This window comes from Oncorhynchus kisutch, unplaced genomic scaffold (genome assembly GCF_002021735.2).
Source record: "Oncorhynchus kisutch isolate 150728-3 unplaced genomic scaffold, Okis_V2 scaffold4000, whole genome shotgun sequence".
NCBI classification, from domain to species: Eukaryota; Metazoa; Chordata; class Actinopteri; order Salmoniformes; family Salmonidae; genus Oncorhynchus; species Oncorhynchus kisutch.
Window position 1 is genome coordinate 131,521 of NW_022265945.1, and position 144,179 is coordinate 275,699.

At 43.2% G+C, this 144,179-nt stretch overlaps 4 protein-coding genes across 6 annotated transcripts in view; 3 read left to right on the plus strand and 1 right to left on the minus strand.

The window, feature by feature from the left end:
- LOC109902912 (sex comb on midleg-like protein 2) overlaps positions 1 to 4,613 on the plus strand; it is a 45,412-nt gene extending 40,799 nt beyond the window's left edge. Inside the window, 1 exon segment of the mRNA XM_031821623.1 lies at positions 1,847 to 4,613. Coding sequence (XP_031677483.1) covers positions 1,847 to 1,972 — 126 coding nt within the window. The 3' untranslated portion in view covers positions 1,973 to 4,613.
- A 17,135-nt stretch (positions 4,614 to 21,748) lies between these two features.
- LOC109903065 (uncharacterized) lies at positions 21,749 to 86,526 on the plus strand. The gene is made up of 5 exons (XM_031821624.1): positions 21,749 to 21,823; positions 22,189 to 22,379; positions 34,136 to 34,275; positions 76,861 to 77,069; positions 85,402 to 86,526. Exons 1-5 carry the CDS (start codon positions 21,749 to 21,751, stop codon positions 86,422 to 86,424), a joined length of 1,638 nt encoding a protein of 545 aa, XP_031677484.1. The 3' UTR covers positions 86,425 to 86,526.
- A 6,782-nt stretch (positions 86,527 to 93,308) lies between these two features.
- Positions 93,309 to 117,019, plus strand: slc35d1a (solute carrier family 35 member D1a). Its single transcript, XM_020499604.2, has 12 exons — positions 93,309 to 93,675; positions 94,125 to 94,158; positions 94,241 to 94,327; positions 94,409 to 94,476; positions 97,263 to 97,334; positions 103,187 to 103,255; positions 106,060 to 106,162; positions 111,234 to 111,326; positions 114,367 to 114,434; positions 114,552 to 114,630; positions 116,253 to 116,335; positions 116,430 to 117,019. The coding sequence occupies exons 1-12, from the start codon at positions 93,566 to 93,568 to the stop codon at positions 116,530 to 116,532; spliced, it is 969 nt and encodes a 322-aa protein (XP_020355193.1). The 5' UTR covers positions 93,309 to 93,565; the 3' UTR covers positions 116,533 to 117,019.
- Positions 117,020 to 135,697: 18,678 nt separating this feature from the next.
- Positions 135,698 to 143,551, minus strand: si:ch211-121a2.4 (transmembrane protein 205). 3 transcript variants are annotated; one of them, XM_020499602.2, is made up of 4 exons: positions 143,454 to 143,551; positions 136,976 to 137,120; positions 136,710 to 136,873; positions 135,698 to 136,321 (listed from the first exon to the last, which is right to left on the minus strand). In XM_020499602.2, the coding sequence occupies exons 2-4, from the start codon at positions 137,073 to 137,075 to the stop codon at positions 136,019 to 136,021; spliced, it is 567 nt and encodes a 188-aa protein (XP_020355191.1). In that variant the 5' UTR covers positions 137,076 to 137,120; positions 143,454 to 143,551; the 3' UTR covers positions 135,698 to 136,018. The 3 variants fall into 3 exon arrangements, with proteins under 3 accessions (XP_020355191.1, XP_020355190.1, XP_020355192.1); XM_020499601.2 differs by having other exon boundaries at positions 143,441 to 143,546; XM_020499603.2 differs by lacking the exon at positions 143,454 to 143,551 and adding an exon at positions 139,249 to 139,291.
- Between the last annotated feature and the right edge of the window lie 628 nt (positions 143,552 to 144,179).

Here is a 144,179-nt window from a genome sequence, read left to right on the forward strand (position 1 = left end):
CCATAGTTATAACCACTAGAGTAAAGGGCAAACTACTGTTATTACTGGCCATAGAGTTATAACCACTAGTAAACTAGTAAACGATTATTACTGACCATAGTTACAGTGCCTTGCGAAAGTATTCGGCCCCCTTGAACTTTGCGACCTTTTGCCACATTTCAGGCTTCACACAAAGATGTAAAACTGTATTTTTTTGTGAAGAATCGACAACAAGTGGGACACAATCATGAAGTGGAACGACATTTATTGGATATTTCAAACTTTTTTAACAAATCAAAAACTGAAAAATTGGGCGTGCAAAATGATTCAGCCACCTTAAGTTAATACTTTGTAGCACCACCTTTTGCTGCGATTACAGCTGTAAGTCGCTTGGGGTATGTCTCTATCAGTTTTGCACATCGAGAGACTGACATTTTTTCCCATTCCTCCTTGCAAAACAGCTCGAGCTCAGTGAGGTTGGATGGAGAGCATTTGTGAACAGCAGTTTTCAGTTCTTTCCACAGATTTTCGATTGGATTCAGGTCTGGACTTTGACTTGGCCATTCTAACACCTGGATATGTTTATTTTTGCTTTATTTTTTGGATCATTGTCTTGTTGGAAGACAAATCTCCGTCCCAGTCTCAGGTCTTTTGCAGACTCCATCAGGTTTTCTTCCAGAATGGTCCTGTATTTGGCTCCATCCATCTTCCCATCAATTTTAACCATCTTCCCTGTCCCTGCTGAAGAAAAGCAGGCCCAAACCATGATGCTGCCACCACCATGTTTGACAGTGGGGATGGTGTCTTCAGGGTGATGAGCTGTGTTGCTTTTACGCCAAACATAACGTTTTGCATTGTTGCCAAAAAGTTCAATTTTGGTTTCATCTGACCAGAGCACCTTCTTCCACATGTTTGGTGTGTCTCCTAGGTGGCTTGTGGCAAACTTTAAACAACACTTTCTATGGATATCTTTAAGAAATGGCTTTCTTCTTGCCACTCTTCCATAAAGGCCAGATTTGTGCAATATACGACTGATTGTTGTCCTATGGACAGAGTCTCCCACCTCAGCTGTAGATCTCTGCAGTTCATCCAGAGTGATCATGGGCCTCTTGGCTGCATCTCTGATCAGTCTTCTCCTTGTATGAGCTGAAAGTTTAGAGGGACGGCCAGGTCTTGGTAGATTTGCAAGTGGTCTGATACTCCTTCCATTTCAATATTATCGCTTGCACAGTGCTCCTTGGGATGTTTAAAGCTTGGGAAATATTTTTGTATCCAAATCTGTCTTTAAACTTCTTCACAACAGTATCTCGGACCTGCCTGGTGTGTGCCTTGTTCTTCATGATGCTCTCTGCGCTTTTAACGGACCTCTGAGACTATCACAGTGCAGGTGCATTTATACGGAGACTTGATTACACACAGGTGGATTGTATTTATCATCATTAGTCATTTAGGTCAACATTGGATCATTCAGAGATCCTCACTGAACTTCTGGAGAGTTTGCTGCACTGAAAGTAAAGGGGCTGAATAATCTTGCACGCCCAATTTTTCAGTTTTTGATTTGTTAAAAAAGTTTGAAATATCCAATAAATGTCATTCCACTTCATGATTGTGTCCCACTTGTTGTTGATTCTTCACAAAAAAATACAGTTTTATATCTTTGTTTGAAGCCTGAAATGTGGCAAAAGGTCGCAAAGTTCAAGGGGGACGAATACTTTCGCAAGGCACTGTATAACCACTAGAGTAAGGGAAAGCTACTGTTTTGATGGTTATATGCCAGTGTGCATGGTTTCTTGTGAATGATGCTAATCCTGGCTTATTTCCCTCTCTCTCTACCTGTCTTTCTGCCTGCGTGTCTGTCCATCCTCAGGAGATTGACGGCAAGGCCCTGATGCTGCTGAGGAGTGACATGGTGATGAAGTACATGGGTCTGAAGCTGGGGCCCGCCTTGAAGCTGTGTCACCACATAGAGCGGCTGAAACAGGGCAAATTGTAGAGCTGAGAAACACAGAATGGAACAGGGCAAACTGTAGAGGTGAAACACATATACTGAAACAGGGCAAACTGTAGAGGTGAAACTGGAGAGCTGAAACAGACAAACAGGGCTAACTGTAGGGCTGAAACTGTAGAATTGTAACAGACTGAAACAGGGCAAATGGACTGAAACACAGAAAAGAACAACTGTAAACTGCAAACTGTAGAGCTGAAACGGGGCAAGCAGTAGAGCTGAAACGGGGCAAGCAGTAGAGCTGAAACGGGGCAAGCAGTAGAGCTGAAACGGGGCAAGCAGTAGAGCTGAAACGGGGCAAGCAGTAGAGCTGAAACGGGGCAAGCAGTAGAGCTGAAACGGGGCAAGCAGTAGAGCTGAAACGGGGCAAGCAGTAGAGCTGAAACGGGGCAAGCAGTAGAGCTGAAACGGGGCAAGCTGTAGAGCTGAATTGTAGCAGGTCCCAGATTAGCCCGGCCTCACAGACCCCAGGTGAGAAACAGCCCACAGAATGTCCCACAGCGTCTCTTACAGGTGACCCAATACTCAACCTCTAACAGTCTCTTCAGGGGCACACAGCCCCCTCTAGCCCCCAGCCTGCACTAAGCCCTCTTTATCTCTGAGCTCTCTCACTCCGGTTATGTTATCTGTGGTAACATGCCTCTAACATACAGACAGTGTGGAAACATGGAAACACATGGTGTGGATCAGTGAAAACATGCGTTGTGCATTGCTGACACCACATTACCTCATCCTCTCCCCAGCCAATCAGAGCTGGGCAAGCCAAACACAGAAGGCTGTGATTGGTTGGATCCCAAAGCAACAGACTCTCTCCATAGTGTTTACATTGAATAGCACAGACTGACTAACCTACACTAGGACATGCTAAGACTTTTTACTGAGTAATGTTTCATCCTGCTTCTGGATCCCAAAGATGTACAATGTTTTCTTCTATGACGTTCTGTTTTTATTATCATTAATATCCTGTTAATAAGAAGGATGTGTATATAAATTTAACAGTGACGATATTAGATGCTAACTTGTTTACAGCTGCAGAATGTCTGTTGTCTATTTCAATTCCTGTTAGTTCAATCATGTGTCCATGATGCTGGGTGATCTGCAGTTTAAGGTAGACCTATGGCCTGTTGCCATGACGGTCACTAGCCTCTCATGGTAAAGGGTGAAATGTTTTACTAGTGTTAGCAGGTGACTTTCCCTAATGTAAGATGGCCATTGTCGTAAACAGCTAAACGTTTTATCTAATGCCTGTCAGACGGACAGGCACACAGACCATCAACCTCCAACCAGTGGAGATAATCGGGCAGTGCTTTTGAAACTCAAATTCCCTGTGAGTGTGGTGTTTGATGTGGGGATTAATGAAGGTCATGCTGTTAAAGAGATCGCTCCTACTGGTGGTATCAAGCACAGAGGCTTTGTCCAGTTTTCATCAATACAGGCCTGTCGAGAAAGATTATTTTTAATTTATTTCCAGAAGTTATTTCAGATGACTGGTCAGTGATTCTAGAAGTTATTTCAGATGACTGCTCAGTGATTCTAGAAGTTATTTCAGATGACTGGTCAGTGATTCTAGAAGTTATTTCAGATGACTGCTCAGTGATTCTAGAAGTTATTTCAGATGACTGCTCAGTGATTCTAGAAGTTATTTCAGATGACTGCTCTGTGATTCTAGAAGTTATTTCAGATGACAGCTCGTTCTAGTTTAAAGAGTAAAGGGGACATATTAAAGGGCTTTCCATCTAGGTTTCAGTTTGATATTAAAGGTGCTATACACAGGATTTTTTAAATTTAAATTTTGTGTTGTAATTTCAGAAAATGTCCATAATATATCTACAGAAATAGTGGAATGATGGTGTGTTTCACAGTATTGCTTACCGGCCAGTGTTGTGATTGACTGTGATAGTAGCCTCAAAATGTAACTGTGTTATCAAATGGGAATCGCTCTTGTTTTCTCACATAAACTGAAATTGACCGAACAGTGTAGCAACCAGGGAATTACAACAACAAAAAATTCCACTAAATAACACAGTCTGAATTTACAATGCAAAAAAACTACAAAAAATCCTGTGTAGCGTCTTTAAATATCAGTCCGAGTCGGAGATATCCTCACCTGCTATTGGTCCCTGCAGGAAGTCATGTTGTCAGTTGGACCATTTGTTAAAACAGATTTATGGGTTTAACCATAAATATCAGACACAAGAATGTACATTTTTGTAGAAAATAAATATTTTAATGAAATGTATATATAAGTAGAAATGTAAAGATTATGGGTGAGGGAGGGACAATATATTTCATACTGCCTTTTTAATGCTTTATGTATGTTTTAGCTGAAACGCCCTCAACATAATACAGCAGAACCTGCCTTGCTTTACTTTGAGATCTCTCAGGGCGTCTTGGTTAATACACTTTTGTAGCATTCTGTTCTGGGTATTGTAAACCATTCTTCTGTTGCTGGTGAGTTGAAGTTAAGGACTCATTGTGCCATAAAGCAACACAAGAACACAGTGTTCTTGTTAAATTCTTTTAAAGCAGCTAAAATTACTTGAAAAAGATGCTGTAAGTCATGCTTGTTTATAAAGTCACACCTGAAATAAAAGTGTATTTTCTGTTTTATAGATATCCCAAATGGAAAGCAGCTTGTGTCCTCTTGTTATTGTGTATGGTCCGGAGCCATGGTCTCCAACAGGTAGATCGTGAGCTACAAGTAGCTACCAGCCCACCTATGACCTCGCCATGCAATTCTGAAAGAACATGCACTTTTTAAATATAATCCTTCACAAACTGTCATAAACAAAAATCTCCCAGCTACTAACCAATCAAAGCCACATTGATATTATCCCAGCCTTTGTAAGCCACTATCGGCTTGAAAAGCCAAACCTAGCACAATAGCAATCAGCCAAATCATGTCCAGCAAAATTGCCTCGGTCTGTTTGGTGAGCGCTTTTGTGTATCACTCAATATGTAGCCTATTAGAGATGCTAGTAATAGTAATGGCCTTGTGGGTAGACTTTGCCCAAAAACGTTCTTAATTAAATGTTAATGGTGAAGTAGGCTTATCTGACAAAGATATGATTATTTGGATCAATTGGGCGGTCATTGTTTTGCAAACTCTGCCATAACATATGAAGCAGCAGAAGGCCTGACAAACATGTCTAGACAAACACATTTCTCTGTAAATGTCGCAATTAAAGGGGAATTACACAAAAACATTTGATTTGTTTGTTTTTTCCAGACATCAAAATGTGTCTTCTGATGTGATTTTAAGCATTGACATGTTCTCAAAACATCAATGTTTGTTGTTCCTCTACGAATAACTGTAATATTGAAATAAACTGTGAAACAGAAACAACAGCCAGGAAAAATAAAGTCTGGAAAATACTAAATATAATTTTATGGGACTTGTAATGTCAAATAGTATCCACCTGCCAAAAAGTGTCCACCTGCGTCACAATTGGATTCGATGAGTTCTAGCTTCGGTTGCTAGGGCTATTTTACTAGAATTTGCTAAATTCTGACTGGCCTACGGAATGAACCAAAGCGTCCCTTGTTATACTGGTTGCTTAGCTCTATTATACCTCGTAGCGGTCGCGTAGGACACAGGACGCGGGAAGTTCTAGTTCTATTTCACATCAGAAGCGCTCGCTCAGTATGCACTAAATGATTACCTCAGAATTGCTCTTCAAGATGGTGTTTTTGACTGACAACCTGCTGACTACCTGCTGCTTCAGAGGACTGGGAACACTTTCTTTACCATATATTTGTCTTTATATAAGAAAATATTGTTCAATAGGAATAAATCATTTCAGCTGTTTTTAGATTTGACGTTGCTAGCTACTGTACTTATTTAGCTAGCTAATGTACTCAGCCTGCTAGCTAGCTAACTGTTATTGTAGCTTTCTGTTTGTATGTAGCTTGCACTTCAATGGCATCCCTCTGAGATTTTCTTTCATCTTTCCAACCAGGCGAAGTACGATGAAGACACCTCTGATCTCGACAAGAGGTGCAACATTCGCAGTGTTGCCATCTCCTCAGTAAGGAAAGTAGCTATTGGCTGTCCTAAAAGTCGCTAGAAGTCGCTAAATGGCGTCATCACCTAATTTGCATAATTGGTCATGTGCATGTAATTGTGATGGACGCTTTAGGAGAGCGGAATAACGTCGTGGGAGAGACAAAAAGGGAGTAAAAACATCCTAAATATGTTTAGAACTACAAATGAACTTCTGTCGATTCTTGTTTTTTTTGGTCACAATTCCAATCCTCCTTTATCCGGGCTTGAGACTGGCAAAAGTGACCCAAAAGAGACACACTGGCGGAGCTACTTATTTTTTAATTTTAGATTTACATTTTTTTGTTTAGTTTTCTTAATTTGCTTTGGTTTTCACTGGTTACACTAGTGACCATATCCCCCGTGCATCCTGCAAAGGCGGAGGTGTTGTAAATATTTACGATAGCAAATTTCAATTTACAAAAAAACAAAAAAATGCGTTTTCGTCTTGAGCTTCTAGTCATGAAATCTATGCAGCCTACTCAATCACTTTTTATAGCTACTGTTTACAGGCCTCCTGGGCCATATACAGCGTTCCTCATTGAGTTCACTGAATTCCTAGCGGACCTTGTAGTCATAGCAGATAATATTCAAATTTTTGGTGACTTTAATATTCACATGGAAAAGTCCACAGACCCACTCCAAAAGGCACAGTCATACTCTGGACCTAGTTTTGTCCCAATGAATAAATGTTGTGGATCTTAATGTTTTCCCTCATAATCCTGGACTATCGGACCACCATTTTATTACGTTTGCAATTGCAACAAATAATCTGCTCAGACCCCAACCAAGGAGCATCAAAAGTCGTGCTATAAATTCCCAGACAACACAAAGATTCCTTGATGCCCTTCCAGACTCCCTCTGCCTACCCAAGGACGTCAGAGGACAAAAATCAGTTAACCACCTAACTGAGGAACTCAATTTAACCTTGCGCAATATCCTAGATGCAGTTGCACCCCTAAAAACTAAAAACATTTGTCATAAGAAACTAGCTCCATGGTATACAGAAAATACCCGAGCTCTGAAGCAAGCTTCCAGAAAATTGGAACGGAAATGGCGCCACACCAAACTGGAAGTCTTCCGACTAGCTTGGAAAGACCGTACCGTGCAGTATCGAAGAGACCTCACTGCTGCTCGATCATCCTATTTTTCAAACTTAATTGAGGAAAATAAGAACAATCCGAAATGTATTTTTGATACTGTCGCAAAGCTAACTAAAAAGCAGCATTCCCCAAATGAGGATGGCTTTCACTTCAGCAGTAATAAATTAATGAACTTCTTTGAGGAAAAGATCATGATCATTAGAAAGCAAATTACGGACTCTTTACATCTGCGTATTCCTTCAAAGCTCAGTTGTCCTGAGTCTGCACAACTCTGCCAGGACCTAGGATCAAGAGAGACACTCAAGTGTTTTAGTACTATATCTCTTGACATAATGATGAAAATAATCATGGCCTCTAAACCTTCAAGCTGCATACTGGACCCTATTCCAACTAAACTACTGAAAGAGCTGCTTCCTGTGCTTGGCCCTCCTATGTTGAACATAATAAACGGCTCTCTATCCACCGGATGTGTACCAAACTCACTACAAGTGGCAGTAAGCCTCTCTTGAAGCCTCTCTTGAAAAAGACAAACCTTGACCCAGAAAATATAAAAAACTATCGGCCTATATCGTATCTTCCATTCCTCTCAATAAAAATAAAAAAAGCTGATGCGCAGCAACTCACTGCCTTCCTGAAGACAAACAATATATACGAAATGCTTCAGTCTGGTTTTAGACCTAATCATAGCACTGAGACTGCACTTGTGAAGGTGGTAAAGGACCTTTTAATGGCATCAGACCGAGGCTCTGCATCTGTCCTCGTGCTGCTTTTGATACCATCGATCACCACATTATTTTGGAGAGATTGGAAACCCAAATTGGTCTACACGGACAAGTTCTGGCCTGGTTTAGATCTTATCTGTCGGAAAGATATCAGTTTGTCTCTGTGAATGGTTTGTCCTCTGACAAATCAACTGTAAATTTCGGTGTTCCTCAAGGTTCCGTTTTAGGACCACTATTGATTTCATTATATATTGGGGATGTCAAGCGAAAACATTATGTTAACTTTCACTGCTATGCGGATGACACACAGCTGTACATTTCAATGAAACATGGTGAAGCCCCAAAATTGCCCTCGCTAGAAGCCTGTGTTTCAGACATAAGGAAGTGGATGGCTGCAAACTTTTAAACTTGGACAAAACAGAGATGCTTGTTCTAGGTCCCAAGAAACAGAGATCTTCTGTTGAATCTGACGATTTAATCTTAATGGTTGTACAGTCGTCTCAAATAAAACTGTGAAGGACCTCGGCGTTACCCTGATCTCTCTTTTGACGAACATATCAAGACCGTTTCAAGGACAGCCTTTTTCCATCTACGTAACATTGCAAAAATCAGAAACTTTCTGTCCAAAAATGATGCAGAAAAAATGTATCCATGCTTTTGTTCTGGGCTAGACTACTGCAATGCTCTACTTTCCGGCTACCTGGATAAAGCACTAAATAAACTTCAGTTAGCGCTAAATACGGCTGCTAGAATCCTGACTAGAACCAAAAAATTGTATCATATTACTCCAGTGCTAGCCTCCCTACACTGGCTTCCTGTTAAGGCAAGGGCTGATTTCAAGGTTTTACTGCTAACCTACGAAGTATTACATGGGCTTGCGCCTACCTATCTTTTTGATTCGGTCCTGCCGTACATACCTACACGTACGCTACGGTCACAAGACGCAGGCCTCCTAATTGTCCCTAGAATTTCTAAGCAAACAGCTGGAGGCAGGGCTTTCTCCAATACAGGTCAATTTTTATGGAATGGTCTGCCTACCCATGTGAGAGACGCAGACTCGGTCTCAACCTTTAAGTCTTTACTGAAGCCTCATCTCTTCAGTGGGTCCTATGATTGAGTCTAGTCTGGCCCAGGAGTGTGAAGGTGAACGGAAAGGCTCTGGAGCAACGAACCGCCCTTGCTGTCTCTGCCTGGCCGGTTCCCCTCTCTCCACTGGGATTCTCTGCCTCTAACCCTATTACGGGGGCTGAGTCACTGGCTTACTGGTGCTCTTTCATGCCATCCCTAGGAGGGGTGCGTCACTTGAGTGGGTTGAGTCACTGACGTGATCTTCCTGTCTGGGTTGGCGCCCCCCCTTGGGTTGCGCCGTGGCGGAGATCTTTGTGGGCTATACTCGGTCTTGACTCAGGATGGTAAGTTGGTGGTTGAAGATATCCCTCTAGTGGTGTGGGGGCTGTGGTTTGGCAAAGTGGGTGGAGTTATATCCTTCCTGGTTGGCCCTGTCCGGGGGCATCATCGGATGGGGCCACAGTGTTTCCTGACCCCTCTCGTCTCAGCCTCCAGTATTTATGCTGCAGTAGATTGTGTCGGGGGGCTAGGGTCAGTTTGTTATATCTGGAGTACTTCTCCTGTCTTATCCGGTGTCCTGTGTGAATTTAAGTATGCTCTCTCTAATTCTCTCTCTCGGGAGGACCTGAGCCCAAGGGCCATGCCTCAGGACTACCTGGCATGATGACTCCTTGCTGTCCCCAGTCCACCTGGCCGTTCTGCTGCTCCAGTTTCAACTGTTCTGCCTGCGGCTATGGAATCCTGACCTGTTCACTGGATGTACTACCTGTCCCAGACCTGCTGTTTTCAACTCTCTAGAGAAAGCAGGAGTGGTAGAGATACTCTTAATGATTGGCTATGAAAAGCCAACTGACATTTACTCCTGAGATGCTGACTTGCTGCACCCTCGACAACTACTGTGATTATTCTTTTTTGACCATGCTGGTCATTTATGAACATTTGAACATCTTGGCCATGTTCTGTTATAATCTCCACCCGGCACAGCCAGAAGAGGACTGGCCACCCCACATAGCCTGGTTCCTCTCTAGGTTTCTTCTTAGGTTTTGGCCTTTCTAGGGAGTTTTTCCTAGCCACCGTGCTTCTACACCTGCATTGCTTGCTGTTTGGAGTTTTAGGCTGGGTTTCTGTACAGCACTTTGAGATATCAGCTGATGTACGAAGGGCTATATAAATACATTTGATTTGATTTAACCTCTCTGCACACCGAACCCGTTAGCGGGATTAAATTTGACAACATAGGTGATCGCAACATAAATAGTCATATTAAACATTCATGAAAATACGAGTGTCTCACATGGTTCGAAAGCCTAGAATCTTGCTAATCCAACTGTGCTGTCAGATTTAAAAAAATATTTATTGCGAAAGAATACCCTGCGATTATCTGAGCACAGACCCCCATATCAAACTACTTATTCAGCCAGCACTTGCGTAACGAAATCACAGATTGCATTGAAATAAATCGTTTACCTTTTGAAGATCTTGATCTGGTTGCAATCCCAAGGCTCATTGTTACACAATGAATGGTCTTTTGTTCGGTTAAATACATTTTTTATAGCCTAACACAAAACATTTTGAATGCTTATCTCGTTGAATTTCGAGTCATTCAATTTTCGACGTAACATCCAACGTAAAATAGACAGTCTTTCCCTGACTTTATCCAGTCATGTTTGGTTTCCTTGCAATCAACTGTTTGTTTGTAACACAATCAAACTTGATGGGTCATTTTGCGGGACGTATTGACCCGGAAAAAACGATTGGAAGACAACAAGTGACGAGCCCATTGTGCACCAATTATATGACCACTGTCTCGTTGATTGACTGTCTTTTAACCCAATGACCACTGATCGTCTTGAAATCTAGCTTGGTAGATAGCCAATGAGCATAGGTAAACGGCAAAATCCCATGATTCTTTGTTGTAAGACAAACCTTTCCATTGAACGCTGGCGTAAGGACCGTTCTTTCGCCATTGCCAATTCTACCGCGAAGAAGCAAAGCTTATTACGCACGCAGTATTTCGGTGACTTGCATTTTCAGCTGTTTATTTATCCAACATCATGGCGAATAAGTCAAGGAAAGATAATTCTAAGACTAGATATACTAATGTAGAATTTTTTTTTGAGGAAATTCATCGTGAAAGTGAGACAGATCTGCTTTTTTGAAGACTCCATTTTGAAGACTGAAACTGAGGCATATTTTTTGAACGGAGAGGACATTGTTTTGGACTGGTAAGTTGCTCTCATGCTAATGCCGTTGTTTGAAATTAATATAAAATATTAGTTGTCATTGTTTTTACATTTTATTTGCAATATATAAAGTTGTAATGAAATGGGTAAAGTATACGTTAGCTAGTCATTGTGAGTGAGGGTCTGTTTGTTTGTATGAGAACAACCATAGCCTGTGTGTGTGTGTGTGTGTGTGTGTGTGTGTGTGTGTGTGTGTGTGTGTACTTTTGGCCCTTAGGCACATCCATGCCTGCACAAATATATTTGGGCAGATGAACACTTGTAGCAGAAGGACAGGGCTTGGTATAGTGGTGCTGTAGCCAGCAAACTCCTTGATGCTCCCTCTAATGTAGACTGATTGGAGGAAGCATGCTGGCTGTGTTGAGATGTATGGGTTTGCATTCTACACAATACCACAGCAGTCCCTCCCAGCTGCAGTCAGAGCAGGAGATGTTCACCCCTCAGCGTCCAGACTGCAAATTAATCGCACGTGTGTGAAGCCGCCGCTGGCCTATCCCGCAATGGCTTGACATTAAATAATACAAATAAAACAATCAGAGTTAGAGCCAGACTAGTTACCATGTTAAACAGATCAAAATATATTTTATATTTGAGTTTCTTCAAAGTAGCCACACTTTGCCATGATGAAAGCTTTGCACACTCCTGGCATCACCTGGAGTGCTTTTCCAGAAGTCTTGAAGGAGTTCCCACATATGTTGAGCACTTGTTGGCTGAAGCCTATCAAAAGCTTCTAAAGCCATGACATAATTTTCTGTAATTTAAAGGCACAGTCCACTCAGTGTATGTAAACCTCTGACCCACTGGAATTGTGGTATTGTAAGTGAAATAATCTGTAAATAATTTTTGGAAAAATTACTTGTGACATGCACAAAGTAGATGTCCTAACCGACTTGCCAAAACTCTAGTTTGTTAACAAGAAATTTGTGCAGTGGTTGGAAAATGAGTTTTAATGACTCCGACGTCAACTGGACATCACTGCTGCGTGCTTTGAATGGTGTGTTTTCTCGTCGTTTTGAGGATTTCAAAGTGTTGGAAAATGACATGCTGTTTGTTTCCTCTCCTTTCACCTTCAATGTGGATAACGATCATCCTGACCTACAATTTGGGCTTACCGATCTTCAGTCTGATGCTCTGTTTTGATAACTATTCAAAACAATGTCACTGACGAGGTTCTATGCATCTCTCGATGAACAAAGCTTTCCAAAGATTAGGAGTCATGATCAGAAGATGTTTGTACTGTTTGGGTCAACCTATGTATGTGAACAGACATGTTTAGTGATGAAATATAACAAGTTAAGCCACAGATCATTTCTTACTGACTCACCTCTCAGCAATCCTGCTCATAGCGACGTCAGAAACTATACCTGACTTCACTGCTCTAGTCAATGCCCATCAGAGACTTCCTTCCTCACACTGCTTGAGTAGTTTAAAGGTAATGTTGAGCTCTCTCTTGTTTTTGTGCATACCGTTAACAAGAGTTCTGTCCGTGGCGCTGAATGCACAGTGTACTTTCCCTCCATGTAGTTCATTGCATGTTGAATAATGAAAATACCTACCAAAAGGAGGACATGGATGTGGTTTATTTCTGTGCATGTAAAATACATTTTAAAAAGTAGCATATCTGTACGTGATTTACAGTAGATATATCTGTCAACAGTCACATGTATAATCCTATAATGTGATTCTGGCCCACGATGCCAAAAATATATTTAATGTTTTTTATTTCACCTTTATTTAACCAGGTAGGCTAGTTGAGAACAAGTTCTCATTTACAACTGCGACCTGGCCAAGATAAAGCATAGCAGTGTGAACAGACAACACAGAGTTACACATGGAGTAAACAATTAACAAGTCAATAACACAGTAGAGAAAAAAAGGAGTATATACATTGTGTGCAAAAGGCATGAGGAGGTAGGCGAATAATTACAATTTTGCAGATTAACACTGGAGTGATAAATGATCAGATGGTCATGTTCAGGTAGAGATACTGGTGTGCAAAAGAGCAGAAAAGTAAATAAATAAAAACAGTATGGGGATGAGGTAGGTAAATTGGTTGGGCTATTTACCGATGGACTATGTAGAGCTGCAGCGATCGGTTAGCTGCTCAGATAGCAGATGTTTAAAGTTGGTGAGGGAGATAAGTCTCCAACTTCAGCGATTTTTGCAATTCGTTCCAGTCACAGGCAGCAGAGAACTGGAAGGAAAGGCGGCCAAATTAGGTGTTGGCTTTAGGGATGATCCGTGAGATACACCTGCTGGAGCGCGTGCTACGGGTGGGTGTTGCCATCGTGACCAGTGAACTGAGATAAGGCGGAGCTTTACCTAGCATGGACTTGTAGATGATCTGGAGCCAGTGGGTCTGGCGACGAATATGTGGCGAGAGCCAGCCGACTAGAGCATACAGGTCGCAGTGGTGGGTGGTATAAGGTGCTTTAGTAACAAAACGGATGGCACTGTGATAAACTGCATCCAGTTTGCTGAGTAGAGTATTGGAAGATATTTTGTAGATGACATCGCCGAAGTCGAGGATCGGTAGGATAGTCAGTTTTACTAGGGTAAGTTTGGCGGCGTGAGTGAAGGAGGCTTTGTTGCAGAATAGAAAGCCGACTAGATTTGATTTTAGATTGGAGATGTTTGAAATTAGTCTGGAAGGAGAGTTTACAGTCTAGCCAGACACCTAGGTACTTAGATGTCCACATATTCTAGGTCGGAACCATCCAGGGTGGTGATGCTAGTCGGACGTGCGGGTGCAGGCAGCGAACGGTTGAAAAGCATGCATTTGGTTTTACTAGCGTTTAAGAGCAGTTGGAGGCCACGGAAGGAGTGTTGTATGGCATTGAAACTCGTTTGGAGGTTAGATAGCACAGTGTCCAAGGAAGGGCCGGAAGTATACAGAATGGTGTCGTCTGTGTAGAGGTGGATCAGGGAATCGCCCGCAGCAAGCGCAACATCGTTGAAATATACAGAGAAAAGAGTCGGCCTGAGAATTGAACCCTGTGGCACCCCCATAGAGACTGCCAGAGGACCGGACAACATGCCCTCCGATTTTACACACTAAACTCTGTCTGCAAAGTAGTTGGTGAACCAGGCATACAGTCATTAGAAAAACCGAGGCTACTGAGTCTGCCGATAAGAATACGATGATTGACAGAGTCGAAAGCCTTGGCCAGGTCGATGAAGACTGCTGCACAGTACGGTCTTTTATCAATGGCGGTTATGATATCGTTTAGTACCTTGACCGTGGCTGAGGTGCACCCGTGACCTGCTCGGAAACCAGATTGCACAGCGGAGAAGGTACGGTGGGATTAGAGATGGTCAGTGATCTGTTTGTTGACTTGGCTTTCGAAGCCCTTAGATAGGCAGGGCAGGATAGATATAGGTCTGTAACAGTTTGGGTCTAGGGTGTCTCCCCCTTTGAAGATGGGGATGACTGCGGCAGCTTTCCAATCCTCGGGGACCTCCGACGATATGAAAGAGAGGTTGAACAGGCTGGTAATAGGGGTTGCGACAATGGCGGCGGATAGTTTCAGAAATAGAGGGTCCAGATTGTCAAGACCAGCTGATTTGTACGGGTCCAGGTTTTGCAGCTCTTTCAGAACATCTGCTATCTGGATTTGGGTAAAGGAGAAGCTGGGGAGGCTTGGGCGAGTAGCTGCGGGGAGGGGGGGGGGAGCTGTTGGCCGAGGTTGGAGTAGCCAGGAGGAAGGCATGGCCAGCCATGGAGAAATGCTTTTTGAAGTTTTCGATTATCATGGATTTATCGGTGGTGACCGTGTTACCTAGCCTCAGTGCAGTGGGCAGCTGGGAGGAGGTGCTCTTGTTCTCCATGGACTTTACAGTGTCCCAGAACTTTTTGGAGTTAGAGCTACAGGATGCAAATTTCTGCTTGAAAAAGCTGGCCTTTGCTTTCCTGACTGACTGCGTGTATTGGTTCCTGACTTCCCTGAACAGTTGCATATCGCGTGGACTATTCGATGCTATTGCAGTCCGTCACAGGGTGTTTTTGTGCTGGTCGAGGGCAGTCAGGTCTGGAGTGAACCAAGGGCTATATCTGTTCTTAGTTCTGCATTTTTTGAACGGAGCATGCTTATCTAAGATGGTGAGGAAATTACTTTTAAAGAATGACCAGGCATCCTCAACTGATGGGATGAGTTCAATATCCTTCCAGGATACCCGGGCCAGGTCGATTAGAAAGGCCTGCTCGCAGAAGTGTTTTAGGGAGTGTTTGACAGTGATGAGGGGTGGTCATTTGACTGCGGACCTGTAGCGAATACAGGCAACGAGGCAGTGATCGCTGAGATCCTGGTTGAAGACAGCGGAGGTGTATTTGGAGGGCCAGTTGGTCAGGATAACGTCTATGAGGGTGCCCTTGTTTACAGATTTAGGGTTGTACCTGGTGGGTTCCTTGATGATTTGTGTGAGATTGAGGGCATCTAGCTTAGATTGTAGGACTGCCGGGGTGTTAAGCATATCCCAGTTTAGGTCACCTAACAGAACAAACTCTGAAGCTAGATGGGGGGCGATCAATTCACAAATTGTGTCCAGGGCACAGCTGGGAGCTGAGGGGGGTCGGTAGCAGGCGGCAACAGTGAGAGACTTATTTCTGGAGAGAGTCATTTCTAAAATTAGTAGTTTGAACTGTTTGGGTATGGACCTGGAAAGTAAGCCTGCAAAGTAATGTCAATCTCTGCAGTGGACTGCAACTCCTCCCCCTCTGGCAGTTCTATCTTGATGGAAAATGCTATAGTTGGGTATGGAAATCTCAGAATTTTTGGTGGCCTTCCTAAGCCAGGATTCAGACACAGTAGGACATCAGGGTTGGCAGAGTGTGCTAAAGCAGTGAGTAAAACAAACTTAGGGAGGAGGCTTCTGATGTTGACATGCATGAAACCAAGGCTTTTTCGATCACAGAAGTCAACAAATGAGGGTGCCTGGGGACATGCAGGGCCTGGGTTTACCTCCACATCACCCGCGGAACAGAGGAGGAGTAGTATGAGGGTGTGGCTAAAGGCTATCAAAACTGGTCGCCTAGAGCATTGGGGACAAAGCATAAAAGGAGCAGATATCTGGGCATGGTAGAATATATTCAGGGCATAATGCGCAGACGGGTATGGTGGGGTGCGGATACAGCGGAGGTAAGCCCAGGCACTGGGTGATAAGAGAGGTTGTATCTCTGGACATGCTGGTTGTAATGGGTGAGGTCACTGCATGTGTGGGAGGTGGGACAAAGGAGGTATCGGAGGTATGAAGAGTGGAACTAGGGGCTCCATTGTAAACTAAAACAATGATAACTAACTTGAACAACAGTATACAAGGCATATTGACATTTGAGAGAGACATACAGCGAGGCATAAAGTAATCGCAGGTGTTGATTGGGAGAGCTAGCTAAAACAACAGGGGAGACAACATCAGCTAACACAACAACAACAACAACAGGTAAAATGGCGATGACTAGGCAGAGAGGGTCGGATTAACTGCACACAGAGCCTGAGTTCGCGGCTGGGGCCGACAGATAAAAAAGAAATAAACAGAATGGAGTACCGTGATTAATGGAAAGTCCAGCAGGCATCAGCTATGTAGCCAAGTGATCATAGTGTCCAAGGGGCAGCAGTAGATGAAACAGGGAACCCACCACTACGTTAGCAGGCGAAAAGGCATTTAAAGTTAGTAGCCCTCCGACGGAGGCCGGTTGAAGGCACAGCGGATGGAGTATTCGTCGGCAGACCAGTCGTGGTGGTGCGGCGGGGCGCCGTGTCGACAGAGAATCCAAGCCAGATGGCGAAAGAGGTATTGTAGAATTTAGTTTGCTGGCCGGGAGATGCGCCTGGCTCACTGCTAACTGGTGCTAGCTTCGTGGCAGTGGCGTTAGCCACTATAGCCAATCGGTAGCAGCGGTGATCCGGTGCCAAGGTCCAGAGTTTACAGCAAGGATCCGGTGGGGTATTGGGCTGTAGCCGTGTATGAGTGGGGTTCGGCTGAACATTCGAGTAGGCCGGGAGGTGGGCATCACGGATAGCTTCGGTACAGGGTGCCACGGTGAGCTAGCTAGCTGCAAGCTGTGAGCTAGCTAGCTGCAAGCTGTGAGCTAGCTAGCTGCAAGCTGTGAGCTAGCTAGCTGCAAGCTGTGAGCTAGCTAGCTGCAAGCTGTGAGCTAGCTAGCTGCAAGCTGTGAGCTAGCTAGCTGCAAGCTAGCTGTGAAGATCAGAAGTAGTGGTCCAGGGATTACGGCAGGAATCCGGCGTTGTTGTGGAGAGACAGTCCGATACTGGTAGACTGGCGAGTATTATCCAGGCTAAGAACAGGGCTGGTATCTGTGCAGAAGGTAAAAGCTGCTAGCAGTGGCTAACAATGACTGAATAGCTAATTAGCTGGTTAGCTTCTGGAGGTTCTTGAATGTGTTCTAAAATAAAGAATAATATAGATTCCGTATCACATTGGGTGAGGCAGGTTACCGGAAGGTATAATCGAATTAAAAATCGAAAAGAGATTGAAAATGAAATTGAAATATATATATATACAAAAAATTCTAAAAAATACTAAAGTACATGAGAGACGAACAAAACACATCTTCACTGCTACGCCACCTTGGATCTTGTGGCCCTCCATGGAGAATAATTGCCCAGGCCTGTTGTAGCCTATACATTGAATATATTCACTGATCATGTACTCTACCTTGGCAAATAAAGGTGTGATTCAGGTATTTGTATTTATTATAGATCCCCATTAGTTCCTGCCAAGGCAACAGCTACTCTTCCTGGGGTTTATTATGGATCCCCATTAGTTCCTGCCAAGGCAGAAGCTACTCTTCCTGGGGTTTATTATGGATCCCCATTAGTTCCTGCCAAGGCAACAGCTACTCTTCCTGGGGTTTATTATGGGTCCCCATTAGTTCCTGCCATGGCAGAAGCTACTCTTCCTGGGGTTTATTATGGATCCCCATTAGTTCCTGCCAAGGCAGCAGCTACTCCTCCTGGGGTCCAGCAAAATTAAGGCAGTTATTCAAATTTAAACACATTACTATACATTCATTACAGAATTCACAACACACTGTGTGCCCTCAGGCCCCTACTCCACCACTACCACATATCTGCAGTACTAAATCTATATGTGTGTATAGTGCGAATGATATCATGTGTATGCATGTCTGTGCCTATGTTTGTGTCTCTTCACAGTCCCTGCTGTTCTATAAGGTGTATTTTTATCTGCTTTTTAAATCTAATTTTACTGCTTGCATCAGTTATCCGATGTGGAATAGATTTCCATGTAGTCATGGCTCTATGTAGTACTGTGTACCTCCCATGGTCTGGACTTGGCGACTATGAAGAGACCTCTGGTGGCATGTCTTGGGGGGTATGCATGGGTGTCTAAGCTGTGTGCTAGTCGTTTAGACAGCTCGGTGCTTTCAACATGTTCAACCTCTTGCAAATACAAGTAGGGATGAAGTCAATCTAGGTTGTTAAAGAGTGTTCAACAGGAATCTGTGTGTTGCCTCACCTGGTGTCCACACTGAGTGGCTGTAGAGTACTTTATGCTGAAAAACATGCACAGACACAATATAACGTAGTTACATACACTACATGACCAAAAGTATGTGGTCACCTTCTCGAACATTTCATTCCAAAATCATGGGCATTAATATGGAGTTGGTCACCCCTTTGCTGAAATAACAGCATCCACTCTTCTGGGAAGGCTTTCCACTAGATTTTGGAACATTGCTGCAGGGACTTGCTTCCATTCAGCCACAAGAGCATTCGTGAGGAAAGGCGATTTAGACCTGGCTCATAGTTGGCATTCCAATTCCTCCCAAAGGTGTTTGATGGGGTTGAGGTCAGGGCTCTGTGCAGGCCAGTCAATTTCTTCAACACCGATATCGACAAACCATTATGGACCTCGCCTTGTGCACAGGAACATTGTCATGCTGAAACAGGAAAGGGCCTTCCCCAAACTGTTGCCACAAAGTTGGGAGCACAGAATAGTCTAGAATGTCATTGTATGCTGTAGATTTAAGATTTCCCTTCACTGGAACTAAGGGGCCTAGTCTGAACCACGGGAAACAGCTCCAGACCATTATTCCCCCTCCACTAAACTTTAGTTGGCACTATGCATTGGGGCAGGTAGTGTTCTCCTGGCATCCACCAAACCCAGATTCGTCCGTCGGACTGCCGGATGGTGAAGCATGACTCCACTCCAGAGAACGTGTTTCTGCTGCTCCAGAGTCCAATGGTGGTGAGCTTTACACCACTCCAGCCGACCTTTGGCATTGCGTATGGTGATCTTAGTCTTGTGTGCGGCTGCTCGGCCATGGAAACCCATTGCAGGAAGTTCCCAACAAACATTTGTTGTGCTGATGTTGCTTCCAGAGTCAGTTTGAAACTTGGTAGTGAGTGTTGTAACTGAGGACAGATGATTTTTTACACGCTACACACTTCAGCACTTGGCGGTCCTGTTCTGTGCGCTTCTGTGGCCTACAATACGTTACAATAACAGCACTTACAGTTGACCGGGGCAGCTCTAGCAGGGCAGAAACTGACTTGTTCGAAAGGTGGCATCCTATGACGGTTGAAAGTCGAAAGTCACTGAGCTTTTCAGTTAGGCCATTCTACTTCCAATGTTTGTCTATTTAGATTGCATGGATGCGCCCTGGATTTTTTACATCTGTTAGCAACAACGGGTGTGTCTGGAATAGCCAAATTCACGAATTTGAAGGGGTGTCCACATACTTTTGTATATATAGTGTACATAGAAACAATGGAGTGTCTTACTATTCTCCATGGTTGGTCCTCTTGCCTATTCTTTGAAGGTGGAAGGAGCCACAATTGTGCTCAGGTGTATAACAATCAATCAATCAGATTGATACACAAGTGGTTTAAAGTACTAAAGTATTTTTTGGGTTATCTGTACTTTACTATTTATTTTTTTGACAACTTACTTCCTAAAGAAATTAAAAAAAATGTACTCTTTATATTTTCCCCAGACACCCAAAAGTACTCGTTACATTTTGAATGCTTAGCAGGACAGGAAAATTGTCTAATTCAAGCACTTATCATGAGAACATCCCTGGTCATCCCTACTGCCTCTGATCTGGCAGACTCACGAAACACAAATGCTTCATTTGTAAATAATGTCTGAGTGTTGAATTGTGCCCCTGGCTATCTGTAAATAAACAATAGAATTGTGTCATCTGGTTTGCTTAATATAAGAAAAGTTAAATGATTTATACTTTTTACTTTTGATACTGAAGTACATTTAAAGCTAAATACGTTTGGACTTTCACTCAAGTAGTATTTTACTGGGTGACTTTTACTTTAGTCATTTACTTTTAAGTTAACTCAAGTATGAAAATTGGCTACTTTTTCAACCAGTGTGTGTAGGTGTGAGTTGTAAATGCAACATGCAACAATTTGAATGATTTTACTGAATTACAATTCATAAGGAAATCAGTCAATTGAAATAAATTCTTTAGACCCAAATCTCTGAATTTCACATGACTGGGAATGGGCACAGCCATGGGAGGGAATAGGTCCACCCACTTGGGAGCCAGGCCCAGCCAATCAGAATGATCCCCCCCCCCCACACACACAGAAGGGCTTTATATTACAGACAGAAATACTCCAGTTTCATCAGCTGTCTGGGTGGCTGGTCTCAGACGATCCCGCAGTTGAAGAAGCCGGATATGGAGGTCATCAGATGGCGTTGTTTACGCGGTCTGCGGTTGTGAGACCGGTTGGACGTACTGGCCAATTTTCTAAAATGATGTTGGAGGAGGCTTATGGTAGAGAAATTGACTTTAAATTCTCTGCCAACAGCTCTGATGGACATTCCTGCAGTCAGCATGCCAATTGCCTGCTCCCTCAACTCTTTAAACATCTGGGGCATTGTGTTGTGTGAGACAACTGCACATTGTAGAGTGACCTTTTTATTATCCCCAGCAAAAAGTGCACCTGTGTATTGATCATGCTGTTTTCAAATTCTTCATATGCCATACCTGTCAGGTGGATGAATTATCTTGGCAAAGATGAAATGCTCATGAACAGGGATGTAACAAATTTGTGCACATTTGAGAGAAATAAGCTTTTTATGCGTATGGAACATATCTGGGATATTTTATTTCAGCTCATGAAAAATGGGACCACCACTTTACATGCTGCGTTTATATTTTTTGTAAAGCATAGTAGTGTATATATATATGTTTTTTACACGTAAGACCCAAACGGGGTTCCATAGCATTGAAACATTGAACCGCAGGAGGGCGCTGTTCTACCACTACACATCTAGTTTCTGTCTCCCCTATTGGCTCCTGTTCGTGTGTTGCTATGGTAACGGTCAATAGTAGTTTGTCTGGCGAGCTGGAAAGATGGTAGTTAGCTTGCTAACGGAGACGAACTATAATGTCAAGGCTGTGTAGCCTGTTAGCAGGCTATTACCAGTGTCATAAACGGTAGCTAGCTAGGTATTTTAAGTTCAAAGATGTGTCCAACTCCGTTTGGCTGATAGCTAACGTTAGCTGCCACTGTTGGCAGTGAAGTAGCTCAACGAACAGTATAACGTTATATAGCTATGTTGCTAATGTATTTCAGTGTCTAAAGATGACAACCAGACTTCTTGCCTCATTTAATGTCTTGGACAACCACTCCAAGAAAGTCCTGGATGGGCATGCAAGGGCAAGTAGTTGACTAGCTTAGCCCAAACGTTTATTTAGTCAGCAATCAGCTAACGTTCTTGTTACTATTTACTAATTATGTTGGATTTATTCACTGGCATTACAGGAGGTTGGTTTGCTGTTCCATCAATGAAGGTTTTAGCTATTTCAACTCATCTAACACACTAGTTAAATTGATCTTAATCTTATATTAAATATATTTATATTATTGACTATGGTTAAGTTATATATTCTCAGAAGGAACACAGTACATGCTCCACAACATGTTTAATGTATATCAACCCCAAATAGTACATAGCTAAACTTTAGATTTCCCCCCTTCATGCACCTGGAAGTAAATTGTTGTGAACCTGTTAAATTCTCCAGAAGAGTCGTCTGCTGAGTCATGCCCCCCGATGCTGCTGTGCCTCCTGCAGGAAGCCAGACCTGGTCCTGCCTCTGATTGTCAACTGTGACTGGGACTTTGAGTTCCCCAATGCTCGCAGGACCCCCATCTCCAAACACAAGACCACCACTGACATCAACGTGAAGCAAGAGTTTCTGCACAACAAATTACGGTAGAATTAGTCCGAATAAACCATTGATTTTGGGTAAGAGGAACAAACTACGGCATAATTAGAACTAAATTATTGGGTTAGAGTAGGAGGTGTCTATTGGTTTAGAGTAGTAGGAGGTGTCTTAGTCCTAATAAACTATTGGGTTAGGAGGTGTCTTAGTCCTTAATAAACTGTTGGGTTAGGAGGTGTCTTAGTCCTAATAAACTATTGGGTTAGTGTAGCAGGTGACTTAGTCCTAATAAACTATTCGGTTAGGAGGTGTCTTGGTCCTAATAAACTTTTGGGTTAGGAGGTGTCTTAGTCCTAAACTATTGGGTTAGGAGGTGTCTTAGTCCTAAAACTATTGGGTTTGTACGGTAGCGAGGCTGAATACAGTAGCGAGTCTGTATACAGTAGAGGCTATATACAGTAGAGACAATATACAGTAGAGGCTGTATGCAGTAGAGGCTGTATACAGTAGAGGCTGTATACAGTAGTTGTATACAGGAGGGGCTGTATACAGTGGAGAGACTATACAGTAGAGGTTATATAAAGTAGAGGCTGTATACAGGAGAGAGGTTATATACAGTGGGGAGATTGTATACAATCGAGAGGTTATATTCAGTGGATAGGTTATATACAGTAGAGGTTATATACATTGGAGAGACTATATACAGTAGAGAGGATGTATACAGTAGAGGTGGTATACAGTGGAGAGGCTGTACACAGTGGAGTGGCTGTACACAGTAGAGAGGCTGTATACAGTAGAGAGGATGTATACAGTAGAGGGGTGGTATACACTGGAGAGGCTGAACACTGGAGAGGCTGAACACTGGAGAGGCTGTACACAGTGGAGTGGCTGTACACAGTGGAGTGGCTGTACACAGTAGAGAGGCTGTATACAGTGGAGGTAATATACAGATATACAGTGGAGAGGCAGTATAGAGTGGAGAGGCTAAATACTGTAGAGAGGCTGTAGACAGTAGCGAGGCTATATACAGTAGAGGTCATACAGTGGAGAGGCTGTATACTGTAGAGGCTATATACAGTAGTGAGGCTATATACAGTAGAGGTTATATACAGATATACAGTGGAGAGGCAGTATACTGTAGAGGCTATATACAGTGGAGACGTTGTATACAGTAGAGGTTATATACATTGGAGAAACTATATACAGTAGAGAGGATGTATACAGTAGAGAGGATGTATACAGTAGAGGATATACAGTGGAGAGGCTGTATACAGTAGAGGTTATATACAGTATAGGTTATATACAGTGGAGAGGTTATATACAGTGGAGAGGTTATATACAGTAGAGGTTATATACATTGGAGAAACTATATACAGTAGAGGATGTATACAGTAGAGAGGATGTATACAGTAGAGGTTATACAGTGGAGAGGCTGTATACAGTAGAGGTTATATACAGTAGAGGTTATATACATTGGAGAGACTATATACAGTAGCGAGGCTGTATACAGTAGAGAGGATGTATACAGTAGAGAGGTGGTATACAGTGGAGAGGCTGAACACAGTGGAGAGCCTGTACACAGTGGAGTGGCTGTACACAGTGGAGAGGCTGTATACAGTAGAGGTAATATACAGATATACAGTGGAGATGCAGTATACAGTGGAGAGGCAGTATACAGTGGAGAGGGAGTATACTGTAGAGGCTATATACTGTAGAGAGGCTTTATACAGTAGAGGTCATACAGTGGAGAGGCTGTATACTGTAGAAGCTATATACAGTAGTGAGGCTATATACAGTAGTGAGGCTATATACAGCAGAGAGGCTGTATACAGTAGAGGTTATATACAGATATACAGTAGAGAGGCTGTATACAGTGGAGAAGCTGTATACAGGAGAGGCTGTATACAGGAGAGGCTGTATACAGGAGAGGCTGTATACAGTGGAGAGGCTGTATACAGTGGAGAGGCTGTATACAGTGGAGAGGCTGTATACAGTGGAGAGGCTGTATACAGTGGAGAGGCTGTATACAGTGGAGAGGCTGTATACAGTAGCGAGGTTATACAGTAGAGAGGCTGTACACTGTGGAGAGGCTGTACACTGTGGAGAGGCTGTACACTGTGGAGAGGCTGTACACTGTGGAGAGGCTGTACACTGTGGAGAGGCTGTACACTGTGGAGAGGCTGTACACTGTGGAGAGGCTGTACACTGTGGAGAGGCTGTACACTGTGGAGAGGCTGTATACAGTAGCGAGACTATATACAGTAGAGGTTATATACAGTAGCGAGACTATATACAGTAGAGGTTATATACAGTGGAGAGGCTGTATACAGTAGAGGTTCTTTACAGTGGAGAGGCTGTATACAGTTGAGGTTATATGCAGTGGAGAGGCTGTATACAGTAGAGGCTATATACAGTAGCAAGACTATATACAGTAGAGGTTAAATACAGTGGAGAGGCTGTATACAGTAGAGGTTATATACAGTGGAGAAGCTGTATACAGTAGAGGTTATATACAGTGGAGAGGCTGTATACAGGAGAGGCTATATACAGTAGAGGTTATATACAGTGCAGAGGATGTATACAGTAGAGGTTATATACAGTAGAGGTTATATACAGTGGAGAGGCTGTATACAATAGAGGCTCTATACAGTTGAGGTTACAGTGCCTTGCAAAAGTATTCGGCCCCCTTGAACTTTGCGACCTTTTGCCACATTTCAGGCTTCAAACATAAAGATATAAAACTGTATTTTTTTGTGAAGAATCAACAACAAGTGGGACACAATCATGAAGTGGAACGACATTTATTGGATATTTCAAACGTTTTTAACAAATCAAAAACTGAAAAATTGGGCTTGCAAAATTATTCAGCCCCTTTACTTTCAGTGCAGCAAACTCTCTCCAGAAGTTCAGTGAGGATTTCTGAATGATCCAATGTTGACCTAAATGACTAATGATGATAAATACAATCCACCTGTGTGTAATCAAGTCTCCGTATAAATGCACCTACACTGTGATAGTCTCAGAGGTCCGTTAAAAGCGCAGAGAGCATCATGAAGAACAAGGAACACACCAGGCAGGTCCGAGATACTGTTGTGAAGAAGTTTAAAGCCGGATTTGGATACAAAAAGATTTCCCAAGCTTTAAACATCCCAAGGAGCACTGTGCAAGCGATAATATTGAAATGGAAGGAGTATCAGACCACTGCAAATCTACCAAGACCTGGCCGTCCCTCTAAACTTTCAGCTCATACAAGGAGAAGACTGATCAGAGATGCAGCCAAGAGGCCCATGATCACTCTGGATGAACTGCAGAGATCTACAGCTGAGGTGGGAGACTCTGTCCATAGGACAACAATCAGTCGTGTATTGCACAAATCTGGCCTTTATGGAAGAGTGGCAAGAAGAAAGCCATTTCTTAAAGATATCCATAAAAAGTGTCGTTTAAAGTTTGCCACAAGCCACCTGGGAGACACACCAAACATGTGGAAGAAGGTGCTCTGGTCAGATGAAACCAAAATTTAACTTTTTGGCAACAATGCAAAACGTCATGTTTGGCGTAAAAGCAACACAGCTCATCACCCTGAACACACCATCCCCACTGTCAAACATGGTGGTGGCAGCTTCATGGTTTGGGCCTGCTTTTCTTCAGCAGGGACAGGGAAGATGGTTAAAATTGATGGGAAGATGGATGGAGCCAAATACAGGACCATTCTGGAAGGAAACCTGATGGAGTCTGCAAAAGACCTGAGACTAGGACGGAGATTTGTCTTCCAACAAGACAATGATCCAAAACATAAAGCAAAATCTACAATGGAATGGTTCAAAAATAAACATATCCAGGTGTTAGAATGGCCAAGTCAAAGTCCAGACCTGAATCCAATCGAGAATCTGTGGAAAGAACTGAAAACTGCTGTTCACAAATGCTCTCCATCCAACCTCACTGAGCTCTAGCTGTTTTGCAAGGAGGAATGGGAAAAATGTTCAGACTCTCGATGTGCAAAACTGATAGAGACATACCCCAAGCGACTTACAGCTGTAATCGCAGCAAAAGGTGGCACTACAAAGTATTAACTTAAGGGGGCTGAATAATTCTGCATGCCCAATTTTTCAGTTTTTGATTTGTTAAAAAAGTTTGAAATATCCAATAAATGTCGTTCCACTTCATGATTGTGTCCCACTTGTTGTTGATTCTTCACAAAAAAATACAGTTTTATATCTTTATGTTTGAAGCCTGAAATGTGGCAAAAGGTTGCAAAGTTCAAGGGGGCCGAATACTTTTGCAAGGCACTGTATATGCAGTGGAGAGGCTGTATACAGTAGAGAGGCTATATACAGTAGAGGTTATATACAGTGCAGAGGATGTATATACAGTAGAGGTTATATACAGTAGAGGTTATATACAGTAGAGGTTATATACAGTAGAGGTTATATACAGTAGAGAGGTTATATACAGTGGAGAGGCTGTATACAGTAGAGGTTCTTTACAGTGGAGAGGCTGTATACAATAGAGGCTATATACAGTCGAGAGGCTATATACAGTTGAGGTTATATGCAGTGGAGAGGCTGTATACAGTAGAGGCTATATTAAGTAGCAAGACTATATACAGTAGAGGTTATATACAGTGGAGAGGCTGTATACACTAGAGGCTGTATACAGTGGAGAGGCTGTATACGGTGGAGAGGCTGTATACGGTGGAGAGGCTGTATACGGTGGAGAGGCTGTATACGGTGGAGAGGCTGTATACAGTAGCGAGGCTGTATACAGTAGAGGTTATATACGGTGGAGAGGCTGTATACACTAGCGAGACTATATACAGTAGAGGTTATATACAGTGGAGAGCCTGTATACAGTAGAGGTTATATACAGTAGAGGTTATATACAGTAGAGTTTAAATACAGTGGAGAGGCTGTATACAGTAGAGGGGCTGTATACAATAGAGGCTATATACAGTTGAGGTTATATGCAGTGGAGAGGCTGTATACAGTAGAGGCTATATACAGTAGAGGTTATATACAGTGGAGAGGCTGTATACAGTAGAGGATATATACAGTAGAGGTTATATACAGTGGAGAGGCTGTATACAGTAGAGGTTCTTTAGTGGAGAGGCTGTATACAGTCGAGGCTATATACAGTTGAGGTTATATGCAGTGGAGAGGCTGTATACAGTAGAGGCTATATACAGTAGAGGTTCTTTACGATGGAGAGGTTCTTTACGATGGAGAGGTTCTTTACGATGGAGAGGCTGTATACAGTAGAGGCTGTATACAGTAGAGGCTGTATACAGTAGACGCTGTATACGGGAGAGGTTGTATACGGGAGAGGTTGTATACGGGAGAGGTTGTATACGGGAGAGGTTGTATACGGGAGAGGTTGTATACGGGAGAGGTTGTATACGGGAGAGGTTGTATACGGGAGAGGTTGTATACGGGAGAGGTTGTATACGGGAGAGGTTGTATACGGGAGAGGTTGTATACGGGAGAGGTTGTATACGGGAGAGGTTGTATACGGGAGAGGTTGTATACGGGAGAGGTTGTATACGGGAGAGGTTGTATACGGGAGAGGTTGTATACGGGAGAGGTTGTATACGGGAGAGGTTGTATACGGGAGAGGTTGTATACGGGAGAGGTTGTATACGGGAGAGGTTGTATACGGGAGAGGTTGTATACGGGAGAGGTTGTATACGGAGAGGTTGTATACGGGAGAGGTTGTATACGGGAGAGGTTGTATACGGGAGAGGTTGTATACGGGAGAGGTTGTATACGGGAGAGGTTGTATACGGGAGAGGTTGTATACGGGAGAGGTTGTATACGGGAGAGGTTGTATACGGGAGAGGTTGTATACGGGAGAGGTTGTATACGGGAGAGGTTGTATACGGGAGAGGTTATACGGGAGGTTGTATACGGGAGAGGTTGTATACGGGAGAGGTTGTATACGGGAGAGGTTGTATACGGGAGGTGTTGTATACGGGAGAGGTGTTATATACGGGAGAGGTGTTATATACGGGAGAGGTGTTTATATACGGGAGAGATGTTATATACGGGAGAGATGTTATATACGGGAGAGATGTTATATACGGGAGAGATGTTATATACAGTAGAGATGTTATATACAGTAGAGGTGTTATATACAGTACAGAGGCTGTATACAGTAGAGGTTATATACATTGGAGAGGCTGTATACTGTAGAGGTTATATACAGTAGAGGTTATATACAGTAGAGGTTATATACAGAGGTTATATACAGTAGAGATGTTATATACAGTAGAGATGTTATATACAGTGGAGAGTGTATACACAGTAGAGAGGTTGTATACAGTAGAGAGGTTATATGCAGTGGAGAGACTGTATACGGGAGAGGTTGTATACAGGGGAGAGGCTTTATACAGGGGAGAGACTATATACAGTGGAGAGACTATATACAGTAGAGGTTATATACAGTGAAGAGACTGTATACAGTAGAGGTTATATACAGTAGAGGTGTTATATACAGGAGAGAGGTTGTATACAGGAGAGAGGTTGTATACAGGGGAGAGGCTTTATACAGTACAGGTTATATACAGTAGAGGCTATATACTGTAGAGGTTATATACAGTGGAGAGGCTGTATACAGTAGAGGTTATATACAGTAGAGGTTATATACAGTAGAGGTTATATACAGTAGAGGTTATATACAGTAGAGGTTATATACAGTAGAGAGGTTATATACAGTGGAGAGGCTGTATACAGTAGAGATAATATACAGTGGAGAGTGTATACAGTAGAGAGGTAATATACAGTAGAGAGGTTATATACAGTGGAGATGCTGTATACAGGAGAGGTTATATGCAGTGGAGAGACTATACGGGAGAGGTTGTATACGGGAGAGGTTGTATACGGGAGAGGTTGTATACGGGAGAGGTTGTATACGGGAGAGGTTGTATACGGGAGAGGTTGTATACGGGAGAGGTTGTATACGGGAGAGGTTGTATACGGGAGAGGTTGTATACGGGAGAGTTGTATACGGGAGAGGTTGTATACGGGAGAGGTTGTATACGGGAGAGGTTGTATACAGTGGAGAGGTTGTATACAGTGGAGAGGTTGTATACAGTGGAGAGGTTGTATACAGTGGAGAGGTTGTATACGGGAGAGGTTGTATACGGGAGAGGTTGTATACGGGAGAGGTTGTATACGGGAGAGGTTGTATACGGGAGAGGTTGTATACGGGAGAGGTTGTATACGGGAGAGGTTGTATACGGGAGAGGTTGTATACGGGAGAGGTTGTATACAGTGGAGAGGTTGTATACGGGAGAGGTTGTATACGGGAGAGGTTGTATACGGGAGAGGTTGTATACGGGAGAGGTTGTATACGGGAGAGGTTGTATACGGGAGAGGTTGTATACGGGAGAGGTTGTATACGGGAGAGGTTGTATACGGGAGAGGTTGTATACAGTGGAGAGGTTGTATACGGGAGAGGTTGTATACGGGAGAGGTTGTATACGGGAGAGGTTGTATACTGGAGAGGTTGTATACGGGAGAGGTTGTATACAGTGGAGAGGTTGTATACGGGAGAGGTTGTATACGGGAGAGGTTGTATACGGGAGAGGTTGTATACGGGAGAGGTTGTATACGGGAGAGGTTGTATACGGGAGAGGTTGTATACGGGAGAGGTTGTATACGGGAGAGGTTGTATACGGGAGAGGTTGTATACGGGAGAGGTTGTATACGGGAGAGGTTGTATACGGGAGAGGTTGTATACGGGAGAGGTTGTATACGGGAGAGGTTGTATACGGGAGAGGTTGTATACTGGAGAGGTTGTATACAGTGGAGAGGTTGTATACAGTGGAGAGGTTGTATACAGTGGAGAGGTTGTATACAGTGGAGAGGTTGTATACAGTGGAGAGGTTGTATACAGTGGAGAGGTTGTATACGGGAGAGGTTGTATACAGGGGAGAGGCTTTATACAGTGGAGAGACTATATACAGTGGAGAGACTATATACAGTAGAGGTTATATACAGTAGAGGTGTTATATACAGTGGAGAGACTATATACAGTAGCAAGGCTATATACAGTAGCAAGGCTATATACAGTAGAGCTTATATACAGTAGAGGCTGTATACAGTAGAGGCTGTATACAGTAGAGGCTGTATACAGTAGAGGCTGTATACAGTAGAGGCTGTATACAGTAGAGGCTGTATACAGTAGAGGCTGTATACAGTGGAGAGTTTATATACAGTGGAGAGTTTATATACAGTGGAGAGGTTGTATACAGTAGAGGCTGTATACAGTAGAGGCTGTATACAGTAGAGGCTGTATACAGTAGCAAGGCTATATACAGTAGAGGCTGTATACAGGAGAGGTTGTATACAGTAGAGGTTGTATACAGTAGAGGCTGTATACAGTAGAGGCTGTATACAGTAGAGGCTGTATACAGTAGAGGCTGTATACAGTAGAGGCTGTATACAGTAGAGGCTGTATACAGTAGAGGCTGTATACAGTAGAGGCTGTATACAGTAGCAAGGCTATATACAGTAGAGGCTGTATACAGTAGAGGCTGTATACAGTGGAGAGGTTGTATACAGTGGAGAGGCTGTATACAGTGGAGAGGCTGTATACAGTAGAGGCTGTATACAGTAGAGGCTGTATACAGTAGAGGCTGTATACAGGAGAGGCTGTATACAGGAGAGGCTGTATACAGTGGAGAGGCTGTATACAGTAGAGGCTGTATACAGTAGAGGCTGTATACAGTAGCAAGGCTATATACAGTAGAGGCTGTATACAGTAGAGGCTGTATACAGTGGAGAGGTTGTATACAGTGGAGAGGCTGTATACAGTAGAGGCTGTATACAGTAGAGGCTGTATACAGTAGAGGCTGTATACAGTGGAGAGGTTATATACAGTAGAGGCTGTATACAGTAGAGGCTGTATACAGTAGCAAGGCTATATACAGTAGAGGCTGTATACAGTAGAGGCTGTATACAGTGGAGAGGTTGTATACAGTGGAGAGGCTGTATACAGTAGAGGCTGTATACAGTAGAGGCTGTATACAGTGGAGAGGTTATATACAGTAGAGGCTGTATACAGTAGAGGCTGTATACAGTAGCAAGGCTATATACAGTAGAGGCTGTATACAGTAGAGGCTGTATACAGTGGAGAGGTTGTATACAGTGGAGAGGCTGTATACAGTAGAGGCTGTATACAGTAGAGGCTGTATACAGTAGAGGCTGTATACAGTGGAGAGGTTATATACAGTAGAGGCTGTATACAGTAGACAGGTTTTTATTTTTTCATTTTATTTTATTTCACCTTTATTTAACCAGGTAGGCAAGTTGAGAACAAGTTCTCATTTACAATTGCGACCTGGCCAAAATAGAGCAAAGCAGTTCGACACATACAACAACACAGAGTTACACATGGAGTGAAACAAACATACAGTCAATAATACAGTAGATACAAGTCTATATACGATGAGAGCAAATGAGGTGAGATAAGGGAGGTAAAGGCAAAAAAAAGACCATGGTGGCAAAGTAAATACAATATTGCAAGTAAAAGATGTGCCTGGCTCACGGCTAACTGGTGCTAGCTTCGTGGCAGTGGCGTTAGCCACTATATCCAATCGGTAGCAGCGGTGATCCGGTGCCAAGGTTCAGAGTTTACAGCAAGGATCCGGTGGAGTTTTGGGCTGTAGCCGTGTATGAGTGGGGTTCAGCTGAGTAGGCCGGGAGGTGGGCCTCAGGGATAGCTTCAGTACTGGGTGCCACGGTGAGTGAAAGCTAGCTGTGAGCCAGCTAGCTGTGAGCCAGCTAGCTGTGAGCCAGCTAGCTGTGAAGATCAGAAGTAGTGGTCCAGGGATTACGGCAGGAATCCAGCGTTGTTGTGGAGAGACAGTCCGATATTGGTAGACTGGCGAGTATTATCCAGGCTAAGAACAGGGCTGGTATCTGTGCAGAAGGTAAAAGCCGCTAGCAGTGGCTAACAATGACTAAATAGCTTGTTAGCTTCTGGAGATACTTGAATGTGTTCTAAAATTGAAAATAATAGCGATTCCATATCACATTGGGTGAGGCAGGTTACCGGAAGGTATAATCGAATAAAAAATCGAAAAGAAATTGAAATATATATATATATATATCTCCATCTTGGAGAGTAGCGAGGCTGCATACAGTAGCGGGGCTACATACAGTAGCGGGGCTGCATACAGTAGCGGGGCTGCATACAGTAGCGGGGCTGCATACAGTAGCGGGGCTGCATACAGTAGCGGGGCTGCATACAGTAGCGAGGCTGCATACAGTAGCGGGGCTGCATACAGTAGCGAGGCTGCATACAGTAGCGAGGCTACATACAGTAGCGGGGCTGCATACAGTAACGGGGCTGCATACAGTAGCGGGGCTGCATACAGTAACGGGGCTGCATACAGTAACGGGGCTGCATACAGTAACGGGGCTGCATACAGTAACGGGGCTGTATACATGCAACCGGTTAGTCGGGCTGATTGAGGTAGTATGTTCATGAATGTTTTGTTCGTGACTATGTATATATGATAAACGGAGTAGCAGCAGCTTAAAAGAGGGGTTGGGTAGCCATTTGATTACCTGTTCAGGAGGTAATCAACCCCACACATGAATGGTCTCAGGATGCTTTACTGTTGGCATGACACAGGACTGATGGTAGCGCTCACCTTGTCTTCCACGTACAAGCTTTTTTCCGGATGCCCCAAACAATCGTAAGGGGGATTCATCAGAGAAAATGACTTTACCCCAGTCCTCAGCAGTCCAATCCCTGTACCTTTTGCAGAATATCAGTCTGTCCCTGATGTTTTTCCTGGAGAGAAGTGGCTTCTTTGCTGCCCTTCTTGACACCAGGCCATCCTCCAAAAGTCTTCTCCTCACTGTGCGTGCAGATGCACTCACACCTGCCTGCTGCCATTCCTGAGCAAGCTCTGTACTGGTGGTGCCCCGATCCCACAGCTGAATCAACTTTAGGAGACGGTCCTGGCGCTTGCTGGACTTTCTTGGGTGCCCTGAAGCCTTCTTCACAACAATTGAACCGCTGTCCTTGAAGTTCTTGATGATCCGATAAATGGTTGATTTAGGTGCAGTCTTACTGGCAGCAATACCCTTGCCTGTGAAGCCCTTTTTGTCCAAAGCAATGATGACGGTATGTGTTTCCATGCAGGTAACCATGATTGACAGAGGAAGAACAATGATTCCAAGCATCACCCTCTTTTTGAAGCTTCCAGTCTGTTATTCAAACTCAATCAGCATGACAGAGCCTTGTCCTTGTCAACAGCCTTGTCCTCGTCAACACTCACACCTGTTGTTAATGAGAGAATCGCTGACATGTCAGCTGGTCCTTTTGTGGCAGGGCTGAAATGCAGTAGAAGTGTTTTTGGGGGATTCAGTTAATTTGCATAGCAAAGAGGGACTTAGCAATTAATTGCAATTCATCAGATCACTCTTCATAACATTCTGGAGTATATGAAAATTACCATCATACAAACTGAAGCAGCAGATTTTGTGAAAATCAATATTTGTGTCCTTCTCAACTTTAGGCCACGACTGTACAAAATAAGTTACAAATAACGCAAAAAACCCCACAATAGCACAATTGGTTGGGCCCGTAAAACTCCTGCCATTTCTTCTGCCGCCATTTTAGATGTTGGGTTAGGGTATGATGTACCTATTGGCTTAGGGTAGGAGTTTTCTTAGTACTAATACACTATTGGGTTGGGGTAGGGTTAGGGTTAGTCTCATGTCTAGGGCCCTAACCCTTGGCAGATGCTTAATTTGTAGAACCTAACCCGGTTCCTGTACAAATGTTTTACGTCCAGGGTATCAAAGCCAGTAACAGCAGTCTCGTCCACCACAGAAGACTTTAGCTGCAAACTGAAGGGGGCCGTCGGCAGCAGAGTGAGCGTCTGCACCATCTCCAGCCCTGAATACCTTCCCTGGAGGATTGGACACAGGACAGGTGGGTTAAAGGGGGTACTATCCTCTACCTCTAACCCTACTCACCATGTAATACTGTCCTCTACCTCTAACCCTCCTCATCCTCACCATGTCCTCTACCTCTAACCCTCCTCATCCTCACCATGTAATACTGTCCTCTACCTCTAACCCTACTCATCCTCACCATATAATACTGTCCTCTACCTCTAACCCTCCTCATCCTCACCATGTAATACTGTCCTCTACCTCTAACCCTCCTCATCCTCACCATATAATACTGTCCTCTACCTCTAACCCTCCTCATCCTCACCATGTAATACTGTCTTCTACCTCTAACCCTCCTCATCCTCACCATATAATACTGTCCTCTACCTCTAACCCTCCTCATCCTCACCATGTAATACGGTCCTCCCTTAACCCTCATCATCCTCACCATATAATACTGTCTTCTACCTCTAACCCTCCTCATCCTCACCATGTAATACTGTCCTCTACCTCTAACCCTCCCTCATCCTCACCATATAATACTGTCCTCTACCTCTAACCCTCCTCATCCTCACCATACAATACTGTCCTCTACCTCTAACCCTCCTCATCCTCACCATACAATACTGTCCTCTACCTCTAACCCTCCTCATCCTCACCATATAATACTGTCCTCTACGTCTAACCCTCCTCATCCTCACCATGTAATACTGTCCTCTACCTCTAACCCTTCTCATCCTCACCATGTAATACTGTCCTCTACCTCTAACCCTCCTCATCCTCACAATGTAATACTGTCCTCGAACCCTTCTCATCCTCACAATGTAATACTGTCCTCTAACCCTCCTCATCCTCACCATGTAATACTGTCCTCTACCTCTAACCCTCCTCATCCTCACCATGTAATACTGTCCTCTACCTCTAACCCTCCTCATCCTCACCATGTAATACTGTCCTCTACCTCTAACCCTCCTCATCCTCACAATGTAATACTGTCCTCCTCTAACCCTCCTCATCCTCACCATACAATACTGTCCTCTACCTCTAACCCTCCTCATCCTCACCATATAATACTGTCCTCTACGTCTAACCCTCCTCATCCTCACCATGTAATACTGTGCTCTACCTCTAACCCTTCTCATCCTCACCATGTAATACTGTCCTCTACCTCTAACCCTCCTCATCCTCACAATGTAATACTGTCCTCGAACCCTTCTCATCCTCACAATGTAATACTGTCCTCTAACCCTCCTCATCCTCACCATGTAATACTGTCCTCTACCTCTAACCCTCCTCGTCCTCACCATGTAATACTGTCCTCTACCTCTAACCCTCCTCATCCTCACAATGTAATACTGTCCTCCTCTAACCCTCCTCATCCTCAATATAATACTGTCCTCTAACCCTTCTCATCCTCACCATGTAATACTGTCCTCTACCTCTAACCCTCCTCATCCTCACCATGTAATACTGTCCTCCTCTACCTCTAACCCTCCTCATCCTCACCATGTAATTCTTTCCTCTACCTCTAACCCTCCTCATCCTCACAATGTAATTCTGTCCTCTACCTCTAACCCTCCTCATCCTCACCATGTAATACTGTCCTCTACCTCTAACCCTCCCTCATCCTCACCATACAATACTGTCCTCTACCTCTAACCCTCCTCATCCTCACCATACAATACTGTCCTCTACCTCTAACCCTCCTCATCCTCACCATATAATACTGTCCTCTACCTCTAACCCTCCTCATCCTCACCATATAATTACTGTCCTCTACCTCTAACCCTCCTCATCCTCACCATGTAATACTGTCCTCTACCTCTAACCCTCATCCTCACCATGTAATATGGTCCTCCCTTAACCCTCCTCATCCTCACCATATAATACTGTCCTCTAGCTCTAAACCTACTCACCATGTAATACTGTCCTCCTCTAACCCTACTCACCATGTAATACTGTCCTCTACCTCTAACCCTCCTCATCCTCACCATGTAATACTGTCCTCTACCTCTAACCCTCATCCTCACCATGTAATATGGTCCTCCCTTAACCCTCCTCATCCTCACCATATAATACTGTCCTCTAGCTCTAACCTACTCACCATGTAATACTGTCCTCTCCCTCTAACCCTCCTCATCCTCACCATGTAATATGGTCCTCCCTTAACCCTCCTCATCCTCACCATATAATACTGTCCTCTAACCCTCCTCATCCTCACCATGTAATACTGTCCTCCTCTAACCCTACTCACCATGTAATACTGTCCTCTACCTCTAACCCTCCTCATCCTCACCATGTAATACTGTCCTCTACCTCTAACCCTCCTCATCCTCACCATGTAATACTGTCCTCTACCTCTAACCCTCCTCATCCTCACCATGTAATACTGTCCTCTACCTCTAACCCTCCTCATCCTCACCATGTAATACTGTCCTCGACCTCTAACCCTCCTCATCCTCACCATGTAATACTGTCCTCGACCTCTAACCCTCCTCATCCTCACCATGTAATACTGTCCTCTACCTCTAAACCCTCCTCATCCTCACCATGTAATACTGTCCTCGACCTCTAACCCTCCTCATCCTCACCATGTAATACTGTCCTCTACCTCTAACCCTCCTCATCCTCACCATATAATACTGTCCTCTACCTCTAACCCTCCGCATCCTCACCATATAATACTCTCCTCTACCTCTAGCCCTCATCCTCACCATGTAATACTGTCCTCGACCTCTAACCCTCCTCATCCTCACCATAAAATACTGTCCTCTACCTCTAACCCTCCTCATCCTCACCATGTAATACTGTCCTCCCTTAACCCTCCCCATCCTCACCATGTAATACTGTCCTCTACCTCTAACCCTCCTCATCCTCACCATGTAATACTGTCCTCCTCTAACCCTCCTCATCCTCACAATGTAATACTGTCCTCTACCTCTAACCCTCCTCATCCTCACCATGTAATACTGTCCTCCTCTAACCCTACTCACCATGTAATATTGTCCTCTACCTCTAACCCTCCTCATCCTCACCATGTAATTCTTTCCTCTACCTCTAACCCTCATCCTCACCATGTAATACTGTCCTCTACCTCTAACCCTCCTCATCCTCACCATATAATACTGTCCTCTACCTCTAACCCTCCTCATCCTCACCATATAATACTCTCCTCTACCTCTAGCCCTCATCCTCACCATGTAATATTGTCCTCGACCTCTAACCCTCCTCATCCTCACCATAAAATACTGTCCTCTACCTCTAACCCTCCTCATCCTCACCATGTAATACTGTCCTCTACCTCTAACCCTCCTCATCCTCACCATGTAATACTGTCCTCCCTTAACCCTCCTCATCCTCACCATATAATACTGTCCTCTAACCCTCCTCATCCTCACCATATAATACTGTCCTCTAGCTCTAAACCTGCTCGCCATGTAATACTGTCCTCTACCTCTAACCCTCCTCATCCTCACCATGTAATACTGTCCTCTACCTCTAACCCTCCTCATCCTCACCATGTAATACTGTCCTCTAACCCTTCTCATCCTCACCATGTAATACTGTCCTCTACCTCTAACCCTCCTCATCCTCACCATGTAATACTGTCCTCCTCTAACCCTACTCACCATGTAATATTGTCCTCTACCTCTAACCCTCCTCATCCTCACCATGTAATTCTTTCCTCTACCTCTAACCCTCCTCATCCTCACCATGTAATACTGTCCTCTACCTCTAACCCTCCTCATCCTCACGATGTAATTCTGTCCTCTACCTCTAACCCTCCTCATCCTCACCATGTAATACTGTCCTCTACCTCTAACCCTCCTCATCCTCACCATGTAATACTGTCCTCTACCTCTAACCCTCCCTCATCCTCACCATACAATACTGTCCTCTACCTCTAACCCTCCTCATCCTCACCATACAATACTGTCCTCTACCTCTAACCCTCCTCATCCTCACCATATAATACTGTCCTCTACCTCTAACCCTCCTCATCCTCACCATGTAATTACTGTCCTCTACCTCTAACCCTCCTCATCCTCACCATGTAATACTGTCCTCTACCTCTAACCCTCCTCATCCTCACCATGTAATACTGTCCTCTACCTCTAACCCTCCTCATCCTCACCATGTAATACTGTCCTCTAACTCTAACCCTCCTCATCCTCACCATGTAATACTGTCCTCTACCTCTAACCCTCCTCAGCCTCACCATGTAATACTGTCCTCTACCTCTAACCCTCCTCATCCTCACCATGTAATACTGTCCTCTACCTCTAACCCTCCTCATCCTCACCATATAATACTCTCCTCTACCTCTAACCCTCATCCTCACCATGTAATACTGTCCTCCTCTAACCCTCCTCATCCTCACCATGTAATATTGTCCTCCTCTAACCCTCCTCATCCTCACCATGTAATACTGTCCTCTACCTCTAACCCTCCTCATCCTCACCATGTAATACTGTCCTCCTCTAACCCTACTCACCATGTAACATTGTCCTCTACCTCTAACCCTCCTCATCCTCACCATGTAATTCTTTCCTCTACCTCTAACCCTCCTCATCCTCACCATGTAATACTGTCCTCTACCTCTAACCCTCCTCATCCTCACCATATAATACTGTCCTCGACCTCTAAACCTACTCACCATGTAATACTGTCCTCTACCTCTAACCCTCCTCATCCTCACCATGTATATGGTCCTCCCTTAACCCTCCTCATCCTCACCATGTATATGGTCCTCCCTTAACCCTCCTCATCCTCACCATATAATACTGTCCTCTAACCCTCCTCATCCTCACCATATAATACTGTCCTCTAGCTCTAAACCTGCTCGCCATGTAATACTGTCCTCTACCTCTAACCCTCCTCATCCTCACCATGTAATACTGTCCTCTACCTCTAACCCTCCTCATCCTCACCATGTAATACTGTCCTCTACCTCTAACCCTCCTCATCCTCACCATGTAATACTGTCCTCCTCTAACCCTACTCACCATGTAATATTGTCCTCTACCTCTAACCCTCCTCATCCTCACCATGTAATTCTTTCCTCTACCTCTAACCCTCCTCATCCTCACCATGTAATACTGTCCTCTACCTCTAACCCTCCTCATCCTCACCATGTAATACTGTCCTCTACCTCTAACCCTCCTCATCCTCACCATGTAATACTGTCCTCGACCTCTAACCCTCCTCATCCTCACCATGTAATACTGTCCTCTACCTCTAACCCTCCTCATCCTCACCATATAATACTGTCCTCTACCTCTAACCCTCCGCATCCTCACCATATAATACTCTCCTCTACCTCTAGCCCTCATCCTCACCATGTAATACTGTCCTCGACCTCTAACCCTCCTCATCCTCACCATAAAATACTGTCCTCTACCTCTAACCCTCCTCATCCTCACCATGTAATACTGTCCTCCCTTAACCCTCCCCATCCTCACCATGTAATACTGTCCTCTACCTCTAACCCTCCTCATCCTCACCATGTAATACTGTCCTCCTCTAACCCTCCTCATCCTCACAATGTAATACTGTCCTCTACCTCTAACCCTCCTCATCCTCACCATGTAATACTGTCCTCCTCTAACCCTACTCACCATGTAATATTGTCCTCTACCTCTAACCCTCCTCATCCTCACCATGTAATTCTTTCCTCTACCTCTAACCCTCATCCTCACCATGTAATACTGTCCTCTACCTCTAACCCTCCTCATCCTCACCATATAATACTGTCCTCTACCTCTAACCCTCCTCATCCTCACCATATAATACTCTCCTCTACCTCTAGCCCTCATCCTCACCATGTAATATTGTCCTCGACCTCTAACCCTCCTCATCCTCAACATAAAATACTGTCCTCTACCTCTAACCCTCCTCATCCTCACCATGTAATACTGTCCTCTACCTCTAACCCTCCTCATCCTCACCATGTAATACTGTCCTCCCTTAACCCTCCTCATCCTCACCATATAATACTGTCCTCTAACCCTCCTCATCCTCACCATATAATACTGTCCTCTAGCTCTAAACCTGCTCGCCATGTAATACTGTCCTCTACCTCTAACCCTCCTCATCCTCACCATGTAATACTGTCCTCTACCTCTAACCCTCCTCATCCTCACCATGTAATACTGTCCTCTAACCCTTCTCATCCTCACCATGTAATACTGTCCTCTACCTCTAACCCTCCTCATCCTCACCATGTAATACTGTCCTCCTCTAACCCTACTCACCATGTAATATTGTCCTCTACCTCTAACCCTCCTCATCCTCACCATGTAATTCTTTCCTCTACCTCTAACCCTCCTCATCCTCACCATGTAATACTGTCCTCTACCTCTAACCCTCCTCATCCTCACGATGTAATTCTGTCCTCTACCTCTAACCCTCCTCATCCTCACCATGTAATACTGTCCTCTACCTCTAACCCTCCTCATCCTCACCATGTAATACTGTCCTCTACCTCTAACCCTCCCTCATCCTCACCATACAATACTGTCCTCTACCTCTAACCCTCCTCATCCTCACCATACAATACTGTCCTCTACCTCTAACCCTCCTCATCCTCACCATATAATACTGTCCTCTACCTCTAACCCTCCTCATCCTCACCATGTAATTACTGTCCTCTACCTCTAACCCTCCTCATCCTCACCATGTAATACTGTCCTCTACCTCTAACCCTCCTCATCCTCACCATGTAATACTGTCCTCTACCTCTAACCCTCCTCATCCTCACCATGTAATACTGTCCTCTAACTCTAACCCTCCTCATCCTCACCATGTAATACTGTCCTCTACCTCTAACCCTCCTCAGCCTCACCATGTAATACTGTCCTCTACCTCTAACCCTCCTCATCCTCACCATGTAATACTGTCCTCTACCTCTAACCCTCCTCATCCTCACCATATAATACTCTCCTCTACCTCTAACCCTCATCCTCACCATGTAATACTGTCCTCCTCTAACCCTCCTCATCCTCACCATGTAATATTGTCCTCCTCTAACCCTCCTCATCCTCACCATGTAATACTGTCCTCTACCTCTAACCCTCCTCATCCTCACCATGTAATACTGTCCTCCTCTAACCCTACTCACCATGTAACATTGTCCTCTACCTCTAACCCTCCTCATCCTCACCATGTAATTCTTTCCTCTACCTCTAACCCTCCTCATCCTCACCATGTAATACTGTCCTCTACCTCTAACCCTCCTCATCCTCACCATATAATACTGTCCTCGACCTCTAAACCTACTCACCATGTAATACTGTCCTCTACCTCTAACCCTCCTCATCCTCACCATGTATATGGTCCTCCCTTAACCCTCCTCATCCTCACCATGTATATGGTCCTCCCTTAACCCTCCTCATCCTCACCATATAATACTGTCCTCTAACCCTCCTCATCCTCACCATATAATACTGTCCTCTAGCTCTAAACCTGCTCGCCATGTAATACTGTCCTCTACCTCTAACCCTCCTCATCCTCACCATGTAATACTGTCCTCTACCTCTAACCCTCCTCATCCTCACCATGTAATACTGTCCTCTACCTCTAACCCTCCTCATCCTCACCATGTAATACTGTCCTCCTCTAACCCTACTCACCATGTAATATTGTCCTCTACCTCTAACCCTCCTCATCCTCACCATGTAATTCTTTCCTCTACCTCTAACCCTCCTCATCCTCACCATGTAATACTGTCCTCTACCTCTAACCCTCCTCATCCTCACCATGTAATACTGTCCTCTACCTCTAACCCTCCTCATCCTCACCATGTAATACTGTCCTCTACCTCTAACCCTCCCTCATCCTCACCATACAATACTGTCCTCTACCTCTAACCCTCCTCATCCTCACCATGTAATACTATCCTCCTCTAACCCTACTCACCATGTAATACTGTCCTCTACCTCTAACCCTCCTCATCCTCACCATGTAATACTGTCCTCTACCTCTAACCCTCCTCATCCTCACCATGTAATACTGTCCTCTACCTCTAACCCTCATCCTCACCATGTAATATGGTCCTCCCTTAACCCTCCTCATCCTCACCATATAATACTGTCCTCTAGCTCTAAACCTACTCACCATGTAATACTGTCCTCTACCTCTAACCCTCCTCATCCTCACCATGTAATATGGTCCTCCCTTAACCCTCCTCATCCTCACCATATAATACTGTCCTCTAACCCTCCTCATCCTCACCATGTAATACTGTCCTCCTCTAACCCTACTCACCATGTAATACTGTCCTCTACCTCTAACCCTCCTCATCCTCACCATGTAATACTGTCCTCTACCTCTAACCCTCCTCATCCTCACCATGTAATACTGTCCTCTACCTCTAACCCTCCTCATCCTCACCATGTAATACTGTCCTCGACCTCTAACCCTCCTCATCCTCACCATGTAATACTGTCCTCTACCTCTAACCCTCCTCATCCTCACCATATAATACTGTCCTCTACCTCTAACCCTCCTCATCCTCACCATATAATACTCTCCTCTACCTCTAGCCCTCATCCTCACCATGTAATACTGTCCTCGACCTCTAACCCTCCTCATCCTCACCATAAAATACTGTCCTCTACCTCTAACCCTCCTCATCCTCACCATGTAATACTGTCCTCCCTTAACCCTCCTCATCCTCACCATGTAATACTGTCCTCTACCTCTAACCCTCCTCATCCTCACCATGTAATACTGTCCTCGTCTAACCCTCCTCATCCTCACAATGTAATACTGTCCTCTACCTCTAACCCTCCTCATCCTCACCATGTAATACTGTCCTCCTCTAACCCTACTCACCATGTAATATTGTCCTCTACCTCTAACCCTCCTCATCCTCACCATGTAATTCTTTCCTCTACCTCTAACCCTCATCCTCACCATGTAATACTGTCCTCTACCTCTAACCCTCCTCATCCTCACCATATAATACTGTCCTCTACCTCTAACCCTCCTCATCCTCACCATATAATACTCTCCTCTACCTCTAGCCCTCATCCTCACAATGTAATACTGTCCTCGACCTCTAACCCTCCTCATCCTCACCATATAATACTGTCCTCTAACCCTCCTCATCCTCACCATGTAATACTGTCCTCCTCTAACCCTACTCACCATGTAATACTGTCCTCTACCTCTAACCCTCCTCATCCTCACCATATAATACTCTCCTCTACCTCTAGCCCTCATCCTCACCATGTAATTCTTTCCTCTACCTCTAACCCTCATCCTCACCATGTAATACTGTCCTCTACCTCTAACCCTCCTCATCCTCACCATATAATACTCTCCTCTACCTCTAGCCCTCATCCTCACCATGTAATACTGTCCTCGACCTCTAACCCTCCTCATCCTCACCATGTAATACTGTCCTCTACCTCTAACCCTCCTCATCCTCACCATGTAATACTGTCCTCTACCTCTAACCCTCCTCATCCTCACCATGTAATACTGTCCTCTACCTCTAACCCTCCTCATCCTCACCATATAATACTCTCCTCTACCTCTAGCCCTCATCCTCACCATGTAATACTGTCCTCTACCTCTAACCCTCCTCATCCTCACCATGTAATACTGTCCTCTACCTCTAACCCTCCTCATCCTCACCATGTAATACTGTCCTCTACCTCTAACCCTCCTCATCCTCACCATGTAATACTGTCCTCGACCTCTAACCCTCCTCATCCTCACCATGTAATACTGTCCTCTACCTCTAACCCTCCTCATCCTCACCATATAATACTGTCCTCTACCTCTAACCCTCCTCATCCTCACCATATAATACTCTCCTCTACCTCTAGCCCTCATCCTCACCATGTAATACTGTCCTCGACCTCTAACCCTCCTCATCCTCACCATAAAATACTGTCCTCTACCTCTAACCCTCCTCATCCTCACCATGTAATACTGTCCTCTACCTCTAACCCTCCTCATCCTCACCATGTAATACTGTCCTCCCTTAACCCTCCTCATCCTCACCATATAATACTGTCCTCTAACCCTCCTCATCCTCACCATATAATACTGTCCTCTAGCTCTAAACCTGCTCGCCATGTAATACTGTCCTCTACCTCTAACCCTCCTCATCCTCACCATGTAATACTGTCCTCTACCTCTAACCCTCCTCATCCTCACCATGTAATACTGTCCTCTAACCCTTCTCATCCTCACCATGTAATACTGTCCTCTACCTCTAACCCTCCTCATCCTCACCATGTAATACTGTCCTCCTCTAACCCTACTCACCATGTAATATTGTCCTCTACCTCTAACCCTCCTCATCCTCACCATGTAATTCTTTCCTCTACCTCTAACCCTCCTCATCCTCACCATGTAATACTGTCCTCTACCTCTAACCCTCCTCATCCTCACGATGTAATTCTGTCCTCTACCTCTAACCCTCCTCATCCTCACCATGTAATACTGTCCTCTACCTCTAACCCTCCTCATCCTCACCATGTAATACTGTCCTCTACCTCTAACCCTCCCTCATCCTCACCATACAATACTGTCCTCTACCTCTAACCCTCCTCATCCTCACCATGTAATACTGTCCTCTACCTCTAACCCTCCTCATCCTCACCATATAATACTGTCCTCTACCTCTAACCCTCCTCATCCTCACCATGTAATACTGTCTTCTACCTCTAACCCTCCTCATCCTCACCATATAATACTGTCCTCTACCTCTAACCCTCCTCATCCTCACCATGTAATACGGTCCTCCCTTAACCCTCATCATCCTCACCATATAATACTGTCTTCTACCTCAAACCCTCCTCATCCTCACCATGTAATACTGTCCTCTACCTCTAACCCTCCCTCATCCTCACCATATAATACTGTCCTCTACCTCTAACCCTCCTCATCCTCACCATACAATACTGTCCTCTACCTCTAACCCTCCTCATCCTCACCATACAATACTGTCCTCTACCTCTAACCCTCCTCATCCTCACCATATAATACTGTCCTCTACGTCTAACCCTCCTCATCCTCACCATGTAATACTGTCCTCTACCTCTAACCCTTCTCATCCTCACCATGTAATACTGTCCTCTACCTCTAACCCTCCTCATCCTCACAATGTAATACTGTCCTCGAACCCTTCTCATCCTCACAATGTAATACTGTCCTCTAACCCTCCTCATCCTCACCATGTAATACTGTCCTCTACCTCTAACCCTCCTCATCCTCACCATGTAATACTGTCCTCTACCTCTAACCCTCCTCATCCTCACCATGTAATACTGTCCTCTACCTCTAACCCTCCTCATCCTCACCATGTAATTCTTTCCTCTACCTCTAACCCTCCTCATCCTCACAATGTAATTCTGTCCTCTACCTCTAACCCTCCTCATCCTCACCATGTAATACTGTCCTCTACCTCTAACCCTCCCTCATCCTCACCATACAATACTGTCCTCTACCTCTAACCCTCCTCATCCTCACCATACAATACTGTCCTCTACCTCTAACCCTCCTCATCCTCACCATATAATACTGTCCTCTACCTCTAACCCTCCTCATCCTCACCATGTAATACTGTCCTCTACCTCTAACCCTCATCCTCACCATGTAATATGGTCCTCCCTTAACCCTCCTCATCCTCACCATATAATACTGTCCTCTAGCTCTAAACCTACTCACCATGTAATACTGTCCTCCTCTAACCCTACTCACCATGTAATACTGTCCTCTACCTCTAACCCTCCTCATCCTCACCATGTAATACTGTCCTCTACCTCTAACCCTCATCCTCACCATGTAATATGGTCCTCCCTTAACCCTCCTCATCCTCACCATATAATACTGTCCTCTAGCTCTAAACCTACTCACCATGTAATACTGTCCTCTCCCTCTAACCCTCCTCATCCTCACCATGTAATATGGTCCTCCCTTAACCCTCCTCATCCTCACCATATAATACTGTCCTCTAACCCTCCTCATCCTCACCATGTAATACTGTCCTCCTCTAACCCTACTCACCATGTAATACTGTCCTCTACCTCTAACCCTCCTCATCCTCACCATGTAATACTGTCCTCTACCTCTAACCCTCCTCATCCTCACCATGTAATACTGTCCTCTACCTCTAACCCTCCTCATCCTCACCATGTAATACTGTCCTCTACCTCTAACCCTCCTCATCCTCACCATGTAATACTGTCCTCGACCTCTAACCCTCCTCATCCTCACCATGTAATACTGTCCTCGACCTCTAACCCTCCTCATCCTCACCATGTAATACTGTCCTCTACCTCTAACCCTCCTCATCCTCACCATGTAATACTGTCCTCGACCTCTAACCCTCCTCATCCTCACCATGTAATACTGTCCTCTACCTCTAACCCTCCTCATCCTCACCATATAATACTGTCCTCTACCTCTAACCCTCCGCATCCTCACCATATAATACTCTCCTCTACCTCTAGCCCTCATCCTCACCATGTAATACTGTCCTCGACCTCTAACCCTCCTCATCCTCACCATAAAATACTGTCCTCTACCTCTAACCCTCCTCATCCTCACCATGTAATACTGTCCTCCCTTAACCCTCCCCATCCTCACCATGTAATACTGTCCTCTACCTCTAACCCTCCTCATCCTCACCATGTAATACTGTCCTCCTCTAACCCTCCTCATCCTCACAATGTAATACTGTCCTCTACCTCTAACCCTCCTCATCCTCACCATGTAATACTGTCCTCCTCTAACCCTACTCACCATGTAATATTGTCCTCTACCTCTAACCCTCCTCATCCTCACCATGTAATTCTTTCCTCTACCTCTAACCCTCATCCTCACCATGTAATACTGTCCTCTACCTCTAACCCTCCTCATCCTCACCATATAATACTGTCCTCTACCTCTAACCCTCCTCATCCTCACCATATAATACTCTCCTCTACCTCTAGCCCTCATCCTCACCATGTAATACTGTCCTCGACCTCTAACCCTCCTCATCCTCACCATAAAATACTGTCCTCTACCTCTAACCCTCCTCATCCTCACCATGTAATACTGTCCTCTACCTCTAACCCTCCTCATCCTCACCATGTAATACTGTCCTCCCTTAACCCTCCTCATCCTCACCATATAATACTGTCCTCTAACCCTCCTCATCCTCACCATATAATACTGTCCTCTAGCTCTAAACCTGCTCGCCATGTAATACTGTCCTCTACCTCTAACCCTCCTCATCCTCACCATGTAATACTGTCCTCTACCTCTAACCCTCATCCTCACCATGTAATATGGTCCTCCCTTAACCCTCCTCATCCTCACCATATAATACTGTCCTCTAGCTCTAAACCTACTCACCATGTAATACTGTCCTCTCCCTCTAACCCTCCTCATCCTCACCATGTAATATGGTCCTCCCTTAACCCTCCTCATCCTCACCATATAATACTGTCCTCTAACCCTCCTCATCCTCACCATGTAATACTGTCCTCCTCTAACCCTACTCACCATGTAATACTGTCCTCTACCTCTAACCCTCCTCATCCTCACCATGTATACTGTCCCTCTACCTCTAACCCTCCTCATCCTCACCATGTAATACTGTCCTCTACCTCTAACCCTCCTCATCCTCACCATGTAATACTGTCCTCTACCTCTAACCCTCCTCATCCTCACCATGTAATACTGTCCTCGACCTCTAACCCTCCTCATCCTCACCATGTAATACTGTCCTCGACCTCTAACCCTCCTCATCCTCACCATGTAATACTGTCCTCTACCTCTAACCCTCCTCATCCTCACCATGTAATACTGTCCTCGACCTCTAACCCTCCTCATCCTCACCATGTAATACTGTCCTCTACCTCTAACCCTCCTCATCCTCACCATATAATACTGTCCTCTACCTCTAACCCTCCGCATTCCTCACCATATAATACTCTCCTCTACCTCTAGCCCTCATCCTCACCATGTAATACTGTCCTCGACCTCTAACCCTCCTCATCCTCAACCATAAAAATACTGTCCTCTACCTCTAACCCTCCTCATCCTCACCATGTAATACTGTCCTCCCTTAACCCTCCCCATCCTCACCATGTAATACTGTCCTCTACCTCTAACCCTCCTCATCCTCACCATGTAATACTGTCCTCCTCTAACCCTCCTCATCCCTCACAATGTAATACTGTCCTCCTACCTCTAACCCTCCTCATCCTCACCATGTAATACTGTCCTCCTCTAACCCTACTCACCATGTAATATTGTCCTCTACCTCTAACCCTCCTCATCCTCACCATGTAATTCTTTCCTCTACCTCTAACCCTCATCCTCACCATGTAATACTGTCCTCTACCTCTAACCCTCCTCATCCTCACCATATAATACTGTCCTCTACCTCTAACCCTCCTCATCCTCACCATATAATACTCTCCTCTACCTCTAGCCCTCATCCTCACCATGTAATACTGTCCTCGACCTCTAACCCTCCTCATCCTCACCATAAAATACTGTCCTCTACCTCTAACCCTCCTCATCCTCACCATGTAATACTGTCCTCTACCTCTAACCCTCCTCATCCCTCACCATGTAATACTGTCCTCCCTAACCCTCCTCATCCTCACCATATAATACTGTCCTCTAACCCTCCTCATCCTCACCATATAATACTGTCCTCTAGCTCTCAACCTGCTCGCCATGTAATACTGTCCCTACCTCTAACCCTCCTCATCCTCACCATGTATACTGTCCTCCTCTAACCCTACTCACCATGTAATATTGTCCTCTACCTCTAACCCTCCTCATCCTCACCATGTAATTCTTCCTCTACCTCTAACCCTCCTCATCCTCACCATGTAATACTGTCCTCTACCTCTAACCCTCCTCATCCTCACCATGTAATACTGTCCTCTACCTCTAACCCTCCTCATCCTCACCATGTAATACTGTCCTCTACCTCTAACCCTCCTCATCCTCACCATGTAATACTGTCCTCTACCTCTAACCCTCCTCATCCTCACCATGTAATACTGTCCTCTACCTCTAACCCTCCTCATCCTCACCATGTAATACTGTCCTCTACCTCTAACCCTCCTCATCCTCACCATGTAATACTGTCCTCTACCTCTAACCCTCCTCATCCTCACCATGTAATACTGTCCTCTACCTCTAACCCTCCTCATCCTCACCATGTAATACTGTCCTCTACCTCTAACCCTCCTCATCCTCACCATGTAATACTGTCCTCTACCTCTAACCCTCCTCATCCTCACCATGTAATACTGTCCTCTACCTCTAACCCTCCTCATCCTCACCATGTAATACTGTCCTCTACCTCTAACCCTCCTCATCCTCACCATATAATACTGTCCTCTACCTCTAACCCTCATCCTCACCATGTAATACTGTCCTCCTCTAACCCTCCTCATCCTCACCATGTAATATGTCCTCCTCTAACCCTCCTCATCCTCACCATGTAATACTGTCCTCTACCTCTAACCCTCCTCATCCTCACCATGTAATACTGTCCTCCTCTAACCCTACTCACCATGTAATACTGTCCTCTACCTCTAACCCTCCTCATCCTCACCATGTAATACTTTCCTCTACCTCTAACCCTCCTCATCCTCACCATGTAATACTGTCCTCTACCTCTAACCCTCCTCATCCTCACCATATAATACTGTCCTCGACCTCTAAACCTACTCACCATGTAATACTGTCCTCTACCTCTAACCCTCCTCATCCTCACCATGTATATGGTCCTCCCTTAACCCTCCTCATCCTCACCATGTATATGGTCCTCCCTTAACCCTCCTCATCCTCACCATATAATACTGTCCTCTAACCCTCCTCTCCTCACCATATAATACTGTCCTCTAGCTCTAACCTGCTCGCCATGTAATACTGTCCTCTACCTCTAACCCTCCTCATCCTCACCATGTAATACTGTCCTCTACCTATAACCCTCCTCATTCCTCACCATGTAATACTGTCCTACCTCTAATCCCTCCTCATCCTCACCATGTAATACTGTCCTCGCTCTAACCTACTCACCATAGTAATATTGTCCCTCTACCGTCTAACCCTCCTCATGCCTCACCATATAATACTGTCTCCTTACGTCTGACCCTCCTTCATCCTCACCATGTAATACTGTCCTCTACCTCTAACCTTCTCATCCCTCACCATGTAATGACTGTCCTCTACTCTAACCCCCTCATCCTCACAATGTAATACTGTTCCTCGAACCAGTCTCATCCTCACAATGTAATACTGTCCTCCTAACCCTTCCTCATCCTCACCATGTAATACTGTCCTCTAACCCTCCTCATCCTCACCATGTAATACTGTCCTCTACCTCTAACCCTCCTCATCCTCACCATGTAATACTGTCCTCTACCTCTAACCCTCCTCATCCTCACCATGTAATACTGTCCTCTACCTCTAACCCTCCTCATCCTCACCATGTAATACTGTCCTCCTCTAACCCTCCTCATCCTCACCATGTAATACTGTCCTCTACCTCTAACCCTCCTCATCCTCACCATATAATACTGTCCTCTACCTCTAACCCTCCTCATCCTCACCATGTAATACTGTCCTCTACCTCTAACCCTCCTCATCCTCACCATGTAATACTGTCCTCTACCTCTAACCCTCCTCATCCTCACCATGTAATACTGTCCTCTAACCCTCCTCATCCTCACAATGTAATACTGTCCTCTAACCCTCCTCATCCTCACCATGTAATACTGTCCTCTACCTCTAACCCTCCTCATCCTCACCATGTAATACTGTCCTCTACCTCTAACCCTCCTCATCCTCACAATGTATACTGGTCCTCCTCTAACCCTCCTCATCCTCAATATAATACTGTCCTCTAAACCCTTCTCATCCTCACCATGTAATACTGTCCTCTACCTCTAACCCTCCTCATCCTCACCATGTAATACTGTCCTCCTCTAACCTCTAACCCTCCTCATCCTCACCATGTAATTCTTTCCTCTACCTCTAACCCTCCCTCATCCTCACAATGTAATACTGTCCTCTACCTCTAACCCTCATCCTCACCATGTAATATGGTCCTCCCTTAACCCTCTCATCCTCACCATAATAATACTGTCCTCTAGCTCTAAACCTACTCACCATGTAATACTGTCCTCCTCTAACCCTACTCACCATGTAATACTGTCCTCTACCTCTAACCCTCCTCATCCTCACCATGTAATACTGTCCCTCTACCTCTAACCCTCATCCTCACCATGTAATATGGTCTCCCTTAACCATCCTCATCCTCACCATATAATACTGGTCCTCTAGCTCTAAACCATACTCACCATGTAATACTGTCCTCTCCCTCTAACCCTCCTCATCCTCACCATGTAATATGGTCTCCTTAACCCTCCTCATCCTCACCATATAATACTGTCCTCTAACCCTCCTCATCCTCACCATGTAATAACTGTCCTCCTCTAACCCTACTCACCATGTAATACTGTCCTCTACCTCTAACCCTCCTCATCCTCACCATGTAATACTGTCCTCTACCTCTAACCCTCCTCATCCTCACCATGTAATACTGTCCTCTACCTCTAACCCTCCTCATCCTCACCATGTAATACTGTCCTCTACCTCTAAACCTCCTCATCCTCACCATGTAATACTGTCCTCGACCTCTAACCCTCCTCATCCTCACCATGTAATACTGTCCTCGACCTCTAACCCTCCTCATCCTCACCATGTAATACTGTCCTCTACCTCTAACCCTCCTCATCCTCACCATGTAATACTGTCCTCGACCTCTAACCCTCCTCATCCTCACCATGTAATACTGTCCTCTACCTCTAACCCTCCTCATCCTCACCATATAATACTGTCCTCTACCTCTAACCCTCCGCATCCTCACCATATAATACTCTCCTCTACCTCTAGCCCTCATCCTCACCATGTAATACTGTCCTCGACCTCTAACCCTCCTCATCCTCACCATAAAATACTGTCCTCTACCTCTAACCCTCCTCATCCTCACCATGTAATAATACTGTCCTCCCTTAACCCTCCCCATCCTCACCATGTAATACTGTCCTCTACCTCTAACCCTCCTCAATCCTCACCATGTAATACTGTCCTCCTCTAACCCTCCTCATCCTCACAATGTAATACTGTCCTCTACCTCTAACCCTCCTCATCCTCACCATGTAATACTGTCCTCGACCTCTAACCCTCTCATCCTCAACCATGTAATACTTCCTACCTCAACTCCATCCTCACATGTAAACTGTCCTCTACCTCTAACCCTCCTCATCCTCACCATGTAATACTGTCCTCTACCTCTAACCCTCCTCATCCTCACCATGTAATACTGTCCCTCTACCTCTAACCCTCCTCATCCTCACCATATAATACTGTCCTCTACCTCTAACCCTCCGCTATCCTCACCATATAATACTCTCCCTCTACCTCTAGCCCTCATCCTCACCATGTAATACTGTCCTCGACCTCTAACCCTCCTCATCCTCACCATAAAATACTGTCCTCTAACCTCTAACCCTCCTAATCCTCACCATGTAATACTGTCCTCCCTTAACCCTCCCATCCTCACCATGTAATACTGTCCTCTACCTCTAACCCTCCTCATCCTCACCATGTAATACTGTCCTCCTCTAACCCTCCTCATCCTCACAATGTAATACTGTCCTCTACCTCTAACCCTCCTCATCCTCACCATGTAATACTGTCCTCCTCTAACCCTACTCACCATGTAATATTGTCCTCTACCTCTAACCCTCCTCATCCTCACCATGTAATTCTTTCCTCTACTCTAACCCTCCATCCTCACCATGTAATACTGTCCTCCTCTACCTCTAACCCCTCCTCATCCTCACCATGTAATTCTTTCCTCTACCTCTAACCCTCCTCATCCTCACAATGTAATTCTGTCCTCTACCTCTAACCCTCCTCATCCTCACCATGTAATACTGTCCTCTACCTCTAACCCTCCTCATCCTCACCATACAATTACTGTCCTCTACCTCTAACCCTCCTCATCCTCACCATACAATACTGTCCTCTACCTCTAACCCTCCTCATCCTCACCATATAATACTGTCCTCTACCTCTAACCCTCCTCATCCTCACCATATAATTACTGTCCTCTAACCTCTAACCCTCCTCATCCTCACCATGTAATACTGTCCTCTACCTCTAACCCTCATCCTCACCATGTAATATGGTCCCTCCCTTAACCCTCCTCATCCTCACCATGTAATACTGTCCTCTACCTCTAACCCTCCTCATCCTCACAATGTAATACTGTCCTCCTCTAACCCTCCTCATCCTCACCATACAATACTGTCCTCTACCTCTAACCCTCCTCATCCTCACCATATAATACTGTCCTCTACGTCTAACCCTCCTCATCCTCACCATGTAATACTGTGCTCTACCTCTACACCCTTCTCATCCTCACCATGTAATACTGTCCTCTACCTCTAACCCTCCTCATCCTCACAATGTAATACTGTCCTCGAACCCTTCTCATCCTCACAATGTAATACTGTCCTCTAACCCTCCTCATCCTCACCATGTAATACTGTCCTCTACCTCTAACCCCTCCTCGTCCTCACCATGTAATACTGTCCTCTACCTCTAACCCTCCTCATCCTCACAATGTAATACTGTCCTCCTCTAACCCTCCTCATCCTCAATATAATACTGTCCTCTAACCCTTCTCATCCTCACCATGTAATACTGTCCTCTACCTCTAACCCTCCTCATCCTCACCATGTAATACTGTCCTCCTCTACCTCTAACCCTCCTCATCCTCACCATGTAATTCTTTCCTCTACCTCTAACCCTCCTCATCCTCACCATGTAATACTGTCCTCTACCTCTAACCCTCATCCTCACCATGTAATATGGTCCTCCCTTAACCCTCCTCATCCTCACCATGTAATACTGTCCTCTACCTCTAACCCTCCTCATCCTCACAATGTAATACTGTCCTCCTCTAACCCTCCTCATCCTCACCATACAATACTGTCCTCTACCTCTAACCCTCCTCATCCTCACCATATAATACTGTCCTCTACGTCTAACCCTCCTCATCCTCACCATGTAATACTGTGCTCTACCTCTAACCCTTCTCATCCTCACCATGTAATACTGTCCTCTACCTCTAACCCTCCTCATCCTCACAATGTAATACTGTCCTCGAACCCTTCTCATCCTCACAATGTAATACTGTCCTCTACCTCTAACCCTCCTCGTCCTCACCATGTAATACTGTCCTCTACCTCTAACCCTCCTCATCCTCACAATGTAATACTGTCCTCCTCTAACCCTCCTCATCCTCAATATAATACTGTCCTCTAACCCTTCTCATCCTCACCATGTAATACTGTCCTCTACCTCTAACCCTCCTCATCCTCACCATGTAATACTGTCTTCCTCTACCTCTAACCCTCCTCATCCTCACCATGTAATTCTTTCCTCTACCTCTAACCTCCTCATCCTCACAATGTAATACTGTCCTCTACCTCTAACCCTCATCCTCACCATGTAATATGGTCCTCCCTTAACCCTCCTCATCCTCACCATATAATACTGTCCTCTAGCTCTAAACCTACTCACCATGTAATACTGTCCTCCTCTAACCCTACTCACCATGTAATACTGTCCTCTACCTCTAACCCTCCTCATCCTCACCATGTAATACTGTCCTCTACCTCTAACCCTCATCCTCACCATGTAATATGGTCCTCCCTTAACCCTCCTCATCCTCACCATATAATACTGTCCTCTAGCTCTAAACCTACTCACCATGTAATACTGTCCTCTCCCTCTAACCCTCCTCATCCTCACCATGTAATATGGTCCTCCCTTAACCCTCCTCATCCTCACCATATAATACTGTCCTCTAACCCTCCTCATCCTCACCATGTAATACTGTCCTCCTCTAACCCTACTCACCATGTAATACTGTCCTCTACCTCTAACCCTCCTCATCCTCACCATGTAATACTGTCCTCTACCTCTAACCCTCCTCATCCTCACCATGTAATACTGTCCTCTACCTCTAACCCTCCTCATCCTCACCATGTAATACTGTCCTCTACCTCTAACCCTCCTCATCCTCACCATGTAATACTGTCCTCTACCTCTAACCCTCCTCATCCTCACCATGTAATACTGTCCTCTACCTCTAACCCTCCTCATCCTCACCATGTAATACTGTCCTCGACCTCTAACCCTCCTCATCCTCACCATGTAATACTGTCCTCGACCTCTAACCCTCCTCATCCTCACCATGTAATACTGTCCTCTACCTCTAACCCTCCTCATCCTCACCATGTAATACTGTCCTCGACCTCTAACCCTCCTCATCCTCACCATGTAATACTGTCCTCTACCTCTAACCCTCCTCATCCTCACCATATAATACTGTCCTCTACCTCTAACCCTCCGCATCCTCACCATATAATACTCTCCTCTACCTCTAGCCCTCATCCTCACCATGTAATACTGTCCTCGACCTCTAACCCTCCTCATCCTCACCATAAAATACTGTCCTCTACCTCTAACCCTCCTCATCCTCACCATGTAATACTGTCCTCCCTTAACCCTCCCCATCCTCACCATGTAATACTGTCCTCTACCTCTAACCCTCCTCATCCTCACCATGTAATACTGTCCTCCTCTAACCCTCCTCATCCTCACAATGTAATACTGTCCTCTACCTCTAACCCTCCTCATCCTCACCATGTAATACTGTCCTCCTCTAACCCTACTCACCATGTAATATTGTCCTCTACCTCTAACCCTCCTCATCCTCACCATGTAATTCTTTCCTCTACCTCTAACCCTCATCCTCACCATGTAATACTGTCCTCTACCTCTAACCCTCCTCATCCTCACCATATAATACTGTCCTCTACCCTCTAACCCTCCTCATCCTCACCATATAATACTCTCCTCTACCTCTAGCCCTCATCCTCACCATGTAATACTGTCCTCGACCTCTAACCCTCCTCATCCTCACCATAAAATACTGTCCTCTACCTCTAACCCTCCTCATCCTCACCATGTAATACTGTCCTCTACCTCTAACCCTCCTCATCCTCACCATGTAATACTGTCCTCCCTTAACCCTCCTCATCCTCACCATATAATACTGTCCTCTAACCTCCTCATCCTCACCATATAATACTGTCCTCTAGCTCTAAACCTGCTCGCCATGTAATACTGTCCTCTACCTCTAACCCTCCTCATCCTCACCATGTAATACTGTCCCTCTACCTCTAACCCTCCTCATCCTCACCATGTAATACTGTCCTCTAACCTCTCATCCTCACCATGTTAATACTTGTCTCGACCTCTAGACCTCCTCATCCTCACCATCGGTAATACGTGCCTCCTCTAACCCTACTCACCATGTAATATTGGTCCTCATACCCTCGAACCCTCCTAGACTCACCATGTATTCTTTCCTCACCTCTAACCTCTTAACCCTCCTCATCCTGCACCATGTTAATACTGTCCTCTACTAGAACCACACTCTAACCGCTCCTCATCCTCACGATGTAATTGCTGTCCTCTATCCATCCTCTAACCCTCCTCAATCCTCACCATGTAATACGTCCTCAATACCCTCTAACCCTCCTCAATCCTCACCATGTAAGACTGTCCCTCTACCTCTAACCCTCCCTCATCCTCACCATACATACTGTCCTCTACCTCTAACCCTCCTCATCCTCACCATATACAATACTGTCCTCTACCTCTAACCCTCCTCATCCTCACCATATAATTACTGTCCTCTACCTCTAACCCTCCTCATCCTCACCATGTAATACTGTCCTCTACCTCTAACCCTCCTCACTCCTCACCATGTAATACTGTCCTCTACCTCTAACCCTCCTCATCCTCACCATGTAATACTGTCCTCTAACTCTAACCCTCCTCATCCTCACCATGTAATACTGTCCTCTACCTCTAACCCTCCTCAGCCTCACCATGTAATACTGTCCTCTACCTCTAACCCTCCTCATCCTCACCATGTAATACTGTCCTCTACCTCTAACCCTCCTCATCCTCACCATATAATACTCTCCTCTACTCTAACCCTCATCCTCACCATGTAATTACTGTCCTCCTCTAACCCTCCTCATCCTCACCATGTAATATTGTCCTCCTCTAACCCTCCTCATCCTCACCATGTAATACTGTCCTCTACCTCTAACCCTCCTCATCCTCACCATGTAATACTGTCCTCCTCTAACCCTACTCACCATGTAACATTGTCCTCTACCTCTAACCCTCCTCATCCTCACCATGTAATTCTTTCCTCTACCTCTAACCCTCCTCATCCTCACCATGTAATACTGTCCTCTACCTCTAACCCTCCTCATCCTCACCATATAATACTGTCCTCGACCTCTAAACCTACTCACCATGTAATACTGTCCTCTACCTCTAACCCTCCTCATCCTCACCATGTATATGGTCCTCCCTTAACCCTCCTCATCCTCACCATGTATATGGTCCTCCCTTAACCCTCCTCATCCTCACCATATAATACTGTCCTCTAACCCTCCTCATCCTCACCATATAATACTGTCCTCTAGCTCTAAACCTGCTCGCCATGTAATACTGTCCTCTACCTCTAACCCTCCTCATCCTCACCATGTAATACTGTCCTCTACCTCTAACCCTCCTCATCCTCACCATGTAATACTGTCCTCTACCTCTAACCCTCCTCATCCTCACCATGTAATACTGTCCTCCTCTAACCCTACTCACCATGTAATATTGTCCTCTACCTCTAACCCTCCTCATCCTCACCATGTAATTCTTTCCTCTACCTCTAACCCTCCTCATCCTCACCATGTAATACTGTCCTCTACCTCTAACCCTCCTCATCCTCACCATGTAATACTGTCCTCTACCTCTAACCCTCCTCATCCTCACCATGTAATACTGTCCTCTACCTCTAACCCTCCCTCATCCTCACCATACAATACTGTCCTCTACCCTCAACCCTCCTCATCCTCACCATACAATACTGTCCTCTACCTCTAACCCTCCTCATCCTCACCATGTAATACTATCCTCCTCTAACCCTACTCACCATGTAATACTGTCCTCTACCTCTAACCCTCCTCATCCTCACCATGTAATTACTGTCCTCTACCTCTAACCCTCCTCATCCTCACCATGTAATACTGTCCTCTACCTCTAACCCTCCTCATCCTCACCATGTAATACTGTCCTCTACCTCTAACCCTCCTCATCCTCACCATGTAATACTGTCCTCTAACTCTAACCCTCCTCATCCTCACCATGTAATACTGTCCTCTACCTCTAACCCTCCTCAGCCTCACCATGTAATACTGTCCTCTACCTCTAACCCTCCTCATCCTCACCATGTAATACTGTCCTCTACCTCTAACCCTCCTCATCCTCACCATGTAATACTGTCCTCCTCTAACCCTACTCACCATGTAACATTGTCCTCTACCTCTAACCCTCCTCATCCTCACCATGTAATTCTTTCCTCTACCTCTAACCCTCCTCATTCCTCACCATGTAAATACTGTCCTCTACCTCTAACCCTCCTCATCCTCACCATATAATACTGTCCTCGACTCTAAACCTACTCACCATGTAATACTGTCCTCTACCTCTAACCCTCCTCATCCTCACCTGTATATGGTCCTCCCTTAAACCCTCCTCATCCTCACCATGTATATGGTCCTCCCTTAACCCTCCTCATCCTCACCATATAATACTGTCCTCTAACCCTCCTCATCCTCACCATATAATACTGTCCTCTAGCTCTAAACCTGCTCGCCATGTAATACTGTCCTCTACCTCTAACCCTCCTCATCCTCACCATGTAATACTGTCCTCTACCTCTAACCCTCCTCATCCTCACCATGTAATACTGTCCTCTACCTCTAACCCTCCTCATCCTCACCATGTAATACTGTCCTCCTCTAACCCTACTCACCATGTAATATTGTCCTCTACCTCTAACCCTCCTCATCCTCACCATGTAATTCTTTCCTCTACCTCTAACCCTCCTCATCCTCACCATGTAATACTGTCCTCTACCTCTAACCCTCCTCATCCTCACCATGTAATACTGTCCTCTACCTCTAACCCTCCTCATCCTCACCATGTAATACTGTCCTCTACCTCTAACCCTCCCTCATCCTCACCATACAATACTGTCCTCTACCTCTAACCCTCCTCATCCTCACCATACAATACTGTCCTCTACCTCTAACCCTCCTCATCCTCACCATGTAATACTATCCTCCTCTAACCCTACTCACCATGTAATACTGTCCTCTACCTCTAACCCTCCTCATCCTCACCATGTAATACTGTCCTCTACCTCTAACCCTCCTCATCCTCACCATGTAATACTGTCCTCTACCTCTAACCCTCATCCTCACCATGTAATATGGTCCTCCCTTAACCCTCCTCATCCTCACCATATAATACTGTCCTCTAGCTCTAAACCTACTCACCATGTAATACTGTCCTCTACCTCTAACCCTCCTCATCCTCACCATGTAATATGGTCCTCCCTTAACCCTCCTCATCCTCACCATATAATACTGTCCTCTAACCCTCCTCATCCTCACCATGTAATACTGTCCTCCTCTAACCCTACTCACCATGTAATACTGTCCTCTACCTCTAACCCTCCTCATCCTCACCATGTAATACTGTCCTCTACCTCTAACCCTCCTCATCCTCACCATGTAATACTGTCCTCTACCTCTAACCCTCCTCATCCTCACCATGTAATACTGTCCTCGACCTCTAACCCTCCTCATCCTCACCATGTAATACTGTCCTCTACCTCTAACCCTCCTCATCCTCACCATATAATACTGTCCTCTATACCTCTAACCCTCCTCATCCTCACCATATAATACTCTCCTCTACCTCTAGCCCTCATCCTCACCATGTAATACTGTCCTCGACCTCTAACCCTCCTCATCCTCACCATAAAATACTGTCCTCTACCTCTAACCCTCCTCATCCTCACCATGTAATACTGTCCTCCCTTAACCCTCCTCATCCTCACCATGTAATACTGTCCTCTACCTCTAACCCTCCTCATCCTCACCATGTAATTACTGTCCTCGTCTAAACCCTCCTCATCCTCACAATGTAATACTGTCCTCTACCTCTAACCCTCCTCATCCTCACCATATAATACTGTCCTCTACCTCTAACCCTCCTCATCCTCACCATATAATACTCTCCTCTACCTCTAGCCCTCATCCTCACAATGTAATACTGTCCTCGACCTCTAACCCTCCTCATCCTCACCATATAATACTGTCCTCTAACCCTCCTCATCCTCACCATGTAATTACTGTCCTCCTCTAACCCTACTCACCATGTAATACTGTCCTCTACCTCTAACCCTCCTCATCCTCACCATGTAATACTGTCCTCTACCTCTAACCCTCCTCATCCTCACCATGTAATACTGTCCTCTACCTCTAACCCTCCTCATCCTCACCATGTAATACTGTCCTCTACCTCTAACCCTCCTCATCCTCACCATATAATACTCTCCTCTACCTCTAGCCCTCATCCTCACCATGTAATTCTTTCCTCTACCTCTAACCCTCATCCTCACCATGTAATACTGTCCTCTACCTCTAACCCTCCTCATCCTCACCATATAATACTCTCCTCTACCTCTAGCCCTCATCCTCACCATGTAATACTGTCCTCGACCTCTAACCCTCCTCATCCTCACCATATAATACTGTCCTCTAACCCTCCTCATCCTCACCATGTAATACTGTCCTCCTCTAACCCTACTCACCATGTAATACTGTCCTCTACCTCTAACCCTCCTCATCCTCACCATGTAATACTGTCCTCTACCTCTAACCCTCCTCATCCTCACCATGTAATACTGTCCTCTACCTCTAACCCTCCTCATCCTCACCATGTAATACTGTCCTCGACCTCTAACCCTCCTCATCCTCACCATGTAATACTGTCCTCTACCTCTAACCCTCCTCATCCTCACCATATAATACTGTCCTCTACCTCTAACCCTCCTCATCCTCACCATATAATACTCTCCTCTACCTCTAGCCCTCATCCTCACCATGTAATACTGTCCTCGACCTCTAACCCTCCTCATCCTCACCATAAAATACTGTCCTCTACCTCTAACCCTCCTCATCCTCACCATGTAATACTGTCCTCTACCTCTAACCCTCCTCATCCTCACCATGTAATACTGTCCTCCCTTAACCCTCCTCATCCTCACCATATAATACTGTCCTCTAACCCTCCTCATCCTCACCATATAATACTGTCCTCTAGCTCTAAACCTGCTCGCCATGTAATACTGTCCTCTACCTCTAACCCTCCTCATCCTCACCATGTAATACTGTCCTCTACCTCTAACCCTCCTCATCCTCACCATGTAATACTGTCCTCTAACCCTTCTCATCCTCACCATGTAATACTGTCCTCTACCTCTAACCCTCCTCATCCTCACCATGTAATACTGTCCTCCTCTAACCCTACTCACCATGTAATATTGTCCTCTACCTCTAACCCTCCTCATCCTCACCATGTAATTCTTTCCTCTACCTCTAACCCTCCTCATCCTCACCATGTAATACTGTCCTCTACCTCTAACCCTCCTCATCCTCACGATGTAATTCTGTCCTCTACCTCTAACCCTCCTCATCCTCACCATGTAATACTGTCCTCTACCTCTAACCCTCCTCATCCTCACCATGTAATACTGTCCTCTACCTCTAACCCTCCCTCATCCTCACCATACAATACTGTCCTCTACCTCTAACCCTCCTCATCCTCACCATACAATACTGTCCTCTACCTCTAACCCTCCTCATCCTCACCATATAAAACTGTCCTCTACCTCTAACCCTCCTCATCCTCACCATGTAATTACTGTCCTCTACGTCTAACCCTCCTCATCCTAACCATGTAATACTGTCCTCTACCTCTAACCCTCATCCTTACCATGTAATATGGTCCTCCCTTAAACCCTCCGCATCCTCACCATATAATACTGTCCTCTAGCTCTAAACCTACTCACCATGTAATACTGTCCTCTACCTCTAACCCTCCTCATCCTCACCATGTAATATGGTCCTCCCTTAACCCTCCTCATCCTCACCATATAATACTGTCCTCTAACCCTCCTCATCCTCACCATGTAATACTGTCCTCCTCTAACCCTACTCACCATGTAATACTGTCCTCTACCTCTAACCCTCCTCATCCTCACCATGTAATACTGTCCTCTACCTCTAACCCTCCTCATCCTCACCATGTAATACTGTCCTCTACCTCTAACCCTCCCTCATCCTCACCATACAATACTGTCCTCTACCTCTAACCCTCCTCATCCTCACCATACAATACTGTCCTCTACCTCTAACCCTCCTCATCCTCACCATATAATACTGTCCTCTACCTCTAACCCTCCTCATCCTCACCATGTAATTACTGTCCTCTACCTCTAACCCTCCTCATCCTCACCATGTAATACTGTCCTCTACCTCTAACCCTCATCCTCACCATGTAATATGGTCCTCCCTTAACCCTCCTCATCCTCACCATATAATACTGTCCTCTAGCTCTAAACCTACTCACCATGTAATACTGTCCTCTACCTCTAACCCTCCTCATCCTCACCATGTAATATGGTCCTCCCTTAACCCTCCTCATCCTCACCATATAATACTGTCCTCTAACCCTCCTCATCCTCACCATGTAATACTATCCTCCTCTAACCCTACTCACCATGTAATACTGTCCTCTACCTCTAACCCTCCTCATCCTCACCATGTAATACTGTCCTCTACCTCTAACCCTCCTCATCCTCACCATGTAATACTGTCCTCTACCTCTAACCCTCATCCTCACCATGTAATATGGTCCTCCCTTAACCCTCCTCATCCTCACCATATAATACTGTCCTCTAGCTCTAAACCTACTCACCATGTAATACTGTCCTCTACCTCTAACCCTCCTCATCCTCACCATGTAATATGGTCCTCCCTTAACCCTCCTCATCCTCACCATATAATACTGTCCTCTAACCCTCCTCATCCTCACCATGTAATACTGTCCTCCTCTAACCCTACTCACCATGTAATACTGTCCTCTACCTCTAACCCTCCTCATCCTCACCATGTAATACTGTCCTCTACCTCTAACCCTCCTCATCCTCACCATGTAATACTGTCCTCTACCTCTAACCCTCCTCATCCTCACCATGTAATACTGTCCTCGACCTCTAACCCTCCTCATCCTCACCATGTAATACTGTCCTCTACCTCTAACCCTCCTCATCCTCACCATATAATACTGTCCTCTACCTCTAACCCTCCTCATCCTCACCATATAATACTGTCCTCTACCTCTAACCCTCCTCATCCTCACCATGTAATACTGTCCTCCCTTAACCCTCCTCATCCTCACCATGTAATACTGTCCTCTACCTCTAACCCTCCTCATCCTCACCATGTAATACTGTCCTCGTCTAACCCTCCTCATCCTCACAATGTAATACTGTCCTCTACCTCTAACCCTCCTCATCCTCACCATATAATACTGTCCTCTAGCTCTAAACCTACTCACCATGTAATACTGTCCTCTACCTCTAACCCTCCTCATCCTCACCATGTAATATGGTCCTCCCTTAACCCTCCTCATCCTCACCATATAATACTGTCCTCTAACCCTCCTCATCCTCACCATGTAATACTGTCCTCCTCTAACCCTACTCACCATGTAATACTGTCCTCTACCTCTAACCCTCCTCATCCTCACCATGTAATACTGTCCTCTACCTCTAACCCTCCTCATCCTCACCATGTAATACTGTCCTCTACCTCTAACCCTCCCTCATACTCACCATACAATACTGTCCTCTACCTCTAACCCTCCTCATCCTCACCATACAATACTGTCCTCTACCTCTAACCCTCCTCATCCTCACCATATAATACTGTCCTCTACCTCTAACCCTCCTCATCCTCACCATGTAATTACTGTCCTCTACCTCTAACCCTCCTCATCCTCACCATGTAATACTGTCCTCTACCTCTAACCCTCATCCTCACCATGTAATATGGTCCTCCCTTAACCCTCCTCATCCTCACCATATAATACTGTCCTCTAGCTCTAAACCTACTCACCATGTAATACTGTCCTCTACCTCTAACCCTCCTCATCCTCACCATGTAATATGGTCCTCCCTTAACCCTCCTCATCCTCACCATATAATACTGTCCTCTAACCCTCCTCATCCTCACCATGTAATACTATCCTCCTCTAACCCTACTCACCATGTAATACTGTCCTCTACCTCTAACCCTCCTCATCCTCACCATGTAATACTGTCCTCTACCTCTAACCCTCCTCATCCTCACCATGTAATACTGTCCTCTACCTCTAACCCTCATCCTCACCATGTAATATGGTCCTCCCTTAACCCTCCTCATCCTCACCATATAATACTGTCCTCTAGCTCTAAACCTACTCACCATGTAATACTGTCCTCTACCTCTAACCCTCCTCATCCTCACCATGTAATATGGTCCTCCCTTAACCCTCCTCATCCTCACCATATAATACTGTCCTCTAACCCTCCTCATCCTCACCATGTAATACTGTCCTCCTCTAACCCTACTCACCATGTAATACTGTCCTCTACCTCTAACCCTCCTCATCCTCACCATGTAATACTGTCCTCTACCTCTAACCCTCCTCATCCTCACCATGTAATACTGTCCTCTACCTCTAACCCTCCTCATCCTCACCATGTAATACTGTCCTCGACCTCTAACCCTCCTCATCCTCACCATGTAATACTGTCCTCTACCTCTAACCCTCCTCATCCTCACCATATAATATTGTCCTCTACCTCTAACCCTCCTCATCCTCACCATATAATACTCTCCTCTACCTCTAGCCCTCATCCTCACCATGTAATACTGTCCTCGACCTCTAACCCTCCTCATCCTCACCATAAAATACTGTCCTCTACCTCTAACCCTCCTCATCCTCACCATGTAATACTGTCCTCCCTTAACCCTCCTCATCCTCACCATGTAATACTGTCCTCTACCTCTAACCCTCCTCATCCTCACCATGTAATACTGTCCTCGTCTAACCCTCCTCATCCTCACAATGTAATACTGTCCTCTACCTCTAACCCTCCTCATCCTCACCATGTAATACTGTCCTCCTCTAACCCTACTCACCATGTAATATTGTCCTCTACCTCTAACCCTCCTCATCCTCACCATGTAATTCTTTCCTCTACCTCTAACCCTCATCCTCACCATGTAATACTGTCCTCTACCTCTAACCCTCCTCATCCTCACCATATAATACTGTCCTCTACCTCTAACCCTCCTCATCCTCACCATATAATACTCTCCTCTACCTCTAGCCCTCATCCTCACAATGTAATACTGTCCTCGACCTCTAACCCTCCTCATCCTCACCATATAATACTGTCCTCTAACCCTCCTCATCCTCACCATGTAATACTGTCCTCCTCTAACCCTACTCACCCTGTAATACTGTCCTCTACCTCTAACCCTCCTCATCCTCACCATGTAATACTGTCCTCTACCTCTAACCCTCCTCATCCTCACCATATAATACTCTCCTCTACCTCTAGCCCTCATCCTCACCATGTAATTCTTTCCTCTACCTCTAACCCTCATCCTCACCATGTAATACTGTCCTCTACCTCTAACCCTCCTCATCCTCACCATATAATACTCTCCTCTACCTCTAGCCCTCATCCTCACCATGTAATACTGTCCTCGACCTCTAACCCTCCTCATCCTCACCATATAATACTGTCCTCTAACCCTCCTCATCCTCACCATGTAATACTGTCCTCCTCTAACCCTACTCACCATGTAATACTGTCCTCTACCTCTAACCCTCCTCATCCTCACCATGTAATACTGTCCTCTACCTCTAACCCTCCTCATCCTCACCATGTAATACTGTCCTCTACCTCTAACCCTCCTCATCCTCACCATGTAATACTGTCCTCTACCTCTAACCCTCCTCATCCTCACCATGTAATACTGTCCTCGACCTCTAACCCTCCTCATCCTCACCATGTAATACTGTCCTCTACCTCTAACCCTCCTCATCCTCACCATATAATACTGTCCTCTACCTCTAACCCTCCTCATCCTCACCATATAATACTCTCCTCTACCTCTAGCCCTCATCCTCACCATGTAATACTGTCCTCGAACTCTAACCCTCCTCATCCTCACCATAAAATACTGTCCTCTACCTCTAACCCTCCTCATCCTCACCATGTAATACTGTCCTCCCTTAACCCTCCTCATCCTCACCATGTAATACTGTCCTCTACCTCTAACCCTCCTCATCCTCACCATGTAATACTGTCCTCCTCTAACCCTCCTCATCCTCACAATGTAATACTGTCCTCTACCTCTAACCCTCCTCATCCTCACCATGTAATACTGTCCTCCTCTAACCCTACTCACCATGTAATATTGTCCTCTACCTCTAACCCTCCTCATCCTCACCATGTAATTCTTTCCTCTACCTCTAACCCTCATCCTCACCATGTAATACTGTCCTCTACCTCTAACCCTCCTCATCCTCACCATATAATACTGTCCTCTACCTCTAACCCTCCTCATCCTCACCATATAATACTCTCCTCTACCTCTAGCCCTCATCCTCACCATGTAATACTGTCCTCGACCTCTAACCCTCCTCATCCTCACCATGTAATACTGTCCTCTACCTCTAACCCTCCTCATCCTCACCATGTAATACTGTCCTCCCTTAACCCTCCTCATCCTCACCATATAATACTGTCCTCTAACCCTCCTCATCCTCACCATATAATACTGTCCTCTAGCTCTAAACCTGCTCGCCATGTAATACTGTCCTCTACCTCTAACCCTCCTCATCCTCACCATGTAATACTGTCCTCTACCTCTAACCCTCCTCATCCTCACCATGTAATACTGTCCTCTAACCCTTCTCATCCTCACCATGTAATACTGTCCTCTACCTCTAACCCTCCTCATCCTCACCATGTAATACTGTCCTCCTCTAACCCTACTCACCATGTAATATTGTCCTCTACCTCTAACCCTCCTCATCCTCACCATGTAATTCTTTCCTCTACCTCTAACCCTCCTCATCCTCACCATGTAATACTGTCCTCTACCTCTAACCCTCCTCATCCTCACGATGTAATTCTGTCCTCTACCTCTAACCCTCCTCATCCTCACCATGTAATACTGTCCTCTACCTCTAACCCTCCTCATCCTCACCATGTAATACTGTCCTCTACCTCTAACCCTCCCTCATCCTCACCATACAATACTGTCCTCTACCTCTAACCCTCCTCATCCTCACCATACAATACTGTCCTCTACCTCTAACCCTCCTCATCCTCACCATATAAAACTGTCCTCTACCTCTAACCCTCCTCATCCTCACCATGTAATTACTGTCCTCTACGTCTAACCCTCCTCATCCTCACCATGTAATACTGTCCTCTACCTCTAACCCTCATCCTCACCATGTAATATGGTCCTCCCTTAACCCTCCTCATCCTCACCATATAATACTGTCCTCTAGCTCTAAACCTACTCACCATGTAATACTGTCCTCTACCTCTAACCCTCCTCATCCTCACCATGTAATATGGTCCTCCCTTAACCCTCCTCATCCTCACCATATAATACTGTCCTCTAACCCTCCTCATCCTCACCATGTAATACTGTCCTCCTCTAACCCTACTCACCATGTAATACTGTCCTCTACCTCTAACCCTCCTCATCCTCACCATGTAATACTGTCCTCTACCTCTAACCCTCCTCATCCTCACCATGTAATACTGTCCTCCTCTAACCCTCCTCATCCTCACCATGTAATACTGTCCTCTACCTCTAACCCTCCTCATCCTCACCATGTAATACTGTCCTCTACCTCTAACCCTCCTCATCCTCACCATGTAATACTGTCCTCTACCTCTAACCCTCCTCATCCTCACCATGTAATACTGTCCTCGACCTCTAACCCTCCTCATCCTCACCATGTAATACTGTCCTCTACCTCTAACCCTCCTCATCCTCACCATGTAATACTGTCCTCTACCTCTAACCCTCCTCATCCTCACCATGTAATACTGTCCTCGACCTCTAACCCTCCTCATCCTCACCATGTAGTACTGTCCTCTACCTCTAACCCTCCTCATCCTCACCATATAATACTGTCCTCTACCTCTAACCCTCCTCATCCTCACCGTGTAATACTGTCCTCTACCTCTAGCCCTCATCCTCACCATGTAATACTGTCCTCTACCTCTAACCCTCCTCATCCTCACCATGTAATACTGTCCTCTACCTCTAACCCTCCTCATCCTCACCATGTAATACTGTCCTCTACCTCTAACCCTCCTCATCCTCACCATGTAATACTGTCCTCCTCTAACCCTACTCACCATGTAATATTGTCCTCTACCTCTAACCCTCCTCATCCTCACCATGTAATTCTTTCCTCTACCTCTAACCCTCCTCATCCTCACCATGTAATACTGTCCTCTACCTCTAACCCTCCTCATCCTCACCATGTAATACTGTCCTCTACCTCTAACCCTCCTCATCCTCACAATGTAATTCTGTCCTCTACCTCTAACCCTCCTCATCCTCACCATGTAATACTGTCCTCTACCTCTAACCCTCCCTCATCCTCACCATACAATACTGTCCTCTACCTCTAACCCTCCTCATCCTCACCATACAATACTGTCCTCTACCTCTAACCCTCCTCATCCTCACCATATAATACTGTCCTCTACCTCTAACCCTCCTCATCCTCACCATGTAATTACTGTCCTCTACCTCTAACCCTCGTCATCCTCACCATGTAATACTGTCCTCTACCTCTAACCCTCATCCTCACCATGTAATATGGTCCTCCCTTAACCCTCCTCATCCTCACCATATAATACTGTCCTCTAGCTCTAAACCTACTCACCATGTAATACTGTCCTCTACCTCTAACACTCCTCATCCTCACCATGTAATATGGTCCTCCCTTAACCCTCCTCATCCTCACCATATAATACTGTCCTCTAACCCTCCTCATCCTCACCATGTAATACTGTCCTCCTCTAACCCTACTCACCATGTAATACTGTGCTCTACCTCTAACCCTCCTCATCCTCACCATGTAATACTGTCCTCTACCTCTAACCCTCCTCATCCTCACCATGTAATACTGTCCTCTACCTCTAACCCTCATCCTCACCATGTAATATGGTCCTCCCTTAACCCTCCTCATCCTCACCATATAATACTGTCCTCTAGCTCTAAACCTACTCACCATGTAATACTGTCCTCTACCTCTAACCCTCCTCATCCTCACCATGTAATATGGTCCTCCCTTAACCCTCCTCATCCTCACCATATAATACTGTCCTCTAACCCTCCTCATCCTCACCATGTAATACTGTCCTCCTCTAACCCTACTCACCATGTAATACTGTCCTCTATCTCTAACCCTCCTCATCCTCACCATGTAATACTGTCCTCTACCTCTAACCCTCCTCATCCTCACCATGTAATACTGTCCTCCTCTAACCCTCCTCATCCTCACCATGTAATACTGTCCTCTACCTCTAACCCTCCTCATCCTCACCATGTAATACTGTCCTCTACCTCTAACCCTCCTCATCCTCACCATGTAATACTGTCCTCTACCTCTAACCCTCCTCATCCTCACCATGTAATACTGTCCTCTACCTCTAACCCTCCTCATCCTCACCATGTAATACTGCCCTCCTCTAACCCTCCTCATCCTCACCATGTAATACTGTCCTCGACCTCTAACCCTCCTCATCCTCACCATGTAATACTGTCCTCTACCTCTAACCCTCCTCATCCTCACCATATAATACTGTCCTCTACCTCTAACCCTCCTCATCCTCACCATATAATACTCTCCTCTACCTCTAGCCCTCATCCTCACCATGTAATACTGTCCTCGACCTCTAACCCTCCTCATCCTCACCATAAAATACTGTCCTCTACCTCTAACCCTCCTCATCCTCACCATGTAATACTGTCCTCCCTTAACCCTCCTCATCCTCACCATGTAATACTGTCCTCTACCTCTAACCCTCCTCATCCTCACCATGTAATACTGTCCTCCTCTAACCCTCCTCATCCTCACAATGTAATACTGTCCTCTACCTCTAACCCTCCTCATCCTCACCATGTAATACTGTCCTCCTCTAACCCTACTCACCATGTAATATTGTCCTCTACCTCTAACCCTCCTCATCCTCACCATGTAATTCTTTCCTCTACCTCTAACCCTCATCCTCACCATGTAATACTGTCCTCTACCTCTAACCCTCCTCATCCTCACCATATAATACTGTCCTCTACCTCTAACCCTCCTCATCCTCACCATATAATACTCTCCTCTACCTCTAGCCCTCATCCTCACCATGTAATACTGTCCTCGACCTCTAACCCTCCTCATCCTCACCATAAAATACTGTCCTCTACCTCTAACCCTCCTCATCCTCACCATGTAATATTTTCCTCTACCTCTAACCCTCCTCATCCTCACCATGTAATACTGTCCTCCCTTAACCCTCCTCATCCTCACCATGTAATACTGTCCTCTACCTCTAACCCTCCTCATCCTCACAATGTAATACTGTCCTCCTCTAACCCTCCTCATCCTCACAATGTAATAATGTCCTCTAACCCTTCTCATCCTCACCATGTAATACTGTCCTCTACCTCTAACCCTCCTCATCCTCACCATGTAATACTGTCCTCCTCTAACCCTACTCAACATGTAATACTGTCCTCTACCTCTAACTCTCCTCATCCTCACCATGTAATACTGTCCTCTACCTCTAACCCTCCTCATCCTCACCATGTAATACTGTCCTCTACCTCTAACCCTCCTCATCCTCACCATGTAATACTGTCCTCTACCTCTAACCCTCCTCATCCTCACCATGTAATACTGTCCTCTACCTCTAACCCTCCTCATCCTCACCATGTAATACTGTCCTCTACCTCTAACCCTCCTCATCCTCACCATGTAATACTGTCCTCTACCTCTAACCCTCCTCAGCCTCACCATGTAATACTGTCCTCTACCTCTAACCCTCCTCATCCTCACCATGTAATACTGTCCTCTACCTCTAACCCTCCTCATCCTCACCATGTAATACTGTCCTCTACCTCTAACCCTCCTCATCCTCACTATGTTATACTGTCCTCCTCTAACCCTCCTCATCCTCACCATGTAATACTGTTCCTCGACCTCTAACCCTCCTCATCCTCACCATATAATACTGTCTTCTACCTCTAACCCTCCTCATCCTCACCATATAATACTCTCCTCTACCTCTAGCCCTCATCCTCACCATGTAATACTGTCCTCTACCTCTAACCCTCCTCATCCTCACAATGTAATACTGTCCTCCTCTAACCCTCCTCATCCTCACAATGTAATATTGTCCTCTAACCCTTCTCATCCTCACCATGTAATACTGTCCTCTACCTCTAACCCTCCTCATCCTCACCATGTAATACTGTCCTCTACCTCTAACCCTCCTCATCCTCACAATGTAATTCTGTCCTCTACCTCTAACCCTCCTCATCCTCACCATGTAATACTGTCCTCTACCTCTAACCCTCCTCATCCTCACCATGTAATACTGTCCTCTACCTCTAACCCTCCTCATCCTCACCATGTAATACTGTCCTCCTCTAACCCTACTCACCATGTAATATTGTCCTCTACCTCTAACCCTCCTCATCCTCACCATGTAATTCTTTCCTCTACCTCTAACCCTCCTCATCCTCACCATGTAATACTGTCCTCTACCTCTAACCCTCCTCATCCTCATCATGTAATACTGTCCTCTACCTCTAACCCTCCTCATCCTCACAATGTAATTCTGTCCTCTACCTCTAACCCTCCTCATCCTCACCATGTAATACTGTCCTCTACCTCTAACCCTCCCTCATCCTCACCATACAATACTGTCCTCTACCTCTAACCCTCCTCATCCTCACCATACAATACTGTCCTCTACCTCTAACCCTCCTCATCCTCACCATATAATACTGTCCTCTACCTCTAACCCTCCTCATCCTCACCATGTAATTACTGTCCTCTACCTCTAACCCTCGTCATCCTCACCATGTAATACTGTCCTCTACCTCTAACCCTCATCCTCACCATGTAATATGGTCCTCCCTTAACCCTCCTCATCCTCACCATATAATACTGTCCTCTAACCCTCCTCATCCTCACCATGTAATACTGTCCTCCTCTAACCCTACTCACCATGTAATACTGTGCTCTACCTCTAACCCTCCTCATCCTCACCATGTAATACTGTCCTCTACCTCTAACCCTCCTCATCCTCACCATGTAATACTGTCCTCTACCTCTAACCCTCATCCTCACCATGTAATATGGTCCTCCCTTAACCCTCCTCATCCTCACCATATAATACTGTCCTCTAGCTCTAAACCTACTCACCATGTAATACTGTCCTCTACCTCTAACCCTCCTCATCCTCACCATGTAATATGGTCCTCCCTTAACCCTCCTCATCCTCACCATATAATACTGTCCTCTAACCCTCCTCATCCTCACCATGTAATACTGTCCTCCTCTAACCCTACTCACCATGTAATACTGTCCTCTATCTCTAACCCTCCTCATCCTCACCATGTAATACTGTCCTCTACCTCTAACCCTCCTCATCCTCACCATGTAATACTGTCCTCCTCTAACCCTCCTCATCCTCACCATGTAATACTGTCCTCTACCTCTAACCCTCCTCATCCTCACCATGTAATACTGTCCTCTACCTCTAACCCTCCTCATCCTCACCATGTAATACTGCCCTCCTCTAACCCTCCTCATCCTCACCATGTAATACTGTCCTCGACCTCTAACCCTCCTCATCCTCACCATGTAATACTGTCCTCTACCTCTAACCCTCCTCATCCTCACCATACAATACTGTCCTCTACCTCTAACCCTCCTCATCCTCACCATATAATACTGTCCTCTACCTCTAACCCTCCTCATCCTCACCATGTAATTACTGTCCTCTACCTCTAACCCTCCTCATCCTCACCATGTAATACTGTCCTCTACCTCTAACCCTCATCCTCACCATGTAATATGGTCCTCCCTTAACCCTCCTCATCCTCACCATATAATACTGTCCTCTAGCTCTAAACCTACTCACCATGTAATACTGTCCTCTACCTCTAACCCTCCTCATCCTCACCATGTAATATGGTCCTCCCTTAACCCTCCTCATCCTCACCATATAATACTGTCCTCTAACCCTCCTCATCCTCACCATGTAATACTGTCCTCCTCTAACCCTACTCACCATGTAATACTGTCCTCTACCTCTAACCCTCCTCATCCTCACCATGTAATACTGTCCTCTACCTCTAACCCTCCTCATCCTCACCATGTAATACTGTCCTCTACCTCTAACCCTCATCCTCACCATGTAATATGGTCCTCCCTTAACCCTCCTCATCCTCACCATATAATACTGTCCTCTAGCTCTAAACCTACTCACCATGTAATACTGTCCTCTACCTCTAACCCTCCTCATCGTCACCATGTAATATGGTCCTCCCTTAACCCTCCTCATCCTCACCATATAATACTGTCCTCTAACCCTCCTCATCCTCACCATGTAATACTGTCCTCCTCTAACCCTACTCACCATGTAATACTGTCCTCTACCTCTAACCATCCTCATCCTCACCATGTAATACTGTCCTCTACCTCTAACCCTCCTCATCCTCACCATGTAATACTGTCCTCCTCTAACCCTCCTCATCCTCACCATGTAATACTGTCCTCGACCTCTAACCCTCCTCATCCTCACCATATAATACTGTCCTCTACCTCTAACCCTCCTCATCCTCACCATGTAATACTGTCCTCTACCTCTAACCCTCCTCATCCTCACTATGTTATACTGTCCTCCTCTAACCCTCCTCATCCTCACCATGTAATACTGTTCCTCGACCTCTAACCCTCCTCATCCTCACCATATAATACTGTCTTCTACCTCTAACCCTCCTCATCCTCACCATATAATACTCTCCTCTACCTCTAGCCCTCATCCTCACCATGTAATACTGTCCTCTACCTCTAACCCTCCTCATCCTCACAATGTAATACTGTCCTCCTCTAACCCTCCTCATCCTCACAATGTAATATTGTCCTCTAACCCTTCTCATCCTCACCATGTAATACTGTCCTCTACCTCTAACCCTCCTCATCCTCACCATGTAATACTGTCCTCTACCTCTAACCCTCCTCATCCTCACAATGTAATTCTGTCCTCTACCTCTAACCCTCCTCATCCTCACCATGTAATACTGTCCTCTACCTCTAACCCTCCTCATCCTCACCATGTAATACTGTCCTCTACCTCTAACCCTCCTCATCCTCACCATGTAATACTGTCCTCCTCTAACCCTACTCACCATGTAATATTGTCCTCTACCTCTAACCCTCCTCTGTCCTCTACCTCTAACCCTCCTCATCCTCACCATGTAATACTGTCCTCCTCTAACCCTCCTCATCCTCACCATGTAATATTGTCATCTACCTCTAACCCTCCTCATCCTCACCATGTAATACTGTCCTCTACCTCTAACCCTCCTCATCCTCATCATGTAATACTGTCCTCTACCTCTAACCCTCCTCATCCTCACCATGTAATACTGTCCTCTACCTCTAACCCTCCTCATCCTCACCATATAATACTCTCCTCTACCTCTCATCCTCACCATGTAATACTGTCCTCTACCTCTAACCCTCCTCATCCTCACCATGTAATACTGTCCTCCTCTAACCCTACTCACCATGTAATATTGTCCTCTACCTCTAACCCTCCTCATCCTCACCATGTAATTCTTTCCTCTAACCCTCCTCATCCTCACCATGTAATACTGTCCTCTACCTCTAACCCTCCTCATCCTCACCATGTAATACTGTCCTCTACCTCTAACCCTCCTCATCCTCACCATGTAATACTGTCCTCTACCTCTAACCCTCCTCATCCTCACCATGTAATACTGTCCTCTACCTCTAACCCTTCTCATCCTCACCATATAATACTGTCCTCTACCTCAACCCTCCTCATCCTCACCATGTAATACTGTCCTCTACCTCTAACCCTCCTCATCCTCACCATGTAAGTCTGTCCTCTACCTCTAACCCTCCTCATTCTCACCATGTAATATTGTCCTCCTCAAACCCAAAGCCAACAACATATATAGTATCCAGCTACCCCTCCACTACAATAACTGCCCCAAGGCCAACATCTACCCCTCTGCTACAGTAACTGCCCCAATGCCAACATCTACTCCTCTTCTACAGTAACTGCCACAAGGCCAACAACATCTATAGTATCCATCTTCCCCTCTGCTACAGTAACTGCCCCAATGCCAACATCTACTCCTCTGTTACAGTAACTGCCCTTAGGCCAACATCTATAATATCCATCTACCCCTCTACTACAGTAACTGCAACAAGGCTAACATCTACCCATCTGCTACAGTAACTACCCCATGGCCAACAACATCTATAATATCCATCTACTCCTCTACTTCAGTAACTGCCCCAAGGCTAGCATCTACCCCTCTACTACAGTAACTGCCCCATAGCCAACATCTGTATTATCCATCTACCCCTCTGGTACAGTAACTGCCCTAAGGCCAACATCTATAGTATCCATCTACCCCTCTACTACAGTAACTGCCCCAAGGCCAACAACATCTATAGTATCCATCTACCCCTCTACTAGAAGACGATCATACTTGACTATCTAGAGGAAGTAAAAGTCGTAACAAGGTTTCCGTAGGTTAAACTGAGGAAGGATTCATCTCTAAAGCCCAACCAAGGCCAACAACGTCTATAGTATCCATCTACCCCTCTACTAGAGTAACTGCCCCAAGGCCAATATCGATAGTATCCATCTACCCCTCTACTACAGTAACTGTAGTGCAGCAACCCTTCTAATCCCTCCCCCCTCTGGCAGACACCAAGCCCTTAGTACTTTCACAGGTAACATTTGAAATACTTCATTAAGGTTGCAGGTTAGAGGTCAGCCTTGGTTGGGGTTAGAGGTATCTCAATCTCTTCGTTCAAAGACTCAATCATGGACACGCTTCCTCACAGTTGTGGCTGCTTCGCGTGATGTATTGTTGTCTCTACCCTTGTGCTGTTATCTGTGCCCAATAATGTTTGTTCCATGCTGTGTTGTCATTGTGTTGCTGCCTTGCTATGTTGTTGTCTTAGGTCTCTATGTAGTGTTGTGGTGGTGTGTTTTGTCCTATATTTTTATTTTTAACTGTTCTCGCAGGAGGCCTTTTGGTAGGCCGTCATTGTAAATAAGAATTTGTTCCTAACTGACTTCCTTAGTTAAATAAAGATAAAATAAAATACAAAATAGTGCTGTGTCTGTGTTCCTGCCCAGGAGAAAGCAGAGGAGGAGGAAGGTTGAAAAGGAAGAGTGTGAGGGACGGGCAGCGGCATACTCCAGTGACTGACAGCCAGAGAGAGGAAGTGTCTCCTGTAAGTGATGTCACAGCAGACTGTGTTTCTCTCAGCCTATCAGAGGAGCTGAAGAGAAAGAATGTGAGAGTCCTGATCCCTCGACCCCCTTCAGTTTACCTCCCTCTGCCGGTAAGTTCCCTAACCTCTGACCCCCAAACTATCTTTCACTCTGTTTTACTATTTTACATTCTGTTCCTCAAAAGCCCTTATGGTTGCCAATTATATAAGGCCTTGGTGGTGTTGGCAGAAGTACCCTGACATATTTGGATAAATGTGACCAAGAAACACCACAGATTTCCCTTTGCAAACATGCCTGTTATTATTGCTAATTATGCAGCGCAACTACACAACCGCTTACAACCGCACAGCTGACAAAACAGGCCGACTGTCCCGAGTCCTACAGCAAGCATAATGTAATACACAACATGGTTATTACCTACATATTCAGAGAGAGATTCTACAGCAGAGAAGTGCAGTGATAAAAGGGGTTATTATAAGTGTCACAAAATATGGAGAATGGATGAAGTGTTCAGTCCATCTGACCGTAATTAAACATCATGAAATAATCAACATATTATCAGATCAGAACGACCACTCCCACTCAAAGATCTACAGTAGGTCTACAGGCAAAATAGTGAATTCAGGGCCATGGTCAGGCATCGACCGGTTCTGCTCCGAGGTTCTGCTCCATGGTTTAAAGTGCAACGACTGTCCGATGCGCATCCACGTTCAACTGATAACCCTCTGCCTGGGACATCATTCATAACTTCTTCACAGTCATCACTATGGTGGGTTTATGCTTTCATATTAGGACATCATTTTGCTTTATTTGAACTAACAATAGCTAAGTGGCTGGATCAGTTTTCCCAAAAGTGAACAACGTTTTATGTCAAACTTTGCTTGCTAGCCAACCAGCAACGTCTGTGTTTATCAAGCCAATTTACTAAGCTTGTGTTACTGTAAAAGCCCCACCCTCTCCCAGAGAACACATCATCGGCAAGAAGCCAGACACACTTTCACTTCTATGAACAAACACAGGGATGGAATGACGGGAAAAGGAAATCTTCCTTCGAGAGATGGCCCACGGAATTCTGTTAATTCCAGTTCTCCTCTCGAACACTGTGATTATTCGACAGTGTCAATGTGTCTTACCCTCCCGCAGTGTGATATGAATCCGGGTAGCTCTTTCAGCTAGCTGTCACCAGGAGTCCTTGGTATGGTTCCCCCAACAGGCTTCAGGGACTGTTTATATCTTATATGATTATATCTTTAACTTCTATACCTACTTGTTAGCTATTTAAAAAAAAAAAATTAAGTTTATTATCCAATAGGCCACATCCTATCCTAGACCACAACTTACCCATCCCCCCTTTGATACCTGGCTCTGCCCAGGTAACAACCTTGCCTACTCTAAACAATGACTTAGGTAAGATTAGTCAATTATCCTTATGTCTGACATCATCATGTAGGAGCCCCCCTTTCATTCTCCACATGTCCAATTCTCCCTTGGGCGTCCATTCATATCAATCCTGTACCAATTTTCTGTCAAGTGTCTTATCTACTTTAAGAAGTATCTGTGCTACTTATATATGTCCTTAAATATATATATTTATTGATTAAAACAGTAACCCTTTCCTATCTTTCAAATACCACTAAGCGTCTCACTGTCTCACCTAACAATAATCCTAAATCATCATAGATGTCATATATCCCTTTCAAATGTAATCCTATTTTAATAAAAAACTCCTAATAGTCAAACAAAGCCAAAACAAATGCTAACCATATCAAATCCTTCCTACACTAATAAGCTCTTTCCTTCAGGGGTCCACAGTATTTTATCTGACAATAACATGAATTAACCTTAAAATCAGTTTCATCAATAATTTAATATGTTGCATAGTGTGGAATACCTTATCTACAGTAATTTATCACCCCTAAGAACTGAAACGTATTTATTTTCATTAATAATTTTTAATGCTTATAAAATCACAATTTTTCTATGTAATTTCCTGCCCTATTGGCTTAATATATCTCCTATCCAAACCTCAATGTATCTTATCTCCCCCTATTTATTATCAATGATAAATAGGATTTTTTTCTGTTGTAATACCAAATCAATAATAGCCAATTATAATTATAGCCAAGTTTGTGAGTGCTTTTGGTGACGAGCCAAATTTCTTCAGCCTCCTGAGGTTGAAGAGGCGCTGCTGCGCCTTCTTCACGATGCTGTCTGTGTGGGTGGACCAATTCAGTTTGTCTGTGATGTGTATGCCGAGGAACTTAAAACTTGCTACCCTCTCCACTACTGTTCCATCGATGTGGATAGGGGGGTGTTCCCTCTGCTGTTTCCTGAAGTCCACAATCATCTCCTTAGTTTTGTTGACGTTGAGTGTGAGATTATTTTCCTGACACCCCACTCCGATGGCCCTCACCTCCTCCCTGAAGGCCGTCTCGTCGTTGTTGGTAATCAAGCCCACCACTGTTGTGTCGTCCGCAAACTTGATGATTGAGCTGGAGGCGTGCGTGGCCACGCAGTCGTGGGTGAACAGGGAGTACAGGAGAGGGCTCAGAACGCACCCTTGTGGGGCGCCAGTGTTGAGGATCAGCGGGGTGGAGATGTTGTTGCCTACCCTCACCACCTGGGGGCGGCCCGTCAGGAAGTCCAGTACCCAGTTGCACAGGGCGGGGTCGAGACCCAGGGTACAATACAGTGAAATTTGGCTCGTCACCAAAAGCACTCACAAACTTGGCTATAATTATAATTGGCTATTATTGATTTGGTATTACAACAGAAAAAAATCCTATTTATCATTGATAATAAATAGGGGGAGATAAGATACATTGAGGTTTGGATAGGAGATATATTAAGCCAATAGGGCAGGAAATTACATAGAAAAATAGTGATTTTATAAGCATTAAAAATTATTAATGAAAATAAATAAGTTTCAGTTCTTAGGGGTGATAAATTACTGTAGATAAGGTATTCCACACTATGCAACATATTAAATTATTGATGAAAGCATGTTTTGGTTGCAGGCCGTGTCAGTGGCACTGTATTGTCCTCAAAGCGGGCAAAAAAGTTATTTAGTCTGCCTGGGAGCAAGACATCCTGGTCCATGACGGGGCTGGTTTTCTTTTTGTAATCCGTGATTGACTAGACCCTACCACATACCTCTTGTGTCTGAGCCGTTGAATTGAGATTATACTTTGTCTCTATACTGACGCTTAGCTTGTTTGATTGCCTTGCGGAGGGAATAGCTACACTGTTTGTAAACACTGTTTGTAAGCAATCTATTAAAACGTTCAGTTTATATCTTATACAAACACAACTTTCCAGGAAAAACATACAAATAGTTTAATTACAATCAAAAACTCAGATTTTGGTTAACGCCTTGGCTGGGAACCAAACCCGGGACTCCAGCTTGTAAGGCAGCTATGCTCACCACTATACCGCTATGTAAATGACTAAGATTCTCCGCAAAAAATAAACCCATCCTACAACTGTCTGCATTCGTAACTCCGGCATCGGGACAACAGAAAATAGCCCTAATTTAAAAGCCCAAGCTTTTCCTCAGCGAGGATTCTCATTAATCTCGCTCTCTGTACCCCCCTGATTGTCGTCTCTGATCTTCCCCTCAGTTAAATTACAATCTCTGTGATTATGTCCTAATCCGCCACAATGTTTGCAGGGAGTGTTACACTCCCGGTGAAATGTCCAGTTTTATTACAATTAGAACATCTCAGCTTCCCCTTACTCCCTTCGCCTGACGTTCCCTTTCTATCTGCTCCCGCTGTTCCAGCAGGCTCCACATATGCTGGTGGTGGTTGTGCGGGTAGCTCCTGCAGCCGTATTCTCACAACCACTATTTCATCAACATGATTACCTCTGTATTTTTGGCATACTAGGGAAGGATATAGTTTGTTACCCTCACCCCCGCCCAATTGGCTAACTTTTTCATCTGCGGGAGCGGAGGGCAGCGCATCTTGGCTCTTTTTGGGTTTCCTCCTATTTTCACCCTCAACTTTCTTTTTTGCTTCTGAAAGCCAAACTCCGGCTGTGTATAACCCCTGTTTATTCTGCTTTTTCACATCTTTTCCACATTCCTTATGCATCTGTTTTATAAGTGATTCCAGCTTTTCTACATATAGACGGCCATCAAAATCATATTTCTTTCTCCATTTTAGACAGAAATCAATGTTTCTTTTGTCTCTCTGTTCCATATAACGCTCGTCTCCCGTTAGTTCCGGGACCTCCTTTGAGGATTTACTACCCATATTTGATACTTATCTTTATCGTTAATGCCTTTCTATTTTTTACCTTCTGTGTGTGTATTACTATGATCTATGTATGTGCTGTTTACCGTTACCCAGTTACTTTAGTTGCTCTTTCCTGTCTGACTATGTGTGTGTCTCTTTAATGATAACCAATGTGTATAGGTTTCTATTTATTTCCCCTTTCTGGAAACTTCGTCTATAGATTTTACTTTTGATCGGACATTCAATTTCACCCGTATACAATTATAAGCTCATTATAAACTATTTTTCCTTGGGACAGTCAACGTTAATATCTCATATCTCACTTCTCTGGACTAGGTTTCCCTCTCCACCTCCTTGGATATTACTTTCTTTCAGTATTGAAAGGTTCAGTTATTCCGTTCGCCTAGGATTACCCTGCCTTCTCACCAAGCCTATCCTCACCCGTTTTAATATATCTATCCGCTACTTTCCATAACAGATAGACTACTTAGGTTAACTTTATTTAGGTATGTCTTTTGAATGAATGGCTATCCTATTCGTACAGAACGACCGTCCTATCTAACAAAAGTTACTATATCACTTCCTTCCGTTATATTTATTTGTGGTAGAATCCGTTACCTTAGGTCCTTTCGGACCTCCTTCCTTCCTATCGATTTTGGTTCAAACACAAAGTAGAAACCTAGTGTGTTTACTCCCAAATTCGAGAATAAAGACTATTTACCTTCGTCCTGTAGACTGGGAAAAGCAATGCCGGCTCGATTCCGTCACCTTCTCTGTCGCCCTTAGATCTAATACCGGCCTGTTCTTTAAACCTCAATTCAGAGGCCAGGTCTTTAAATAACGAGTCCAGACCCGTCCGTGCATGGCTTTCGGCTCTACCTTCGGACGACAGAGGCAAGTTTGTGGAATCCAAAGGACCAATTGTTACTGTAATTTCATTATTTCCAATATGTTTTAATTAATTGAATTCATTTAGTCTATTTTATGAGAATTTGTAAGATTCTTATTTGCATAAAATTGACGGAGACTAGTCTTATCAAAAATGGATAATAGTATTTATTCTCGGAGCGCGCTCTCAAGTATCCACGAACAACAGTTTATATACAAAACATGACGTTATTTCATTGCTTCTAGAATGAATCTCCTCATGTCGTGGAAATTTCCTCTATCAAATCATGGGAGCAAACCACAACACAAGTCAGAGTTAGTTATCAAAGTCCATCTTTAATTATATGAGCTCTATCACAACCCTGTGACTCTCAGATCAATTGTGTCTATCCATGAATTCTCTGAGAGCCCCCACTACATTGCAACTGAGATCCTTTAATAGCAAAGAACACACATAGTCAGACAGCATAGACATAATAAATTGTTCAGCTTTGTCTCCTTACTCAAACCCAGAACCATAAACCAATCCTCCATATCAACAGGCATATATCAAATTGTCATTTAGATACAACCAATTCTAAATACAACCAATCCTGGACAAGCTCACGGGGAGCATAGAATGATTCCAGACACTGCCATCCTCCTCTCCCCGATAGAAAAAGTAGGGAGTAACTGGCACACAGACACAGTGGAGCAAAAGATATGTTTACACATGATGACACCTTGACCTCTCCCCTCTGCGGCCCATGCAACTTAGTCCTGACATAGAACAGATAACTGCTAATGGCCACCACTATAGTACAACAAAATACATTCTTATGAGAAATAACTCATAAGCATATCATGAAAATAAAACATCTTATCTATGTTACCCACCAATTCTGATTATTCCCCAACACTCCTCCCGACTGAGAATAAAGCAAGTTCAAAAGTTCATTCCAACTCACTAACACACACACAGGACACACAACATAACTGAATTAACTCTTGACCCATCACCATTATCGATCACCAATTAGCTGACAGTCCTAGTTAACCTAGGAATGCAGTCATTGCCTTATCTAAAACACCCCAGAGCTAAGTTTCCTATCTGCTTACTTAACCCACAACCCGTTCCTCCCCAGACTAGTTGGAATGGTGTTCATTATGTTTAATTACTCCTTGTTCATGCCACATAATCCCTTCTTTATGAACTAACATTATTAATCAGATATTGTAAAACAGGGTATAGTTTACTTAGTTACAGTTCTATTTAAAATGGGGATATTGTTTAGTCATTTATTCATAAAATTCCCAACAGCTTGCCTGAATGAAATAAATTAAACTGATAATGACTAGATTTAAACTCATTTCACTTCGATTGGTTAGTCAATATATGCTGTCAATCACTGAGCTGAATTATTTGCATTTAGACGAACAAGATCAGATTAACTGAGCCTTTCACCCCTCCCTTTTCAGTAACTGTGATGTGAACTACAAAAAAATGGTAACCAATACTTCAGGTCAGTATGGTATGTTAGGGCTGTCCCCGACAAAAAAATAAAACCTTAGTCGACCAAGAGTGGTCTTTTCGGTCATGTTACCGGTCATTCGGTCATGTTACCGGTCACCTTGCCCTGATTAAAAGCAGTGGTTTGCGCTTTCAGTTTCACGCGAATGCTGCCATCAATCCACGGTTTCTGGTTTGGGAATGTTTTAATCGTTGCTATGGGAACGACATCTTCAACGCACGTTCTAATGAACTCGCACACCGAATCAGCGTATTCGTCAATGTTGCAATACGAAACATATCCCAGTCCACGTGATGGAAGCAGTCTTGGAGTGTGGAATCAGATTGGTCGAACCAGCGTTGAACAGACCTCAGCGTGGGAGCTTCTTGTTTTAGTTTCTGTCTGTAGGTAGGGATCAACAAAATGGAGTCGTGGTCAGGTTTTCCGAAAGGAGGGCGGGGCAAGGCCTTATATGCGTCGCGGAAGTTAGAATAGCAGTGATCCAAGGTTTTGCCAGCCCTGGTTGCGCAATCGATATGCTGATACAATTTAGGGAGTCTTGTTTTCAGATTAGCCTTGTTAAAATCCCCAGCTACAATGAATGCAGCCTCAGGATGTATGGATTCCAGTTTGCAAAGAGTCAAAGTTTGTTCAGAGCCATCGATGTGTCTGCTTGGGGGGAAGAGAATTCCCTTGGTAGATAATGCGGTCGACATTTGATTGTGAGGAATTCTAAATCAGGTGAACAGAAGATGCCAGTAACCTCCTACTGCATTTACCCAAAATGTCTGATTAGTCAGGAGACGATACAAACCACAAATTTAATTAATTAATTAAATTCACTAGATGATCAAAAGTATGTGGACAGGGGTTGAGGTCAGGGCTCTGTGCAGGCCGGTCAAGTTCTTCCACACTGATCTCGACAAACCATTTCTGTATGGACCTCGCTTTGTGCACGGGGCCACTGCCATGCTGAAACGGGAAAGGGCCTTCCTCAAACTCTTGCCACAAAGTTAGAAGGATAGAACCATGAAAAACAGCCCCAGACCACTATTGACCAAACTTAGTGGTCTGGGGCAAACTTTACAGTTGGCACTATGCATTCGGGCAGGTAGCATTCTCCTGGCATCCGCCAAACCCAGATTTGTCCGTCGGACTGCCAGATGGTGAAGCTTGATTGATCACTCCAGTGAACGTGTTTCCAATGGTCCAGAGTCCATTGGCTGCGAGCTTTACACCACTCCAGCCGACGCTTGGCATTGCGCATAGTTATCTTAGGCTTGTATGCATCTGCTCGGCCATGGAAACCCATTTCATGAAGCTTCCGATGAACACTTCTTGTGCTGACGTTGCTTCCAGAGGAAGTTTGGAACTCGGTAGTGAGTGTTGCAACCGAGGACAGACGATTTTTACGTGCTTCGGCACTCTGCGGTCCCATTCTGTGAGTTTGTTTGGCCTACAACTTTTTGGAGCCCTTGTTGCTCCTAGACATTTTCACTTAACAATAACAGCACTTACGGTTGACCGGGGCAGCTCTCGCAGGAAATGCGATGAACTAACTTGTTGGAAAGGTAGAATCCTATGACTGTGTCACTGAGCTCTTCAGTAAGGCCATTCTACTGCCGATATTAGTCTATGTAGATTGCATGGCTGTGTGTTCGATTTTATTCACCTGTCAGCAACGGGTGTGGCTGAAATAGCCGAATCCACTAATTTGCATATATTTTAAGACAGCCTGATTTGGGTGGGCCAGTATTCAACCTGTCGTGGCTTTGCCTCTGTAAGGCCTGTGTGTTTATTTCCTACTTGTATTGTTGTTTTCACAGATAGTCAGTGAGACATACCCTGTGGTGTGCAACAGTGATCCGTACCAACAAAAGTCCTTCACCTCCTCTGGACACCACTTCCTAGAAGACCCTAATCCCAACCTTAACCCTAGCCCCAACCTCAGCAGGACCACTCTCCACTCTGCTATCGTCCGCATCACTGACTCCCTGCAGGCAGACATAATGGTGAGGGAGAGGAGAGAGAAAGAAGGGGCGAGATGGGAGAAGGGTGAGGTGAAAGGGGAGAGGGAGGAGAGAGAGAGGGAAAAAGAGAGAGAAAGGGAGGAGAAACAGGGTGTGGCAGGGCCCCACAGTGTGAGCCTCTGGGTTCTGTCTGCTGATGGGAGGGTTGGTAAGGACTCAGAACTGGGACAACTCCCGCTGCATAGCAACCAGCTGTCCCCCCCTCCCTCAAGCAGGGCCCATCTCCTCCCCTCTCCTCCCCCCAGGCAGAAGCGAGGCAGCTCCACTGCTGTGGGTCCTGTGCTCAATGGGATGAACCCTAAAATGTCAGAGCCTCTGATTGGCCCTCCAAACTACTTCAGACCACTCCCCTCTGGAACCAGCAAGCGGCTTCAGACAAGCTCTCTCAGGGAGCCAATCACAGGTCAGATGGACTTCCTGTTCATCTCCAAGCCGCTGAAGCATCATCATGAAGAGAGCATGAGTCCGCTGGTTGCCGATCAACGGGCCTGTAGGGAGGATTGGCGGTTGGGCCAGAGGCACTTGGTGATGCTGTCAGAGGAAATAGATGTAGAGAACATACGAGTTTACGGAGTCCGCTTCTTCCTGTCCCAACTCGGGAACAAGACCCCACGGCATTCCACCTCCCTCTATCTCTCAGAACATCACTCACACACACATGTCAAAACCAATTCCCTTTACGACTCAGGCATGGAACACACACTGAAAACCTGCTCCTCTTATGAGTCTGGCTCAGAACACACACTGAGACCCAACTTCCCCTTCGACCCTCAGCAGGCTATCAGCATCCCTACAGCAGAGAATGTTCTCTTACCATGAACGGAGAGTAGGACTATATATTATCTAGCTAGCTATATATTCTAGAACATAGAAATAACGTTAGATTTTTTTTTTTACAATAAATTTGGACTGCAAACTTCATTGATATCATGCGTATTTATTTCATCTGTTTTCTCTGAAACGATACATACACTTTCTAGATGGAGACAACCATTTGACTCCGGCAGAGATACTGATGACAATGCAACCCTTCAGGGTGTACGCAGGCAAAGATTATGGATATATTAACAAGATGCATGTCTTGCCGCCCTAACAATGTGAGTCGTTGTCCACAAAGCGGCACAGCAGTCTGCCTAGCTCCCACCTATCCTTTCTATGGATTGGTGGATACGTCTCATTATTGTAATCTGTTTTTTAAATATTCGATGAGGGTTGTTGACTTCATCCGTTTGTATTCAATGGTGAGAGATGCTACAGGGCATCCTCAAGCAGTTCCAGCAGGACTTTTACTGGACCAAAGAGAGCGTACAGCAGGAAAAGCTTATTTTATTTTACCTTTATTTAACTAGGCAAGTCAGTTAAGAACAAATTCTTATTTTCAATGACGGCCTAGGAACAGTGGGTTAACTGCCTGTTCAGGGGCAGAACGACAGATTGGTACCTTGTCAGCTTGGGGGTTTGAACTTGCAACCTTCCAGTTACAAGTCCACCACTCTAACCACTAGGCTACCCTGCCGCCCCAGGCTACCCCGCCGCCCCTTTCTCTGTGACCCCACCCCCATCCAGTCTGATCACACCTCTTCAAACTGTCCTGCAGATGAGGATAGTCACCCCTCCAGCACTGAACACACCCTGGTCCCACAACTGCACTGCTCCTCCATCACTGAGAGGGATACGTTCACAGAGCTGGAGAGATACATGGTGGAGCTCAGAGAGCTAGTCCACACAATCCAGACAGAACAAACCCACAAAACAGACCAGCACAACAACACCTGGAGGGCGGGGTGGAGATGGGTGGCTGCTCTACGGACTGAGGTGAGAGAACATAAAGGAGAATGGAAACAAGGATTTAGAACTCCAGCTAACTGTAAATCCCCATATTGGCATTGTTGCATCACTGGCAGGAGAGAAGATTTTGAAACTCCCAAAAATGGCTGAATTTACCAAGTAGCTCTGAGAATGAGTTCATTACAGAGAATGAAATAATGTTAGTTAGGGAGCCAATAAACCTACTGAAGCCATTCATGTTTGAGCCGATCATTGCCCCAGATCAGAGTTTGTTCTCGTATTTCATCCAGTCAGAGGTTCCTGTCAGTCTGTCTGGATGGCGATTGGACGTGTCACTAATCCTTATGAAGGACTTCCTGTCAGAAGAAGTTACTCGATCAGTCAGCAGCCGATATGCCAGTTAAATAATTGGTGAAATTTTGCTATAGGGGCAGGACTCCGTTGTATACTGATGGTCGTGAGCGCAGTCTAGCCGGGCCCTGAGCTCTTTAGTGGTGGACCTCTTCTCCACCGCTGCACATGAACACTCTGGCACCAAGGGGTCAGTTTGGCATGCTGTTCTTTCCTGTTGGTAGAAAATAATTAAGGCATCTATTAGGCTACAGTTATATTCAAGAATCACTGCATATACTTGAACTAAACAATAGCTTTAGAAATAACATGGAATTTGCTTGTACCTCCTCTGCCTCCAGGATGAAAACATTCAGGGATGAAGATGTCATCCTGAAAGCAAACAAACATTTTGTTAAGACAAATATATCAGTTGGCATTAGCAAGCTACCTGTCTTGTATGCTTTGTCAACACACACACAGCAAATACAGGGACATTTATTTTTCAGCGAACATTAGTTATGTCAACTTCAGTCTAACTAAATGAGGTGGAGCTAACAAAATATTACTTGACTGAGGTGGAAGCTAGCTACAGTAACTACCTAATAACACAGAGAAACTGTTGCAATTTTTGTTGCAGTTGAGTTGCTTGCTAATGTTAGTTGCTAAATACTTCAGACGCAATTAGCTTGTTACCTTCAACTAGAGTTGCAACAAAGTTGTCCAGTGTCTAACGCTAGCCTCGTCAACAACATTCATGACCAGTTAACGTTATCTCGGGCTCCATTGCATTGACTCACGTCACCTCCTCCGTTCAGTCACTTTTGCTTGACTCCGAAGTCAGCGATGATGGTAGGTCTGTAACCCCTACACCATAACCCTCTAAATGTCAAATGGAGGCCCAAGCAGAGGGCATTAAATAGGCCTATGACTCCGTTCCATTCGGAAACTTCTGGTTGCCGCATTGAGTGCCCTTCATCGCGAAATCTGCCTCCGCAAAGTGCTGTCTGTAGATCCTGCTAGCTCGAGCTGGCATGTCCTTCCTCTTCAGGACATGGAGCAACTTCTTCTAAAGTGCAGCCTATGGTCATTTACCAACTGATTTTTTTGGAGCCAATTCATGCAGCCCGGCACTATACAGTTCATGTTTGAATTACTATTGTTTCCATCTTCCACCTTCCACCTAACCTCACTCTCTTCGTTTGACGCTCCAGGTAAAAACTCAATACCACACCGCCAGTCGTTACTATGGCAATTTAAAATGGCGCTGACCATAGCTCAAATAAACTTGGTCGACGATCAAAAGACTAAACAGAGATATGGTAAAGGCCCATGTTTAGTATTAGTGGATTGAATAATTACCTGCTTATATTTACAGTTTAAGTCGGAAGTTTACATACATCTTAGCCAAATACATTTAAACTCAGTTTTTCACAATTCCTGTCTTAAGTCAGTTAGGATCACCACTTTATTTTAAGAATGTGAAATGTCAGAATAATAGTAGAGTGATTTATTTCAGCTTTTATTTATTTCATCACATTCCCAGTGGGTCAGAGGTTTACATACACTCAATTAGTATTTGGTAGCATTACCTTTAAATTGTTAACTTTGGTCAAACCTTTCAGGTAGCCTTCCACAATAAGTTGGGTGAATTTTGGCCCATTCCTCCTGACAGAGCTGGTGTAACTGAGTCAGGTTTATAGGCCTCCTTGCTCGCAAACACTTTTTCAGTTTTGCCCACACATTTTCTATAGGATTGAGGTCAGGGCTTTGTGATGGCCACTCCAATACCTTGACTTTGTTGTCCTTAAGCAATTTTGACACAACTTTGGAAGTATGCTTGGGGTCATTGTCCATTTGGAAGACCCATTTGCAACCAAGCTTTAACTTCCTGACTGATGTCTTGAGATGTTGCTTCAATATATCCCCATAATTTTCCTGCCTCATGATGCCATCCATTTTGTGAAGTGCACCAGTCCCTCCTGCAGCAAAGCACCCCCACAACATGATGCTGCCACCCCCGTGCTTCACGGTTGGGATGGTGTTCTTCGGCTTGCAAGCCTCCCCCTTTTTCCTCCAAACATAATGATGGTCATTATGGCCAAACGGTTCTATTTTTGTTTCATCAGACGAGAGGACATTTCTCCAAAAAGTACGATCTTTGTCCCCATGTGCAGTTGCAAACCGTAGTCTGGCTTTTTTATGGCGGTTTTGGAGCAGTGGCTTCTTCCTTGTTGAGCGGCCTTTCGGGTTATGTCGTTATTGGACTCGTTTTATTGTGGATATAGATACGTTTGTACCTGTTTCCTCCAGCATCTTCACAAGGTCCTTTGCTGTTGTTCTGGGATTGATTTGCACTTTTCGCACCAAAGTACGTTCATCTCTAGGTGACAGAACACATCTCCTTCCTGAGAGGTATGACGGCTGCGTGGGCCCATGGTGTTTATACTTGTGTACTATTGTTTGTACAGATGAATGTGGTACCTTCAGACGTTTGGAAATTGCTTGTGGACCAGACTTGTGGAGGTCTACAATTTTCTTGGATGATTTATTTTGATTTATTTTGATTTTCCCATGTCAAGCCAAGAGGCACTGAGTTTGAAGGTAGGCCTTGAAATACATCCACAGGTACACCTCCAATTGACTCAAATTATGTCAATTAGCCTATCAGAAGCTTCTAAAGCCATGACATCATTTTCTGTTTAAAGGCACAGTCAACTTAGTGTATGTAAACTTCTGACACACTGGAATAGTGAATTATAAATGAAATAATCCGTCTGTAAAAAATGGTTGGAAAAATGACTTGTCATGCACAAAGTAGATGTCCTAACCGACTTGCCAAAACTATAGTTTGTTAACAAGAAATTTGTGGCGTGGTTGAAAAACGAGTTTTAATGACTCCAACCTAAGTGTATGTAAACTGCCGACTTCAACTGTACCTCGGCCTCAGCTGTGCACAATCTGAGAGACAAGGCAAGAAGGGCCTTCTATGCCATCAAAAGGAACATAAAATTTGACATACCAATTAGCATCTGGCTAAAATACTTGAATTAGTTATGGAACCCATTTCCATTTACGGTTGTGAGGTCTGGGGTCCGCTCACCATCCAAGAATTCACTAAATGGGCCAAACACCAAATTGAGACTGCATCAGAATTCTGCAAAAATATCCTCTGTGTACAACATAAAACACCAAATGATGCATGCAGAACAGAATTTGGCTGATCCTTGCTAATTATCAAAATCCAGAAAAGAGACTTTAAATTCTACAACCACCTAAAAGGAAGTGATTTCCAATCCTTCTTTCACAAAACCATAACGTACAGAGAAATTAACCTGGCCCCCTAAGCAAGCTCGTCCTGGGCTCTGTTCACTATCACCCCACAGAGCCCCAGGATAGCAACACAATTAGACGCAACCAAATCATGAGAAAACAAAAAGATAATTACTTAACACATTTGAATGAATTTACACAAAAAAAATGAGCAAACTAGTGCTATTTGTCCCTAAACAGAGAATACACAGTGTCAGAATAAATATTTAAGGAAATCATTGACTACTATATGTACAGACTCAGTGAGCATAGCCTTGCTTTTGAGAAAGACTGCCGTAGGCAGACCACACTGCCCTTTCCCACCTGGACAAAAATAACACCTATGTGAGAATGCTGTTCATTGACTACAGCTCAGCTTTCAACACCATAGTGCCCACAAAGCTCATCACTAAGCTAAGGACCCTGGGACAACACCTCCCTCAGCAACTGGATCCTGGACTTCCTGACAGGTCGCCCCCAGGTGGTAAGGGTAGGCAACAACACATCTGCTACGCTGATCCTCAACACTGGGGCCTCTCAGGGGTGCTTGCCTATTCCCTTGCCTAGCCGAACACACCATCATTCACATCGACAGAGCTGTTGTGGAGCGGTTTGAGAGGTTCAAGTTCCTTGGTGTCCACATCACCAACAAACTATCATGGTACGAACACACAAAGACATTTGTGAAGAGGCCAAGCTTCCTGACATCCAGGACCTATATACTAGGCGGTGTCAGAGGAAGGACCAAAAATATTGTCAGACTCCAGTCACCCAAGTCATAGACTGTTCTCTCTGCTACCGTAAGGCAAGCGGTGCCAGAGCGCAAAGGACCAAAAGGCTCCTTAACAGCTTCTACCCCCAAGCCATAAGACTGCTGAACAACTAATCAAATGGCCACCCGGACCATTTACATTGACCCCGCCATATCACTTTACCCCTACCTACATGTACAAATTACCTCGACTAACCTGTACCCCCGCACATTGACTCGGTACCGGTACTCCCTGTATATAGCCTCGTTATTGTTATGTAATTTTCTTGTTATTTTTGAATGTTTTTGATCTTTTTTTCACTAGTTAATTTAGTAAATATTTTATTAACTCTTTCTTAAACTGCATTGTTGGTTAGGGGCTTGTAAGTAAGCATTTCAAGGTAAGGTCTACTACACCTGTTGTATTCTGAGCATGTGACAGCCTGTCTTCAAATCAAATGATATGTGCACTGCTCTTGTACTTTCAAATCAAATGTATTTATATAGCCCTTCGTACATCAGCTGATATCTCAAAGTGCTGTACAGAAACCCAGCCTAAAACCCCAAACAGCAAGCAATGCAGGTGTAGAAGCACGGTGGCTAGGAAAAACTCCCTAGAAAGGCCAAAACCTAGGAAGAAACCTAGAGAGGAACCAGGCTATGTGGGGTGGCCAGTCCTCTTCTGGCTGTGCCGGGTGGAGATTAAAACAGAACATGGCCAAGATGTTCAAATGTTCATAAATGATCAGCATGTTCGAATAATAATAAGGCAGAACAGTTGAAACTGGAGCAGCAGCACGGCCAGGTGGACTGGGGACAGCAAGGAGTCATCATGTCAGGTAAATCCTGGGGCATGGTCCTAGGGCTCAGGTCCTCCGAGAGAGAGAAGGAGAGAATTAGAGAACGCACACTTAGATTCACATAGGGCACCGAATAGGACAGGAGAAGTACTCCAGATATAACAAACTGACCCCAGCCCCCTGACACATAAACTACTGCAGCATAAATACTGGAGGCTGAGACTTTAACTATTTGCACATCATTACAACACTGTTTGTAGACATAATATGACATGTGAAATGTCTTTATTTTGAAACTTTTGTGAGTGTGTTTACTGTTACTTTTTTGTTTATTTCACTTGCTTTGGCAATTTAAACATGTTTCTCATGCCAATAAAGCCCCTCGAATTGAAATGGACAGATTTTGCGTCGAGTTGGCCTCTCTTTCCTCTTCCTCTCTGACGCAGGGCAAGCAAGCGATGGCTGAGAGAGGATGATGGTTAGTGCTATATGGGATCCTCAATACGTCCACACCCTAAATCATAACCCTAACTTTAAGGTAAAGGTAGACTCAGCGATATGACATAGATGGCGAAAGTGAACAGCATAGTGGGTTAATTTCCGTAAAAACTAAGGGCGTTGAAGCGTGGGGCTAACTGCTCCGCTGTTTTGGAGCCCTTGCAACAACGCTGTACACAGCGTGAAGCATCCCTTGCACATGCGCAGATACTGTCCGTGTTAGAGAGCATCAACACCGTTATTGGTAAATTGTGACTGACTGATCTACAAATAATAATGAGTTATTTATGATGCAATGTGATTTGTAGGTCAGTCAGTCGCCTGCAGTCGTTTTGACTATCTCGAACACAGTCAATATCTGCGGTGCTGCTCGTGGGAACGTCATATCGTTGAGTCTACCGTTTACCGGACGTCCCAGTGATCCCGTTTAGACTCTTCGAGAGAAGGATCGAGAGTGGGAAAGAGGAAAGAGTGCTTGGGGATGGCGGACAAATCTCTCACGGTGTTCGTGAAGCTGTTCGCCGCGGTATTTTACGGACTCAGTTCTTTTCTCATCGTCGTGGTAAACAAGAGCATCCTCACAAACTATAGGTCTGTTTGATTTCCGTCAGTCTGTTCGCTTAGTTCCAAAAACATCTAGACACACAGCGATGCTACCTACTGTTTGATTCTGATCAGGCTATTCATCAACTAGCTAACGTAAACTCACTTGCTAGTTAAATAATACTGCTTGGACAGGTTACGTTATTTAGCTAGTTAATTAACGCCGGCGAGTTACTTCCTACTAACGTTAGATACACATTTAGACATTTTATTTATATGTTCTATGTAGGTAACTTAGCTACGGGTTTGAGGCTTTGGTGGCTAACGTTAATTTATTTAAAGTTTTTAACTTTCATCGCTACACTAGCTAGCTGACTACTGTCGTTTCCTCGTTGTGTCACCGTTTGGGACACCTTCATATCACGAAGTTAGACGAGATGTTTGTCAATTTTCTCAAGCTGTTTTCTTGTCACAGTACGATACATTTTTACTTTCAGGTTCCCCTCGTCAATATGTGTCGGCATCGGGCAGGTAAGTGTTATTCCTGTGTTTGTGTGTGAGAGAGAAAGTGCGGTGTGTTAATCCAAATATAACTGAGGTGTCTGTGTTGTAGATGCTGGCCACCGTGGTCGTGCTGTGGGTGGGCAAGGCTCTGAGGGTGCTGAGTTTCCCAGACTTCGACCATAGTATACCTCGCAAGGTGAGTCAGTCAGCTAATAGGTAGGTGTGCATGTCTGTCTGTGTCCATCTTTGTGTGTGTAACGTGTTTCTCTTGTTGCAGACCTTCCCACTCCCTTTCTTGTACGTAGGGAACCAGATAACTGGACTGTTTGGGACAAAACGGCTAAAGTATGTTATGCTTATCTGGGTTTATATGTTATGGTTATATGTAATGTATATATGTTGTGGTAGGGCTGGGTGATATGGCCAAAATCTCATATCCCGATATAGGTCATTTCAAATCCCGATAACGATACATATCAAGATATAGTACCTTTTCTGTAAATTCAATTAATCAATAGTTTATATAAAATGACCACATGTAAAAGCCTATTTCTCATTACATTTTGAATTATACTCTACAAATGAAAGGTACTTACTCATATTTGATAGGTTCTAAATAAAAGGAGAACTTTTGTGCACATTTTCAATTAAGCATGTAACAAAATATAAATGTATTAAATCCAAAAAGGTAAATGGAAAACACTTCAACTATAGTTGAAAATGTATATGTCTATATATATATGTATATGTATATGTATTTTTGGGGGGGGAGGGTGGGGCTTGCCTGTGTTGCATGTTATTTTAGCATTAATACTTGTCACATATCAATTTGGTACCTTGGGTCGAGTGTTCACTCACAAAACCCCTGTTTCTTGACCGTGTAAATTGGGGCCATGTCTTTGCAGATGTAAGTTGTAACAGCAGCTGTTATCTCCTTCCATCTTCGTGATTCTTTGCCATATGGTGTGCCGCGAGTAAACCTTTCATGCAACATCTGAGTCTTATTTTTTTGGAGCACTCGACTTTACTTTTTTGGGTCTCGTCCATGGAGACTCTCCGTACTGTTTCACATGATTATTGCGTATGTGGTAAAAGAGGTTTGTGGTTTTTGAGCCTGTTGTCTGGACCGGCCTGCAGCATATTTTGCAAAGGACAGTTTTCTGGTCCATGTCAGAAGTTTCATACCCAAACCACGTCCATGCGACCGAAGTAGCTCCTCTTTTAGGTACGAGCTCTGTGTCACATTCACTCTACTCCATATTTGTTGCAAATTTCCAGAACGCAAAGCGTCGTCCAGTTTACTAAAAATATTGCCCTAAAGAGTGATTTGCGACACAACGAAATAAACGATAGAGCATAATATTAAACGTTAGATGTTTTTCTATTGTCACATGATATATATCGTCATATCGCCCAGTTATATGTTGTGGCTATCTGGGGGGTTATATGTTGTGGCTATCTGGGGGGTTATATGTTGTGGCTATCTGGGGGGTTATATGTTGTGGCTATCTGGGGGTTCGGAAAGTATTCAGACCCCTTCTGATTTCCCATATTTTTTACGTTACAGCCTTATTCTAAAAGGGATTAAAATAAACATGTTCCTCATCAATCTACACACAATACCACATGACAAAGCGAAACAGGTTTTTAGTGATGTTTGTAAATGTATTAAAAATAAAAAAGAGATGTAAATAAGGGAAGTATTCAGACCAATTGCTATGAGACTCGAAATTAAGCTCAGGTACATCCTGTTTCCATTGATCGTACTGGATGTTTCTACAACTTGATTGGATTCCACCTGTGGTAAATTCAATTGATTGGACAGACATACACCTGTCTATATAAGGTCCCACAGTTGACAGTGCATGTCAGAGCAAAAACCAAGCCATGAGGTCGAAACAATTGTCCGTAGAGCTCTGATACAGGATTGTGTCGAGGTACAGATCTGGGTAAGGGTACCAAAACGTTTCTGCGGCATTGAAGGTCCCCAACAACACAGTGGCATCCATCATTCTTAAATGGAACCACCTAGAATCTTTCTAGAGCTGACTGCCTGGCCAAACTGAGCAATGGGGAAGGGACTTGGTCAGGGAGGTGACTGACAGATTTCCTCTATGGAGATGGGAGAACCTTCCAGAAGGACAACCATCTCTGCATCACTCTACCAATCAGACCTTTATGGTAGTGTGGCCAGTTGGAAGCCACTCCTCAGTAAAAGGCACAACAGCCTGCTTGGAGTTTGCCAAAAGGCACCTAAAGACTCTAAGACCATGAGAAACAAGATTCTCTGGCCTGATGAAGCCAAGATTGAGCTCTTTGACCTGAATGCCAAGCGTCATGTCTGGAGGAAACCTGGCACCATCCCTACAGTGAAGCATGGTGGTGGCAGCATCGTGCTGTGGGAATGTTTTTCAGTAGCAGGGACTGGGAGATTAGTCATGATTGAGAGAAAGACTAACCGAGCATCGTACCGAGATCCTTGATGAAAACCTGCTCCAGAGTGCTCCGGACCTTCAGACTGGGGTGAGGGTTCACCTTCCAACAGGACAACGACGCCAAGACACAGCAGCAGTGGCTTTGGGACAAGTCTCAATGTCCTTGAGTGGCCCAGCCAGAGCCCGGACTTGAACCTGATCTCTGGAGAGACGTGAAGATAGCTGTGCAGCGACGCTACCAATCCAACTTGACAGAGCTTGAGCAGATGTGCAGAGAAGAATGAGAGAAACTCCCTACATACAGGTGTGCCAAGTTTGTATCTTCATACCCAAGAAGACTCAAGGCTGTAATCGCTGCTAAAGATGTTTCAACAATGTACTGAGTAAAGTGTCTGAATATTTATGTAAATAAGGCATTTCTGTTTATTTTTAATACCAACATGTCTAAAAACCTGTTTTTGCTTTCTCATTATGGGGTATTGTGTGTAGATTGAAAAGGGGGTAAACTCATTTTAGAATAAGGCTGTAACATAACAAAATGTGGAGAAAATCAAGGGTCTGAATAATGCACTGTGTGTTCTGGTAATATTTGGGGTTATATGGAATGGTTATAGGTTGGGGTTATCTGAGGCTTCATCTAGCTGTGTTGTTTTGGAAGTAGTGGATAGATGATGATGATATTGTTCTCTCTACCAGCCTGCCGATGTTCACAGTCCTCAGGAGGTTCTCCATCCTCTTCACCATGATGGCTGAAGTTCTGCTGCTCAAGTATGATTTACTATTTAATATTATTTAAATATATTTATTTTGTTTGAATATTGAAACACTAGGTTATACAGCTTTGTTTTGTCTCTATCCTCTAAAGGGAGAATCCTAACTTCTACTATGTGATTTTCCGGTAGTCATGCATTGATGTCATTGGAGACCAAGGGAACATATTTGTTGAATTGGCAGTTAAGATTCACCCCTAAATGACCAGTCTGTATGTCTGTAATAAAATAGTGCCTCCAAGTATTCACCCCTTGACTTTTTCCACAATTTGTTGTCTTACAGCCTGAATTTTTAAAATTGATTAAATGTAGTTTTTTTTGTCACTATGTTTTACAAATTAATACAAAATATAAAGCTGAAATGTATTTACTCAAATAAGTGTTAAACCCCTGTGTTATGGCAAGTCCAAATAAGTTCAGGAGTAAAGATGTGCTTAACATTTCACATAATAAGTTGCATAGACTCACTCTGTGTGTAATAATGGTGTTGAACAAGACTTTTGAATGACTACCTCATCTCTGTACCCCACACATACAATTATCTGTAAGGTCCCTTAGTCGAGCAGTGAATTTCACACAGATTCAACCACAAAGACCAGGGTGGTTTTACAATGCCTTGCAAAGAAAAGCACCTATTGGTAGATGGTATAAAAAAAAAGCAGACATTGAATATCCCTTTGATCATTGTGAAGTTATTAGTTACACTTTGGATGGTGTATCAATAAGCCCAGTCACTACAAAGATACAGGCGTCCTTCCTAACTCAGTTGCCGGAGAGAAAGGAAAACGCTCAGGGATTTCACCATGTGGCCAATGGTGACTTTTTAAAACATTTACCGATTTTAATGGCTGTGACAGGAGAGGACTGATGATCAACAACATTGTAATTGATATACTAAACTAAGTGACAGTGAAAAGGAATCCTGTACAGAATATAAGTATTCCAAAACATGCATCCTGGTGACAGTAAGGCACTAAAGTACAACTGCACAAAATGTGGCAAAGAAATTACAGTGCCTTGCAAAAGTATTCGGCCCCCTTGAACTTTGCGACCTTTTGCCACATTTCAGGCTTCAAACATAAAGATATAAAAATGTATTTTTTTGTGAAGAATCAACAACAAGTGGGACACAATCATGAAGTGGAACGACATTTATTGGATATTTCAAACTTTTTTAACAAATCAAAAACTGAAAAATTGGGCGTGCAAAATTATTCAGCCCCCTTAAGTTAATACTTTGTAGCGCCACCTTTTGCTGCGATTACAGCTGTAAGTCGCTTGGGGTATGTCTCTATCAGTTTTGCACATCGAGAGACTGACATTTTTTCCCATTCCTCCTTGCAAAACAGCTCGAGCTCAGTGAGGTTGGATGGAGAGCATTTGTGAACAGCAGTTTTCAGTTCTTTCCACAGATTCTCGATTGGATTCAGGTCTGGACTTTGACTTGGCCATTCTAACACCTGGATATGTTTATTTTTGAACCATTCCATTGTAGATTTTGCTTTATGTTTTGGATCATTGTCTTGTTGGAAGACAAATCTCCGTCCTAGTCTCAGGTCTTTTGCAGACTCCATCAGGTTTTCTTCCAGAATGGTCCTGTATTTGGCTCCATCCATCTTCCCATCAATTTTAACCATCTTCCCTGTCCCTGCTGAAGAAAAGCAGGCCCAAACCATGATGCTGCCACCACCATGTTTGACAGTGGGGATGGGGTGTGTTCAGGGTGATGAGCTGTGTTGCTTTTACGCCAAACATAACATTTTGCATTGTTGCCAAAAAGTTCAATTTTGGTTTCATCTGACCAGAGCACCTTCTTCCACATGTTTGGTGTGTCTCTCAGGTGGCTTGTGGCAAACTTTAAACGACACTTTTTATGGATATCTTTAAGAAATGGCTTTCTTCTTGCCACTCTTCCATAAAGGCCAGATTTGTGCAATACACGACTGATTGTTGTCCTATGGACAGAGTCTCCGACCTCAGCTGTAGATCTCTGCAGTTCATCCAGAGTGATCATGGGCCTCTTGGCTGCATCTCTGATCAGTCTTCTCCTTGTATAAGCTGAAAGTTTAGAGGGAAGGCCAGGTCTTGGTAGATTTGCAGTGGTCTGATACTCCTTCCATTTCAATATTATCGCTTGCACAGTGCTCCTTGGGATGTTTAAAGCTTGGGAAATCTTTTTGTATCCAAATCCGGCTTTAAACTTCTTCACAACAGTATCTCGGACCTGCCTGGTGTGTTCCTTCATGATGTGTGTTCTTCATGATGCTCTCTGCGCTTTTAACGGACCTCTGAGACTATCACAGTGCAGGTGCATTTATACGGAGACTTGATTACACACAGGTGGATTGTATTTATCATCATTAGTCATTTAGGTCAACATTGGATCATTCAGAGATCCTCACTGAACTTCTGGAGAGAGTTTGCTGCACTGAAAGTAAAGGGGCTGAATAATTTTGCACGCCCAATTTTTCAGTTTTTGATTTGTTAAAAAAGTTATATCCAATAAATGTCGTTCCACTTCATGATTGTGTCCCACTTGTTGTTGATTCTTCACAAAAAAATACAGTTTTATATCTTCATGTTTGAAGCCTGAAATGTGGCAAAAGGTCGCAAAGTTCAAGGGGGCCGAATACTTTCGCAAGGTACTGTAACTTTGTTTCGGCAAATCCAACACATCACTGAGTACCACTCTTCAACAGAGTGGCTCATAGCTAGTGCATTGATCTTAATAAGATAGCCAGGCGAGACAACCACATACAGTATTAATCGTATCACACAATACACTACATAATACAAAATGCATAAAAATGTCTCTTCACAGTCCCTGTCGTGCCGTAAGATATTCTTTTATTGTGTTGGTCCCCATTTTCATGAGCTGAAATGAAAGATCCCAGAAATGTTGTGCATACGTTTGTTTACAAATGTCTTAGTGAGCATTTCTCCTTTGCCAAGATAATCCATCCACCTGACAGGTGTGGCATATCAAGAAGCTGATTAAACAGCATGACCATTACACAGGTGTACCTTGTGCTGGGTACAATAACCTGCCACTCTAAAATGTGCAGTTGTCTCAAACGTCTCGAGTTGTGGGAGTGTGCAATTGGCATGGTGACTACAGGAATGTCCACCAGAGCTGTTGCCAGATAATTGATGTTAAATTTCTCTACCATAATCCGCCGCCAACGTTGTTTTAAAGAGTTTGCAGTACGTCCAACCGGCCTCGCATCGGCAAGCAAAGTGTAACAATAACGCCAGCCCCTCCACCTCTGACTTTTTCACCTGCAGGATGGTCCGAGACGAGCACTAATTTCTGCACAAAAGGCCAGAAAAAGTCTCCGGCAAGCTCATCTGCTTGCTCGTCATCCTCACCAGGATCTTGACCTCACTGCAATTTGGCGTTGTAACCAACTTCAGTGGGCAAATGCTCACCTTCGATGGCTACTGGCACGCTGAAGAAGTGCGCTCTTCATGGATGAATCCCGGTTTCAACTGTACCAGGCAGATTGCGTCGTGTGGGCGAGCGGTTTGCTGATGTCACATGGTGAACAGAGTGCCCCGTGGTGGTGGGGTTATGGTATGGGCAGGCATAAGCTACGGATAACAAACACAATTAGCATTTTATCGATGGCAATTTGAATGCACAGAGATACCATGACGAGATCCTGAGGCCCATTGTCATTCATCCATCGCCATAGCCTCATGTTTCAGCATGATAATGCACAGCCCCATGTAGCAAGGATCTGAACACAGTTCCTGGAGGCTGAAAATGTTCCTTCTGTGGCCTGCATACTCAGACATGTCACAGATATACTTGTGTATATAGTGTATGAGGACACCTCTTCAAATTAGTGGATTTGGCTATTTCAGCCACGCCCGTTGTTGACAGGTGTATAAAGCCGAGCACACAGCTTTGCAATCTCCATAGACAAACATTGGCAGTAGAATGGCCTAACCAAAGAGCTCAGTGACTTTCAACGTGGCACCGTCATAGGATGCCACCTTTCCAACAAGTAAGTTTGTAAAATTTCTGCCGTGCGAGAGCTGCACCAGGCAACTAAGTTCTGTTATTGTGAAGTGGAAAAGAGCAACAAGGGCTCAGCTGCAGCCCACACAAGCGCACAGAATGGGATTTCTGACGCGCGTAGCTTGTAAAAAATTGTCTGTCCTCTGTTGCAACACTCACTACAGAGTTCTTAACTGCCTCTGGGAGCAATGTCAGCACCAGAACTGTTTGTTGGGAGCTTCGTGAAATGGGTTTCCCTGGACGAGCAGCCACACACAAGCCTAAGATCACCATGTGCAATGCCAAGAGTCGGCTGGAGTGGTGTAAAGCTCGCAGCCAATGGAATGGAAACGCGTTCTCTAGAGTGATAAATCAAGCTTCACCATCTGGCAGTCCGACAGACAAATCTGGGTTTGGCGGATGCCAGGACAACGCTACCTGCCCGAATGCATAGTGCCAACTGAAAAGTTTTGTGAAGGAGGAATAGTGGTCTGGAGCTGTTTTTCATGGTTCGGGCTAGGCCCCTTAGTTCCAGTGAAGGGATATCTTAAATCTACAGCATACAATGACATTCGAGACTATTCTGTGCTTCCAACTTTGTGGCAACAGTTTGAGGAAGGCCCTTTCCTGTTTCAGCATGACAGTGCCCCCATGCAGAAAGCGAGGTCCATACAGAAGTGAATTGTTGAGATCGGTGTGGAAGAACTTAACTGGCCTGCACAGAGCCCTGACCTCAACCCCATCGAACACCTTTGTGATGAATTGTAACGCCGACTGTGAGCCAGGCCTAATCACACAACATCAGTGCCCGGCCTTACTAATGGTCTTGTGGCTGACCGAAATGTTCCAACATCTAGCGGATTGCCTTCCGAGAAGAGTGTTGTGTTGTTATAGCAGCAAAGGGGTGACCAACTCCATATTAATGCTTTTGGAATGAGATGTTCGACGAGCAGGTGTCCAGATACTTTTGGTTAGGTGGTGTAGTGAACCATGATAAGATTCTGAGGCCCATTTATTTGTTTTGCCTTTCATCCACCATCACCTCATGTTTCAGCATGGTAATACATGGCCCCATGTCGCAAGGATCTGTACACAATTCCTGGAAGTTGAAAATATCCCAGTTCTTCCATACTCACCAGACATGTCACCAAATGAGCATGTTTGGGATGCTCTGTATCGACATGTACGACAGCATGTTCCAGTCAATATCTAGCAAGAGGAGTGGGACAGCATTCCACAGACCACAATCAACAACTTAATGCGAAGGATATGTCACACCAGATACTGACTGGTTTCTGATCATCGCCCCTATTTTTGTAAGATATCTGTATTCCCAGTCGTGAAATCCACAGATTAGGACCAAATGAATTTTTCAGTTGACTGATTTTGTTATGAACTGTAACTTAGTAAAATCTTTGAAATTGTATGTTTTATTTTTGTTCAGTGTAAATTGGCTTAAAAATCTGTCAAGACTTTAAAATTTCTGTCTAGCAATGATCAACAACCAACTTGACAGAGCTTGAAGAATAAAAAAAATGTATAATGTGCAAATATTTTATAATCCTGGTGTGCAAAGCTGATAGACTTACCTAGAAAGACTTCCAAAGTGATTCTGACATGTATTGACTCGGGTGTGAATGCTTATGTAAATTAGAAGTTTTTGTATTTCAGTTTCAAATCATTTGCGACAATTTCTAAATACATGTTTGAACTTTGTTATAATGGGTTATTTTGTGAAATCTATTGAATCCATTTTGAATTTGGGCTGTAACACAACATGGAATAAATCAAGAGGTCTGAAGACTGTCTGAAGGCCTGTACTTAGTCTCTAACCTTTTACTCTTCAGGAAGACATTCTCCAGGCCTGTCCAGCTAACAGTGTTTACTATGATCCTGGGGGCGTTTGTAGCGGCAAGGTACGTTCTACTGCTCCATGTGTGAAGAGTCTCTGACGTCAGCTTTAGTCACGGTATATCATCTATAGGACCGCTTTATTCATTTAGTATAATATCTTTAGGAGAGCTTTATTCATATGGTATATAATATCGTTAGGTCAACTTTATTCATATGGTATATAATATCTTTAGGAGAGCTTTATTCATATGGTATATAATATCGTTAGGTCAACTTTATTCATATGGTATAGTTTTTGTATTTGTATTTATTTCACCTTTTATTTAACCAGGTAGGCTAGTTGAGAACTTGTTCTCATTTACAATTGTGACCTGGCCAAGATAAAGCAAAGCAGTTCGACACAAACAACACAGTTACACATGGAATAAACAAAGATACAGTCAAGAATACAGTAGAAAAATATATATATACAGTGCGTGCAAATGAGGTAGGATAAGGGAGGTAAGGCAATAAATAGGCCATGGTGGCGAAGTAATTACAATATAGCAATTAAACACTGGAATGGTAAAGTTCTGAAGATGAATGTGCAAGTAGAGATACTGGGGTGCAAAGGAGCAAGATAAATAAATACAGCATGGGGATGAGGTAGTTGGATGGGCTATTTACAGATGGGCTACGTACAGGTGCAGTGATCTGTGTACTGCTCTGACAGCTAGTGCTTAAAGCTAGTGAGGGAGATATGAGTCTCCAGCTTCAGTGATTTTTGCAGTTCGTTCCAGTCATTGGCAGCAGAGAACTGGAAGGAAAGGTGGCCAAAGTAGGAATTGGCTTTGGGGGTGACCAGTGAGATATACCTGCTGGAGCGCGTGCTGCTATGGTGACCAGTGAGCTGAGATAAGGCGGGCTTCACCTAGCAGAGACTTGTAGATGACCTGGAGCCAGTGGGTTTGGCGACGAGTATGAATCGAGGGCTAGCCAACGAGAGCGTACAGGTCGCAGTGGTGGGTAGTATATGGGGCTTTGGTGACAAAATGGATGGCACTGTGATAGACTGCATCCAATTTGTTGGGTAGAGTGTTGGAGGCTATTTTGTCAATTATAACGCCGAAGTCAAGGATCGGTAGGATGGTATGTTTGGCAGCATGAGTTGTTTGTTGCGAAATAGGAAGCCGATTCTAGATTTCATTTTGGATTGGAGATGCTTAATGTGAGTCTGGAAGGAGAGTTTACAGTAACCAGACTGTATTTGTAGTTGTCCACATATTCATAGTCAGAACCTTCCAGAGTAGTGATGCAGGCAGGTGCGGGCAGCGATTGGTTGAAGAACATGCATGAAACATTTAGGTCAACTTTATTCATATGGTATATAATATCCTTAGGTCAGCTTTATTCATATGTTATATAATATCTTTAGGTCAACTTTATTCATATGCTATATAATATCCTTAGGTCGGCTTTATTCATATGTTATATAATATCTTTAGGTCAGCTTTATTCCTGGTGCACAGAGAAGGGTTAGGGTCCACAGCAGTATATCCATGTATTTTCTTGTGTTATGTCCCGTTTTTGTCCTACGCTGAATGACCACATTGGAAGTAAGTGTTTACGCTTTCATGTGTGTTACGAATCCCTTTTGGCCCGACAGTCTAGGGGAGATGGTAACGAGACCCGTAACAGTCTAGGGGAGATGGTAACGAGACCCGTAACAGTCTAGGGGAGATGGTAACGAGACCCGTAACAGTCTAGGGGAGATGGTAACGAGACCCGTAACAGTCTAGGGGAGATGGTAACGAGACCCGTAACAGTCTAGGGGAGATGGTAACGAGACCCGTAACAGTCTAGGGGAGATGGTAACAAGACCCGTAACAGTCTAGGGGAGATGGTAACGAGACCCGTAACATAACTCATGCAAATTATTATAATAGTGAAAAAGTCAAAGTGAGAACGAAATAACCACAGACAACTAAATTAGAAAACACACGGTAATGGGGGGGGGAGCAGGAAAAGGGGCTGAGCTGGACCCAAGGAAAGAAATAATAAGTATTCAAAAACACCCCTAAGCTAGACTAGCCTATTTCAACAACAGCTAACTAACAAACCAAAAATACAGTGGGTGGTCCGCCCAGTTCTAACTAGTGTATTTAACAAAGTTTACCTACGGGTAGTGTATGCCCATGGGCGACTTGTCTTGGTTCCCCTTTTTCCCACCAGCAAACAAACACAAACACCATAACCAAAAACAATACTCACAGGTGAGGACAAAGTGATATGGAGGTGCTCAAACAAGATAGCTCAATACATAAAGAGCGATAGAGAGACATAGTAGGAGAGGGTGAAACAGAGCAATCTACAGACATATGGCATTTACAGAGATTGAGCTCTAGAGCAAACAACTGACAGGGTTTTTAAACCAACGGAAAGGAACTGTGATTGGGTAGGAAACAGGAGGTGTGTCTTCTGATTGATGATTGATTGGTGACTGGTTGGGGAGTGATGATTTTCACCTGTGAGGGGAGAAGGAGGGAAAAGAACACTGGATACATACACACAAACACACAGGATAACTATCCGTAACAATGTGTCATCCTCTGGGTTTCTTGTATTTTAAAAACTGTTTTAAACTGCATATTGTTTTACCAAAAATAAAATGAATCAATTCATAAAGTGTTTAAATGATCTCTGTGTTGTGCTGGAGGAGTCATGCCTTCTCCAGAATGTTATCTTTATGGCGTGTGTAAGCTGAGTCTCTGCCCCCAGCTAAATACATGTTCCAACATGTACGCCCTCCCTTATGTTTCTGACCTGTCTCTGCGCTCTACTGCACTGACCTGCTGTATGTGTCCGTCCGTATGTGTTCTCTCTCCAGTGCTGACCTGTCTTTCGACCTCCAAGGCTATGTGTTTATTCTGCTAAATGATGTTCTGACTGCAGCTAACGGAGCCTACGTCAAGCAGAAGCTAGACTCCAAGGTATGTAAGCAGCTAGCTGGACTAATGTGTATGTGTGTGTCTGTGTATATACAGTGGGGCAAAAAAGTATTTAGTCAGCCACCAATTGTGCAAGTTCTCCCACTTAAAAAGATGAGGCCTGTAATTTCCATCATAGGTACACTTCAATTATGACAGACAAAATGAGAAAAAAATCCAGAAAATCACATTGTAGGAATTTTTTATGATTTTTTGGGGGGGGCAAATTATGGTGGAAAATAACTATTTGGTCAATAACAAAAGTTTATCTCAATACTTTGTTATATACCCTTTGTTGGCAATGACAGAGGTCAAACGTTTTCTGTAAGTCTTCACACACTGTTGCTGGTATTTTGGCCCATTCCTCCATGCAGATCTCCTCTAGAGCAGTGATGTTTTGGGGCTGTTGCCCAGCAACACAGACTTTCATCTCCCTCCAAAGATTTTCTATGGGGTTGAGATCTGGAGACTGGCTAGGCCACTCCAGGACCTTGAAATTCTTCTTACGAAGCCACTCCTTCGTTGCCCGGGCGGTGTGTTTGGGATCATTGTCATGCTGAAAGACCCAGCCACGTTTCATCTTCAATGCCCTTGCTGATCAAATCAAATTTATTTATATAGCCCTTCGTACATCAGCTGATATCTCAAAGTGCTGTACAGAAACCCAGCCTAAAACCCCAAACAGCAAGCAATGCAGGTGTAGAAGCACGGTGGCTAGGAAAAACTCCCTAGAAAGGCCAAAACCTAGGAAGAAACCTAGAGAGGAACCAGGCTATGGAAGGAGGTTTTCATTCAAAATCTCACGCCCCATTCATTCTTTCCTTTACACGGATCAGTCGTCCTGGTCCCTTTGCAGAGAAACAGCCCCAAAGCATGATGTTTCCACCCCCATGCTTCACAGTAGGTGTGGTGTTCTTTGGATGCAACTCAGCATTCTTTGTCCTCCAAACACGACGAGTTGAGTTTTTACCAAAAAGTTATATTTTGGTTTCATCTGACCATATGACATTCTCCCAATCTTCTTCTGGATCATCCAAATGCTCTCTAGCAAACTTCAGATGGGCCTGGACATGTACTGGCTTAAGCAGGGGGACACGTCTGGCACTGTAGGATTTGAGTCCCTGGCGGCGTAGTGTGTTACTGATGGTAGGCTTTGTTACTTTGGTCCCAGCTCTCTGCAGGTCATTCAATAGGTCCCCCCGTGTGGTTCTGGGATTTTTGCTCACCGTTCTTGTTATCATTTTGACCCCACGGAGAGAGATCTTGCGTGGAGCCCCAGATCGGGGAGATTTGGTCTTGTATGTCTTCCATTTCCTAATAATTGCTCCCACAGTTGATTTCTTCAAACCAAGCTGCTTACCTATTGCAGATTCAGTCTTCCTAGCCTAGTGCAGGTCTACAATTTTGTTTCTGGTGTCCTTTGACAGCTCTTTGGTCTTGGCCATAGTGGAGTTTGGAGTGTGACTGTTTGAGGTTGTGGACAGGTGTCTTTTATACTGATAACAAGTTCAAACAGGTGCCATTAATACAGGTAACAAGTGGAGGACAGAGGAGCCTCTTAAAGAAGTTGTTACAGGTCTGTGAAAGCCAGAAATCTTGCTTGTTTGTAGCTGACCAAATACTTATTTTCCACCATAATTTGCAAATAAATTCATAAAAAAATCCTACAATGTGATTTTCTGGATTTTTTTTCTTCTCATTTTGTCTGTCATAGTTGAAGTGTACCTATGATGAAAATTACAGGCCTCATCTTTTTAAGTGGGAGAACTTGCACAATTGGTGGCTGACTAAATACTTTTTTGCCCCATTGTACAGTTGAAGTTTACATAAACGAGTTTTAATGACTCCAACCTAAGTGTTTCAACCACTCCACAAATTTCTTGTTAACAAACTATAGGTTTGGCAAGTCGGTTAGGACATCTACTTTGTGCAAGACACAAGTAATTTTTCCAAGAATTGTTTACAGACCACTATCACAATTCCAGTGGTTCAGAAGTTTACATACACTAAGTTGACTGTGCCTTTAAACAGCTTGGAAAATTCCAGAAAATTATGTCATGGTTTAGAAGCTTCTGATCGGCGAATTGACATAATTTGAGTCAATTGTAGGTGTACCTGTGGATGTATTTCAAGGTCTACCTTCAAACGCAGTGCCTCTTTGCTTGACATCATGGGGAAAATCTAAAGAAATCAGTCAAGATCTTAAGTCATCCTTGGGAGCACTTTCCAAACGCCTGATGGTACCACGTTCACGTGTATAAACGCCATGGGACCACGCAGCCGTCATAGCGCTCTGGAAGGAGACACGTTCTGTCTCCTAGAGATGAACGTACTTTGGTGCGAAAAGTGCAAATCAATCCCAGAACAACAGCAAAGGACCTTGTGAAGATGCTGGAGGAAACGAGTACAAATGTATCTATATCCACAGTAAATTGAGTCCTATATCGACAACCTGAAAGGCCGCATAGCAAGGAAGAAGCCACTGCTCCAAAACCGCTATAAAAAAGCCAGACTACGGTTTGCAACTGCACATGGGGACAAATATTGTACTTTTTGGAGAAATGTCCTCTGGTCTGATGAAACAAAAATAGAACTGTTTGGCCATAATGACCATCGTTATGTTTGGAGGAAAAAGGGGGATGCAAGCCGAAGAACACCATCCCAACCATGGTGCACAGGGGTGGCAGCATCATGTTGTAGGGGTGCTTTGCTGCAGGAGGGACTGGTACAGTTCACAAAATAGATGGCATCGTGAGATAGGAAAATTGTGGATATATTGAAGCAACATCTCAAGACATTGAAGCAACATCTCAAGACATCAGTCAAGAAGTTAAAGCTTGGAATTTAGAATTCAAGGCACACTTAACCAGCACGGCTACCACAGCATTCTGTCGCAATACACCATCCTATCTCGTTTGGTCTTAGTGGGACTATCATTTGTTTTTCAACAGGACAATGACCAAACACACCTCCAGGTTGTGTCAGGGCTATTTGACCAAGAAGGATGCTGCATCAGATGACCTGGCCTCCACAATCACCCGATCTCAACCCAATTGAGATGGTTTGGGATGAGTTGGACCGCAGAGTGAAGGAAAAGCAGCCAACAAGTGCTCACATATGTAGGAACTCCTTCAAGACTGTTGGAAAAGCATTCCAGATGAAGCAGGTTGAGAGAATGCCAAGCTGTCATCAAGGCTACTTTGAAGAATCTAAAATATATTTTGAATGCTTTTTTTGGTTACTACATGATTCCACATGTGTTATTTCATAGTTTTGATGTCTTCACTATTCTACAATGTAGAAAATAGAAAAAGTCTTAAGAGGTGGGTGCAAACTTTTGACTGATACCGTATGTTGCACCTAGCTGGACTAATATATTTAGCACCTAGCATTCGGAATGTATTCAGACCCTATCACTTTTCCCACATTTTGTTACGTTATAGCCTTATTCAAAAATGTATTACATTAATTTGAGCAATCGGGGGAGAAGGGCCTTGGTCAGGGAGGTGGAGGAATAATGGTTTGTGGCTGTTTTTCATGGTTCAGACTAGGCCCCTTAGTTCCAGTGAAGGGAAATCTTAACTCTACAGCATACAATGACATTCTAGACTATTCTGTGCTTCCAACCTTTTGGCAACAGTTTGGGGAAGGCCGTTTCCTGTTTCAGCATGACAATGACCCCGTGCACAAAGCGAGGTCCATACAGAAATGGTTTGATGAGATCGGTGTGGAAGAACTTGACTGGCCTGCACAGAGTCCTGACCTCAACCCCATCAAACACCTTTGGGAGGAATTGGAACGTCGACTGCGAGCCAGGCCTAATCGGCCGACATCACTAATGCTCTTCTGAGTGGAAGCAAGTCCCCGCAGCAATGTTCCAACGTCCAGTGGAAAGCCTTCCCAGCAAAGGGGGGACAAACTCCATATTTTAATGCCCCTGATTTTGGAATGAGATGTTTGTCAAGCAGGTGTCCATGTAGTGTATGTGGAGATAATGGAAGGCAAGCTATCCTTCACATGTTATTGCTGGATACCAGTTAGTTTAGCTAATCAGACAAAACTTGTGACTGACGTTTTAACTCAATAAATTATCAAGGCTTGTACTCCAGTATAGCACAGGCAGGCTGAGATATATGTTTAGAAAGTGACCCACTGTCACCCTTGGTGACTTCTGAATGAGAGTTAATTTTGGGAGTTGACATGAGGTGAGGTTGGCTGTTGCACTCATATTACACTGTCTGCTAGCTTTCTAATTCACTTCATGCTACTGCTTTGACGATCTCTCATCACCACTAGTTATACTGTTCTACTACTAGTAATACTATTCTACTACTAGTTCTGCTGTTCTACCATCAGTTATACTACTAGTTCTACTATTCTACTACTAGTTATACCACTTGTTCTACTACTAGTTATACCACGAGTTATACTCTTCTACCACTAGTTACTATTTTACCATCAGTTATACTACTAGTTCTACTGTTCTACTACTAGTTATACCACTAGTTCCAATGTTCTTCTACTAGTTATACCACTAGTTCCAATGTTCTTCTACTAGTTATACCACTAGTTCTACCACTAGTTATACTGTTCTGCTACTAGTTATATTGTTCTACTACTAGTTCTACCACTAGTTATACTGTTCTACTACTAGTTATACTGTTCTACCACTAGCTATACTACTAGTTATACTATTCTACTAATAGTTATACTTTTCTACCACTAGCTATACTACTATTATACTGCTAGTTATACTTTTCTACCGCTCGTTATTCTCCCGCAAGTTATGTTATACTGCCGCTAGTTATACTATTCTATTGCTAGTTATACTATTCTACTGCTGCCAAAGTCATTTTTATGTACGGTTCTTTAGACTAATGATAACCCTACCACCATATATAGTGTTAGCATGCCATCCCAACAACCCCAAAGAGTTTGTTGTAGAGCAGTGAGCTGGTGACAGCTGTATGCTGGCTAGAGAGGAATGTACCATCATGAATGACCCTCTCTGTTCTCTTCTCTGCCTCTTCTTCCCCTCCCTTCTCTCCCTCTCTTGCCCCTCTCTCCCTCTCAGGAGCTGGGGAAGTATGGCTTGCTGTATTATAATGCGTTGTTTATGATCTTTCCAACAATGCTGCTAGCTCAACTCACTGGAGACGTTCAGAGGGTAAGATCTGTTTGTCTGTGTGGCAGCAGTCTCTCAATGTGCTAATGTCATGGAGAGACTGAGAGGGAGGGCACGAGACAATTGGCAAAGTGGGAAAACTTAGGCAGGAAACGTCAACAACGAACAGCGAGCCGTCAACTCACGCATGAAAAAAATTATAATTAAAGAAAAGCATCTGTCGGTCATATTTTTTATCTGAGCCTAGAGAAAAGTATTTGTCCTCAGGCCTGGAGGGAAGCCAGTCATTTGGCTACCCAAGAGTGGTAAAGCAGCTGGTTTACACTGGTTCTAACAGCAGACCTATCAGCAAACTGTTGAAAATAAAGTACAACACTATTTCTCTGTAAACAAATGAACAACAGACGTTCAGCATGCTTACAGAGAAGGGCACTCAACATGTACTGTACTGACATAAATGTAAAATAAGACGATTGTGGGTGCTGTTCTGTTAGCGTTCAGTGCAGCCTTTGACAGTACTGACCATCACCTGTTGTTGAGAACTTGTGTTATGTGGATTCAGAGCTATCTAATATAACTCAGAAGGACTTCTTTAATGTGAAACATTTAAGGTGTAGTGTACCACAGGGCAGCTCTTCAGCTCTGCCACTTTTTTTCTATTTTGACCAATGAGCTGTCACTGGCATTACACAAAGCCTGTATGTCCATGTATGCTGACGATTCAACCATATGCTCATGAAATCATCAAAACCCTAAACAGTTGCAGTCTGTTTTGGAATGGGTACCAGTAATAAACTTGTCCTGAACATCTCTAAAACAAAGAGCATTCTATTTGGTGCAAATAATTTCCTACGTTCTAGACGTCAGTGGCTGTTGTACAAGTTGAGAGGACTAAATTACTTGTAAACTGTCATGGTCAAAACATATTCAATGGTTGTGAAGATAGAGAGCGGTCTGTCTGTAATAAAGAGATGCTGTGCTTTTATGACACCAAGTCCTGCAGGCTCTAGTTTCCTTGTCTTGATTATTGTCCGGTCGAGTGCTGCAATAAAAGACCTAGAACGCCCAGAACAGAGCGGCGACTCTTGCTCTTCATTGTAATCAGAGGGCTGATATAAATACTACAGTGCCTTGCAAAAGTGTTCATCCCCCTTGGTGTTTTTCCTATTTAGTTGCATTACAACCTGTCATTTGAATGGATTTTTATTTTGGGATTTCCGGTAATGGACATACAGAAAATAGTCCAAATTGGTGAAGTGAAATGGAGAAAAAAAATGAAAAGTTGTGCGTGCATATGTATTCCCCTTTGCTATGAAGCCCCTAAATAAGATCTGGTGCAACCAATTACCTTCAGAAGTCACATTGCACACGGGTGGACTTTATTTAAGTGTCACATGATCTCAGTGTATATATACACCTGTTCTGAAAGGCCCCAGAGTCTGTAGCATCACCAAGCAGACCAAGGAGCTCTCCAAACAGGTCATGGACAAGGTTGTGTTGTAAAAAAATATCAGAAACTTTGAACATCCCACAGAGCACCATTAAATCCATTATTAAAAAATGGAAAGAATTTGGCACCACGTGGGGGCTGCCCACCAAAACTCACGGACCAGGCAAGGAGGGCATTAATCAGAGGGGGGGGGGGAAACCTCAGATAACCCTGAAAAGGCTGCAAAGCTCCACACCGGAAAATGGAGTATCTGTCCATAGGACCACTTTAAGCCCTACACTCCACAGAGCTGGGCTTTACAGAAGAGTGGCCAGAAAAAGGCATTGCTTTAGAAAAAAATAAGCAAACACGTTTGGTGTTTGCCAAAAAGCATGTGGGGGAGACCCCAAACATATGGAAGAAGGTACTAAAATTGAAACTAAAATTGAGCTTTTTGGCCATCAATGAAAACGCTATGTCTGGTACAAACCCAACACCTCTCATCACTCCGAGAACCCAGTGAAGCATTGTGGTGGCAGCATCATGCTTGTGGGGATGTTTTTCATCAGCAGAGACTGGGAAACTGGTCAGAATTGAAGGAATGGTGGATGGTGCTAAATACAGGGAAATTCTTGAGGGGAAACCTGTTTCAGTCTTCCAGAGATTTGAGACTGGGACGGAGCTTCACCTTCCAGCAGGACAATGACCCTGAGCATACTGCTAAAGCAACACTCGAGTGGTTTAAGGGGAAACATTTAAATGTCTTGGAATGGCCTAGTCAAAGCCCAGACCTCAATCCAATTGAGAATCTGTGGTATGACTTGAAGGAGCTGGAGCAGTTTTGCCTTGAAGAATGAGCAAAAATCCCAGTGGCTAGATGTGCCAAGCATATAGAGACACAGCCCAAAAGACTTGCAGCTGTAATTGCTCCACAAGGTGGCTCTACAAAGTATTGACTTTGGGGGGGTGAATAGTTATGCACGTTCAAGTTCTGTTTTTTTTCTTATATCTTGCTTGTTTCACAATAAAAAAATATTTTGCATCTTCAAAGTGATAGGCATGTTGTGTAAATCAAATGAGACAAACACCCCCAAAAAACGTTTAATTCCAGGTTGTAAGGCAACAAAATAGGAAAAATGCCACGGGGGTGAATACTTTCGCAAGCAACTGTATGCATGCCAGTCTCTCTTGGCTAAGAGTTGAGGAGAGACTGACAAGAAAACATGCAATAATGGCTCTATATAATACTGTATCTCATATTGGTCAAATGAACAGCAAACCTGGTGTATAAAAACAGATAAAGCAACACCTCTCCCCTGTTTAACCTAGATCGTTTGTGTGTATTGATATGTAGGCTACGTGTGCTGCTTTTGTAGTTCTGTCCTTAAGCTGTACTTGTCTATTCATGTTTTGTGTTGGACCCCAGGAAGAGTAGCTGCTGCTTTTGCAACAGCTAATGGGGGATCCTAATAAGATACCAAAAGAGTGCGAGACAGAGAAAGACAGTGTCTGAGAGAGTGGTAGAGAGGCCTGGTTTTCCAAACTCAGGAAGTGAAGAGGCCAGCAGCCAGAAACACACAAAGCTGCCATTATGTTGTTAGCTACTACTAAATACACTTTCTCTGCTGTCTTAATGATGGTGTATGTCTGCAGGCGGTGGAGTATGATGGCTGGTCAGACATCCTGTTTCTCAGCCAGTTCATCCTATCCTGTATAATGGGGTGAGATCCTGACTCTTAACCTCTCTGTTCTCTACCCCTCTTCCATACTCCTCTCCTGTCTGTTTTCTACCCTTCTGTGCTGTGTGTGTGATGACTTGTGGTGTGTTTGTATTGCAGGTTTGTGCTGATGTATTCTACAGTGCTCTGTACACAATACAACTCCGCTCTAACCACCACCATCGTGGGCTGTATCAAGGTAAGCTCCCAGAACAGAACCCCAGCCCATTAATAATGACAAGGTAAAATGCTGTCTTACCCCTAACCCATTAATTATGACATGATAAAACGTTCTCTAATAATGACATAAAACACTAACCCTAACCCATCAATAATGACATAAAATGCTCTCTAACCCGCCGATATTTTCAGCTAAAAGAAATTGCAGCGTTTTAAGCATTCTAGTACAGTTAAACACACACACATGGACGCAGAGGTCCAAGGCACTGCATCTCAGTGCAAGAGGTGTAACAACAGTGCCTGGTTCGAATCCAAGCTGGATAACATCCAGCCGTGATTGGGAGTCTCATAGGGCGGCGCACAATTGGCCCAGCATCGTCCGGGCCGTCGTTGTAAATAAGAATTTGTTCTTACTGACTTTTATCTTGAAGGCAAATCGGAAATTCCACCATTGCGTCTAATCCTCATTGTTGCTAGCTTCACAACACATAACTCGGTCAAGTCAAGCCTCACTAGCCAGATGAAGCTAGCTGGCTGTTTAACCCTGTTGCCCAAAGCTAAAGTTATAAGTAGCTGGCTAGCTATTTATTTTCATAAACAACAAGTGGCAACCTAGCTAATACTTATTCACAAGGATTCCTAAATCATTGCTAAGAATAATGAAAATGACTGCAGTTTCTACTGATCATTGTTTTTTAGGCAGGTTGTACTGGTGCTGGCCAGGTACCAAGCCAAAGCCAGCTACCCCAGAAGTGGAGGTCGAACAAATGATGCTTTATTACCAACGCAGTATTGAAAACACATCGTTCGTGGCCGGTGTTGACTTTTCTGTACAGCTTTGCTTTGACCCAAACGGCGTTCCATAGTATGTATGTCGTGATGCTATTACTGTGTAACATCTGAAAAATAGCACACTTGGTAGTGTGTCCCGGTGCTCGACCAGTCGGCAAAAGCCAACATCACCCACGACAGAGAACGGTTGATTGTCAAGGGCAATGAATTCCATTATCTTGGCATTAATTGATTTTGCCTTTTGTGTTGTCTCGCTCAAATGACTGCTCGATCCACACAGCAGACATTGTGTGGGCTAGGTTAGGAGTGCTGTGTAGCGCCATTACGTCATGTACCTACGTTCTATAGGTATGCACGGTAGCTTTGACATCGGGCCGATAAGTTCACCAATATATTGTGCATCCCTAATAATGACATGATAAAACGCTCTCTAACCCATTAGTAATCACATGATAAAAAGCTCTCTAACCCGAACCTGTTAAGGACAAAACTCTTCTAACCCATTAATAAAAGCACAAAACAAACACTAATCCTAACCCATTAATAATGATGTGATAAAATGCCCTAACCCATTAATAATGACAAAACGTTCTCTAACCCATTAATAATGACACACGCTCTCTAACCCATCAATAATCACATAAAACCTCACTCTAATCCATTAATATTGACAAAACATTCTAACCCTAACCCATTAATAAAGACAAAACGTTCTCTAACCCATCAATAATGACACACGCTCTCTAACCCATCAATAATCACATGATTAAACCTCGCTCTACCACTAACCCATCAATAATGACATGATAAAATGTTTTTTTAATCCTTCTACTGCGTTCTTTCTTACAGAATATTCTAGTGACATACATCGGGATGGTGTTTGGTGGAGACTACATTTTCTCTTGGACAAATTTCATTGGTTTAAATATCAGGTATGGACTGGATATATTTGGGCTTAAGTCACACAACAGCAGAAATAGTTCTTCATTTCAGACAGTTAATGGTGTGTGTGTGTGTGTGTGTCAGTATTGCAGGTAGCCTGGTGTACTCCTACATTACTCTGACAGAGGAACAGTCCAGTAAACCCTCTGAGAACGCCATGGAGATCAAGGGGAAAGTGGTGGTATGACATCATGGTGACATCGGTATGCCAGAGGAATAGTCACTGGAGATCCTTTTTCAAATGTTAATGGTACAAGAGAACATTCTATTTTTGGTACATGCTGTATTTATGGACTTAACAGCTGTGGTTACCATAGCAACCAACTGGACACCCCACCATGGCAACAGGCTCCTCCCACTGGACATGTGGATTAGGAGGGTGTTGCTGGGAAAACATGATTTTAAAGGGTGCTTTTACTTAACTTCCTCATGTTTAGTCATTAGACGATTACATCATGGAGAGCACGGTCTTCCTGTTTTTGGTGAAATGGGTTTCATGGGGATTGAATTCTCTCCTGATGTCAGAACCAAGCAGAATGTGTGGAATGTTCCCTCAAACAGGAATGGTCCAATGGAATCTGAGGCAGTATTATGTGGGTGCTGGTATGTGCATAAGATGTTGTCCATCATACAGTTGAAGTCGGAAGTTTACATACATATACACCTTAGCCAAATACATTTAAACTCAGTTTTTGATCCTAGTAAAAATCCCCTGTCTTGGGTCAATTAGGATAACCACTTTATTGTCAGAATAATAGTAGAGAATCACATTCCCAGTGCGTCAGAAGTTTAAATACATTCAATTAGTATTTGGTATCATTACGGTTAAATTGTTTAACTTTGGTCAAACGTTTCGAGTAGCCTTCCACAAGCTTCCCACAATAAGTTGGGTGAATTTTGGCCCATTCCTCCTGACAGCTGGTGTAACTGAGTCAGGTTTGTAGGCCTCCTTGCACATGCTTTTTCAGTTCTGCCCACAAATTTTCTATAGGTTTGAGGTCAGGGCTTTGTGATGGCCACTCCAATACCTTGACTTTGTTGTCCTTAAGCAATTTTGACACAACTTTGGAAGTATGCTTGGGGTCATTCAACCCATTTGCGACCAAGCTTTAACTTCCTTGAGATGTTTCTTCAATATATCCACATAATTTTCCTACCTCATGATGCCATCTATTTTGAGAAGTGCACCAGTCCCTCCTGCAGCAAAGCACCCCCACAACATGATGCTGTCATGTGTTTCATGGTTGGGATGGTGTTCTTCGGCTTGCAAGCCTCCCCCTTTTCCTCCAAACATAACAATGGTCATTATGGCCAAACAGTTATATTTTTGTTTCAAACCGTAGTCTGGCTTTTTTTATGGCGGAGCAGTGGCTTCTTCCTTGCTGAGTGGCCTTTCAGGTTATGTCGATATAGGACTTGTTTTACTGTGGATATAGATACTTTTGTACCTGTTTCCTCCAGCATCTTCACAAGGTCATTTGCTTTTTGTTTTGGGATTGATTTGCACTTTTTGCTCCAAAGTACGTTAATCTCTAGGAGACAGAACACGTCTTCTTCCCGACTGGTATGACGGCTGCGTGGTCCCATGGTGTTTATACGTGCGTACTATTGTTTGTACAGATGAACGTGGTACCTTCAGGCTTTTGGAAATTGCTCCCAAGGATGAACCAGACTTGTGGAGGTCGACGATTTCTTTTGATTTTCCCAAGCAAAGAGGCACTGAGTTTGAAGGTAGGCCTTGCACAGGTACGCTTCTGATAGGCTAATTGACATGACATAATTTTCCAAGCAGTTTAAAGGCACAGTCAACTTTGTGTATGTAAACTTCTGACCCACTGGAGTTAAGTGAAATAATCTGTAAACAATTGTTGTAAAAATTACTTGTCATCCACAAAGTAGATGTCCTAACCGACTTGCCAAAACTATAGTTTGTTAACAGAAAATTTGTGGAGCGGTTGAAATACAAGTTTTAATGACTCCTACCTAAGTGTATTTAAACTTCTGATTTCAACTGTAACTGAAAGGAAAGACTGTTTATATTGTCATTCTCCAGTATTTCTGAATGTCTGCTCTGGGTTTTATAAAGGGTTTGTATGTGTGACTGGGTCTCTGTAGAGGCAACTTGTGGTAATTATGTTAAGTTTATGATTGTAAAATCTTTTAATTTGCTTTTAAAAACAATATTATTGCACTTTTACCAGCTGTCGGTCTAGCTAGCCAATGTTGGGAAAAGGTGAACTATATATGCCTTACTGTGACACGCCATGTCCAGGGTTAACTTACCCTAAAGGCTTTCACATGTCGCGCTGAATGTGGATATAGTGTTGGTTCTGCCGATCCTCCTCTGTAGATGTCTGACTCGTGCTTCTACATGGAAAATCGGTACACACATTACGTTCAGAGGTGCTAAGTACTCTCTGCCACCAAACTCTATAGGTGTCTGAGCCCTAAAGACCAGAGGTTAACTCCACCCTCCATGTTTTCCTTAGATTTGAAGCATACAAAGACGTTTAAAGGTAGACTCAGCTAAATGTTTCCACGAGCAGCACCACCACAGATATTCAGATGCAAGACTTGGCTCTCACACAGTATGTGCACGGGTTTGTTTCATAACTCAAATTGAAATCTTCCGCTGCTCACGTTAGTCTGAGACTGCCCTCATTTGTGATGACGTCAAAATGAAGGGTGTTGTACAAAACAAAGTCATCAGAGATTGGATCGTCTTTAACCGGGTATCGAAGCCAATGACGAATTTTCTAAACGCCGTTTTATCCACGTGTGTTCTTGCTTCTGGCACAACACCTCTGTCTCTGGGACCAATCAAAACGGTTAGGATGTTTGCTTTCTAGAAATCGTCGGGATCCAGGCTCTTCCGTTGGCGTGGCATTTGGCCGGCGCAAGAAGTTTTGGTAGCCAGGGCACCAAAACAGCACAGAAGTTGAGTCTGACCCACTATGCTGTTTAGTTTCTGCATGTATGACATATCGCTGAGTCTACCTAGCGCAAGCGTCACTTGCTCGTCTCATTGATTAGTGGGTCTGTTTTAACTGTAGCTGGCAGGCAACAGACATTACCTTGCTCTTGTTAAAGCTTTTAGAGTTGTTTCATAGTTTGGCTGTCAGAGGTTAACTTCTCCCCTAAGGGTTAAGGATGGGACTAACTTAACCCTGAAGGCTGTTTAATACTTATTAATATGAAACGTCAGGGTCCTTTTACATGCCATTACCCAACAACAGTCAAGTTGTCAGGTATGGCAATATTCACCATTTTAAAATAGCATTTTTGATATACCAATGTCTGCACTCCCCAAGGTTTTAGCTGGGTGTACTTACTTTTTGTTACTGATCTGTGCAGTAAGTTATGTTGATCACCAAAACCAGAACAATGATTTTTAACATTAAAAATACCTCATCTACAACCCTTCAAGTATTTCAGTCCATAGTGAAATGGATCTTTTTGCTGTCTTCTGTTTATTGCAGACCACTGACAGTCAGGCTAAAAGCAGCACAGGGTCAGCCACACAGCAGCAGCAATCCTAATGTATACCTTCTGTTCCATGAACTAAACCCTCTCATCAGCAATCTCTGCAGGACACTAAGGGAGGTGCGTGGATGTGGAACCCTGTGCGGACTTTCGATTGAAACCCGAGGTATACGTTAAATTAATTTTATTACTTACACTGGATTTATGTAAACAAATTACTAAAACCAAATCAAGTTAATGGAACTAACAATCACAAAAAAGCTTGACAGTCAGGGAGATTTACATTTCAAAAGCAATTAAGCGTTATTGATTTGTTAGAACACAGAATTAGCCATGGTAAATTAATTGCAGGACATTTGCTATTAAGACTGCAAAATGTATTCTAACACCATGGAGAAATTGGCTTAAATAAAATGTCTACCTCTGCCAAGATGGGGGGGGCTCAAATTCAGCCACACCCACCACCCTTTTTGATCCAGAAAAACCCTGCATATTAGGGGTTAAATGTCTTGCTCAAGGGCACCTCAGATTTATTTGATTAAAACACCCCAAATTAAAAGAAATCCACTCCTACATGTAACACCAAATAAATATACAGTACCAGTCAAAAGTTGATACCTACTGCTTCCAGGGTTTTTATTTTTTACTATTTTCTACATTGTAAAATACGTGTAGATACCTATGGAATCATGTAGTAACCAAAAAAGTGTTAAACAAATCTAAATATATTTGAGATTCTTCAAAGTAGCCACACTTTGACTTGATGACAGTTTGGCATTCTCTCAACCAGCTTCACCTGGAATGCTGTTCCTACATATGCTGAGTGCTTGTTTGCTGCTTTTCCTTCACTCTACAGTTCAACTCATCTCAATTGGGTTGAGGTTGGGTGATTGTGAAGGCTAGGTCATCTGATGCATCACTCTCCTTCTTAGTCAAATAGCCCTTACACAACCTGGAGGTGTGTTGGGTCATTGTCCTGTTGAAAAACAAATGATAGTCCCACTAAGACCAAACACGATGGGATGGTGTATCGCTACAGAATGCTATGGTAGCCATGCTGGTTAAGTGTGCCTTGAATTCTAAATAAATCAGACTGTGTCACCAGCAAAGCACCATCACCTCCACGCTTCACAGTGGGAACCACACATGCAGAGATCATCCGTTCACCTACTCTGCATCTCAAAGACACGGCGGTTGGAACCAAAAATCTAAAATTTGGACTCATCAGACCAAAGTACAGATTTCCACTGGTCTAATGTCCTTTGCTTGTGTTTCTTGCTCAAGCAAGTCTTCTTATTGGTGTGGTTTCTTTGCAGAAATTTGACCCATGAAGTCCTGATTCACGCAGTCTGTTACTTGAATTCTGAAGCATTTATTTGGGCTGCAATTTCTGAGGCTGGTAACTCTAATAAATGTATTATCTGCAGCAGAGGTAACTCTGGGTCTTCCTTTCCTGTGGTGGTCCTCATGAGAGCCAGTTTTATCATAGCACTTGGTTTTTGCAACTGCACTTGGAAGAAATGTTCTGTATTGACTGACTTTTTTTCTCTTTGCACCAAATAGGGCTGTCTTCTGTATACCACCCCTACTTTGGTTCAAACGCATTAAGGAAAGAAATTCCAGAAATTAACTTTTAAGGCACACCTGTTAATTTAAATGTATTCCAGGTGACTACCTCATGAAGCTGGTTGAGAGAATGCAAAGCTGTCAAGAATCTCATATATTTTGATTTATTTAACACTTGATTTCTACATGATTCCATAGTTTATCTTAACTATTATTCTACAATGTACAAAAGTCAAAGTGAGAAAAAAAATGGCTTCCACCATTTCAAAGTAGTCAGTGAATTGTTGCCTATGGTTTGTAAAATACATTTTTATAAATTTGGTAGCCAACAAATGAATCAAGATTTGGTTCAGCACTGCAGGTGGCGCTAAATCACCAATATTAGCAATACTCTTATCAAACACAAGAAAATAGACAACTTTCAAATTGAGATGGCGCTACCCATGCTGTCACAGAATCCATTGAGGCACAGAGGAGTCCTTTCTACCTCTATGAAGCCAACACACAGGTTGAAGCGTTCTCAGGAGATGACATCAAGGACGCACCTGGAGACCCCATGGCAGCCCCACAGGATAGGCTGAGTCTTGCAGGAGAGTGATGACCTCACCACCCCCTAATTTCTACCGGTAGATGAGGGTTGTGTAAATGTGACTTTAAAAATAATCTCTTGCTTTACTGACACCATCCACATCAGCTCTACATTTAAAGGGATTTTGACAATGAAAACCTTTATCTACTTCCCCAGTCTGATTAACGCAAGGATACTTTTGTGAGCCAATATTAACTGGTGTTAGTGCAATGACTGGGTGCATGATACCATGGACTTCCAGTCATTGTGCTAACACTAGTTAGCATTGGCTCACGAAAGTATCCTTGCGTATACCTTTAATCCAACTTAAAAGCTGCAAAGCCAAAGCTCTGCCATCTCTGATCGTTCCTCTAGTCGTAGAATAAAATACATCCCTCCATCTCTCCTCCAGTAGAATAAAATGCATCCCTCATCTAGTTTAATAAAATACATATCTCCTCTAGTTGAATAAAATACATATCTCCTCTAGTTTAATAAAATACATATCTCATCTAGTTTAATAAAATGCATCCCTCCATCTCTCCTCCAGTAGAATAAAATACATTCCTCCATCTCTCCTCTAGTTTAATAAAATACATCCCTCCACCTCTCCTCTAGTAGAATAAAATGCATCCCTCTATCTAGTTTAATAAAATGAATCCCTCCACCTCTCCTCTAGTTTAATAAAATACTTCCCTCCATCTCTCTAGTAGAATAAAATGCATCCCTCCTCCTAGTTTAATAAAATACATCCCTCCATATCCCCTCTAGTTTAATAAAATACATCCCTCCATCTCTCCTCTAGTAGAATAAAATACATCTCTCCATCTCTCCTCTAGTTTAATGAAATACATCCCTCCATCTCTCCTCTAGTAGAATAAAATGCATCCCTCCATCTCTCCTAGTTTAATAAAATGCATCCCTCCATCTAGTTGAATCTCCACCTCTCTAGTTTAACAAAATACATCTTTCTAGTTTAATAATATACATCTCTCCTTTAGTAGAATGAAATACATCCCTCCATCTCTCCTTTAGTAGAATGAAATACATCCCTCCATCTCTCCTTTAGTAGAATAAAATACATCCCTCCATCTCTCTAGTAGAATGAAATACATCCCTCCATCTCTCCTTTAGTAGAATGAAATACATCCCTCCATCTCTCCTCTAGTTTAATAATATACATCTCTCCTTTAGTAGAATGAAATACATCCCTCCATCTCTCCTTTAGTAGAATGAAATACATCCCTCCATCTCTCCTTTAGTAGAATAAAATACATCCCTCCATCTCTCCTTTAGTAGAATAAAATACATCCCTCCATCTCTCCTTTAGTAGAATGAAATACATCCCTCCATCTCTCCTTTAGTAGAATAAAATACATCCCTCCATCTCTCCTCTAGTTTAATGAAATACATCTCTCCTCTAGTTTAATAAAATACATCCCTCCATCTCTCCTCTAGTAGAATAAAATAAATCCCTCCATCTCTCCTCTAGTAGAATAAAATACATCCCTCCATCTCTCCTCTAGTAGAATAAAGAATAAAATACATCCCTCCATCTCTCTAGTAGAATAAAATGCATCCCTCCATCTCTCCTAGTTTAATAAAATACATCCCTCCATCTCTCCTCTAGTAGAATAAAATACATCCCTCCATCTCTCCTCTAGTAGAATAAAATACATCCCTCCATCTCTCCTCTAGTAGAATAAAATGCATCTCTCCTCTAGTAGAATAAAATGCATCCCTCCATCTCTCCTAGTTTAATAAAATACATCTCTCCTCTAGTTTAATAAAATGCATCCCTCCATCTAGTTGAATAAAATACATCCCTCCACCTCTCTAGTTTAACAAAATACATCTCTCTAGTTTAATAATATACATCTCTCCTCTAGTAGAATAAAATACATCTCTCCTTTAGTAGAATAAAATACATCCCTCCATCTCTCCCCTAGTTTAAAAAAATACATCCCTCCATCTCTCTAGTAGAATAAAATACATCCCTCCATCTCTCCTTTAGTAGAATAAAATACATCCCTCCATCTCTCCTTTAGTAGAATGAAATACATCCCTCCATCTCTCCTTTAGTAGAATAAAATACATCCCTCCATCTCTCTAGTAGAATAAAATACATCCCTCCATCTCTCCTCTAGTTTAATGAAATACATCTCTCCTCTAGTTTAATAAAATACATCCCTCCATCTCTCCTCTAGTTTAATGAAATACATCCCTCCATCTCTCCTCTAGTAGAATAAAATACATCCCTCCATCTCTCCTCTAGTTTAATGAAATACATCTCCTCTAGTTTAATGAAATACATCCCTCCATCTCACCTCTAGTAGAATAAAATACATCCCTCCATCTCCTCTAGTAGAATAAAATACATCCCTCCATCTCTCCTCTAGTAGAATAAAGAATAAAATACATCCCTCCATCTCTCTAGTAGAATAAAATGCATCCCTCCATCTCTCCTAGTTTAATAAAATACATCCCTCCATCTCTCCTCTAGTAGAATAAAATACATCCCTCCATCTCTCCTCTAGTAGAATAAAATACATCCCTCCATCTCTCCTCTAGTAGAATAAAATGCATCTCTCCTCTAGTAGAATAAAATACATCCCTCCATCTCTCCTCTAGTTTAATAATATACATCTCTCCTTTAGTAGAATGAAATACATCCCTCCATCTCTCCTTTAGTAGAATGAAATACATCCCTCCATCTCTCCTTTAGTAGAATAAAATACATCTCTCCTTTAGTAGAATGAAATACATCCCTCCATCTCTCCTCTAGTTTAATAATATACATCTCTCCTTTAGTAGAATAAAATACATCCCTCCATCTCTCCTTTAGTAGAATAAAATACATCCCTCCATCTCTCCTTTAGTAGAATGAAATACATCCCTCCATCTCTCCTTTAGTAGAATAAAATACATCCCTCCATCTCTCTAGTAGAATAAAATACATCCCTCCATCTCTCTAGTAGAATAAAATACATCCCTCCATCTCTCCTTTAGTAGAATACAATACATCCCTCCATCTCGCCTCTAGTAGAATAAAGAATAAAATACATCCCTCCATCTCTCCTCTAGTAGAATAAAATACATCCCTCCATCTCTCTAGTAGAATAAAGAATAAAATACATCCCTCCATCTCTCCTCTAGTAGAATAAAATACATCCCCCCATCTCTCCTCTAGTAGAATAAAATACATCCCTCCATCTCTCCTAGTAGAATAAAATACATCCCTCCATCTCTCCTCTAGTAGAATAAAATACATCCCTCCATCTCTCCTAGTAGAATAAAATACATCCCTCCATCTCTCCTCTAGTAGAATAAAATACATCTCTCCTCTAGTAGAATAAAATACATCCCTCCATCTCTCCTAGTTTAATAAAATACATCCCTCCATCTCTCCTCTAGTAGAATAAAATACATCCCTCCATCTCTCCTCTAGTAGAATAAAATACATCCCTCCATCTCTCCTCTAGTAGAATAAAATGCATCTCTCCTCTAGTAGAATAAAATGCATCCCTCCATCTCTCCTAGTTTAATAAAATACATCTCTCCTCTAGTTTAATAAAATGCATCCCTCCATCTAGTTGAATAAAATACATCCCTCCACCTCTCTAGTTTAACAAAATACATCTCTCTAGTTTAATAAAATACATCCCTCCATCTCTCCTCTAGTTTAATAATATACATCTATCCTCTAGTAGAATAAAATACATCTCTCCTTTAGTAGAATAAAATACATCCCTCCATCTCTCCCCTAGTTTAAAAAAATACATCCCTCCATCTCTCCTCTAGTTTAATAAAATACATCCCTCCATCTCTCCTCTAGTAGAATAAAATACATCCCTCCATCTCTCTAGTAGAATAAAATACATCTCTCCTTTAGTATAATAAAATACATCCCTCCATCTCTCCCCTAGTTTAAAAAAATACATCCCTCCATCTCTCCTCTAGTTTAATGAAATACATCCCTCCATCTCTCCTCTAGTTTAATGAAATACATCCCTCCATCTCTCCTCTAGTTTAATGAAATACATCCCTCCATCTCCTCTAGTAGAATAAAATACATCCCTCCATCTCTCCTCTAGTTTAATGAAATACATCTCTCCTCTAGTTTAATAAAATACATCCCTCCATCTCTCCCCTAGTTTAAAAAAATACATCCCTCCATCTCTCCTCTAGTTTAATAAAATACATCCCTCCATCTCTCCTCTAGTAGAATAAAATACATCCCTCCATCTCTCTAGTAGAATAAAATACATCTCTCCTTTAGTATAATAAAATACATCCCTCCATCTCTCCCCTAGTTTAAAAAAATACATCCCTCCATCTCTCCTCTAGTTTAATGAAATACATCCCTCCATCTCTCCTCTAGTTTAATGAAATACATCCCTCCATCTCTCCTCTAGTTTAATGAAATACATCCCTCCATCTCCTCTAGTAGAATAAAATACATCCCTCCATCTCTCCTCTAGTTTAATGAAATACATCTCTCCTCTAGTTTAATAAAATACATCCCTCCATCTCTCCTCTAGTAGAATAAAATAAATCCCTCCATCTCTCCTCTAGTAGAATCAAATACATCCCTCCATCTCTCCTCTAGTAGAATAAAATACATCCCTCCATCTCTCCTCTAGTAGAATAAAATGCATCTCTCCTCTAGTAGAATAAAATGCATCCCTCCATCTCTCCTAGTTTATTAAAATACATCTCTCCTCTAGTTTAATAAAATGCATCCCTCCATCTAGTTGAATAAAATACATCCCTCCACCTCTCTAGTTTAACAAAATACATCTCTCTAGTTTAATAAAATACATCCCTCCATCTCTCCTCTAGTAGAATAAAATACATCTCTCCTTTAGTAGAATAAAATACATCCCTCCATCTCTCCCCTAGTTTAAAAAAATACATCCCTCCATCTCTCCTCTAGTTTAACAAAATACATCCCTCCATCTCTCCTCTAGTAGAATAAAATACATCCCTCCATCTCTCTAGTAGAATAAAATACATCTCTCCTTTAGTATAATAAAATACATCCCTCCATCTCTCCCCTAGTTTAAAAAAATACATCCCTCCATCTCTCCTCTAGTTTAATGAAATACATCCCTCCATCTCTCCTCTAGTTTAATGAAATACATCCCTCCATCTCTCCTCTAGTTTAATGAAATACATCCCTCCATCTCTCCTCTAGTTTAATGAAATACATCTCTCCTCTAGTTTAATAAAATACATCCCTCCATCTCTCCTCTAGTAGAATAAAATAAATCCCTCCATCTCTCCTCTAGTAGAATAAAATACATCCCTCCATCTCTCCTCTAGTAGAATAAAGAATAAAATACATCCCTCCATCTCTCTAGTAGAATAAAATGCATCCCTCCATCTCTCCTAGTTTAATAAAATACATCCCTCCATCTCTCCTCTAGTAGAATAAAATACATCCCTCCATCTCTCCTCTAGTAGAATAAAATACATCCCTCCATCTCCTCTAGTAGAATAAAATACATCCCTCCATCTCTCCTCTAGTAGAATAAAATGCATCCCTCCATCTCTCCTCTAGTAGAATAAAATGCATCTCTCCTCTAGTAGAATAAAATGCATCCCTCCATCTCTCCTAGTTTAATAAAATACATCTCTCCTCTAGTTTAATAAAATGCATCCCTCCATCTAGTTGAATAAAATACATCCCTCCACCTCTCTAGTTTAACAAAATACATCTCTCTAGTTTAATAAAATACATCTCTCCTTTAGTAGAATAAAATACATCCCTCCATCTCTCCCCTAGTTTAAAAAAATACATCCCTCCATCTCTCTAGTAGAATAAAATACATCCCTCCATCTCTCCTTTAGTAGAATAAAATACATCCCTCCATCTCTCCTCTAGTTTAATGAAATACATCTCTCCTCTAGTTTAATAAAATACATCCCTCCATCTCTCTTCTAGTTTAATGAAATACATCCCTCCATCTCTCCTCTAGTAGAATAAAATACATCCCTCCATCTCTCCCCTAGTTTAAAAAAATACATCCCTCCATCTCTCTAGTAGAATAAAATACATCCCTCCATCTCTCCTTTAGTAGAATAAAATACATCCCTCCATCTCTCCTCTAGTTTAATGAAATACATCTCTCCTCTAGTTTAATAAAATACATCCCTCCATCTCTCCTCTAGTTTAATGAAATACATCTCTCCTCTAGTTTAATAAAATACATCCCTCCATCTCTCCTCTAGTTTAATGAAATACATCTCTCCTCTAGTTTAATAAAATACATCCCTCCATCTCTCCTCTAGTAGAATAAAATACATCCCTCCATCTCCTCTAGTAGAATAAAATACATCCCTCCATCTCTCCTCTAGTAGAATAAAATACATCCCTCCATCTCTCCTCTAGTAGAATAAAATACATCCCTCCATCTCTCCTCTAGTAGAATAAAATACATCCCTCCATCTCTAGAATAAAATACATCCCTCCATCTCTCCTCTAGTAGAATAAAATACATCCCTCCATCTCCTCTAGTAGAATAAAATACATCCCTCCATCTCCTCTAGTAGAATAAAATACATCCCTCCATCTCTCCTCTAGTAGAATAAAATACATCCCTCCATCTCTCCTCTAGTAGAATAAATAATAAAATACATCCCTCCATCTCTCCTCTAGTTGAATAAAATACATATCTCCTCTAGTTTAATAAAATACATATCTCATCTAGTTTAATAAAATGCATCCCTCCATCTCTCCTCCAGTAGAATAAAATACATTCCTCCATCTCTCCTCTAGTTTAATAAAATACATCCCTCCACCTCTCCTCTAGTAGAATAAAATGCATCCCTCTATCTAGTTTAATAAAATGAATCCCTCCACCTCTCCTCTAGTTTAATAAAATACTTCCCTCCATCTCTCTAGTAGAATAAAATGCATCCCTCCTCCTAGTTTAATAAAATACATCCCTCCATATCCCCTCTAGTTTAATAAAATACATCCCTCCATCTCTCCTCTAGTAGAATAAAATACATCTCTCCATCTCTCCTCTAGTTTAATGAAATACATCCCTCCATCTCTCCTCTAGTAGAATAAAATGCATCCCTCCATCTCTCCTAGTTTAATAAAATGCATCCCTCCATCTAGTTGAATCTCCACCTCTCTAGTTTAACAAAATACATCTTTCTAGTTTAATAATATACATCTCTCCTTTAGTAGAATGAAATACATCCCTCCATCTCTCCTTTAGTAGAATGAAATACATCCCTCCATCTCTCCTTTAGTAGAATAAAATACATCCCTCCATCTCTCTAGTAGAATGAAATACATCCCTCCATCTCTCCTTTAGTAGAATGAAATACATCCCTCCATCTCTCCTCTAGTTTAATAATATACATCTCTCCTTTAGTAGAATGAAATACATCCCTCCATCTCTCCTTTAGTAGAATAAAATACATCCCTCCATCTCTCCTTTAGTAGAATAAAATACATCCCTCCATCTCTCCTTTAGTAGAATAAAATACATCCCTCCATCTCTCCTTTAGTAGAATGAAATACATCCCTCCATCTCTCCTTTAGTAGAATAAAATACATCCCTCCATCTCTCCTCTAGTTTAATGAAATACATCTCTCCTCTAGTTTAATAAAATACATCCCTCCATCTCTCCTCTAGTAGAATAAAATAAATCCCTCCATCTCTCCTCTAGTAGAATAAAATACATCCCTCCATCTCTCCTCTAGTAGAATAAAGAATAAAATACATCCCTCCATCTCTCTAGTAGAATAAAATGCATCCCTCCATCTCTCCTAGTTTAATAAAATACATCCCTCCATCTCTCCTCTAGTAGAATAAAATACATCCCTCCATCTCTCCTCTAGTAGAATAAAATACATCCCTCCATCTCTCCTCTAGTAGAATAAAATGCATCTCTCCTCTAGTAGAATAAAATGCATCCCTCCATCTCTCCTAGTTTAATAAAATACATCTCTCCTCTAGTTTAATAAAATGCATCCCTCCATCTAGTTGAATAAAATACATCCCTCCACCTCTCTAGTTTAACAAAATACATCTCTCTAGTTTAATAATATACATCTCTCCTCTAGTAGAATAAAATACATCTCTCCTTTAGTAGAATAAAATACATCCCTCCATCTCTCCCCTAGTTTAAAAAAATACATCCCTCCATCTCTCTAGTAGAATAAAATACATCCCTCCATCTCTCCTTTAGTAGAATAAATACATCCCTCCATCTCTCCTTTAGTAGAATGAAATACATCCCTCCATCTCTCCTTTAGTAGAATAAAATACATCCCTCCATCTCTCTAGTAGAATAAATACATCCCTCCATCTCTCCTCTAGTTTAATGAAATACATCTCTCCTCTAGTTAATAAAATACATCCCTCCATCTCTCCTCTAGTTTAATGAAATACATCCCTCCATCTCTCCTCTAGTAGAATAAAATACATCCCTCCATCTCTCCTCTAGTTTAATGAAATACATCTCCTCTAGTTTAATGAAATACATCCCTCCATCTCACCTCTAGTAGAATAAAATACATCCCTCCATCTCCTCTAGTAGAATAAAATACATCCCTCCATCTCTCCTCTAGTAGAATAAAGAATAAAATACATCCCTCCATCTCTCTAGTAGAATAAAGAATAAAATACATCCCTCCATCTCTCCTCTAGTAGAATAAAATACATCCCCCCATCTCTCCTCTAGTAGAATAAAATACATCCCTCCATCTCTCCTAGTAGAATAAAATACATCCCTCCATCTCTCCTCTAGTAGAATAAAATACATCCCTCCATCTCTCCTAGTAGAATAAAATACATCCCTCCATCTCTCCTCTAGTAGAATAAAATACATCTCTCCTCTAGTAGAATAAAATACATCCCTCCATCTCTCCTAGTTTAATAAAATACATCCCTCCATCTCTCCTCTAGTAGAATAAAATACATCCCTCCATCTCTCCTCTAGTAGAATAAAATACATCCCTCCATCTCTCCTCTAGTAGAATAAAATGCATCTCTCCTCTAGTAGAATAAAATGCATCCCTCCATCTCTCCTAGTTTAATAAATACATCTCTCCTCTAGTTTAATAAAATGCATCCCTCCATCTAGTTGAATAAAATACATCCCTCCACCTCTCTAGTTTAACAAAATACATCTCTCTAGTTTAATAAAATACATCCCTCCATCTCTCCTCTAGTTTAATAATATACATCTATCCTCTAGTAGAATAAAATACATCTCTCCTTTAGTAGAATAAAATACATCCCTCCATCTCTCCCCTAGTTTAAAAAAATACATCCCTCCATCTCTCCTCTAGTTTAATAAAATACATCCCTCCATCTCTCCTCTAGTAGAATAAAATACATCCCTCCATCTCTCTAGTAGAATAAAATACATCTCTCCTTTAGTATAATAAAATACATCCCTCCATCTCTCCCCTAGTTTAAAAAATACATCCCTCCATCTCTCCTCTAGTTTAATGAAATACATCCCTCCATCTCTCCTCTAGTTTAATGAAATACATCCCTCCATCTCTCCTCTAGTTTAATGAAATACATCCCTCCATCTCCTCTAGTAGAATAAAATACATCCCTCCATCTCTCCTCTAGTTTAATGAAATACATCTCTCCTCTAGTTTAATAAAATACATCCCTCCATCTCTCCCCTAGTTTAAAAAAATACATCCCTCCATCTCTCCTCTAGTTTAATAAAATACATCCCTCCATCTCTCCTCTAGTAGAATAAAATACATCCCTCCATCTCTCTAGTAGAATAAAATACATCTCTCCTTTAGTATAATAAAATACATCCCTCCATCTCTCCCCTAGTTTAAAAAAATACATCCCTCCATCTCTCCTCTAGTTTAATGAAATACATCCCTCCATCTCTCCTCTAGTTTAATGAAATACATCCCTCCATCTCTCCTCTAGTTTAATGAAATACATCCCTCCATCTCCTCTAGTAGAATAAAATACATCCCTCCATCTCTCCTCTAGTTTAATGAAATACATCTCTCCTCTAGTTTAATAAAATACATCCCTCCATCTCTCCTCTAGTAGAATAAAATAAATCCCTCCATCTCTCCTCTAGTAGAATCAAATACATCCCTCCATCTCTCCTCTAGTAGAATAAAATACATCCCTCCATCTCTCCTCTAGTAGAATAAAATGCATCTCTCCTCTAGTAGAATAAAATGCATCCCTCCATCTCTCCTAGTTTATTAAAATACATCTCTCCTCTAGTTTAATAAAATGCATCCCTCCATCTAGTTGAATAAAATACATCCCTCCACCTCTCTAGTTTAACAAAATACATCTCTCTAGTTTAATAAAATACATCCCTCCATCTCTCCTCTAGTAGAATAAAATACATCTCTCCTTTAGTAGAATAAAATACATCCCTCCATCTCTCCCCTAGTTTAAAAAAATACATCCCTCCATCTCTCCTCTAGTTTAACAAAATACATCCCTCCATCTCTCCTCTAGTAGAATAAAATACATCCCTCCATCTCTCTAGTAGAATAAAATACATCTCTCCTTTAGTATAATAAAATACATCCCTCCATCTCTCCCCTAGTTTAAAAAAATACATCCCTCCATCTCTCCTCTAGTTTAATGAAATACATCCCTCCATCTCTCCTCTAGTTTAATGAAATACATCCCTCCATCTCTCCTCTAGTTTAATGAAATACATCCCTCCATCTCTCCTCTAGTTTAATGAAATACATCTCTCCTCTAGTTTAATAAATACATCCCTCCATCTCTCCTCTAGTAGAATAAAATAAATCCCTCCATCTCTCCTCTAGTAGAATAAAATACATCCCTCCATCTCTCCTCTAGTAGAATAAAGAATAAAATACATCCCTCCATCTCTCTAGTAGAATAAAATGCATCCCTCCATCTCTCCTAGTTTAATAAAATACATCCCTCCATCTCTCCTCTAGTAGAATAAAATACATCCCTCCATCTCTCCTCTAGTAGAATAAAATACATCCCTCCATCTCCTCTAGTAGAATAAAATACATCCCTCCATCTCTCCTCTAGTAGAATAAAATGCATCCCTCCATCTCTCCTCTAGTAGAATAAAATGCATCTCTCCTCTAGTAGAATAAAATGCATCCCTCCATCTCTCCTAGTTTAATAAAATACATCTCTCCTCTAGTTTAATAAAATGCATCCCTCCATCTAGTTGAATAAAATACATCCCTCCACCTCTCTAGTTTAACAAAATACATCTCTCTAGTTTAATAAAATACATCTCTCCTTTAGTAGAATAAAATACATCCCTCCATCTCTCCCCTAGTTTAAAAAAATACATCCCTCCATCTCTCTAGTAGAATAAAATACATCCCTCCATCTCTCCTTTAGTAGAATAAAATACATCCCTCCATCTCTCCTCTAGTTTAATGAAATACATCTCTCCTCTAGTTTAATAAAATACATCCCTCCATCTCTCTTCTAGTTTAATGAAATACATCCCTCCATCTCTCCTCTAGTAGAATAAAATACATCCCTCCATCTCTCCCCTAGTTTAAAAAAATACATCCCTCCATCTCTCTAGTAGAATAAAATACATCCCTCCATCTCTCCTTTAGTAGAATAAAATACATCCCTCCATCTCTCCTCTAGTTTAATGAAATACATCTCTCCTCTAGTTTAATAAAATACATCCCTCCATCTCTCCTCTAGTTTAATGAAATACATCTCTCCTCTAGTTTAATAAAATACATCCCTCCATCTCTCCTCTAGTTTAATGAAATACATCTCTCCTCTAGTTTAATAAAATACATCCCTCCATCTCTCCTCTAGTAGAATAAAATACATCCCTCCATCTCCTCTAGTAGAATAAAATACATCCCTCCATCTCTCCTCTAGTAGAATAAAATACATCCCTCCATCTCTCCTCTAGTAGAATAAAATACATCCCTCCATCTCTCCTCTAGTAGAATAAAATACATCCCTCCATCTCTAGAATAAAATACATCCCTCCATCTCTCCTCTAGTAGAATAAAATACATCCCTCCATCTCCTCTAGTAGAATAAAATACATCCCTCCATCTCCTCTAGTAGAATAAAATACATCCCTCCATCTCTCCTCTAGTAGAATAAAATACATCCCTCCATCTCTCCTCTAGTAGAATAAATAATAAAATACATCCCTCCATCTCTCCTCTAGTAGAATAAAATACATCCCTCCATCTCTCCTCTAGTAGAATAAAATACATCCCTCCATCTCTCCTCTAGTAGAATAAAATACATCCCTCCATCTCTCCTCTAGTATAATAAAATACATCCCTCCATCTCTCTAGTAGAATAAAATACATCCCTCCATCTCTCCTCTAGTATAATAAAATATATCCCTCCATCTCTCCTTTAGTAGAATAAAATACATCCCTCCATCTCTCCTAGTTTAATAAAATACATCTCTCCTCTAGTTTAATAAAATACATCCCTCCATCTCTCCTCTAGTAGAATAAAATGCATCCCTCCATCTCTCCTCTAGTAGAATAAATAATAAAATACATCCCTCCATCTCTCTAGTAGAATAAAATACATCCCTCCATCTCTCCTCTAGTATAATAAAATACATCCCTCCATCTCTCCTCTAGTAGAATAAATAATAAATACATCCCTCCATCTCTCTAGTAGAATAAAATACATCCCTCCATCTCTCCTTTAGTAGAATAAAATACATCCCTCCATCTCTCCTCTAGTATAATAAAATACATCCCTCCATCTCTCCTTTAGTATAATAAAATATATCCCTCCATCTCTCCTTTAGTAGAATAAAATACATCCCTCCATCTCTCCTAGTTTAATAAAATACATCTCTCTTCTAGTTTAATAAAATACATCCCTCCATCTCTCCTCTAGTAGAATAAAATACATCCCTCCATCTCTCCTCTAGTAGAATAAAATACATCCCTCCATCTCCTCTAGTAGAATAAAATACATCCCTCCATCTCTCCTCTAGTAGAATAAAATACATCCCTCCATCTCTCCTAGTTTAATAAAATACATCTCTCCTCTAGTTTAATAAAATACATCCCTCCATCTCTCCTCTAGTAGAATAAAATGCATCCCTCCATCTCTCCTCTAGTAGAATAAAATACATCCCTCCATCTCTCCTCTAGTAGAATAAAATACATCCCTCCATCTCTCCTCTAGTAGAATAAAATACATCCCTCCATCTCTCCTCTAGTAGAATAAAATACATCCCTCCATCTCTCCTCTAGTAGAATAAAATACATCTCTCCTCTAGTAGAATAAAATACATCCCTCCATCTCTCCTCTAGTTTAACAAAATACATCCCTCCATCATTCCTCTAGTTTAATAAAATACATCCCTCCATCTCTCCTCTAGTAGAATAAAATACATCCCATCTCTCCTCTAGTAGAATAAAATACATCCCTCCATCTCTCCTCTAGTAGAATAAAATACATCTCTCCTCTAGTAGAATAAAATACATCTCTCCTCTAGTATAATAAAATACATCCCTCCATCTCTCTCCTAGTTTAAAAAATACATCCCTCCATCTCTCCTCTAGTTTAACAAAATACATCCCTCCATCATTCCTCTAGTTTAATAAAATACATCCCTCCATCTCTCCTCTAGTTTAATAAAATACATCCCCCCATCTCTCCTCTAGTTTAATAAAATACATCCCTCCATCATTCCTCTAGTTTAATAAAATACATCCCCTCCATCATTCCTCTAGTTTAATAAAATACATCCCTCCATCATTCCTCTAGTTTAATAAAATACATCCCTCCATCTCTCCTCTAGTTTAATAAAATACATCCCTCCATCATTCCTCTAGTTTAATAAAATACATCCCCTCCATCGCTCTAGTAGAAGATTAAAATGGCTTGAAAAATAACAAACCTGAGTGTTGCTGGACTTAACCACGGGAGGCTGGTGAGGGTAGGGCGGCTCATAGTAATGTGAATGGTATGAAACCATGATTTTAATGTGTCGATACCATTCACTCCAGCCACCCGTGGACTTACCATCCATATTTCCCCAGCCAATAGATACTGCAGATTTGGTAACTGTGCTATAGTGAAGTAAGGTTCTCTGCTAGGTAGTACAGGCTGTATGCATTGCAGGTAATGCAGCAGATGTTACACAGCGAAGACAACAGTCTGTAAAGCCACAGTCGACCAGACAGACGCCTGTATCTACCGTCTGTCTCACACAGCTTGGCGTAAGCCTCCCTATTGGTAGATAGACCAATGTCCTGGCCCAATCCTTGTGCTTGCTCCATTAGATGCATGTCTTCCATTATCTCTGATGTCATCTGACCGAACCACTGGGCGTTGACCGCTGCTACCGACACACACAGGAAGTATACCCCAATCTACAGCGAGAGAGACAAAGTGTATCAATGTATGAAAGCAGCTGCATAGAGCAATGAGTCCCTGACAAGGTTACAGATCTGGGGGAGAATCTCAATTGCATTCTCGTCTCCTTCTCAAAACCCATTGAGAGAGCCAGAGGTCCCTCCCTTCGGACCTTCTCCAATGGGTTATGAGGTGAGGATTCTCCCACGGTCAGGACTCCTCGTGTACCTGGAAGAATCTGTTGCATACTTCATGTCCTCTCCTTTTCATAACCCATTGGAGGAGAAGGTCTGAAGGGAGGGGCCTCTGGCTTTCTCATCCAATGGGTTTTGAGAAGGAGATGAGTATGCAATTGAAATTTTCCTTGTCATCTAGCAGGGTGGTAGGGTCAAGTGTCCGGGTTACCTGGAAGGCCTCTCTGTCATCTAGCAGGTCTGCAGGGTGGTAGACAGCGAACAGCGTCAGGTTGAGGAAGGCACAGAGAGAGCCCAGGTGAAGGTAGAACGGAACCAGTCTGCTCTGGATCAAACCAAATGTGTGTCTGTTCAGGTGGCTGTCCATCACAAAGCCTGATCAAAAACACACAGGAACCCTATAGGAGTACTGTCCATCATACACACCAACACACACCCTCTCACAGGGTTAAGGGGATCAGAGGTCAAGTTACTTACTTGATATGCAGGTAAACCAGATCTGCATGCCCCAGTAGGTGGACAGCAGCACCAGTTGCAGCAGTTTGGCAGAGAGGCTGGGATCCCCTTCAGTGGTCATTGTCAGTCCAGCTGTCTCCTTCCACCTTTCTCTCTGCCTGGATCCCTGTAAGCAGACACACAGGGTTATTTCTCTCTGACCCTGTCCCCCCACTAAGTCACCAGCAGTAGCAGGTTACTGGACCAGAGGTGAAAGTCTAGTTTCAGAATAACAGCAATGTACAACTAGCTAGCTACTCAACTTAACTCTGTTTCCCTTGTAGCTATAAGAATCCGACTACATGTTAATTACATTCTCTAGTCGGAACGTGGCAATGTCTTGGAAAACGCACCTCAATCCAGTGATGGGAGATGTCTGTACTAATTATGCCAACTGACAAATCAAGATGATTAAAAACGAGGAGCATTACAATGAAACCTTTCCGTCAGTCAGTATTCTAGGCAAGCTAATATTAAAGCAACCAATGCTAGGCTTCGCATTTTCATGGAATCCAATGGGCTGCTAAAGCATTAGCTAGCCTAGCATGCTGATGAAAAAGACAAAACTAGCAGTACTTCAATCTTATCAATTTATTAGAGAATTCTGTTCATTGACCAGTGTTCAACACCATAGTGCCCTCCAAGCTCAGGACCCTGGAACTGAACACCTCCCTCTGCAACTGGATCCTGGACTTCCTAACAGGCCGACCCCCATACAGCGAGGGTAGGCAACAACACATCCGCCATGCTGACCCTCAACACTCCTGTACTCCCCGTTCACTGCATGGCCGCGCACGACTTCAACATCAAGTTTTCTGACAACATGACGGTGGTAGGCCTGATCACCGACGACGATGAGACAGTCTATAGGGAAGTCAGTGACCTGCCAGGACAACAACCTCTCACTCAATGTAGCAAGACAAAGGAGCCGATAATGGACTACAGGAAACAGAGGGTCGAGCATGCCCCCATCCACGGGACTGTAGTGGAGTAGGGTGAGAGCTTCAAGTTCCTCTGTGTCCACATATGTACATATAGCCTCTGGATGAGCGTTTTCCTGTTTGCAAATGGCGGTATACAGCTCATTGAGTGTGGTCTTAGTGCCGGCATCGGTCTGTGGTGGTATGTAGACAGCTATGAAAAATACAGATGAAAACTTTCTAGGTAGATAGAGTATCTCATGCTAAGCTGTTGATCACACTACCTCAGACAGGCAAAACCTTGAGACTTCCTTAGATATCGTGCACCAGCTGTTGTTTACAAATATACATAGACCGTCATCCGTTGTCTTCCCAGAGGCTGCTGTTCTATTCTGCCGATGCAGTGTATAACCCGCCAGATGCATGTTATTCATGTCGTTGTTCGGCCATTTCTCAGTGAAACACAAGATATATAAGTGCTTTTAGCATGTCCAATTTATTTTCCAGAGATTGTACGTTGGCCAGTAGTACGGATGGCAAGGGCAGATTAGCCAATCATCTGCAGATCCTCAAGGCACCCCGATCTCTTTCCGCTATATCTTTTCCGTCTCTTATCTCCTGTGAATGACAGGGATGGGGGCCTGTTCAGGTGTCCTGGAGTAAATCCCTCTTGTCTGACTCATTTAAGAGAAATTATTCGTCCAGTTCAAGATGGGTAATCGCAGTTCAGATTTCGATAAGATCTTTTTGTCATAAGAGATGGTCGCAGCAACATTATCTACAAAATAAGTTACAAACAATGCTTAGAAAACAAACAAAATAGCACTGTTGGTTAATTAAGAGCCCATGAAACGGCAGCCATCCTCTCCAACGCCATCTTACACATGTAAATGTAATATGTTTATTTTATTAGCAAACATTTCTAAAAACCTGTTTTTGCTTGTCATTATGGGATCTTGTATATAGATTGATGAGGGGAAAAACAAATAAACGATTTCATCAGTTTTAGAATATGGCTGTAACCTAACAAAATGTTGGAAAATTTCAAGGGGTCTGAATACTTTTCCAAAGGCACTGTACGCTGCTGCTACTGTTCATCTATCCTGTTACATAGTCACTTTATCCCTACCCACAGTACCAGTCAAACCATTCAAGGGTTTTTCTTTATTTTTAATATTTTCTACATTGTAGAATAATAGTGAAGACATCAAAACTATGAAACAACGCAGTAACAGAAAAGTGTTCAGTCAAAATATATTTCAGATTTCAGATTCTTCAAGGTAGACATCCTTTGACAGTTTTGCACACTCTTGGCATTCTCTCAACCAACTTCACCTGGAATGCTTTTCCAACAGTTCCCACATATGCTGAGCCTTTGCTGGCTGCTTTTCCTTCACTCTGCGGTCCAACTCATCCTAAACCATCTCAATTGGGTTGAGGTCGGGTGATTGTGGAGGCCAGGTCATCTGATGCAGCACTCCATCACTCTCCGTCTTATAGTCCTTACACAGCCTGGAGGTGTGTTTGGTCATTGTCCTGTTGAAAAACAAATGATAGTCCCACTAAGACCAAACCAGATAGGATGGCGTATCGCTACAGAATGCTGTGGTAGCCATGCTGGTTAAGTGTGCCTTGAATTCTAATTAAATCACTGACAGTGTCACCAGCAAAGCACCATCACACCTCCACGCTTCACGGTGGGAATCACACATGCAGAGATCATCCGTCACCTACTCTGCATCTCACAAAGACACAGCGGTTGGATCAAAGAATTCTCCAATTTGGACTGATCAGACCAAAGGACAGATTTCCACCTAATGTCCATTGCTCGTGTTTCTTGACCCAAGCAAGTCTCTAATTAGTGGTTTATTTGCAGCAATTCGACCATGACCTGATTCACGCAGTCTCCTCTGAACAGTTGATGTTGAGATGTGTCTGTTACTTGAACTCTGAAGCATTTATTTGAGGTGCAGTTAACTCTAATGATCTTATCCTCTGCAGCATAGTTCTCTGTCTTCCTTTCCTGTGGCGGTCCTCATGAGAGCCAGTTTCATCATAGCACTTGGTTTTTGCAAATACAACTTAAGAATCTTTCAAAGTCCTTGAAATTCTCCAGATTGACTGACCTTCATGTCTTAAACAACCCTTGTGTAGTCTTAACATTCTGTATACTCCCCTTGTCCTAAGGGTAAAAAAAAAAGACCCGCCTTCAATGAACCCCTAAAATAAAGTAGCTTAATTGAATTTTAAATCCCAAATCTATTTTGCATGAAGAAACAACCTGTCATTCTTCAAACTTTTAATATCTGGGTTTTCCCTCTTCACAATGCAGAAAGACTGATTACATGCAGTCTACACCACTTGTTTTTTTTAACACACCTATCAATAGTTCTTTACTAAAGTAGAGGTTTATTATTATTATTGCTTAAGGTACTGCATAGGTGTAAACCTGTGTGCAAGAGACAGCACTTGTATTGCCGAAGAAAGAAGCAGAAATGTGAAAAAGTAGTCTTGATTGCATTTTATTGAAGAGAAACAATAAGTCTAACTTTTTTGGCAACATAGTGATATACTGTACAATGAGGAATTCAACTACAAAATACTAGTCTTCTCACATTAACCATTGCCCCCACCCACAAGGTGTATGAACAATAAATTAGAACAAACTAGATACAAAACAAAAATGTGAACATAAATCAATTAACTCTACTTAGCACATGTAGGAAAGTATGCAAGTGTGCGCATGGACTTTGCAGATGTATTTCTCACATGTGCAGCACATAGTATTTGTTTTACAGTCCTTTGGCTCTCCTTTCTTTGAATATGTGGGGTTACAAGAGCCTTTCCCAGCTGCTCCAGGAACATCCTATTGTTCCACTTATCAGGCATCCAGGTAGGGTTGATCTTGTTCCATATCACGAAGGCATTGAATGAGGACACATCAATGATGTTATGGAAGATGACCAGGGGCATATACTGCCGGACAGGACAGTGACCTTTAGACAAGAGATTACTGTTAGTAATTAGTTTCAGTGTCACAGAAAAATCACTTGAAATCAATGATATTACAGCAATACATAATAAAATTAACAGTGAATCACATTACAGATATGAAAATAAAAATGTACCTCTGAATAGGCCCAGGGTTGTAGAGGTATGGCAGACACTCCACCCACTTCTTATGGCTGCCAGTTTGTCTCTCACACCTTGACTCAAGTTATCAAATTTTAGCATTCTTGAGACCGTGTGAAAGACTGTGGAATCATGGCATGGAAAATCGCCCTTCCACTCTCTGCATCCCAGAGACTACATGTAGCCTCGCCTCGGGACCTATACACACCCGCTAAGATTAGCAGCCCTATGTAGACACGCAGGTCAATCTCATCCATCCTTTGAGTTGTCTCCAATTTTGTCATTTCCAGGATGATTTTTTTCGATGGCTGGTGTGAACATGTAGAATGTTGAGGTAATGTCCTGGGCAACTGCATGCCTTGTGGGCCCTGGGGCCATCCTTATGACATTTGTGCTGCCTTCCTGCCCTGGTTGTCATATGGTGAAAAGGACCATGTTATTTTGCTGTTCTTTGACAAAAATGTATCTTTCAGCTTGGGGGATTTCTCCATCTGAAGATGATGCATTGTGCTCTGGGTTGTATTCTTCCCCATCTTCTTCTTTAGATACCTCTTCTAAACCATTGTTTTCTTGTTTCTCCTGGACATCTGAAGAAAATAAAAATCAGATCTACGACCTGTTGGGCACTGAAACATTGCACTCATGGCTTCAGCAGAGAGAACTGGAGGGACTGTCATCTGCAGCACCTTTATAGCCTCTGACTGCATTCACCATTAGCAAACAATGTTTAGTTAGTCTGAAATTGTCTAAGTTCAATCAGTAGCACACAATCTCAATTTCTCATTGTTGGTGTGTGAATTATTTTATAACTACCGGGACAAAAATGACCCTAAGAATCTTTGTACCCTGGTGGTGTACAGCTTTCATGGAAATATGAACAAAGGCAATGTTTCACTTGTTGTAATGTTGGGGTCACTCTAGGAAAAGTCAACTAATTTCAAGTTGAAAAAATACAATTTAGGGGGTTCTCTCTGCTGTTACACATAGTGGCGGGTCATTTTTTTATACTTAAGACAATAAAAGGGTTAAAGTAATGAATGGACTAATTTCTCTTTGCTAATTTGAGTTTGCCATAATATGGACTTGGTCCTTTACCAAATACCTTCTGTACCACCCCTACCTTGTCACAACACAACTGATTGGCTCAAATGCATTAAGGAAAATTCCACAAATTCACTTTTAACAAGGCAAATCTGTTAATTGAAATTCATTCCAGTTGACTACATCATGAAGTTGGTTGAGAGAATGCCAAGTGTGTGCAAAGCTGTCAAGGCAAAGGGTGGCTACTTTGAATAATCTCACATTTAAAATATATTTAAAATATATTTTGATTTGTTTAACACTTTGGTTATTTCATAGTTTTGATGTCTTCACTATTATTCTACAATGTAGAAAATAGTCTAAAATAAAATAAAAACCCTGTGATGAGTAGGCTATCCACATTTTTGACTGGTGCTGTATACGTTATGTAAAGTTAAATATCGGTACTGGTACCAGTATATATAGCCATGGTATCGTTAGTCATTGTGTATTTATTCCTCATTTTATTTCATATTTTTCCTCTCTGCATTGTTAGGAAGGGCACGTAATTAAGAATTTCACTGTAAATCTGCAGCGGTTGTTTACAAATGAAATTCGTCTCCCTGATCTTGGAAAAGCCGCGTTGTGACTAGAGGGTAATTAAAGTGTAGTCCGATTCTTACGGCTATTTCCCAACAGCTTTACACTGTTGTCCCTTGATTATTTCGACCCCAGAACCATGTGTTGTTGCCATGCTATGTTGTTTTAGGTCTCTATGTAACGTTAGTGGTGCCTCTGGTCGTGATGTGCGTTTTGCCCTATATTTTTTCATTTAATTATATATATATATTTTTTATGTAGGTTTAATCCCCGTCCCCGGAAAAAGGCATTTTTTGTAGGCCGTCATTGTAAATAATAATGTGATCTTAACTGACTTGCCTAGTTAAACATGTGGGTTTTTTAATCCGTCTGACAGCATATAACATGACTAACTAACTGCAGACATACTTAGCCCGCAAACTGGTTACAGCATGCTACATAGTTAGGCAGCTAACGTTAGCCGGCAAGCCATTTGATCAGTGTGGGGTGGGGGGGGGGGACATAACAAGCCAGCTTCAATGTCACCTTCAACGAACTACGTTGGCTAGCTACTTGTTGTCATGTTTCAAAAGAGGTACTGTAGCTGCTAGCGAACTGCTGTCTGCTTGGCAGCTTAGCTAGCCAATGAGAAGTCAAGACAGGCTTGCTAACTAGCCACCTAAATTGTGCAAAGTTGTCTAATCGTGCATAAAGATTTAAATCATTTGTAACCACTGCTTTTCCGGATAACGTCCATTAATCTCTATTTAGGGAATTAATGTTATTTCAACAGCACCTCAAATAGCTACCAGTTTGTTGCAGTCTTGAAAACGACACCTTTCCTTGCTGACTGGAGACAGAGGCGCTCTTCTTCTTCGTTGGAGATGGGTCTGCGGATACGATTTTAAGGTGCACTGCCACCTACTGTACTGAAGTGTGAGGCCAGTCACGGCCAACCTATCTGAATTATTCTTGTTCGTAAAATGAAAATAAATATTAATAATTGCACCACCAACTAACCCTACACCTATACACCACTATTTCATTTAAAAAACTACACTCATTAAGAACCCTCTACCCCATTCCACTACTTTGATGCTATCTGCTCCTGCACCATGCCAACGACCTGGGAGGACAGAACACCATCCCACAACACACCCTGTAACTCTTCTGAAGTCAGATCTCGTTTACCAAAATACTTATCTGCAGTTTCCACCACAACATACATTTTCTGTGATTTACGTTCCATCTCTGCGCACAGTTGATAACCATTACTATGAACGCTAAGAAACCAGCCTTACTGAAGCATGCAGTACCAGTCAAGAGTTTGGACACACCTACTCATTCAAGGGTTTTTCTTTATTTTTTACTATTTTCTACATTGTAGAATAATAGTGAAGACATCAACTATGAAAGAACACATATGGAATCATCTAGTAAGCAAAAAAGTGTTAAACAAATCAAAATATATTTTAACGACCCTGGGCCGCTAAAATATTTTATATTTGAGATTATTCAAAGTAGCCACCCTTCGC

Bases quoted from the DNA above. Each gene is read 5' to 3' on its own strand.
- si:ch211-121a2.4 (XM_020499602.2), bottom strand. From the start codon at position 137,075: ATGACCACTGAAGGGGATCCCAGCCTCTCTGCCAAACTGCTGCAACTG. The intron at 136,874-136,975 runs GTAAGTAACTTG...GTTTTTGATCAG, and splicing joins CTGGTTTACCTGCATATCAA to GCTTTGTGATGGACAGCCAC. The intron at 136,322-136,709 runs GTAACCCGGACA...CTCTCGCTGTAG, and splicing joins ATGACAGAGAGGCCTTCCAG to ATTGGGGTATACTTCCTGTG.
- slc35d1a (XM_020499604.2), top strand. From the start codon at position 93,566: ATGGCGGACAAATCTCTCACGGTGTTCGTGAAGCTGTTCGCCGCGGTA. The intron at 94,159-94,240 runs GTAAGTGTTATT...TCTGTGTTGTAG, and splicing joins TATGTGTCGGCATCGGGCAG to ATGCTGGCCACCGTGGTCGT. The intron at 97,335-103,186 runs GTATGATTTACT...TTTACTCTTCAG, and splicing joins GCTGAAGTTCTGCTGCTCAA to GAAGACATTCTCCAGGCCTG.
- LOC109903065 (XM_031821624.1), top strand. From the start codon at position 21,749: ATGACAACCAGACTTCTTGCCTCATTTAATGTCTTGGACAACCACTCC. The intron at 21,824-22,188 runs GCAAGTAGTTGA...TAAATTCTCCAG, and splicing joins TCCTGGATGGGCATGCAAGG to AAGAGTCGTCTGCTGAGTCA. The intron at 77,070-85,401 runs GTAAGTTCCCTA...TTGTTTTCACAG, and splicing joins CAGTTTACCTCCCTCTGCCG to ATAGTCAGTGAGACATACCC.